The sequence below is a fragment of the Poecile atricapillus genome, chromosome 8, assembly GCF_030490865.1.
Source record: "Poecile atricapillus isolate bPoeAtr1 chromosome 8, bPoeAtr1.hap1, whole genome shotgun sequence".
In the NCBI taxonomy this organism is placed as follows: Eukaryota; Metazoa; Chordata; class Aves; order Passeriformes; family Paridae; genus Poecile; species Poecile atricapillus.
The window spans coordinates 10,292,934-10,427,291 of NC_081256.1; the positions used below are offsets into that span (position 1 = coordinate 10,292,934).

At 43.7% G+C, this 134,358-nt stretch overlaps 3 protein-coding genes across 6 annotated transcripts; all 3 read right to left on the reverse strand.

Annotated features, from left to right (window-relative positions):
* Positions 1 to 2,729: 2,729 nt before the first annotated feature.
* Positions 2,730 to 20,140, reverse strand: AP1S3 (adaptor related protein complex 1 subunit sigma 3). The gene is made up of 5 exons (XM_058844462.1): positions 20,023 to 20,140; positions 6,513 to 6,691; positions 5,234 to 5,342; positions 4,161 to 4,298; positions 2,730 to 3,233 (listed from the first exon to the last, which is right to left on the reverse strand). Exons 1-5 carry the CDS (start codon positions 20,023 to 20,025, stop codon positions 3,198 to 3,200), a joined length of 465 nt encoding a protein of 154 aa, XP_058700445.1. The 5' UTR covers positions 20,026 to 20,140; the 3' UTR covers positions 2,730 to 3,197.
* Positions 20,141 to 26,960: 6,820 nt separating this feature from the next.
* On the reverse strand, positions 26,961 to 50,612 carry WDFY1 (WD repeat and FYVE domain containing 1). Its single transcript, XM_058844096.1, has 12 exons — positions 50,385 to 50,612; positions 44,293 to 44,360; positions 43,493 to 43,566; positions 42,310 to 42,364; positions 40,806 to 40,956; positions 38,025 to 38,137; positions 35,545 to 35,671; positions 33,896 to 34,001; positions 32,481 to 32,582; positions 31,598 to 31,728; positions 30,520 to 30,628; positions 26,961 to 29,806 (listed from the first exon to the last, which is right to left on the reverse strand). The coding sequence occupies exons 1-12, from the start codon at positions 50,519 to 50,521 to the stop codon at positions 29,747 to 29,749; spliced, it is 1,233 nt and encodes a 410-aa protein (XP_058700079.1). The 5' UTR covers positions 50,522 to 50,612; the 3' UTR covers positions 26,961 to 29,746.
* A 6,922-nt stretch (positions 50,613 to 57,534) lies between these two features.
* On the reverse strand, positions 57,535 to 81,094 carry SERPINE2 (serpin family E member 2). Of its 4 annotated transcripts, none has more exons than XM_058844318.1 (10): positions 81,009 to 81,094; positions 67,464 to 67,738; positions 66,142 to 66,258; positions 64,761 to 64,988; positions 63,629 to 63,826; positions 60,939 to 61,137; positions 60,713 to 60,813; positions 59,625 to 59,711; positions 58,983 to 59,066; positions 57,535 to 58,203 (listed from the first exon to the last, which is right to left on the reverse strand). In XM_058844318.1, exons 2-10 carry the CDS (start codon positions 67,717 to 67,719, stop codon positions 58,166 to 58,168), a joined length of 1,308 nt encoding a protein of 435 aa, XP_058700301.1. In that variant the 5' UTR covers positions 67,720 to 67,738; positions 81,009 to 81,094; the 3' UTR covers positions 57,535 to 58,165. The 4 variants fall into 4 exon arrangements, with proteins under 4 accessions (XP_058700301.1, XP_058700298.1, XP_058700299.1 ...); XM_058844315.1 differs by having other exon boundaries at positions 66,142 to 66,261; XM_058844316.1 differs by lacking the exon at positions 81,009 to 81,094 and adding an exon at positions 67,895 to 67,950 and having other exon boundaries at positions 66,142 to 66,261.
* Between the last annotated feature and the right edge of the window lie 53,264 nt (positions 81,095 to 134,358).

The following is a 134,358-nucleotide window of genomic DNA, read 5'->3' on the forward strand; positions in this document are numbered from 1 at the left end:
ACAGGGAAGCAGCTCTGTCCCAATCACTCAGCAGCAAAATCACAGTAAGAATCCTCCAGGCAGAGATGCTCACATGAAAATCAAGCAGCTTTTTGTTACATGCAGCTGGTGAGAGCAAGGAAGGGAATCTAGGCTAGCAACATGACCATGATTAATGGTTATTTTAGTAAATGCAGTTTTGGAAACTAGGACATGTGCTGGAAGCTTGTCAGCAAGGTGAGAGTTTAGGCAAAAGATGAGACTGAGATGGGGAAACTTAAGGAGCCTGCTAGCACTTTTTTGGGTAATAATTTCATAAAGTTTTTCAGAAAACTTTATATTGAGCATTGCCTAGGATAGTCAGGCAAGCTGAAAAGAGAAACATCAACAGCAAATATAAATGGCAATGCTTCAGAGATTAGTGAATATGTACAAAAAAATATATGCACCTCCTGCTCCAAGAAAAGTCAAGGAACCAGGACATCAAGAGACACAACTGATGAGCTATGCACTGCAGTGCACTGATCTATGTAGGGTTCTGTTAGTTCACAAAGATGGGAACATGCACAGTCTTTAGTGACCTGAAGGTGACCTGACAACAACTGGGCTTCATTTGGGCTTCTTCCCTTTGGAGAAAGACTTGAGTTGAACCGAATTCCATTACAACATTACTTAACTGAGTGATCCCTTTCTCACTGAAGGTTATAAGAAGTTTAAATACAAGTTTTATGTTTCAAACCCATCTGTTTTTAAGCATGCAGGCTGGTACTTGCAAAAGTCATATCAGCTAAGGCTCACCTGCCTGCTTTGTGGAGCTCTCCAACATTCAAAAGCAGCAAGAATGTGTAGAGGTTTCTTAAAGCATGAACATAAGTCAGCAGTTCTTTTAGAGTATTTAACATACTTTCATTCATCTTTGTAGCACATAGGTGGCACAACAGGCACACCATATTCCAATGAATTTTTGCACTGGGGTAAGGAAACCAGACTAACTCCTTCACACTTACCAGACTAATTCCTTCACACTTCTCAAGCTGACACTGGATACACCAGTTTGGCAATGCTATTTACTACAGATGCTACACTGATATGGCTGGTCTAAGCACCTCTACCCAGTCCATTATTTATTTCCCTCAGGAATTCTTTTCAACTTGAAATGATGCAGAAAGAAGCCTTCTAGCTCTTCTTAAAATGACTGAAAAGACAGGCTTATGATACCTTTATTTGTACCAAGCAATCTTTCTGGTACTCCTATTTTGATCTAATTCAGAATTCCACCAACATGATAGTTTAAGGAGTCAGAGAATAGCAGCATGGCTCCGAAAGGGAGTAAAATCAAACTACTGATGATTTCAGTTAGGAGAAGTCACTTATAAAGGAAAAGAGTGAAGGAGCCTCTGCACATCTGAAGTGATTTCTTAATGATTTCTTAATCAATTAAACACTGTACTTTAAAAAACTTAATTTCAAACCATGAGAAAATAATCTACAAATTACACAGTTTCATTAATTTACTATTAAATTGGATGTCTTCAGAGCTATTAAAAGTCCTTCAGCAATTTTCACTCTTTTCAGCTGAAAGTATGCCTGTGACATCAATACAGAGAAAACAGATGGATAAAGTAATTATAAAAAAGAGCAACATGATGCTATGAACCAGTCTGTCAGTTTTACTAACAGACTGGAAAGCAGAGGCAGAATAGTGGGCTGACAATCAGCAAAGTTGTGTTGTGTCAAAGTGCCCCTACCCTCCAAACAACCCCCAGTGTCCCTCCTGTAGGAAGATACTAACTGACGAGGAAGGAAGGAGCAATGACAAAATCAGAGTAAGTATGCAGGACATTTAAAGATTAGAAAGACCTCTGAAAGAAAATATTGACTGTTCATGCCAGAAATCAAGGGAAATATATATAATGAAGGGAAATGCGACAACTCTTGGATCATTCTGGCATATTTGTCTGAAACTTCCCTAATTTTTGTATAGAATAATTTCATGATTTGACAGAAACAAAACATCTAGTTCAGAATTATGGGCTCAGATAAACAGAATTTCTCTGAGCTTTGGATTCTCTAAGGAAGCCAGTTCAATCAGCTCACAGTCTAAACTGCACTGAAAGGAGAGTTAACACACCTAGCTCCACACACACTCTGCTGCAATGGTTTGTAACACACAGGAGGGCACACAGCCCAGCTGACTCCTCTCTACTATCTTATCCTTTCTGCAACTTGCAAAGTTATAAAAAGCTGATTAAATTGCCCAACCTTCACAAAAACAGGGCATCTTCAACTATTAGAAAGCTTATCATCCCAACAGGTGTGTGAATTTGGGATTGGAAAACTCTACTGGGAAACATGGGTTTGAATTCCAAAAGATATACGAGATTATCTTCCAAAGGCTGATTTTTTTCTCTCCAGGTTTTCTCCTGCACTCATGCTGCACAATTCCAAAGTCTGAAGCCTTTGCATAGGTCCAAGGGATCTAGGAAGGGGATAGGAAAATGAGGAGAAAGACAGAAACAGGCCATCTGCACCCAGCAGCAGAAAAAGGATTCATTAATCTTAGGAAAAACCTACCTCCAAACAGTCTTCAGATTAAAAGGAGGCACAGAGGGCACTGTAGGAGCAGTTGGAGCAGTCTTATTAGCAATCTAGAACAGAAAAGAGAAAGAAGACAGCAAAAGAAAGAGGCTGCCCCAAAGAGATGTGTATTTCCTCATATACATCAAGGGTTAATCTTGTCACAAGAAGTTTATGAAATCAGGGCCCACAACTATTTGGCTTTTAGAAAAAAATTATTATTACAGAAGAATAACCATTACATTCAAAATAATGGACATTTGTACAAAAGTAGATTCATACAGTCAGCAGTGAACAAAACTAGTAAAAATACCTCTTCAAAGTGTTGTCAGAGGAGCATTTTGTGATGACAAAACCCGTAGCTAAAAGACATGGTGCAAAACAGCTGAGTCCAGCAAGGAGCAGAGAAACTAGATTGGGGTAGTAACAACTCTGAGAAACTCATGTACAGAGTAATGCAAAGCACAGAATTGTTAAACCCTTTGCTACATTAGCTGACTTTCATCTTCACCATTATACAAACAAACCCCTTCAGTTATTGGTTTTTGGTATTTCTCTGAGGATCTGGCACATTGGGAAGCAATTTCAGGAAGTGCACTTTAGAGGTTCATACAGCAGTTTTCTCTTCAGGTAGTTTAACACTAAAATGCAGGCTTGTTCATGTATTCTTCCACTGTCTAGGAAACAAAAAAAAGAGAAAAGAAACAACTGATGCATTATGGAGTGGTACAGTAATAATCATAGAAACCCTCTTGAGGACAGCTATAGTTTTGCAGGAAATTAGATAAAATTGATTAAAATGCAGAAATAATTCCACTTTAAAAACATGCAACAGAGTGGTTTAAAATCTGACATTTAAATCATGCCATAGCACAGCTGTGGCTAAACTCATCATGCCAGTGGCCTTTGCACACAGTGCTGAGTTTCATGTGCACAGGGCAGAGCACTGTGAGAACCTGCTCAACTCCCACAGCACATCCCAAGCCAGTTCTAGCACTGTGCTGCTCCCGTCAGCATTGTGATTGATCCTTCACTACTGAGGAAAAAATGAATGAAACCCATCACATTCAACTGGTTTTGCCATTCCTAGCTCAATGGTACCTAGTTACAAGTGAATTCCTGCAGGGTTCTGAATAATAATATTTGTGCCCAGCAGAAAAACTACAGAGGCGCTTCTGAATGAAAGCAGTTTGACAGCACATACTATTTCCAATTTTAAATGTTAATAGTAGGTCATGTTTCCAATGTATTAGTGAAACAGAAGAGATTTTTCTGTCTTTACATACACATATGCATACATAAAATATAACCTTAGATTATGTTTTTATATTAAAGAAGTATCTTAGATACATCTTAAACTATTTTTAAATAAACTGTAGCAGTTAAGCTGCAAGAGAGCAACAGCTTTATATAAAGAGCCTCTAGATGATACCAGGAGGGTAGAATTGAAAGCTTATGTAACTGCACTGTTGTACCTGTTGAAACCGAATGGAAGACACTTGGATAATTAAGTACCAGAAGTGCTTAGCTGTGTTTTCATCTCCTGTCAAACAAGGGAGATGTAGGAAGATGAGGTGTTTGCCTTTTGTCCTCCTCTGCCTTACCTCCTGCAACATGTCAGAGTCTTCTATGGCTTTCACTGCAGTCTTCTTTGAAGTCTCTTGTACTTCTCCACCAATTATAAACTCATCAAGAATAAAATAAGCTTTTTCAAAATTGAAGATGATATCCAGCTCGCACACCTGCCAGAACAAGAGGCCACAACCACGTTTAAATCACCTTTACAGTATTATATGCACTACTAGGCCAAAAGCTGTTGTGATGATTGAGTATCCTCAGCATATGCACCCCTGTGGCAGGTAGCAGGGTGAAGAAAAAAACTGCATGTTATGTAATATTGAAGTTTCTGCACATATCCTCTCCACATATACAGACTTGCAGCAAAGATATTCCACTTATTTATTAAGTTCATGCTGGTTGTCAGAGCCCAAAGCTGACTTCCTGGCCCACTACCCTTGTCACAGGTCCTACACAGCCCTTGTAATAAGGGTTACAGTTTCATAGAGCAAGACAATTCCCTGCCCAGCAACAGTCACTAACTGCTTTTTAGTTTTGAGGCAGTACAGACATGAGTCATGGCACACTGATTTAACTAAGATATAAATTAAGGTAGGCAGGATAATTTAAAAAATATTCAGAGAAAAGATGGGTGTCTTGTAGTCTCTAAAGACTGATTGAAAGACTTATTTGGACCTTCTTTAAGTCTTTTCTTTATAAACACGCTGATTTTATGTTTTGCCTCTATGTCCTTAATTGTTGCACAGTATTATAAGACAAACAAAACCAGTATATCTTAAGATGTCAGGAGAGAGAATTAAACTACTTTAACCTGATTTGAGTTTTTAAAATAATTTTTCCTGAATCTTTCCCTTCAAATTCTATCCTAAGACAGACATACAAAGCATCAAGATTAAGATTCTGCATGAGTGGAAAAAGGATGGAAAACCAATCTTATGATCATTTCAGCATTATTTTATAAAATACCCCAATAATTTCATTCTGAATTGAGAGCACCTGCATGGCAAGTGCAGCAGGTGGAACACAAGGCAAATCAGCTGCACACAGTTTTGTTTATCAGGCAGACAGGAATGAGTTCATGGGAGAAAGTGAAACCTACATTTCCAAAGTATCTGTCCAGGAGCTCCACGTATCGATGAACGACCTCTAGTGTCAAGAGCTCATTATCCTGGTCTTCTATTGCACAGCAGAAATACAAACTAGCATACCTGGAGAAACACAGGCAAAAACATGGCATTGAACAGCTGGGACCTCAGTGCTCTGCTCATCTCTTAGAGGTCATTCATATGACCTAAAATAAACATTTTCTTTCACTCTTACAGTGTCCCAGAGAACACTTTAGAAGATCAGATGATTTAAACAAATTATTATTTTAGTTAGAAGAACCAACTTCACCCTTGGTAAAGTGGGATACCTTTAACACTGGACATAATAAAACAGGCAATAAATCAGTAGTAAGTAGTTCTTTCATGTCTTTTTCACCTGCTGCAATAGCACTATAGTAAGTGGGGTTCATTAAACTGTAGGAGAAGTTACCCCTTCTAATTAAAAAATAAAAATAAGGCAAAGGTGAAAGGAGTTACATCTCAGCAAGCCTGCTGGCTGTCAGATGACAGTCCTTTACAGACAGCCAGAATGCATGAAGCTGCTTAGACCAAACAAGCTTTGTAACTGACTTGCACCAAAACTTTGTGTTTAAACCAACCCATGATCTCTTCAGCTTGCTGATACTGTGGCTGGAGGCAAACTTGTCACAGCTTCTGGTCAGATGTTTATATCCCTCTCTTCACAGCATGGAACTCCGTTTTTGCTAAATGGGAGATGTTTAATTTACCCAGTGTACTACACATTAAAGCTACATTTGTTTGCTACAACTTCAGGAGAACAAACAGGCAGTTAGCATGAGGCACTGTGTAACTGGGGACCAGTAATTTCTTTGGAAAAGGAAATAAGAATTAATACTTTCCAGAGAAATAAATATTTCAAAACCAAAATTTGACAAAATTATGAAAGTGTCTTGGAATAGCTCCTGCAATCTCCACAGCTGATAATACCCAGCACACACATCTCAGACAGGTTACCCTAGAGAATTTGAAGGGGCAGTGAGGTCTAATGCCTTCTAAACACCAATACCTATAAGGTTACTCCTGTTTTTCTCGTTTGACAGACTGTACAAGTATTTTGCATCCCACAATTACCCTGCTGGTTTGTCCAGGGACACACTTGTTATACCCAGATTGCCAATGGCAGGCTCCTAACTCAGCCCCAGCACCACGAGTGTTGTTTGCTGCTTTTCCTTAAGTGAGCCTTTCTTCTTCCTCTTCTAGCGTGTTATTCATATGAGTAGTGATTATACATTCTTACAAAGTTACTCACACCTTTTGTAAACAAGCTTGAGGTCTTTCCAGTCAACAAAACTACTTGTCTTTTGATTGCGAGACAAAATAATCTGAACAATTTCTCGAATGATCTTTTTCTTCTCTTTATCAGGTAGCGTCGTGTACCATTTCTGAAGCCTTAACTTCCCCTGCCGACTGAACAGCAGTATAAAGTGTATCTAGAGTAAACAAAGCAACATGGTTAACACCAGGGCCATGGCCAGGGAAGAGCATTCCTCTGCCTGGCACCAGAAATCCGAGTCCTGGCCACACACCTCCAACCCTGGCACGATGGTAGGACATGGTGCCAGTGAGATCTCGGGGATTCTCAGCTTGGGAAGGATCACTCCTCTCTCCTGTTCCCTTCCCAGGCAGCTCTCCCCTCCCTGTGGAACATCTTCCCTAGGTAAACCCTTTATATCCTCCACCTACCCATCCTCCTTACCTTGTACAAACAGCAGCTTTGCTTCCTTTTTTGCCCCTGCCCTGGGGAACAGGAGGAGCATCACCACTTTGCAGTGGTGAGAAGAGGGCAAAATCAGATACCCCAGTGAAGGGAATAAAGACTTATCCACAAGAGGCATAGGGAAATCAGGATCAGTGTAGCAGAAGACTAGGAATATGAAGACTGAGATAGTAATCATAATCACTAATAACTCTAATACTACCCTACTTCAGATCACAACACAGCAGGTTCCCAGAAGAGGTAATAAGGGGCAGAAGAAAACTACTTTGGAAAGGAAGTTTGACTGGTTTTACTGACGAAATCAGGGTATTATGAAAATAAGACAACTGTAATGACAAAGGACAGAGCTCAGTAAGTGATACTGTATTAAATAAAGGACAGTATCTGTTCAAAAATTTCAATTTTAAAGCTAGTCATAACTTTACAAGGTTTGACCTATGATTTTTTCCTGCTTAGCATAAGCAGTATTACTGAAATACACCAGAGCCAGCTTTTAAATACCAGTGGGGCTTTGGGAGAAAAGTATCAATTCCCATTTATATACATAGTAGTATTAGCAGGTTAAAATAACTGACCATAGTGTAAATTAGCAGTATAGAAACCCATTCACGCAGAGCATGAAAATGGCTTTAAAGAGTGCAGGACATCAATTTGAGGACAACATCCTTCTCCAGCAGGACATCTGCTAAATGGAAAAAAAGCCCTACAAACCCACCTGTGGGGCAGGGGAGGAGATAGAGATGTTTTTTAGTGGCTGAAGACATCTGAACTGCCCTGTTCTCGCCAGGCATCCTGACTGCTGTTCTCACCAGTACCAATACCAGGACCCAGGGATTTGCAGGAAGGGAAAGTGTAGCTATACCCATGTGTATGGCAGGTACACTGCCAGTTGTCCATACAGTGACTGGTGGCTTCCTCTGATCCTAGGGGGACCTGGGAGAAGCAGAGGAGCCTCACTTGCTCCCAATCCTCACAAAACCCTGACCCAGCAGGTCTCTTACCACATCCCTCACCATTAGCTTAACCTTATCCTTCCCTAGAGCTTTTCAGTCTATACCCTAATCCCTTCTGCTCCTTGTTTCCTCTTCCAGTTTATTGCTGTACCGATGCCTCATCACTGCATTTCCAAGTGAAGACTACAAATGTTCACAATCACTATCAGGATTACAATGCAGATTTCTGTGAAGATACAATCATTCCACACTGACAAATCCGAGCAGAGAAGCCAGAGAAGTTTCTACACGGAAGAAAGAAAGAAAAAAAAAAAAAACAAGGAAAAGCTACTGGATTTTAAACAAAGCATTCATTCATAATTCAGAACCATTCTCTAGCTATTGAGTTGCATAGTTGTTGAGTAATCTGGAGATAAGAGTTCTGACTATACTGAGAAAGCCTTGAAATGTGGGATTGTTTTAGGGAAAGGAGGAAGGTTTCAGTCATGTGTCTGTGGCAGGATCTACTGCTGGACACAAGGATCTTGCCATCGTTAGTCTAATGTGCTTGATAAAATTACAAGGATTTTGTAGCTGCCTTTTGCTGAGTCCTATAATACTCTCCAGACAAGTCTGCTAAATGAAAACAAGTATGCTGCTGGCAGGACACATGGCCTGATTACAGTGAAGAGCAAAGCACCATGGTTTTGCCTTTCTCTGCCATATTACTGGTTTTGACATGGGAATCTTCCAGCTGCCATTCCCCCCCGCCTTCCCAGGGGATGTAGGGACACTCCCTGTCCATAAACTTGCCCACTGAGAGGAGCTAGCTGAATGAAAGGCTATTTTGCTTGCTGCACAGCACTTTAACTCCAAAGCCCTTGTAAAGATGAGGGTGTTTTGAAAAGCAGAGCATAAGTTCCACAGATAAGAGCAGCAGGTTCACAGGAGTCCATCTAAAAGCTATTGGGTACAGGTAGCAGCTACTGGATAAACAAATTTCTAAACATATGGTGAATCATCAGATAGGAGAGGATGATCAGACTTGACTGAAAATGCAGGGAATGAATCAACGAATCTATCAAAAACTGACAGCAGGTTCAGCATAAAGCTAAGAGTTTTGTGGCATCCTCTGCCTGCTGTGTTTCAATAGGGAAAGAAAATGAAAAGGTATTGTGGTTTAGGGTCAGCTTTTGGACCCAAGAGACCTTCAACCTGAGTGCCTGCACGTAGTACACATATATCTGCAAAAGTGCAACTTTATGTCCCTAAAAGGTTAAATACCAAAAACCCAGGGAATCACTGTGAATATTACCACCACTTTCTGCCAGTCAGTTACTTCAGGATGTTATGCTTCACTCTCAGGAAAGTGAGCTGCTCTCCACTTAAAACTGCTTGGAGAACTCCACTGTTCCTACTACACATGCAGGTGATGACTCACCGCCACTTTCATGAGCTGTGGCAATGTTCTTTGCAATCAGAAAATATCCATTAATGCTCATAAATACATAAACATTCATACATAAGCTCCAAAAATCTCATTGTTTGGGTCTCCTGTCCCACGCTGTTTCATATGCAGACTATAACTCCGTACCTCACATGGCAATTTTATTATTACAGTAATATATACATCCAGAAAATAGAGCCTTTACTGTAGCATAATTCTAAATTCTATAGTCTGCAGCAAAATAGTGCACCCTCAAGCCTAGGTACGTATCACTGGCCAGCTAAGAACTACCGTAACAAAACAACATGACAGAAAGCTACATGTACTTAGAAGTAAAAATATTGTGTGTAGGGTTTCTCCTCTTTTGGTTCCTCTTCCTTTTTCTAATTTCTGAAGCCTCTTCAATCTGTAATCAATTCTGTGGGAACTCTGTGGGAGGTACATAATACATTCTTAAAAGGTTAAATGGCTTTCAGCATTTTCAATTTCAGCATCCAGTGCTGCTCCATTCAGTTCAGCTTTGCTCTGCCCAGCCCCACTGTCACGACACAACACATTCCTCACTCTCGTGGCTCTGTTCATTACATCCCACTGGAAAGACTCTGATGCATCAATAAACCTGGTAATGTTGAAGTACTGCACAAACACAAATCTAACAGCTCATCTGTCCCTTGCTCCTCGACTGTGAAAATGTATTTGCTTTCCTATAGTACTGATGACAAGAGAGATGTTGATTAAGAATTTTTTGTTTGGTTTTCAGCAGCCAAACTGCAAATAGAGGTAGATTATCCTGCAATGCTTTACTCATCTTTAAAAGTTCTAATTCCAGAGGAAAACAAAGGCAAATGACTTGCTACAAGCAGAATACCTTGGAAAGCAGAGTGCTTGGTTCCCTTTCTTACCATCCCAGGGCATGCTGGCTGTGACTAACAATCACCAGACCAGGGCCCATGCCAGAGGGAATTTTTAGGTCCGAGACTGAGTGGGTTGGGATGAAGAGTACAGTTCCTAAGAGAGCATTTGCTTCCTTCACACATGGAGTCTGTGGAGACAAGCTCTGGCCAGGGAGCTGAGAGTAATTTTATTAGCTTGTTTTACTGAATCAGACCAAACCACCCACAGCACTGTGCAGAATTACCTCCATAAACGTCAGTAAGTAATCAAAATTACTCCATTTTCTATTTGTAGGCTATTGGAAAAATAGTTTGTTGTGGTATTTTTTAGATCAAACTTTTAAACCAGATTTCTAAATTGGAACTCCATCCCCTTCTCATGCATCTATGAATCAATTGCAGCAGTAAGTTACTTAACAGACTGGGAAGTTATGGGGCCTTCTGTTCTATCGAGATCTATAAAAGTGTACCAGGATAAAAAACAACACCCTTACTTTCAGGGCTACAAAAAAAAAATAATTAACTGCTAGACTTTGACATTAAATAATCTACCAGTAAATAGAACAGACATCAAAAATACAAAATATGGAAGGTTTGCATATTCATGAACAGCAAATAGATGAAACTAACAAAACTAACACACACTGTGATTTCTTTCAACCTTCCTTGGGATACCTTTCCCTCCTTTAACTAATGGGCTGTAATAATCTGATAAGCAGCTCACCCAAGCTTGTCTTCTGGACTGTTCCCTGCCAGGACTGCAGGTCCCCTTTGGTGCAGCCTTCGCCACTATTTGGCCATTATAAACTTCAGACTGATCAAACACATTACAACTGGCTCAGTAGTTTCAAACTTGGATCATTTCTGCCTTTACAGAGGGTTTAAAATTTAACCTAATCTGCAACAATTAGTACAGCTGTCTAAAAAGGGTTGTATTACATGCACAGCAAGCCACATGCAGGGGTAGCAGATAAAAATGAATACATGGGAAACGGGCTTCCCTTTCCAGAGTAATTTCTCCAGTTTACTGTTTAATAACACAAACATGTAAAAGATGTCCCATTTTCTTCCTGCAAGGTGATCTCCAGGGTGTGCAAGAGGCTCTAATTCACCCCACTGTGAGAAAGGACATGCACTGGAACTGCTTCTCCTCCTCCTGTAATTCAACCTGCATAACATTTGCTGACTGGTTCCAAACCTGTTCTGTGGCATCTGGCTTCTCCATGTCCCTGGGGGAGGAGAGAAGCAAAGATGGGAACTCATCAAGGAGCCCTAGGGGAGGGGAGGCAGAAGAGGAAGACTGCAGAAAAAAGAGCAAGAATCCTCTTTCCCGTCTGGGTGTGTGGTTGGGCAAGGATTTGCTTGGTGAGGCAGCACTGTCACTCCAGCAGCTCTGGGCTTACCCTCTGCTTCAGCTGTAACCTCTCCAAATTCGGTTAAGAGCCCTCCAAAATCAAAGCCACCTTTGTAAAACAGACACCCGAAACTCACATATAAATAACATTTGCAAATTAGGAATTGCCTTAGGAATGTCCATAAACAGACATCTTGGCAGAGTGAGGAAACTTTTAGCTTTCCTTAAAAACTTTCTGTAGGGCAACAGACAATACGTGACATGCTAATCAATGAAAATTCCCAGACCACAATGAAAACCAGACCTTTAGCTGCCAACAGAAGCCTGGGGAAAACCAGACTGACTGGCTGTACCTGGTGGAGAGGAAGCGACTTGCTATGATAAAGCTCTTTTTTAACTTATTCTGATTCCCCTAAAGTCTGCTTGATCTGCTGCCACTGTTTTAGTCTAATAGAGTTCATATTCTGCTTCCTTTTTACTATTTTTCATTCTTTGCACTGATATGAAATGATCTGTTTCCCAACATAGACAGCTGTCCAGATGTTTTTATCAGTATTTATTTTTACATCACAACTGAAAATTAACAAAACCTACTTTCATTTCCCTTTTAAAAAATAAGAACATTCACATTATTCCAGCCATAAGAGCTTTTTTTAATCCCCAAAACATTTCAAGAATAAAAAATTTCTTTTGGTTTTTGCTTTGTTTAGTGAGGTTTGGTTCTCTTTTGGAGGGGGGGAGGAAAGTAAATACTGAAATTTAAAAAAAAAATTCTGAACACACAGTTGGTTTGGAATGCCAGTAGGGTGAAATGAGAAAGACATACTGAACAGACCTATTGACCTATTAACAATCTACCCACATCAGGACAAGACAGAATACTAACACACTCAAGCACAGGTATTTTGGTATTCTGCTGTTACATGAAATCCCATCTGGCTACTGACCTTTAATACACACTCTGGGGCTTCAGACACTTCTAAAGCAAATATGTAAAATTCAAAACAGACTACTTTATTAAAAATATTAATTTCCTTACTTGTTTGCTGTGTCACTAAAACATTTATTCACAGCAGCACAGGAGTTGACAGATGTTTGTTAAATACTGTTGGCACTCAGCTTTAAAATTTCAAACACGTACTTAGTCTGCATGATGTAAGCAAGTAAGAAAAAAATCAAATATGCACAAACCCAGCAACACAGAAGTCCTGAAGCAGTGTATTGCCTCCTACCTGGCACAGGATTCTTCCTCACTTCATCTCCATTAGGAACATTTCTGAGCAATTTCCCCTAAACAATACATCCAAAGTCCACGCAATAAAAGCTGTGCCAGATCATTACAGGCACACGTGATCATAGTTACACATTGATTTTATGCTTTTCATGATGCAGAAGTCACCCTTATCTTATTACCAAAGATTTCAAATGGACCAGCACACCAGCATTTTAAGGATATTTATAACATATGGTATCGATCCAGACAGCAACAACCTTCTTGATAGCCTCACTTGAGTTAAATAAAACTATAATCAAAACAGTATAGCTGAGCTCAAGCTGCTCCCTCCTGATCTATAACTAAGGACCTGATCAAAAAACCCAAAGAGCTTTCTAATTGCCCAAGCTCCCTCCAGCTCTGCTCCCACTTATCTCTACATCCAGCAGGTTGAGACCTTGGCTCATTCCTCATAAACTGGTGACATTCCTGCCCCAGTGTCCTCCCTACAGCACAGGCATTCACTGGTGACATTCCTGCCCCAGTGTCCTCCCTAGAGCACAGGCATTCACTGGTGACATTCCTGCCCCAGTGTCCTCCCTACAGCACAGGCATTCACTGGTGACATTCCTGCCCCAGTGTCCTCCCTAGAGCACAGGCATTCACAGGTGACATTCCTGCCCCAGTGTCCTCCCTAGAGCACAGGCATTCACAGGTGACATTCCTGCCCCGTGTCCTCCCTACAGCACAGGCATTCCTGTGCCTCCTGCACACAGGCTGGGCTGTCCCAATGTCCCACCAACAGCGATGCCGGATCTCCTGCCCTGCTCTGGAGAGCAGAGGCAGCACAGCTTTCCAGAATAGCTCCAAAGGGGTAGATGCAGGCAATGGCATCCAGGTTTTACAGAGGATAATTACTCTTTTCTTGAATTTTTACTCCTGCAAGTGGAATTACTCCAGTTTTCAGGTAAAAAGCAAGCACAAGCCCAGGCTGGAGTTTGCATAAAAGCTGCCTCAGGCTCTGCCATAGGAGAGCAGGCCAGGGAAGCAGCAGCACCACTGTCCCTCCAGTGCTGCCAGGGGACAGGCACAGCAGGGATGCCAGCTGGCTGAGCTCACAAAAAGCAGCAGTTTGAAGAGATTTGAAACAATTATTAATGAGATTATCGCATCCCTCTGCCTCCTAGGCTGGGCTCTTAAGAGGTGTTTTGATTTGCTTACATGTTTTTGGGAGGCAGAGGACACCTTGGTTAGGTTACTACGAGGAGGGGGAGACCAGGGGAGAGGCTGAACAAGCTGCTGAGAGTTACCCCTAATTCACTACAACCCCAGTGCACTTTACAGGCACAAGAAGCTATTTTTCCAGCCTGTTCCTTGAACTTCAAGTGAAGAAACAGAGCTAAAATTTCACCCAGTGGGTTTCAGCAAAAGGTGCAGCTCTTTTAGTTTCATTTCCGCTTTGCCTTATCAGTTCTTTGCAAAGCTCTGCTACATGAAGGCACTGCAAGTGCCCTTCCCTTGCCTCTGACCTCTCTAGAAGCAAAGTTAAATACCTTTGCTCTGGGACAGGGCAGGCACACCCACATGGTGACAAGCTAACCTGGCTCCTCAGGCAGCTGACAGACACTTCTCCAGCCAGGGGATTCCCATGTCTGGTGGAGCAGGAACAGTGCAGATGGGCAGCAGCCTCATACCCATTTCTCCAGCTCCCAACAAAGATGCTCACAGAAAACCTGAGCTCCAAAAGGACCAAAGATACATGTGAGTTCAGATCATGCTTACAACTCTGAAATTCTCAATTTTCCCTTTTAAAATGACATTTTTTCATTAAGGTAAAAAAACAATATGGCTTTAACTTAAGTATAAACATAAAAGAAGCAACCACTGTTTACAGAAGGAAGGGCCAGAGTAGAGAATCTTCCAAAATGTTTAATATCTTGGCCTAATATTTAGCCTGTAGAATGAGAAAGGATCAGAAATTCATTCTGCTGTTTATCCAAGTCCCATCATGAGACTTGAAAGAAAGGAAATGCCTGAGGTACTGACTCTTTCCCAGCCCATCTGCTGAGCCCAGAGGCTGTTGAGAGTTCCATGCAGCACTTCCCACAGCTTCTCTAGAGCTCAGAGCACACAGGCACTCACCCAACACTTCACCTCTCTCTTTCCAGCACACAGCCTTGCACAACACAGCACATCTCTGCATTTTACTCAAACAACAGTGAGTCTGTTTCTCATTCCTTTGTAGTTTGTGCCCATCACTTACCCCAGGGGACTAAGCAGAGGATGGTGACCACAGAGCTCCTGTGCTGGTTAACAAGCCACTGAGAACTGCAAGTGTCTGAGCAAAACTATCCCCAAGCTCCAAAGGCAAGCAGGAAGGCAACAATAGGCATTTACTGGTTAGTGAAGAAGGATTTTAATGCCCTCCCTAACAGAGGAGAGCAGATGGACATCCTACATAAATTCAGCAAGCTAGAGAAGAAAAAAAAAAAAAATGGTGCATAGAGTACCTGGGGTTATGTCTGTAATACTGAGAAACACACATCAGGACATTCCAGGCCAGACAGGGACACCAAGCTTGCCTTCAAACACACAAATGTAAATTGCACCTTCCCATCCTACCCCAATGCCTCTGCACGCTGTATTCCGGCTCCCAAATGAAGTGCCATGCTTGCAGGACTGGATCTTGCAACTCCCTCTCTACATTGCAACATCTGCAGAAATGCAAAGGCACTGGGGTGGCTACTCAAGAAAGCCCAGAGCCAAGGCAGCCAAGAAAACGCAATGACAGCCTGCAGGAATAGGACACAGGGAAATGAATGGACAGGGATGGAAATTAGTAACTGGGCACATGTCATGCAGACAGAATTCTTTTTGTACGAGCAATATTGTTTTAATTTAGGCATCACTAGCAAGACCACAACTGGCTCACAGAAATGCCTGATGTGGATGCCAAAGCATAAATCTTTCAAGTACCTGAGGGAGGGGCAGCTCTATCTGCCCTCCCTGACTCATCAGTTTTGTCAGTACTTTCATCACATTGTCCTTTTGTGGCTCTTGGAGGTACTGATGGCTTCAGAAGATCTGTGGGATCATTTCTAAAACATGGGATTTTGAAGTAACTAAGGACATGGAAAAGCAGCAAAATCTGTCATTCTCTTGCCTCATGACAGACCCAGCTGCCCATTATCCCTCCAGCCTTCTTCCTGCATTTGCCCACCCTAAATACCATGGTTTTCTCTAAAACCCTCTAGGCATTCCACATCCTGGTAACTCCTAGCTCTAACATGCCTGCAGTTTCCTTATTTGTGAGCAAAAGCGTATTTATATTTTAAAAAGCAAGTATTATTACATTGCTGATTATGAAGCAAATAATCAGCAGATGATCTATCATAACATTTCTTCTGCTTTCCAGGAATGAGCTTATTACCCATGGACAGTAAAGTGTGAATGGCAATTCCTGCGTGGCCTGAGCAGGCTCCAGTATTAAACTGTGATGATCTGTAATGGTCATGAGCACTCAGAGAAGGAACAACCAAAATTGGCAAGTCAGAGATTACATGCTTCCAAAAAACTGTAAAAACATTTTTCCTCATAAATCCCACAAAATGCTATTCTGAAGTTCAGCTGAATGACAGGGAGTAATGGAATGCCAGATTATGGATCAGCCCCTGAGCTGTACACTCTGATCTAAGCAGCTTCCAGAAGGGCACAAGTATAAGGAACAGGGCATGTGTAAAATCACTCTGGTAGTCCTATCTCCAAGAATCACAGGTTTAAGAATTACGGGACAGAAACTGCATCCAGACAACCCACCTACCTGTGGCCCCACCCTCTATGAACTGCCTAACTACTGGGACACCCACAGCACACTCAGCAGTGGACAGAAAAGTCATCTACACCCATGTGAGAAAGTATTCCCATTTATTTTTTATACATTTAGTGCCTAAAAATTTCACAGGATGAACCATGACTCTTTGTGTAGCAACCAATCTTTATAGTGTTCATGATTTCATGTGTTTCTATCACTTCCCCTGCACTCACCTCTTTGCAAGCACGAAGTTTATCAACTCAGGATCTTCTAGACAGGATACCATTCCATTGCCATTATGTACTACCACAGTAAAAGTTCACTACTAGACAAATTAACAAAGAAACAAACACCAAATCAACTTTTTTTGCAATATAGCATAAGAACTGCTATCTTGAATAACTGACTAATTTATTTGTCATTTTCTCTCCTCTCATCTGTTCTAATCTGTTGCCCTTCTTGTCTTTCAGAGGTAAATGCCTAGAAGCAAAGTTGATTGTCTTTGTGAGGACAATACACAGCTGTGTATTCAGCTGTGGCATGAGTGGAAAATAGGCAGTCATTCTGAGAACGGTAAATAGTAAACTCTGTGCAGCGTTGAAAACATCTTTTGCAGATCTACGTCCATTTTCACAATTAAGGGCATTGAGAGTGTTGATGAGATCAATATTCAGGAGAGCTGAGAGTTCATTTCCAAACACTAGGCAGGTGTCAGCAGCTGCAGTCACAGCAACTAATATTTCCACCCCAGCTTCTAGATCAGTGACTGGTTATCAAATGTCTTGCTAAGTGGAAAGAGTGTTTGCCAACTCCTTTTCTATTCAGGCCAAGTACATTTTTAGACCCACTGTGCTCAATGGGATTATTTTGATCTTTCTCCAGGGTTTCAGATCATGCCCACAAGTACTAATTTGTCTCCCTGTAGTGATGAGCTGCACAGGTAGGAGGGAATCAGACCCTTTACTGTATAGCCACCAAGTCTGCATGCAGAGCTACGCAAGCAGAGCCCTGTATTTATTCACAAAATACTGATAACACTGAGGCAGCAGCAGGATCGAGGTGTTGCAACACTTCCAGGCACAAGAGACTACAGCAACACACGTCCTTGGGGAGACTTATCTTTTTCTCCTCTGTGCTCTCTCCCCACTCTTTGACTTTGTTGAGACAGCAATCCTTCATGACATCTATCTCTGCTGCACCCACATACATCAGGAAGCAGAATTTAGTCTTTCTAAAAAGCCATTTTTTAAAAAAACATGTTACAAAGCATAAGCTGGGCATAAAAGCTGTGTTTCTCAGCTAGGTATGAAGTCAGCTTTGCTAAATAGACTCTTCCCTGAAATTTGCCTGGAAATCTGCAAGAGAGCAAATAATTGGAACAACCCTCTTGCTAAGACATGGCACCATTTGCACAAGCACCTTTAATTCCATCTGAAAACACAGAAAAAGGTAGCGAGCACAACTCTGTCATTTCAAAACAGAGGAACCAGTTTACGGAAAGTTTAAGTGACCTGCTGAAAGTTCATCACTTGTGAGCCTGGATAAGGTTGTTGGTTTGTAACCCAGGAAACCCTTTTTTCTTGTCTCAACCAAGTGTTAACAACTCCTTTCCAGAGTCTGGATGAGACGAATTTAAAGCTAGAGTTCCCTGACAAAAGCACTGCTTCATCAGCACCAGACCCTCAAAAGAAGAAAAGGTTAAGGCTGACGACAGTAATATAATGCAGTAACAGGAGCACGTGTTTGTACTACAGCCGCAGAAAAAGGAAAAATAACATTCTTACTTGTAAGAATGCATACTCACCTTGTAAAATTCTAACCATCAATACAGCAGCCAGACTCCAAATCGTCAATAAGCAGCATTGTTGTAAGCAGTGCTCCCCTGGGACTATCGTGAGTGCTTTGAAAACTGGCATTTGTGAAGTACATGCATCAAGGAGAGTTCTGAGATCAGATTCCCTGAAATCAGCTCCCATATTTACTGACCGTCAAGGGCAAAATAGGAACTCCAGTTGTTTACACAAGCTTTACCAGAGGGAAGTGGGTATGTAGGGCTGTCTCGGGGTGTAACCAGAAATGTTAGGTCTCCACAGAGACTTAAGGCGTGGAGACTGCATTGCCATCCGTAAACTCATTACTGTGCATATTCTATTTGCAAATATAATGACAGGTACACCTTTCTAAATACAGGAGACTAACATATTTAACATTCTGGCTAAACCACTGAAGAGAAACAACACAGCTTTGCCTTTGAGGATAGAGACAAACAACAGCACTTGGCCTCCACTGAAGGAGCTGAGAGGCTTCTGTTCAGCTGCACTGCCAGTAACTGGTATTACAGGTGCACACAATGGGAAAATTGTGCAAGACAGCAGCTCGGGGCATGCCTGTAGAACCTGCCTCAAGCCTGAATTATCAAGCAGTGAGATGAGGCATCACTGACCATCTCACTACTTGGGAGCCTGCAGCCCCCCTGGGGAAAATCTAGCCACTGTTCTCAGGATGTTGGCCATCATTCGTAGCAAAAGAGAGCATCCATAGTAACCTTTACTGATCTCAGCAAACCAACCAAACGCAGCACTGGAGAGGCAAAGGGTCTCCCCTCCCGGATAACCTCTCAGCCCTTTAACCTGAAGGGCTGCTGCCCCTTGCAAGCTCAAAGAAGCCACTGCCAGCCCTGGAGCCGGGTCGCACATTAAGACTGGTGACCGACAGACGAGGACAGAACCAGACCCATACGCTCTCTTGCTGATGCATTACCTGAGGGAAAGGCGCAGCCAAATCCCAACAAGCCCCAGCAGACAGTGGTGCAGGAGGACCCGGGCTGTAGGTCGTGCTGCAGTCCGAGCCCCCCGTTCACCTGACAACGGGGAGCACACCTGGGGAAAAGCTCTTCCCCATGATCCCGTCACAAGAAAACTCACTGCCCAACACGGACCCGCTTTGCCGCCAGTCAGCCTAAACACACACAGATCTACACGAAACCTCACTCGATCCTTCTCCAGGAGCCGACCTGCACCTCAGCTCCTCGAGTTACAGGAAGACTTTATAAAACCTCCCTCGAACAGCCTTGTTTTCCTGCTTGTCTACGAAAGTCTCTCGGCGTGACCCGAGCTCATCCCGAGGGTCGGAAAACAAAACGGAAAAGAACGGAACTTTCATTTCCCCCAAACAGGTGCAAACCTTGTTGGAAGCCGCCTGGGAACGCCTTGCAGCGTCCGCGGCAGCCGCTGCCGAGGGGCGCGGGGCAGCCCCGCTCCGCCCGGCCTCGCTCCGCGCCCTGACAACGCGCCCGTCGAGGGGCCCGGCGGCTCCGGGGGGCACGGGCGGCTGCTCCCTCCCTCCCTCCCTCCCGCCCGGCCCGGCCCGGCCCCGCTCGGCCCCGCTCACTCACCATGGTGCGGCGGCTGGCTGGGAGCCGGCCCAGCCCGGCCCGGCCGCCTCCGTCCCGCCCGCCCCGCTCAGGTGAGGCCGGGCCGCATCGCGCGTTCCCACAATGCCCCGAAAGGGAACTCCCGGCGCCTCCTGCCGCCGCTCCCGGGAGCGCCGGGGGCACCGCCGGGCACGGGCAGTGAGGGTGTGCCGAGCCCCCGCCCGCACGGGTGACCCCACCTGCTGCCCTGTACGTGCGTGAACCTCTCAGACACCTTTCTCACCTCGGCATACCCGACATGTCATCCACTGGCTCGAGCTACTCCCCTGTCAAGCATTCATGCCCTAGAGACACGGGTAGATCTCCAGGCGTGATTGCTCTGCTGCCCATCTCCATCAAAATGGAACTCTGATAGTTTAAATACCTTCAATGGCTGGGCTTTGTGATGCAGCTGGATGAGAGGGCAAGACATCAGCAAATCCCTGTAACCTGTGGCATGGGATTTGCTGATAAGCAGCTGGTGCCAGAAGAATGTGCAATATCCACAGACTCGGCACTTGAATCAAAAGATCTAAATCCAGGCCTAAGGCTTCTCAAGCTTGTATGAGGAGTCTGATCCAGATGCAAACTACTACACGAACATAAAGTGAGAAGACTTAGCATGCTTAAGTTCCGTGTCTGTAGTCTAAAGGAGAGACATCTCCCAGAGCACAGCATGCATCAGTCCAGGATGCCAGGACCAGCTGCTCAGGCAGGGAAGAGCTGTGCCCTGCTCCTGGGTGCAGCGGTGCATGTGAACCATCAGTGAGCAAGGGAAAAAAATCCAAAGGGACTCGGGGACTTCAGGGATCCCTGTGGTGTCAACGACAACCCCTCTGTAGCCTCTGGCTTCAGAGAAGGGACACGGATCCCTGGCAAAAAGCAATTGTGCACGTACAGCTGAGAGGGCAGCTGGGTTGAAATCTGCTCCCAGTTGGAAATGCAAATTTGCAAGAGCAGAGTGCAAGTGCAGGTGTGTGCTCTTATGCTCATTCAACAGAGCAGAGGTAATTTCCACATTTCCATAACTGTGTGTGACCCTACTCCCCTCAGCCCTCCCTAAGCTTCGGGTTGTTCCATACAGACACGCTGCTCCTGGAGTCCTTCACTGCTGGCTCAGTTCTGGTTCCTGCATGTGCCAGCCCCAGCCTGCCAGGCAGCACATCACCCGCTGTGCTGTGATGCTGCCACTGCCCAGTGCTTTGATTTCACTTCTGGAGTGCAGCACACACAAAGTGCAAGGCCCAGCTGCCTCACAGATCGCAGAGACCTCCTCTGCTCACTTGCCTCTGCCCTTCCCGAGTACACATCCCGGGCCCATAAAGCAGCACTATCTCCAGAGGGCAGGAACACTTCACCCTTTGTGCTGTGGGGTGCAGCACGCACCGTGCCCTGCTGCCAGACACCACTGGCCTCACTGGTTTTACTGGGGCACCATCTTGCCTTCAGTGAGCCTGCCAAATACACACTTAGTAAAATCAGAATCTGTTAAAGCAGACCAAAACCTTTTACCATATTCTCCGAAAGACCCACACAAAGTGCCACAGTACCCACAGTGCCTCTCCCAGGAGATAAACATCTGCCTTCCCCACAATCATGATCATACCCCTGTCCCTTGCACCACCCGCTGTGCCTATACAGAACAACAGAAAGCTGACTCTGCACTCAAACCCCAAACACGCCCTTGGTGAACAGGGAATATTCACAGATAGCACTGCAGCTCTGGGAAATCCGGGTCTCAGAGAGCACTCAGAATTGGATTTGCCTAACACACAAGAATGGGGACACCACAGTGCAGCTGTACTACAGATGTGAGGCATCAATATTTTAATCTCCAAAAGGAATTTAAAATTAAGGGATAAACATAACTCTCACTCCCTACCTGTGTAATTTACTCAGGTGATGGACAATAATGGTTTTTTGCCTAACAATTGTTTCCCAATAATTTTACTTTTCTGTGCAAAGACCTTACCTAATTAGGCCATAAACTCAAGAGAACCAGTCTGCTGCTTGTGTGTTTTTGCAAATAATCAGAAAAAAGTGGCAGTAGCAGCAAATACAACATGCATAGAGTGAACATTAAGTGCAGTGGCCAAAGTCAGCCCATCATGGCCAATCTTGGAATTGGAAGAGAGAAGCTCTACAGAAACAAGCCTGCAGCTATAGGATCATACCTAAATTAGATGCTTTCCAGCTCAGAAAGCCAGGCTGCATTTAATGACTGCCTAACTAGCCATGGTAAGGACTTGGAATTCTCCCCTCCCCTCCTCTCTGCCACTAGCAGTGTGTAGCTGCATAATTTTCTGATAAAGAAGATAACAATCAGTAGTTCCTAGCTGGGAAATTTGAGCTATTAGCAATGGGAGCAGGGTGCTTCCCTTTAGGCCCAGTTAGTTAACTTGAACATAAAGTTTGCAAAGTAATGCATATTTATTTCTCTAACTCAAAATTGCTGCAAAAGGCATTTTTGAGACCCTTCTCTTTTGGCTTTTTCTTTCTTAAGGGTTCTTTGAAACAGGCTTTTAAGAGAGGCAAGGAGCTTTTTACTGATGTGACATATTTTATCCTCTTTGCTTATATTCCACTCTCCTAGCAGCCTGTCATACTCAGAAGTAGAAAACATTCACACCAAGAGTTACAGTGGATTCAGTGAGCCTTGTGTGCCTACACCTGATGAAAAAACTTCCCTAGCTCCTAAGTATCAGTTTTGGTGGGTCATGGCACTATTTATGTGAAAAGAAGTCATCACTAAAATGTCAGATGCCTAAACCTGCAGCAAACCTCCTCATCTCTGCAAGCTTTGTGCACTTCAGAAGCGAATCCTGAATCATATAAGTAAAGCTATATTTTCAGCAATGGTTTACAATTAATTGGGAAATTATTTTCCTGTGCATTTTAAGAGAAACAAATCCTGTCCGCTTCAATTAAGAGGCATGAACTACTGTCTAAAGAGCAGTAGGGTATGAACAAAATCTAACATTCTCACTTGCTTCTAAACAAAACTGCACAAGTTTTCCTTCTGAAAAAAACCCCAAACTACCCTTTAATTGCAGAAAGAAGCCTTTTCAATGATACTGAGTACCACAACAAATGAGACAGAACACCAAACACTTATTCTGATTCTAGCCAGCAGATGCTTTGGTGTTGTTTTTCAGTGCCTGAAATGAGCTCACAGACTAATTCAGGTAGGTTGCCCTGTGCAAACCAAGGAGTTGAGGCTGATGAACACTCCACTTGCTGATTTTATAGGAGACCTGCTGTGCAGGTTTTTTACCACTTGATACTAGGTCTGTGGGGGGAAAGAAAAAAACTTTAAAAGGCCAATTTAAATTCAGCTGCAGGAGGTAACTTTTAATTGCACATTGGATTAATAGAGAAGCAACATAACACTTGCACTTTGTTACTAGGCAGGGCTTGTACTTTTCCAAACTTCTTTTCCTATGTTCCCTTTTCCTTATTTGTTCACACAATCTGGATTCTCCACAATTTAAGTGCAGAACAAAGCATTTGTATCACTAGAGCACATACCAAATTATGTATCTGTGCCACAGATGCTGGTACCTTATCAGCAGCAACATGCTCAGTAAGTAGTCTCAACATTTAAGTAGTTTAAAGTATTAGAAAAGTGTTAAAAATAGCAATCCAAATCATTATAGCCTGTACTGAAGTGATAGGTGTACACAAGCACTTAAACGGTATCAAGTAGCATTTTATTTCATTTCCCAGCTGTATAAAATTAAAAGCAGGCCAAAAGGTAGACAGGCATTACCAAAGCTCCATCGAGAACTTTTTCAATCCAGAGAAAACGTGTTCTTGTAGCCCTCTTGTGTTCAGTTGGATTAACAACTATTGCATCCACAACATCCTTCCTTACCTCCCGAAAATCACAGCTCTGCATGCCTTAACCACACTGCCAGTCCGTTCTTTGTCCTTTACACCTTCACTCAGTTTCTTTCATGGGTTTCCTCTTTCCATCCTGGTAAAATGGAAACCCATTCAGGCTCCCGTGCTCCCAGGCAGCCCATGCTCCTGAAACAGCAGAGTGCTCAGTTGGTATATTCATGCCATAAAACAGGGAACTGCTGCTTTGGAGTAGGAGGACTAAAGCACCTCTTATTGTCTGAGCACCCTGATATTCTCAGCATTTCTTCTTCATAACAGGACTGTAATGAACACAATTTACAGCCTTGTTTCTCTCTTTCAGTTCATGCCTGTGAGTTCAAATTTTAAACTGAGTGTCCCACAAACACTATTTAGACACATGCAATTCTCTACACCCTTGCAGAAATCACCCTGACGTTCTCCAAACTTTGACTATTGACAGTTCTGTTTATTCCACACCTTCCCTGCCAATCACCAGGTTATGGCTGCACTGCTATGGGTGCCTAATGGGATGGAGCCTTGTAACTGAGGATAAGGAAGTGGGTTGTTTCCTAAACCACACTTACCTCCCATGTCTGCTGCCTCAGCCATCCTTCATTCAACCACTGCAAGAGAGCAGGAGGCTCAGGTGAGAGGGCAGTTGTACTTCAAGAGCTGCTACTGCCTGTCTCAGGGGACCAAACTCCAATATGGATGTGCTGCTGTGGAGGAAACCTGGAGAAGGAGCCGTATACTATGGAAGAAAGAAAGAGAAATGAATAAGAACAGAGAAAAGACAAAGGACAGCACTAGAACTGACAACCAGCTGTGGCTTAGCAGCAATGCTATCAAGGAGTACAGACAAACAGTGCCCACTCTTGATCAGCTGCACATGTGCACTTGAGCTCATGAAAACTCAGTTTTGACAGATATACACATGTAGGTTTTGAGAGCAGCTGGAAACAGGCTTCAGAAGGAAGACTCAGTATAGATAGTGTGGCATAGCATCTTCTTTACTTGAAAGACAGCTAGAGTAGCAAAGCTAGGAGCAAGTTAAACCCTAATGTGTATTTCTCTATAAACAAGGTAAAGAGGAGAAAAACATGTACCTCCACAACCCATAATATCTTTGCAATACAAAGCAATTTAGGAATGAATGCACCAAATTTTCTGCAGACAAGCCAGTCAATCCCACCAAAATTAACAGAACACATCAAGAGTAAATCAAAGAATATGCTTCTACTTCTTTGTGTGAGCAGATTATACACTATAACTTGTCAGAGACTGGGTACAAATGTGAGTCAGACAGCAGGTAGTTACAGCAACTCAGAGCTGCTGACATGTTGGGAGAAAAAGGGTCATGCATAGAAGCAGAAAGTAAAATTTCTAATGACCCCATATATTTATTATTTGGTATTTAATTTTATGGAAAAAAATGGTATAGATTTTATTACTGATATTATTTTCATACTTCTATTGCCAGAGTAATAAAACAAGCAACACTGTCTTTGAATCTGTTCAAGAATTGGCTTTTGCATATCAGAAGTTGAGCAGACTACACAGCTACCTAGAGCCCATGTCCTTACATCTTCCAAAGGAACAAAAAGCTTTATAAGATCACTTGATAAGAGATCCTTGATCCTTGCCTTTTGTCAATGAGAGGCAGAGACAGCCTTCAAAGACCACATTGAAACTTCCTGTGAGACAGTTAGTTGATGACCAAATCAGTTTTTGAATGTTAGGCTGTCAGAAATTCATCATTTTCTGTAGTGTTTGATCACAGTATTTCACAGTTAGTCAGGTCATTCAGCACTGAGGACTTGGTCAACAAAAATAAAAAAACCTTAGAGAGTTTTCCTTCTGAACTCTGTAGCAGTGAATCCGATCAACATAAAAATCTCTCCTTTTCTTGCATCTAGTGTATTCTAAATCTCCTTAAGGAATAAAGTCAGGTACTAAGACCTGGCACAGCTATCTGAAATTTAAATGAAGTTTTCAATATCAGGAATTTGAGAAGTCATCAACTGTGCATTCTCAGTGAGAAAACCAGTACATCTATTTTTGTGCTTTCACTACAAGGACACCACTTGCAATTCTCCAGCATCTTCAACTTTAACTGGAGTTCATATGCCTTATCCAAAACATAAGATGGTCTACATAGACATCTAAATGGGCTTTTCTGACTACAGATCAGCAACAGCTTCATTTTTTCCCACCAGCTTTTGCTGGAACTAGAAAATGCAGAAATTTGCCTTGGGAAAGGTGAGAAGTTTAAGCTGTTCAAAATGAGACATATCATGTTAAAAAGAAATCAGCAAAACTCAAAAACAAACAAAAAACCCAAACCAATTATTATATACCACACAGGCTCTTCAGCCCTCATTCAAAGGTGGCAAGTTTGTCAAACTCTTCCAGATTCCCCCTCTGGCTCCCAAATACCCCAAGGAAACAGTAAGCTACACAACATACTCATCAACCAACATTCAGACATTCCTGTGTTTCAAAGCACAGCCTGTGAAGGCTGTGAGCAACTGTGAGGGATAAGGATGCTTTCCAGCTTATCTCCATCCTTTCTCTGTAAGAAGGTATAATGAAACAAGTGCAACCACCTTGTGTGGCTGCAGTTTTGTGTCCATAATATATGTATATATTATATTGTAGGCTGTGCTCACCCCATCAAGCAGAATTAGCATTTCTTTGGCACCTCAGACACGCCCAAGGCATTTCAGAAAGGATCCTGTAGATAAGAACCTTTGCAGAGCTCTGAAGGGGAGCCAGGTGAACCAGAGAAGATGTCTGTATGAGCTGGCAAGCAGAACACAGGATAGGGTTACACATCCCTAACTGAGATCACACAGCAATTGCTCAGCTCACAGGTTCATTGTGGGCCTTTGACCTGCTGCAGTTCATTCAGTTCCAATACAACACACCCAACAAGCTCTCCCAGGAACCTACAGTTTGTACATGGAGCATGTAAAGGAAGAGCCAGAGCACAAAATGCAGATTGTGCTTTCACAGGATGGAAAAAAAAAAAAGATGGATCATCCAAATAGACTAAGTGAATATCAAGAAATATTTTATTGTACATGTAATCAAAGTTTAAAAAACAGACAAGGAGGAGCAAAGGACAGATTTATCTAGATTCTCTTAACTATGCAGGGTACAGAAATACAACTAGGAAAGTATTAGCACATATTAGTACCCTTTGCTCCCCTTCCCTGCCCCAGTGGAAGAGGTTACACAAGTGAGATCTGTAATGCTTCAAATCAAGGCTTCTCAGTAATTGCACACTTGAGCTGATATAGTTGAAGTATGATCAGTTTCATGAGAGAATGTGTGCCTTCAAAATAGTTGTTTAAAAACAAAACTACTCTCTTTAGTGGTTTGTGAGCATTACTCATTCAATACCAAGAGTATACTTAAAAGACTAATGATTTAGTGGCCATAATTGTCATTATATCTGAACCGACACTATCTTTAAGTATATCAGTTATAGAAAATAGATTCCTTAGGCAGTAGAGAATATATTATCTAGTGGCAAAAACATAATGTAAAGAAGCAGAGGAGGTATTCACAGGGAAGGGAGGGGGGAGCTGCATGCTGAGCAGGGGCACATTGAGTAATCAGAACTAAAAAAGCTGAGTTCTGGAGTGCTAACTGCAAAGGAATCACACTTCAGCATCATGGGTATAGCTTTCAGAATGTCTAGGTTGAAAAATATGGTACCCGTTGCACATCTACATCAATCTCTCAGCTTAACTCACCCTAGATCCTCCTAACTTATTACAGTGGCATATTAAACAATTCTAGCACTGTAATTCATGTTCTGCCTTACATGCTGTGAGGAAGAAAGCTTCTGTTCTCTTCCAGAACCAGATAGGATGAAATCTGAAAGTGAATGCAGAGAATTATCAGAGCTTATTCACCCCTGCAACACATTCCTTCCTAGTTTAGAAGGCTGAAGGCCTTCAGAGCATAAAGCTGGAATTGCTCATCCAGTGCAAGCTGATATTCTCTCAACAGCTCAAAAATAAGCCTTCCCAAAAACACTAAGCTATACAGCATGTAGCCAGAGTTGAATCAAATCAGTGTGGCAAGTCTAAATCTTGGATTGAAGGCAAGACAAGTTTTGGGATCCCCACAAAAGATGGTTTTGTTTATCCTTCAGTGGCCCAATAAGGCTCGCAAGTTAAAAGCTCTTCACAAAACTTCAAGAGAAGGCCCATGGAAAAGCAGAAAAAGTAACAGTAACTATCATATTCTGGATTCTAATGCCCTTTGGAGATGATCAGATTTTTGGCTTAAATGCAAGTGAATCATGATGTATTGATAATCTTAATATATTTCAGCCTACAGCATGGTCCAATGCAGATTATTAGTGTCAAGTTACACACCCAGGGCTTGAATTCACTAATACTCATAGCACCAACTTGATTGTTGCTGTAAGCAAAGACAGCCTAATCCTCAACTCTTGTGCCAGAAAGAGCGTATTACCTTTGATAATTGTGTAACATCACCTATTCCAGGCCAGCTGAACTACCCTTTTTTGTCCTTACATCTGTTTTCAGATAAATCTTAACAGCTCCAAGCTTAAACTCTGTGACATATCACCTTAGCTTCCAAAGTTACAAAAGAAATTCTCCTTTACATTATTCAAATGTAGAAGAGACACTCAACTGACAAACCAGTCTACTGACAGTATCTCTCACTAGTTATTTTCTTTATGTGCCAACTGCACAGTCATAAAAGCCTCACAGCTCTTTTTCATATTACTCAGCTTTGAAACAGGAAAGGATCAATATAGATATCTCAGGATTGACACTCCTAGGTGCAGGGGAAAAAGCAGCTGTTCTGTACCTCAGTAATTATTGCTCGGTATTTATCTGTTTTAAGCAACATCAAGACAATATTTGAATTTATGCTGTACTTTAGCAGAGACAGGTTCCCGAACATTAAAGAACATTAGCCTTTCCATCTCTAAAATCTAGCTGGCCATTTTTTCTCAATTGTTCCTTGTAACAAGGCAGATTTGTTTAGGTTTCCATTCCAACAACATCACAGTTGTCAAAGTACATGGCTCCTACCTGTGGCCAGTCTTTAGAGTAGGTGGGCTGCACTTCTTCATAACTACAGAAGTTTATCAGCTATGCTAAAACACTACATAAAAAGCCCAGGATTGTTTGCAGACTCACCAGCTACCGACACAGAACAGTTGTACCACAAAAGTGATTTCACTAACAACTGAACTTGAAGACAAACACTACAAGAAAGCCAATAACGGATCTTGTGTGATCAAAGATTCTCTTACTATCTCATCTGAGAGAAGCTACCTTCCACTTTAAACTATCTCCTCCTTCCATAGGAATAACTAACATATCTTTTGGAGGCAATTTAGACAGTGACTGCTCAAAAACATTTCAACAGAACTGCTTTTTGGAAGAGAGAATAAGTTATTTTACTTTTGCACAAATTGAATTTACTACACTCATTTTACTCTGGTAATGTTTTAGCTACAAGGTATCTGTACAAGATATATCAGCAGAGATAGCACATTGTTAACACTACATATGTAAACTGAGAGACAAGAGGTCCTTCCATCCAGGTGTCATATTGCAGATAAACCATTTATGTCAGTCCGAGAAGCTGCAGAACCGCACTTCAGCACCACGGAGATTCCCGGGGAGCCCAACAGAAAAGCTGTGCTCTACAAGGGTGACTGTCCATCCTGGAACAGCAGCAGGAGGAGAATCAAGCAACCAGTGTTTGCAGTAATATTCTGAGGAGGATTCCATTCGTTCGGTGCATATTGCTGTACATAAGGTGCATAAACCTGCCACGGAGCAGATCAGCGGGAAGAGAAGCCAGTGGCAAGGCTGCATCCAACTACTGGCGTCATGTCCCAGATCTGGAAGAGAATTGTGGAGAATTACCCAGCATTAGTGTCAGATTCACAGGTCTTTCTTCAAGAGGCATAGAAGCAAACATAAAGACATCCCTGGACACAAGGTAACATCCTTTTTAATCTATGCTTGAGGAAAATCTCGTAAAGAGTTACACCAGCCTTACAAGCCAAAAGCCAAATTTGGGGCTCAAGAATCTTCACGCACTTCTGTGTAGGTCTATTTTAAGAAGTGCTATGCAGTTTGTCACAAACTGCTAAGAGTAAAACAAGGACAGGATGGCACAGTCTCAGTTCTAACACACATGGTGAATGTAGAGCTCAGGCACAGCAAGATTCTCTATCAGTCTGAGCTCCATGCCACCATCTCATAACAAGGGCTTTCAGTGGCCATGCTCCAAGCCATGGAGCTCAGAGCAATGGAACCCACACATTTCCTCAGCTCTGTGTCTTTAAGGCTGCTGGCAGATTCTCCTGCTGCCCATGCCTGCTGAGTTTGTTCAGAGACACACCACTAACAGATCCAACAGCTGCACTCCTACAGTGGAGCTACAAGTCACTTCCTCATTCAGCTGCAGAAGAACAGCCTAGCAAATACAATTCCGTCTTCCCACAATAGATAGCTTATAGCAGTAATTGTCAGAAAGGAAGAAAGAATATACAAAATGAACTCTCTATTAAATATCTCTTAGAAATGCAGGGAAGAGATGCAGTAATACCTTCACAATCCGGTCACTCCCACAAGTCACCATTAGCCCTCTGGAGATGTCCATGGACATGTGTGAAATGTTGTGTTTTCCTTCATGAAAGGTTGCCAAGGAAGTACGGCTGCACAAGAACAAATGAAATTGAAATGAAAGCCAGCTATCAGATGATTATAGCAGTGCAAAATAAAACAAAATTAAGTTGCTCAAGTACTAATAAATCAATTCCAAGAGCTGCAGTGCAATATTAAAGGGAATTAAATCAGCAAGTCATGCTAAGGCACTGGTTGTGGAATTGTACAGGTGTGACGTTTCTTGGCCTTCTGCAGCATGACTGTTAATAATACTAGAGCAGAAGTGGGACACTGAATTAGAAAATGCTTCTACTCCCAGTTAGCAAAGTCAAGCTCAGTTACATTTTTCCCCTGCTGGCTACAGAAGCCAAGTAGGGCACAGCATTCCACCTTTCAAAAAAGCCCAACCCCAAGCAAACAAAAAGCCCCAACAATTAAAAACCCAACAACATAGCAAAAAACCCCAAACACTCCCAAAATTTTCACATCTGATTACTGTTACTGTTTATATCAAGAGAAAAGGGGTTCCTTCATTTCTAAGACAAGTTTAATGAGGCAGCAAATGGTGTTTAACCTGGTTTGCTTGCATGGGGAAATAATGTTGAGCTCTGAAGAATATCCCCAAAGTTTTTAGAAAGTGTACATGAACTAATGCATATACATCCTGGCAGCTGTAATGCATTGTCTGGCACCCACTCAGTAAAGTGCAATCAATAGCTTTTAACTAAACTGAAATGTTGAGATAAATATATTTCAAGTCTAGATCTGGGCTCCTGGAAAAGAGGAACTAAAAATGATAAAAATGTTGTAATTCCACATCTGATCCAAATGTAGTTGCAGAGGCAGATGGAGAATCTCTGCCACCACAGTGCTTTCAGCCCCCAAGGCCTAATAGCAGAGAGTCAGCTCAGTGTGTTCTGTAGCATTGTGTGTGGAAGTGGAGCAAGCCCAAGGCGTCCCGGTTTAGGGTTTCTGTACATCAGCAGTGTTAGTACATCTTATTACTCCTTAATACTCACTCTTCATCCTTGATCGACTCAAAACAGGAATCACAGACACGGACCTGGAATTCAAATCCCATGATTGGGTAGCTCGACCGTTTGGTGCTACACTTGCCACACACTGCTTGCCCACATTTTCTGCAATGATGCTTCATGGAGGAAGAAGAAAATTAATAAGTCACTATACTACGTCACTTGACCATGGTACCAAGTGTCCACTGAACAACAAAAACAACAAAGCTTCTGTTTTGCAACCTGTTAGAAAGCAACCTGTTAGGAAATTCCCTGTTTCTCCAACCAATATCTCTGGATTTCTCAACAGTCATTTGGATCATTAATGGATTTATCTTCATACTCTCTGTGTATATCCTCTTCTTCTGTAAGCTCTTTCTGAGAGAAGGGAAAAAAGAGGGTTGAACAAGCAACCCAGTTAAAAACAGTCTAAGGAAGCCAGAAACAGGTGACTGTCTTGGTGCCTATCCAGTCCCTTCTTAAAGAAAACTATCTGGAAAGCTTTCACATTCTGGTGCAGTAAGAACAGGGCTGTTAGTGCTTCACTGGAATGAGCATCTACATGCTCAGTTATGGGGCACTGTTTTCCATTATACACAACACTTGAGGATTAGCTATCCATAGTTCCAAAGCATGGGAACATTCAGAGAAATCCTACAGAGCACTCCTAGCACAGCCTGCTTTGACCTGTGACAGAAGTTTGATGCAACACTTTCATAGAATTTGGAAATGTCTTAGCAGTGCCTAGAAGTTGTAACTTCTCAATATACTTCACTTCAAAGCAGTGAAAATACTGAGAGTTGAAAAGATCTACCAGCCTTAGTGGTCTTCTGTTTACATTTTGTTCAGGTGCTGAAGTACAGATAAGCACTGAAACCAGCCTTCTCACCTGTCTCAACCCTATCGTCTTTGTATCCCACATTTGCTTTATGTTCCAGAAGAAAGGTTGTTCACACTTCTGACAGGAATCACTTTCTAGCCATTGAGGAGCCTACAAAAGAACAGGAGACGTAAGCAATCAGAATTGTTTTCCCTCCTATACAGTAAAGGAAGTTTAAGAACCCAAAGTAAAGTCTTACTTGGAAAGATGCCCTGGTTCAGTTCTGGACACTACAATAAACTGCCTAGAGCATAGTACAAAGAAAGTTTAGCACAAAAACCCCAACTCAAGAATACAGTTATTGGTTACCTACACACCTCCTACACTTTTTAAGCCTACAGGAATATGTTGTGATACTGCCTTAGTAAGAAAATTCATTCAAACATCTAAGTTACCAAACCCACTGCAGGCATTCAAAGACTGCTGCTCTGGTTGTCTAGATGGCTTTTAAGGACCAGTGTAGTCCAAACTGTAGAAGCTATGAGGCAGCAATCCCCTCTAAGAAAGGGGGTGTCCAGAAGTAAAATGTGTGAGTAATTATAATTTCTACTTTCATGGAATTGCAGTTTGAAATAATTAGGAATTCATCTGCATTTTCCATCCTGCCCACATCTTCGTTAAGCATCCCTTCTCCCACCCACACACTTTTCCTGCCGTAAATGGACTAGGACAAATCAAAATAGAGCTTTTACACATTTCAGCTCTCTCAAATACTTTAACTGAACATGCCTGTAAGAGACAGAAAGAGAGGCACAATATATTTAGTACATAGACTTGAATTTAAACATGTATATTCTATACAACTTTATACATCTCATGAGGGGAAGTCTCCCTGAGATTTGACAGGAGGAAAGCTGAAACAACAAAGCATTTTTTCTTTTCAATTCATTCACATTGCTGACAGTAAGAAAACAAGAGCACTCAGTTGCACCACCATGAACTGATGCAGAAAGAAAGTGTACAGCTGGGTCAACTGCTGTACACTGAGATCTTTAAAAAAAAGTTTCCTGGGGGCTAAACCTCTGCCTTCTGAAATGCATCTCACTTCTGAAATCTGCCTCTCACTTGAGAACTTATTTCAAGACTATTGAAGCACAATCCATTGGTTTCTTTACCACAAGAGTTTGACTACTTTAGATTGTTCCAGAAGCAAAGGCCACAGCCATTCCAGTGAACCTGCTGTCTCTTTGAGATAAAACTCTAAGCAGTCCCAAGCATCCCTTGCACTTTTCCTGTCCTGGGAACCCACTTACTACAATGCAGCATGGACAGCCACTAGAACAGGTTTCAATAATATCATTCAGCTTTGAAGTGTCAGACAACATGAGGAAAGCAACCTGCAGAACTGACTAAGTAAAGTCATGGTAGTCTCTGAAAAGGGGAAAAAAAAAAAAAAAAATCTTTGACCTATGATATGAACTTACCTCTTCTCGGCTGATATCCATGTTCCAAACAGCAATTCCCCCATCAGCTGAACAAGACACCAGCTGCCTTGTCAACTGGATGTAGCAGATAGCCTGCACCTTGTCACTGTGAACAAAGCACACACTATTTACCCACAGGTATTTAAACAAAGCTTGGTTTCCCAGCAAACCCTGACTTATCCTTGTAAATAAAGCTACTGACGAAGTTCAAAACTGATTTCCAGTTTGCTAAGTCCACTAAGTAGAGCTTTGAGGATGAGTGAACAGATGCTGTCACCTGAGCACTACCCTAGCATCAGGATGTTGCTGAGAGTATTCTTACAGGCCTGACCAGAATACCGGAGCTACAGTTCCACGTTAACATTTGCTGGCAGTAAGCCCTGACAGTGAACTGAGTGTCACCTAGCTCAGAGTGCATGTACAAATACTCTTCTGTGTTGGCAACTTGTCAAAACAGAGACAACTGGAAAAATAAAGAGAAATGATTGTTTCAAGATGCTACTAAGCAACGGACAGGGGTTCCACTTTTGGTAACAAATCACTGTAAATCAGGTTGCAGTTGGAAAGCAAAGTATGCATTCACCAATAAGACAATTTAAACCTAAAGAAAGTCATGGCAAAACAAAAGTCTGCCCTAAGAAATTAAACAAAGAATCTGAGTAGTATCAAACTGCTTTGCAACATCTAAATTGAATTAAAAAGTCATTCTGCTTCTCAGAAGGACTTACTTTCCAATTCAGTATGAAGAGAACCTAACTGCTACAAGTCTTCACCAGGACACATGATGCAGCAGCAACAGCAGTATTAAGTCCTGCAGTTACTAACTTCAGTTACTTTTTTGTAGCCAAGACTCTATTATTAATTCTTTAGCCATAAAACTAAATCCTCAAGATGAAACAAGTTCTAGAGCTAAGGCTATCAGCCTTGATCAAAGGTGGATGGAGGCATCTATGGAATTAGACAAGAGAACACACTATACAAATAGCTTTAAATATAAACAAGATCTCTACTATCAGTGCATTTCTAAGTAGAATATATCTGCCAACTGAATTAGAGCCCTACATTTAAAAATGGCAGCTAGTGTTGGGTCTCTAAAAATTAAGAGCTGATTGTTACAAACAACTACCTCAACTTCAGAAGAGGGGAGACATGACAGTTTCTGAAGTTGAGAGACTATCCCTGTAATTTAGCCAATCAGTTATCACCTCACTGATAGAAAGACACATAGAACAGGAACATACTGAAGCTTATTTTATATGCATACATGAACATGCTTATATATAAAGGTCCTAGCCCTCCTCTCACAGGTAACTCAGTGCAGTATTTACAATACAGACACATGCAACTTTTACATATAGGCCAAACCAGATGATTTAGAATTTTTACCCACCTCTTTCTAAAACTACTTCTGTGTTACTTCTAAACCATGGTAATAAGAACGTATTAAACATGAACAAGAAAAAAGATTTATCAGTAAGGCTTTCCAAGTACTGATTATCCTTCTTCCCCTTCAAAGTACTCAGGGCTCTGCACAGAGTAATTTTCTCCATTATTTACAATGATTCAAATATCTTGCCATGCTATTCAGTCTTCCTGGGGCTGTGTGTTCATTACAGGACATGTATGAAAAAAAAGACTCCAATACATACTGATGTCCCTGGAGCAGCAGCGTTCGCCCCTTCCTTCCACCAATATCCCACATGATTATGCTGTGGTCAGAGGCACCTGAGAAGAGCAGCCGTTGGACAGGATCCCACCACAGGGAAGTAATACTCCCTAGGAAAGAACATTCTGCAGTTAGATGTAAGGGACTGGCTCCCCAACACAGTGATGCCCTTCTGGAGCATTAAAATGAAACCTGAGGTACTGCCTTACTCCAGTAACACACTGAAAGCCTTACGGCAAAGGAAGCATCCAACAGCAAAGTGCAGTCCTGACAGAGCTGGACAATAGAAGAGATGTCCCTAAGAAGACAAATATAGCATAAGCTAGAAAGTCTGAGTTCTGCCCCTTGTATTTAGGTAGGTGATTTTAAGAGTTGCCAGGCTGCTATGTGAGCTTTGGAGGACAGAAGTGCTAACACTTGCCAGACAGAAACCAGTATCTACAACAGAGTGAAGTGCTTGGTCAGTTGTTGTAGCACAGCTCACAGGGTTCTCAGGTAAAGCAACTCCCTCACATACCCATTTACAACATTAAAATAGTTGGAAAGAAACAGACACAAAGAAATGAAGTGACAACTTCACTGCTATTAGCAAATCTGCCACTACTCAATAAATTACAAAACTAGATTTCAGAAGGCCCAGTGTGACTATGAATTAGGGATAGGAAAAAAACAAGTCATCTGACAGTAGCAGCCTTAAACTAAGTCCATACCCATGGTAAGGCAGCCAGGGGACTAAAGGAGTAATTTTATTACTCATGCCACCTATAGTTGTGAAGTTGGGACATTTTATTCCTTTGCAGAGGTTCTGCCCTTTAAAGAATCCTTCCATTGCTCAGTTGTCATCAAAAGCCTTGTTAGTCTGAAACCAAGATGATGAATGGTAATTAGAGCCCAGTTATTTTCAATGCTCTGAAGAAAGATTATTTTTTTTGCCTCCTTTAGGGCTATTCTGTTTTCAGACTGACCCATTTGGGAATAGCATGTGCACCAAAAAGGCACTGACTTTGAGTATTATCTCAGCATTACACAGAGCAAGCAGGCTGTTACCCATGGTGAATTCTGGAAGCTGAAAACAAACTCTAAAACCGTTTAAACTGCAAAGCAAACACTGCTTGCTTATGAAGTCACACTTAACAAGAGCTAGAAAGCAAACAAGATGAAATTAGACTTTTGAAGTCTCAAATACAACTGCACTCAAAGAAGAATTAAATGCCATTTAAGTTTAGAGTTACTAGATCTTGAGAATATTACACAAATATGGTGGAGGAAAAAAGGTTACACATAACCTGATTTGCTTTAAAAAAAAACAAAAAACAGATGAAATAACTAGTACTACTAGTACTATACCAGTTGAAGAAAAATCTGCTTCTGCCCCTGAAATAATCTTTTATGCTAGCTCAGTTCTTGTTTTAAGGATCACCATCCCCATATGGAAATAGATGAGCCAAAGTTGGCTGCTGTGTGGACAGCACTGCTGAAGTTGGTGCTTGGAAACCCATCACAACTCAAGAGATAGAACACACACTACAAGAAAGTGCCACACAGACATACTGCTTTCAGACTAACTAACACCTACCAAGAAATTGAATTTGAACACAGACAAGTGCAAAAGTGTAGAGGCAAAGAAGTCTTTAGGGCCAAGAGAATTGTTTTGCTCTAAATGGAAACAATTTTAAATTCTCCTTGAAAGCAGAAAAGACATTTATCACTAGAAAATCTCAACTTGCCTCCTGCATTCAAACCCAGCTGTATCATTTGACAATCATCTGTAGATCAGGAGTCAACCCAGCTTTAACAAAGCCTACTCTATTCTTTCAGCTGTTAAACAAGGCAGCCTTTTCCAGTGGGTCAGAGACTCATGACCCAGTAGTTCATCCTGACCCACATGCAAACTGTCAGCTGATTTGAAAGTTGCCTACATGGGAAAAGGCATTGTCTTGTTTATTTTTCTCAGCATATTATTAAATTACACATTATTCTGTGATTTGCTTTCTTGCCTTACTCATTGCAGCAGACAGTGACTCTGTATCATGTCACGGACTAGTTGATTCTTCACTTGTTGTAAGGACTTCAGCTGTACTACAGAGGATGAGCCTTAGACTAGGCAGTTTCTCCAAAGTTGAGGAGACTAAAGCTTTTACAGGTGGCCATCTAGTGGATAACCTGTGTTTAACTGAACACCTGTTTACTTTTATTTTTCATCTATAATAAAAACACCTGTAAGTATTTATAAGGCGAAGATTTCCCTTTAGCAAGAATGTATTTGTTCTTTAACAGGAAGTCAAGTACAGATTTCAACAGGTTATGATAACCACTACCCTGGACTGGTTTTTCATCCAGTATCTACCTTTAAGAGGCAGATATGCAACTGAACCCCTCTTACTCTTACAACTGAACTCACCCCAGCTTATAAAGAGATACCATATCTGGGACAAATGGGTTTAAGACAAAGAGTTACTTTACCTTCATGCCCTTTGAGGGTTGTGATAACTGAACAGGTATTCTGCTCAAGCTTCAGAAGAGTGATCTGTCCAGAATAATCACCAACAAATGCATGCTGAGTTTCATGATCATATCTGAACACGAGTCAAGGAGAAGCTTCATTTGTTCAAAGAGTATTTTACATGACTGAAACAGTTGGCTACAGAGTCTAAAAAAATTGGAAAATAACATTTTAATATGCCAGATAAATATTTACATAATTACGTCTAAAGTGGTTGGAGACTGTAATAAACCTTTTTGATTCCTTCCTTCTCATCACCCTTCCCTACATGTGCAAGTCAAACTGTATAGAAAATAAGAGAGAAGAGTTTTAGAAAGCCACTGGAGAAAGCCATGAGATAATCCATGCCCTGGTTTAAGGCAAGCCAAGTAGCTTCAGGCCATTTCTAGCAGATATTTACAGAACATACTCATGCTTGTCTACAAGATGCCAAACCTCATCAGGCTACTTGTTGCAGTGCAGAGCTCTCTGCAACCATTAGAAGCACCTCACTGGACACTGGGTGGCATTCAGTCTTACCTAGTATCTTCTCCAATAAACCCTTTTGTTTTCTAGTGTGTTAGTGATTGATACCCCCAGGAGAGGAAAACCAAGATACAAGGATGCTGACCATCCATAGCAAGTTCACCTTACTGTGGAAGTACACTCCCAATGTTCTAGCTACTGCCAAGGTGAGATTGTCTCATTTCTTACCCTGTTCAGACAAGAAATGTCCTTCCCAGTTTTACCAATGCAGGTCCTTGAGTGTGGTAATGAAAACTGAACTAATTTCAGAAAGGATTCTATCATTTAATACTGAGATAAAAGCCACACCACATCCTAACATGGGATCCATTAACAAGATGGCAAATTGGGCAAAAGCATTACACCTCATAACAGTTCTGATATTCTGTTTTTGCCACAGTGGAATTGTGAACTCCAGAAACCAAAGCATGGCAAGCCAACGGGACCAGATAATTTGCTGCTTTTAGAAGACTTTTGTTATTGAGAATATAAGCAAGAGCTTCAAAAGATCCATGCAGCTGATAACACATAACCCAAGAGCTGTGTATAAACCCAGGTGTCCTCCTGGAACCACACAAAAACAAAAGCAGGAGCTAGAAAAGTAGCCTCTGGTATCCAACAGAAAAGGCTAACTTTAAAAAGACAGTCTACCAAAAAGCCCACCACCTTAAGTGAAAATGCAGAGGCTTTGTCATCTGACGACATTCCAAAATCACTTAAGCCTTTGGGATCTTGAGATAAACAATTTGCTTTCAACAAATCCTCTAACTCCCTGAACATGTGATCTTTTCTTCATCTTGGAAGTTCAGGCTTGACTTATCCCCACTAATCCAGTAAAGAATAGGCACTCTGCTGTGTCTTTCAGAAGCTTACACATAGGATCATTAACAAACAACTTCTAAGGAACCTCCTTCCTGATAGCAAGGCCAAGCACACCAGCAAGCTGGATCTTCCAAATACAAGTCCAAAGGCAGATCAATTACAATGGATTTTCAAATGTCAAGTTCTTCAGTAGAATTTTATTTTTATATTGATATAAAAGGTCATATTCTTTTCTCCGTTTTAATAATAAACTGTGCCATTATTTGCAATAGCATTAGCTATAGAAGCCACTGAATTTAGTGGGGCTCAGACTGTTCACCAGACTGCTGTGAGCTGGTCTCCAACACACAAACCAGCTTTAACCTATTCTGTGCTGCATTCAGCTGAGGTGAGCTGCACATGGAATTGTTTTGTGGGACACAACTCCCCTGGATTCTAAAAAAGAGCATCAGTACAACAGTACAAACCTGACAGTTCTGCAGTCAGTAAGGCAGGGTCTGCACAGACAGGAAGCCTCAGAAGGCCAGACGTGCAGCTGGCAACTGAGCTTTCCTCCCAGCTTCTTACCAGGATACAGGCATACAGCCACTCTAGAGAGGGCTTCATGTTTTCAAGAGATGTTGACCTGTTTCAGGTTTTGAATCTCACTACTTCTAAAACATTATTGTCATTAAACCTCATACAGCAACCAATACCTTCAATTACTGTCCCACCACATCTAAACTGCCACTATTAACAAGTGCTAAAAAATAGTTTCAGAATTTCAAGTATTTAACTTGCTTTCAAAAGCTTTGATATGTGAACTACCTTTCAAGTTACTGGGTTTGTAAGTCTTTTACATAGGGAAAAGAATGCCCTGAAGTACTTACTTACACCTGAATAGACAACCAGAGTGACTAAGCTGCAAATGCTGCAGTGAAATGTAGTTTACAGAAAGCAAATTGTACACAGAAAAAATAGTACTGGTGAATAAAGTTTCAATGTACCTGGTAGCTTAAAGATAGAAAATATTAACTTTAGCAAAGACAGAAAAATTAAAACAGTCTAAAGGGTCTTCATGATGTTTTCTTCTCTAGAAGGACTCAAAGGCACGCTGGCATCTGTTGAACAAAGTGACTTGCCCAAGAAGTCTATGGGCCAGGCTATAGATACAGTCACTGCCACAAGATGCTACAGACAGACATCTCAAAATTAGGAACTAGTACAGACTGGGATTTCTGCAGGTCAAGGTCTCTTCTGCTATCTAATAACTGCTAACAGAAACAAAGGTACTAAACTTCTAATGAGAATAAGAGTGAGCAGACTTGCAAGAGATGTCACTCCAGTTTTTATACATGAAAAGTTGGGAACAAATTGAGGCAAAGGAACAAAGTACTCTTCCAGCTTCAGGGAAGCAATCATTTTTTAAAGGATACTGTAGACATGAAGCCCAAGAGGTGAAGTAATGTCTCCCCAGCATGCTCCCACTCCTGGTGCACATCCAGCTGATACACTTGTCGTGACCTGTGCTGATAAGCCACTCTGATGCCAGGCAGAAAGTAATAGCAGACACCCGATTCTGGTGAGCTGTTAGAAGAAAAAGATTCCGAATATTTTTCCCCAAAAATCAAAGTGCTGTGTACTTCCATTATAATTCAGACAGACTGAGGTTGAAGATGATATCTAGGCAATGCCCCCAGGGAGATCTTTTACCACTATATTATACTTTAGCATCTAGGCTGAAAGAAAAGGTTCCCATAGTTCTGTTTAGGATTTGCCTTCTGAGTAGCTCAAGTGAACTAAACCCACCAGTCAGCTGATGAAAGCCTTTCTCCCAGAGGGAGAGAGCAGCTGAGTTCAGCACAGACACCCAAGGTTAAGGAACAGGCAAACTCTTAGCTTCCTCTAGTTAGCTCAGGACTTCTGCAGAGTAATGCGACATTTCTAAAAACTTGAATTGCTTTACTAAATGCATCTTTTCCTAGCCCCAGAGAGATGTGCTCACATTCATAATTCTAAGCACCTGAAAGGATATCTAGTCCATGGCATTCAAACTGCTTCCTGTGACAGTACCCAAATCCCACCCACCTTTGTTGAGAATGCTGACACTAAGCAAGAAGTTTTATGTGCTTTAGAAAGAAGCTTCCCCTGCCCCCCAAGATGTAAGTACTTCCCTTGACTGAATTGTCAAATCATCTCCCTTAGGATAAAGGGAAGTTTTGTTGCTTTAAGAACAAGGTCTTTTTCTCCCAAGCAAGAACATTGCTTCTATCGGTGTCAGGGAGTCACAAGACAAACTGTACTTTGTTTTGCTACATAATCTGCAGTCTTTAAGAGCTTCCTTCAGGCCTTTCACATAAATACTCCAATTTTAACCAACAATTGAGTTTTGTATTTCTCTAAAGGATGTGTAGACAAATGCTGAAATTAGTATTTCTATAATATTAGAACAATCCCACAAACCCTGTTTCCCACATATTGGAAAAATAAGCTCTTTTTCATCCTTGTTGCTCTCCTAGGATGACAGAGAAGGTAAGGACTCTTACCTTGAGCTAGAAGTAACCAAGCCCATTGATTACAAGAAGTAAGGACAGAGATTGCAAATACCAAAATGCACCTTTAGAAAGCTCTTACACCAACACTCATGTAGTACAACTACTCCATCTGAAGAGCAAAATCTGAGCTCACTGGTTCTGGCTCATTACTCTTGCAGGCTAATAATGTAGTGAACTTAATGATAATGACTACAACTTGGACTCAGCTGTCTAACAGAACATTTTTCTTATGGCAGTTATCCCTCAACTAAGCGACAACTCTAAGGTTAGTCAGAGTTAAAGCGTATCTGGATTTGATTAATCTGTGACTGTGTCCAGTTTCCCAAGCATTGCAGATACCTTCCCTTTACACAAATGTTAGTGTAGATAGTGGTTAACAGTTTACCTGGATAGGTCTTCACAAAATTCATCTTATTAAAGTCCTCAGAAATATGAAATTCCTAAAAGCAAAGTGAAATTTTTAGAAGATACCACAGTGGCATAAAGCAACATTGATACCCGAAAAGGAGCAGCAGCCTCACAGACCAAAATTTGCATAGCAGCAATATATCCCACAAAAAAAAAGCTTCTGAGGCTGGAGCACTGAGTTTGCAATGGAGAACATCCTTTCAGAACTGAATTTGCTGAAGGGAGATAATAGGAAGATATAAGATCTCATTTGTCCTCACCAGGAGCAAACAAAACTGTATCTTGTAGTACTTAGGATTTGCACGTTTGTGACTTCACAATGGACAGTTTTAAGTGACAATGTTCTTTATTTGATCCATTAGACTTAATGACATTTTAGAAGTCTCAACTTGAAATTTCCAGTAGTTATCACTAGAATTCTATGCAGTTCTTTGTCGGCTATTCATAGTAGTTACCTATAGAATCTCTCTTTATGACACTCATGCAGTACCCTGGCCCTTTATGGGGCAGTTATTATTCTGACCTTATTTTCATAGAGAAAGGAAACTATTAAAGCATCTGAGAATCACAAGATTCCCCTCCTTTACCAAAGTGGGAAAGAATAAAACACAGTTTCTATTCTGCCAAGTGTATGTTCTCCAAGACAGGGACAGCAGTTAGAGCAAGAGTACAAAAAGAGAGAAGAAAGAATTCCCAGCAAGAAAAGAGATTAACCCAGCCTCTTATAATTTTAGAGCTAGTGTTAAAATTTCTACATCATAAAAAGATCTGCAGCAAGCAAATCCAGAGGTGTGTGCATGGCAGGACACACAGATCCATACTCCTGGCCAGGGGCAAACCAACTGCAGTTCACAAGCCCTGTCAGAGCACCACCATGGCACTCTGCCCAGCTTACTGCTCTCCCTTCAAAAGAAGCTTCTTGACAAAGTGTAATTGTTTGGGTCCTTTGCTGCACTAATAGCCAGGGCTACCTGGCTCACAACTAGCCAGAACCTTTGCTTTGCAGTCCTCCCACATAAATCTCAGCTGAACTGCCAAGGAGCTCAGCCATTTACTAGTAGCTGCATTACAAAATGAATGGAAAGAAAACAGGCTATCAGCTGCCAGTAACACATGGACAATTCTAACCTACATTCAGAAGAAAAGTCACAGCAACTTACCATGATAGCTCCATTATCCTGGCCAACAAATATCCGTCTGCTGTCGTGATGATAAGCCATGGCAGAACATGGTGCTGCCAAAAAAGCAAGTATGTTACAGTATGTAAATAGAGGTATTAGGATACACATGACTTTAATAAAAGTCAATTCTTTCACTCAGGACAAAAGCTGTTTAAGTAGTTTGATAGAAACTAGTCTGCATAGTTAACATCCCTTGGAAAGACAATTCAATTCCCACGTGTGAAGCTGAGGACAGGAACATGACTACTGTAACTCAAGATATACCAACAGGAATCATATGCAAATGTGATTTCCTGCCACAAGATGCAACTCAGCAAGAGGAATTTTACACAGGCTGAAAGCTGAGCTAACAGCAACAGCTAGTTACACTTAAGAACTTGAGCTCACTAGAATGATTTCAAATGGAGATCTGAAAGAGAAAAATGCACACCTTGGAAAACAGAATATTCTTATGTCTCAGCTTTCAGTTAGTGATTAGAAAAGCTCACTTAATTGGCAGACAAGTTATCTGCCATCATCTGAGGCAACTCCAGCTGCAGATCCACAATGATTTATCTGGTGAAGGATGTGGTTCTGACAACACTGCCACAGATCTCACCCACCATGCAGCTAGGTTCAAATCACAGTCTCAGCTAGACTTGCTGCAAAGCTCCCAAAATCAAAATCATTGAGGAAATCCAGCCCTTGGGGAAATGAGGAGGTGGTATTCGCACACACAGCACAGGTACAAAACCCATACTATGCCTGGCCACCACTTACCACATCCATATTGTACTTACATGCCATGGTGTGATAGATGCTGGGCCAGTACTGCCCACTGTCCCTCTTCAGCCATACTCGGATTGTCCTGTGTCATGGGAAGAGCAGGGAGAAGCCAGCTGTAAGTGCATCATCCCTTGCATCTGAACCACTTCATTACTTATGGATCACTCCACTCCCCTTAGCTTTTGTGCTACTCAAATATAATAGAGGAACAACATAACAGAAATAACAGTACTCAAATACTGCTCTAACATAACAAGAAGTTTAGCACTAAGAATAGGCACCCTTGGATTTGGAAAAGTTTTCTTCAAAACTATTTATACATGGAGTTTCAGTAAGTATGAAATGGAAATACTCTTTCAGCTCACCTCAGAAATTGCTACAAATTGCATCCCTTTACTTCCTTCTTGTCTCTGGTTGATGTAAGTCAAATTCAAACTGCAGAAACTTTCTATCTTTTGCAAAGCAAACCACAGTTTGTTTATAGCAGATTAAGTGTCTGATACATTTAAAAAAAAATTGCAAGTAATTTCATCATGGAAGTCCAAACCTTTCCATTTTTACAGCATTTCTGTGTAACTCACCCTTCAGCAAGCCAGATACAGAATATTAATAACAGAAGCACCTCATCTTCTAAACCAGTACATTACTGACATCTCCATCCCCAAATATTAAGACTATCCAGAGGACAGCATATCTAACTCAGTATTATTTCCTCTAAGCCATGCCTCTAATCCCTCATGTAGAAATGCAAAGGACAAGCCACATTAGTTGCTGTTAGTTTGCCCTGCTTCTCTGCCCTAAATATGATCAGGATGATGAGCCAGTCAAATGGAAGCCAAAAAGCTGACAAGATGATTTGGACACAACGCTACGATTCTTTATAAAATTGGCTTTAGTTTGCAGTCTTCCAGAATCATCTCTTGGAAGGAAATGATAAGTGGTATTGAGAATATTTAGCATTTTACTACTCTGATGACTGTCAAATCCTGGGTGGAGGGATATAAGAGTATCAGCAAGGAAGTGGAAAGCTATTGTCAATTGAATACATTCTTACAACAGACATCAAAGAGACTCTACATCAAGAAGAGCACACATATAAGACTGTGCTAGGGTTAATTTAAGTCCTCTTGAAATTTCCTCTCCAAACCATTGTTTGCCTTTTTGTTACTGTTTAAATCCAACTTCCTCATTCCTAAATGATCTGTAAATAGATGTACCTGGAAACACTGTCAAGAGGCTTCACTGGGCTGTTCTGTTTACAATTAGCTAATAAAGTTCTGGTATTTAGACTTCTCTAGAAAAATACTAGGGGACTAATTAGTTAAACATCATGTAGGATCAACTCTTTACTGTTTAAAACAAAAAGAGCATGGGAGGGGACCAGTGTCTTGCAACATAACCAGAACTTTTCAGAACTTTTACTGCTGAAGATACAACAGTAGCATTCTAATTTTGCTATCCATTTAAAGGCTTTTATTTAAAACACCGCTCAAAAATAAAGAAGAAAATGCCCACCCTTAATGTACTACTTTTTGAAAACTTGAAAGCAATACAGCTGAGCATATACTGCCCCAAAACAATGATTTTCTGATTTTAAATCAAGTTACTTTTTTACTAGTTTTGGGGTGTATGTACATTAGTTCAGTCCACTAAGTATTTTGCATCAAGACTGTTTCTTAGAAGCTATCACTTCCTCTTTACAATAATCGTCAGCCTGCCTAATGTCAGTAAGTCACCACTTCAGAAGAGCAGTTTTTACTTCTTGGTAACACGGAATATGGGAAAAACAATGTTTTCAAGTCATCCTAATGATGCCAGTCTAATAGCACAGGTTAGCACCTACCCACCTTTATCAGCTTTTTAGCTTGCTTTTTAAAGCAGCTCCATCATACTCAAATTATTCTGAACATCTCAGATGCTGGCTTCCATCCTTACTAATTTAACTCTTTCACTTCTAGACAAAGTAATGTAATTATTTTTTGTTTTTAAAAATTACATGGTAAGTTATCATGGTGATCAAAATCATGCATTGATTTTTCAAAAGCAGACTTAGCTTCCCCTCAGTATTGTGGTTAATTACACTGAACTAAAGGAAGCTAAGATTCATTTCTTCTATGAAATTATTTAATGGGAGCATAACTCCTGTGTTGATCATCAACAGTACAGTCCCTCAGTGAAGTCGAGAATCTAAGTAAATAGTTGCAAGAGTTAGCAAAATTAACTTCTGAAAGCTTCTTATTTTGGTTAAGTAAGATTTAGACTCTGCTCGCCTCATGCTTGCAAAGCTGTCAGACAGCTTTATATCTAATTATATAAAGCTCTGACTGAGCAAAATTTGAAGACATCGTTTCACAGTAGTCAGCGAGTGACCTGTGCCAAAATGTCACTTCTCCCTGATTCTCTCTCTTACAGACCTATCTTTGTGATGCATCTCCTTATGGTAGGACAAATTAATTCGTGAAATACTAGTTCTTACAAGAAGTCCGCCAGTAATGCTGCTCCAACTATCTCCTTCAACCAGTCAATTGCTTTGTTAGGACAACTGCCTTAAGAGCCTTTAGCGGTTTCCTCAAAACTTGGTCTTTATTTAATGACAATTCCTGTGCTCAGTACTTGAAAAGAGCTGGCTACAACTCATTTCTCCTTAAGCATTCCCTACTAAGGGTCTAGAAAGACACTGGGTTGTTTGACAGCAGTCTCAGTAAGGATGTAAAAATGCTGAAATTCATTAAGGAGCACCCAGAGATAGATGTAGACTTTTTAAATTCTAGACTCAGGTCTCTGAGAGTGGCAGGAGGAAGCCATACTTTAAACATAAAAGATTAAAAATTACCTCCAAACTTCCCTAATATTCAATACTGAACCAGAAGCTGCTTTCAGCTGGGCAGCATAGACATTTATAGGAACACAATTCAAAGGAGTTTTGGCATAGGATTTTTTAATGTAATATAAGGAAAGACACTCAAAAGCCATCTTCAAGCAACACTGACTGTGGCTTTACCAATTTCTAAGAGTTTTTATTGTTTTCAATCGCTGTTTCATTACAGAGTTCTTTTCCTTAGCAGTGCTGGAGGAAAAATTTGGGGTTTAAGAGCAGAGACAATGCTGTGTTCCACCAGCGCCTGTGCTCCTGCCTCCTGAAAATCAACAGCACAGGTGCCAGGGAGGGAGAAGTGATGAAAGACCAGCAGTCAAATCCAAACCTGTTACAATACCAGCACTGCTGCAAGGTTACTACACAGCTACACCAGCCCTGTTCCCACTGCATCTTCCTAACTCCTTCAAAACACCAACAGCTGCTTTCCTACCCAAAATCAAGCACTGACAGTTGTTTGCCTAGCAAGGACAGAATTCTGCCTCTTTCTGGTAGTTTAACTAAATAAAAAATATTTATACTGTTATCGACCTTGTTCCCAAAACAACATTAGGAATCTGGTTTAATCGCAGTGCAATGGAAGCTCAAAGACACAGCTGATATTTTTTATCAAATTTCTGCTAAAACTAAAACATGTTTTGACCAATATTTAAGTTTCATAAGCAAAAAAAACAACAAAAGCTAATACTGTACTTTAAGCAGCTACAGTGGTCACCAAACACCAGCATTGAAATGTGCCAGTGATTCCAGAGCTCCTGTTAGCATGTAGTAAATACATTACTTTCATCTTGCATTTAGGGTCTTGTACACAGCTTATCATCTCTGACCATTCCCAACTGCAGCTGGGAAACACTCCTCTTGCCATAGCTATTTGTCTGCTGAGGGACACACTGCAACAATTCCCAACATTGTCTTGCAGCCAGGGTCAGACAAGATGCCAGCAGGGACACAGAGTTAATCATCCTTTCTAGATAAGTTCTGAGAAAGCTTCACAGATGGCAAGTGTCCTGCTGAAACATCCGATTGTGGAAATTAACTCTTTGTCTCCTGCAGGTACTCCTGTTTCTTTTTTCATCTTTAAAATTAAAAAAAAAAAATCATGGAATTTTGTCGGCATTCACAGATCTACTATGAAATTTTTTGTATCCTCTGAAAAAATAAAACCATTACTTTCCATTCTAGGAAATATAATTTAAAATAGAAAGAACTACAGTGAGTAATTCTAACAAGAGAATAATCTGCAACATTCACAGAGAATGTTTGTGCACCAATGTTTTCCTCACTACCCAACTTGTAAACACATTCCTCTGACTGGTTATTATGAAATACTTGACAGCCTTAGCTGCATTAAGATGTAATAAAAAATACTTCAGCTCTGCTCTTAGTACACAGCACAGCAGCTCTTTTGCTCCTTGTACTCTGCACTTTGCCAGCAGCATAATCAGTTTCACAGTATTAACACCTACACCCCACTTGTAGTGAACAAACAGGGGAGCACTGTTTGACAACATGTTGAACTGTAGGTGAAAACTTTGATGTACTGTAGGAGGTATCCCAGATTAGAGGTAATAGAGTGCAATAGTTTCTGAAAGTTTAAAGATTTAAGTAATTTCTCACGGTAAGGCGGGTGCCACAAATTCAGCCATGAGTCCACATACTCACTTTGAAATTACACACACCAAAGGTGGGTGGTGGCCTCTGCTCTCCTTGCACAGGTCTGTATCTGACATCAGAGCTCACCCAGATAAAGATGCAGCTCCATCCTTGGCTCTTATCAGCAGTCTAAGCATGCAGGCTGCTTAACCTTCGGCATTAGACCTTGAGTTTAAACGCTGCCACTGTCTGCCACAGGCAAGCCTCTGCAAGCCTGTACCATGAAACTCTGTGAAGGCTGAACTCTGATACATAATCTTAAAAATCACTATTTCCTCTTCTCTCCTTCAGGAAGCCCATCAAAGCAATCTGAACACAAACACAATCACACCTAAGTGACTGGAATGAAAGGAAGCTGCCCATTCCCATCCAAAAGCTGTTACCCAAGATGTACTGCACAAAGCCATCTCCATAGGAAGGGATGACACGAAACAACCACACAGCTGATCTGTTTGCACTTTTTGACCTAAAAATAAATTGCAGAAAACCCAATTCAGATAATACCATTGCTCTGCGGATTCTAAGCACTCATACCCTCCTATTTCTCACAAGGTCAAGCTTTCCAAACAAAAATTCATGCAAATATTAATGCAAATTTAATTTTAGAAGTTTTATAGTATAACAGTAAAATTAGCCCTGCACCAAGCTACACCTCACTTTTGTACCTTTAGCATCGTTCTGTCAAACGGAGCCACAATTTCTTAAGAAGCATCTCCCACCCCTCTTCACATTTAAAAGTCACTTCCCACATAGCACGGGTGAAATTACATCTCTCGCTATACACTGTAGACCCCTCACCACTCTCATGACCACAACCCTCTGTACTACCTGCTTCCTCATTTCCACTTTCACCTGAGCTCATCTGCCTGCTTAACGACATTGCCAGCTAGTGGCACACGATTCATATGCTGTGCGAGCCAGCGCCGAGAACCAGGGTTAAACTCTAAAGACACTTTCCCTTCCAAGCAGAAAGCACCGTGCTCAGCAGCTCATCACCCCCTCTCCCCTCAGACCTGCCAACTCAGTCCCCGAGCGGCTTCAGCCACAGGGAAGCAGGTTTGGGACCAGCACACCGAGCCATCAGAATGGGCTCGTTCCGACCGGAGCAGCTCGGGGAGCTCCAACTCTCCCGTCAGGCAAGGGAAGCAGTGACACACCGCAAGTGTTTCAGCCAGCAGAGCGGAAGGCCGAGGGAAACTTATCCTCTCCCTCCTGGCTCTGCTCATAACCTCAGTAGGACCCATTCACACTCAGGGCGAGCTGTGCTTTTCCAGCTGCTCCGCGGGGGCAGGACAGCGCGCACGGAGCACAGCGGCTTCTCCTCGCCGGTGGGAAAGTGACAGCCCCGCGTCCCACACCGGGCGGGCCGAGCCAGTCTTCCCTCGCAGCTGATGGCATCTTCCTCCCTGGGACCGCAGCTCCGCGGATTTCCTTACGGCTGCAGGCACCGAGTCCCTGCGCGCCTCCCGGCAAAGGCACAGCGCACACACGGATTTCCTTCTGCAGCCCCCGCTTCCCCGGCTCCCAGCCCAGCCCCGCGGCCCGGCCCTGCCCGGCACGGAGCGGGCCCCGGGTCACCTGTCCTCGCCGGCTGTGATGACGCCGTCCTCCTTGGGGATGAGGAGCGCGGCGCTCACGGCGTCCTGGTGCCCCTCGACCTTGCTGAGCAGGACGGGCCGGCGGCTCTGCGGCCGCGAGTGAATCTCGGCAGCCATGGCCCGTAGCGCTGCGTGTAGCGGCGCCGCCCCGCCGGGCCGAGGTGTCCCGAGTAGCGGCGCAACCCCAGCGCGCTCCGCTGTCGTCACGGGCGGGGCGGGCCGCCGCCAGCCGTATTCTCTAGAGAAGAAGGGCTGAGGGGCCGTATTTCGTAGAAGAGCGGAGATCTCAATGTGGCGGTGGGGGCTCCGGCCGCCTGCCCGGGCCGGGACGTGTCCCCTCCGCTGTCCCCGGGCTCAAACATGAGTGTCCGTGGCCTGGGCCGCGGGGCTGGCTGTGTTCTCCCGTAGGCTCTGTCCAGGAAAGGTCGTTGCCGTGACCCCGGCTCAAGGAGCCCAGCTCGCTGCCCATCGCCGCTGGCGTGGGGCCACCGCAAGGCAGCAAAGGAAAGGCTGCTCCCCCTGGAGTAATTAACCGAGGGATATGGGCTGAGGCAGGATGTGTAGTCACAGGAAATACATTAGCTCCTTTCTGTCTGTTAAAGCAGCTGTAATCCTTCATCCTATAAATTCTTAAGCAGCTGGTTTGTGCTGTTGTTTTCTCTGTGTCAACTGCATGGGAATGTTGGCTACGTAGCTGGGTAACCAACAGCAGTCTGAGCTTGGTTTTTGGCCTTCTACCTGAACACCAGTGCTTGGACATAACCAACACACACTGGGCTTAACTGAAAACCCTCACTGGGAGCTGGGTATCCAGCTACCCGTGCTCTGGATGTCCCAGACAGAGCTGAGCCCAAAGCCATGAGCTCCAAGATAAGGTGCAGACAAACCTCCTGGAGCAGGGTGCTGGGGATTGTACCATTTGATAAGCTGTCACAGACCATGTCACACACCGCAGGATGAACGAGGCTTCCCCAGGATCCTGGGGAGGGCAGCAGACAGCAATTATCTTCCCCAGACCCATCCCTAGAGAGGAATTTTATCGCTGAGAAAGTCAGTAAGGGAGATTGGCTATATAGCTAAGGAAACAGACACAGGAAGAAGCTTGAAGCTTTAAAGATACATGTGGTTAAATACACTGTGTTTTGCCTCAGTTTTTGCCTACTTCCTTATTTTTCCTCTGTATTTCCAGAGTGACTTGGTCACTGAGGACAAGAGTTATTACTCCAGGTCTGGCCTAGCATGTCATCCCAGTCAAGACAACAGGCAATGATCACTTAAGCAAAGTACCTGGTGTAGCTGGATCTAAAATCCTTCAAACAGTATTTCAGGCTTGACCACATTTGCTGTGCAGTGTTTCCCCTGGTGCTTGGCCCCAGAGGACATAACTAGTCAGAAAGATAATTTGTGATCCAAGCAGACACCAAAAGGCACCCTGACTGCCCAATGATCTGGTTATTATTCATATTGGTACACATCTCTTCCTCAGCTTTTTAAGCCTGACCTGCTTAACTCCTGCCAGTTGTCAGAAGTGAGTTTGGCTCTCTGCCTGGGGAGGGGAAGACAATGTTCTCCACATACAGAAGCTTCTCAGCAGGGATTCTGAATGAACGTCCAGCTGTAGGATGGCATATCCACAGGAAATGTTTTCAAGAACTACTATCCAAAATTTTATTTGATGTCTAGCTGTTATGAGCTTTTTTAAACCTTCCTTTTTTATCACATGAGACGTTCCCTCTGGCCTCATCATCTGCTACTCATCCTGCTGACCTTGGCTAGGGACACGTGGTAGTATTTCGGCTTGGAGGTACATCCTTCTACCCGCTCTTCCGTCTCCTGGGTGGGGACCCCGTCCTGCAGGAGCAGGAGATGTGCAGATCTCCGGTGGTTTCCTGCTCTCGCACCAGGGGCCCGCCGCGCCCCTGGCTGAGGGACGGGCACCTGCTGAGGGCCAGGCTGAGGGACCGGCACCGGCTGAAGGACCGGCACCGGCTGAGGGACAGGCTGAGGGACAGGCTGAGGCACCGGTACCGGCTGAAGGACCGGCACCGGCTGAAGGACCAGCACCGGCTGAGGGACAGGCTGAGGCACCGGCGCGGGACCGGCAGCAGGCTGCGCTGCGTTCGCTGGGCCGCCAGGGGGCGCTGCGGCCGCGCCGGGCCCGCGGCTGAGGGACGGATCCGCTGGGACACGGGGCCGGGGGTATGTGGGGATAGGGGGATATAGGGACAGTGGCACAGGGGGAGATAGGGACAGAGGGATACAGGGACAGAGGAATAGAGGGACAGGGGGAGATAGGGACGGGGGATATAGGGGCAGAGGGAGATATGGGGTGATGGGGACAGCGTACCAGAACAGCAGGATATGATGACGGGGTATGAGGAGAGGGGGACAGAGAGGCAGGAGGATATGGGGACAGGGGAACATGGGTAAGTAGGATATGGAACTGGGGATATGGGGATAGGAGGACATGAGGAACCTCCTGCTGAATCACCACCTTGTGCAGAGGCCAAGGCAGGAGAGTCACTTGTTCAGCCCCTCTGCTTGACCCTGATGCTTAGAGGACACTGTTAAGAGCTACCAACAGGGAAAAAAAAAACCCAAAAAACCAGAACAAAACTGTTCAAATACCATCATTTTGCCTCAGAATGGATTTAGATGGGTTTGGGGAGCTTTTTTTTCGGTTGATAGTTTTGTTATTGTTTTGGTTTGGGTACTTTTTAAGCCCAAGGTGGAGCACTGAGGGTTGCACTGCTTCTCAGAGGGAATGACAGTGCCCCGTCCCCCCAAAGCCCCATTGCTACTGGGGACAGCTGGCAGCCAGCTTGCTCCAGGGGCAAGAAGGGACAGAGGTGACACAGAGCTGCACTTCCCACGGGCACACAACTGCCAGCAAAGCCTTAACAGGCCAATTGCAGTATCCTCACCTCAACCATTTCAGGAAGGGAGAAAAGCCCAGGTTGGTCAGATACAGCAAAAGATACATCCCTGCCTTTCCCCTTCTCCACCACCTGTTCTGATCCCAAACCAGCCAGCACGTATTAGTCTGGAAGTGAAACAAATGCTGCCTGTGATCCAAGGAGACAAACCCAGCCCTTCTGTCTAGGACAGGGTGGCTTACAGCCAGTGTAATTAAGTGATGGCCACAGGCTCCAGGTGCTCAGTGCCCCAAAGAAAAATCATCTGATCCACTCCCTCTATTGCACAAACATCCTTCAGGAGCTTATACACTTAATTACAGGAACATGGTGCATTAGGAGCCCAGATCCAACATTCAAGGGAGATGCCATTGACTTAGCAACCCAAAAAGGCTTGGGGAAGATAATCCTTGGATCAGGGTTGATTGTGCATTGGCAGCATGTTGGAATGGAAATGACACCCTGTTAACGTACAATGCATGACACATGCATGCCAGACAGGGCCCAATCTTTCTTCCAATCTGTATAAGTTATCTTCACCATGGCCTTGAAAGCAAAAATTAGCATCCCTGGGAACTTGAGCCAAATCTGAAGAAAAGAGAGGACAGCACAGCACTGAGCTGGCAATACACACCTATCACTACTCCAGCAGCACAGAAAAGTGTCATTTAGTAAGTCAACAGTGCCCACCTGGCCGTAGCAGCAACCCCAGAAGCAAGAGCAAGGTCCTATTACCAGGACCACCCTTTTGGGGAAGAGGGCAACTGCAGCTTCTACCTTTAGGTTCCCCTACAGCCTTTGATAGGGGCTGATCTCCTCCTGGGTGTCACATCTGATACAAGACCATCAGAGCATCCTGGCACCACAGTAATAATGGAAATTATTAGTGTTAGACAAGTTTCAATGACTGCAGGTATTGGTATTATTATTATTAATATAAATGCACACAGGTTGAACTGGTGGGGCTAAGCTAAAGGGCTTTTAGGTTCTTTGAAGCATGAGGGAGAGTTTTTAAAATGTTGCTTACAAAAGAGGTATTTAAACTTCTTGCTCTTTTTCATCTTTATTAAGCCACATTGCTGCTGGGAGGCAATGCAGCCATGTTTTTAAGGGAGAGGTTGCTGTCAGAATAAGGCTGCCAGCAGGGAATGTGATGTGATGCCAAAGGGTGAACAGCAGTTATCCTTTTACATGGGCTGAGGAACTGGTCCTTCCCTATGCTCTTCACTCTGAACAGCAAACAGGATTTGAAATCAACAGTGTTAATGAAACGTGGAAGTTGTAAAAGAAAACCAGCCTTTTTAGAGCTCTCTGAAGTTAGAAAAATGAAGTTCAGACATAGTTTGGCAGATTAATAGCCTGCTATTTTACCTGTTAATTACTTCATGACTAACTACTTTCTTCATTACATACCTGGCTCAGGAAAGGTATTGCAAGGTTTACCAGACTCTTTCTCCCTACTAATTCTCTAGGCTAAAGCAACTGTAATCAGAAGCATTTTCCAGTCATTCCCTGCCCAGGGTTTCAGTCTCAGTGCTGAAGAGCAGTCTCAGAGCTTTCCACCTCAGAAAAGTTTACAAAGGATGTGCTATCTCTGCTTTTAAAGACTGAGAAACTGAGGCATCTGTAGAGAGCAGCCAGGAACAGCAAACAATAAGACCATTCTTAGCAGCAATTCTGCAACTCTGTTTGAAGTTACCCATCCATTATTACAGTAAGTCAAGCTTTCCACATTTCCAGTCTCTGTTCTTCCTTGAGGATGGTCCCTTCCCAGCCCTCCTATCCTCAAACATCAAAGGGCCCAGGGGCCCAAACCAATCTCAGCTTTGCCAGGATGACAAAGTTCAGCTGTGAAGCACTGAGAGTAAAGGAAGAATAGGCTCAACCAAGCAGCATGAGCATTCACATTAGACTTGACAGTCCTAAAGACAAATATGAGCTTGAAAATTATCATGCAACCTCTATTGACTGCAATCAGATTCTTCAAAGCCTTTCAAGAGCAGCTAACAGACTGCTACACTAAGGGTTAATAGACTACAATAAACACTGCCTTAATGGTAAAGCATCACATTGAACTCATTACTCTGTCAAGCAAGACTGGAAATTTGATATTAATCAGCTCCCAGGGTGGAAGAGCACAGTGTTTTTACAGCACTATTAAAGAGGAAGTTTTTAGCAGCTAACTTAAGCCCCACCTTCAAAGGCTTTTAAATCATTTCCCTTCAACTCCAAGCTCCTTTACCCAGTTTATAGGCAAATACCACCAGCATCTTAGTTCAAACTTGCATTTTAATTTCTCTTTTCCAGCACTGAAAAAATGGTGCTGCCTAGGAGTGGCAGAGCTGAAGTCCCCTTTCTCTGAGTGGTGATATTTCACCCCTGTAGTGCACAAGACTGAAGCTCATCAGGAGTAGCTGCTATGTGTGGCATTCCCCCTCAGTTTGCTCAGAGCTCAGCTTGGGCAGGTAGTCCTGGCTCCAGCAGACTAAATAATAATTTAGTTTCACCTTTACCAACCCACCCTCTTTACTGTCCACTTTTGGGGAAAACGTACCTGCTGTTCATGCTCTGAAGCAATCATCTTATTTTGTAAATTATTTCAGGACTAACAAGGGACTGACAGATGTTTACATAGGAACTGTGCTAAAGCAAACCTGAAAGCTTATGTCACTGCATTTTTTCTTGCCCAAACCTAATCCCAAACCTGCTTGCTGCCCAGAGCAGACACTGCTGCTGTGTGTAACTCTTGCGGGAGTTCAGTTTCAATGCCAACCCTGTATTAAATAGAAGCAACTGGAAAATTCTCATATTGCAATTTTATTTTGATATCAAAACAGCAGCTGTTACTCTGAAATACAATCCCACAGTGCTCCAGAGCCCAAAGATGACATCTTGCACCTCAGTAGCCAAAAAAATACAATGTGTATGTGAATTAAGTCCAGCTCAAGTCCTGTCTCCACAGTTTCTATGAGGCAACATTTCTCTATTCTTGCAGGACAAACCAATGCAAATGTCACTGTAATTGTTTACAGCCCACTAACTATTCTGTTGTTACTCGTGCTCGTTACCTCCATGAGATGCAAGCAACTGAAGGCAGGTGTGGCTGGGTTAGCCAGGAGAGCTCTCCTGCTCAGCACCAGAATCCTTAGTTGCATGATCCTCATACTTTTTGGTTGTTGCTTTTGGGTTTCCTTCCTTACCTGGAGGGTTTGCTTTCAACAAGATGGGAAGACGAGGCCATGCTAGTTTCTCCATTCTCCTATTGCAGGAGACCTAGCCTTCAGCATGCAGCAGGAGCATCCCTTTCCCAGCTTACGTGGATTAGGTGGTAGGCAGCTAATACATCACATAAAACACCTACAGATTTATTCTTCTTGATGATTGCAGTGTTCAACTCAAGCAGGAAAAGAGAGGCAAGCAGATTGGCTTTGGATCTGGCAGCATATTACAAGCTCTCAGCCTGGAGTTTGGACTGGGTTAGGACTGGCCATGTACAACACATTCAGGTATTTTCAGCTGGAAGCATTTTCTCTTCATCTTGTTTTCTTAAATGACAAGAGGTTCAACACTCATTCACCCTCCACTTTATGGACACATGCTACAGTCACCTACTTCCACCAGGGCTGAGTGTGCAGGAATTTCTCCCCGAGACCAGCAGCCTCTTCTCCCTGGGAGTGGGCCCTTCAGAGCTGCCGAAGACTTACCTCACCCACCCAGATTCCTTGATTGCCACAGAAGCAGTACAACAAAGACTCATCTGTGTCAAACCAAAGGGATTTACTGCTTATCTTTTGGAAAGTGCTCTGCACTCAGGAGAGTCCTGCAAGGGGCATGAAGAGATGCCCATGAGCATATAAACTGCACCACAGGGAACAGGAGGAAAGGGCCCAAAGGTGCACCGAGATGCCCTCAATGGGGCAGTTTTCAGCAGTAATTTGGACATACAAAAATAGAGTTCTCTTCACATACCAAACCTATGGATAATTCATCCACAGCAGACTTCAAAAAAGGTCATCAGAAGGATGGACTAAACCAAGCAAAATCCAAACAACCAAACCCCACAACAGAAAAAACTAACCAACACCCTCCCCTACACACAACAAAAAGGTCTCACAAAAGATCTCCCTCCTTTCACCCGTCTTAAAAGTAAATTTTAAACAATTACACAGGGCTCTGGACCCCAATATCTATCAGCACATCCACAATCCACTACACTGACTGTTCATAATGCAGTTTTATTTTTTTCCTTTGTACAAAAACAAATATAAAATTTAAATCCAATAGAAAGTGTATACTAGCAATGACAAGTTTACATTACAATGAGACAAGACAATGCGATGTGTATTGAACACCACATTAGTTTTAAAACTCTCAGTGATACATGCACTATATAAAAACTGCTAGAACTTTTACTCTATTTCTACCAAGAATATCCAGGTACCAAGATACTCAAGAACCAAAAGTAATCTTGATAGGTGGTATCTACAAAATTAGACCTTTTCCACACACAAGAAGAAACCAACATTAATAGAAACATTTATCATTCTTTGTTAAAATCCTCTCACAAAAAGCCATACATAAAATTCTTAGTAGATACAGAAAAAGCTCGGAAGCTGTTAGCGTAGGTAACCATTCAGTAGTTTAGAGAATCTTTTAGACATTTTGAAGAGATACTGTAGTTTTCAATCTGTATTTTCCCCACAAAGCCAGAACTATGACGACTCCTGTTTCAAAACCTAGTCAGTGGTTAAAACTAGTTCTTGAGTGAAGTCAAAAAGTAGTGTACAAAATATTTAACAGAACAGGGGTGTGCCTGTTTACTTCTTGAAGAAAGTCTTTTCCACATTCAAGGTTTGTTTATTTGTCCCATAAACAAGATTGTACCTGAGGGATGAAACAAAAACAAGGATTACCATCATCTGTAAATAGAGTTAAATTTTTCCATGAAAGCATTAAGTCCACAGAGCACAGCCAAGCCACCTCACCAGTTTTGTCCAGCCTTCCTCAGGTCTGTGAGCCCAGGGAAGAGCATGTTTGATTAAGTGGCCAGCTCCTATTTCTAGAGACACACAGCCCTGTTGATGCTCTGTGGAGCCTTGGGATGGGGCCAGCTGCCAGCAGCCTGCTCTTCCCCCAGTGCTGGCAGCAGCACCTTGTTCCCCACTAACTGACACTGATATACACATCACTGCAAGAAGGGCAGTTCTGCTCTAGGAGTCAGCCCATTCTGCAGAGAAGCTGTGAGAGCTATACTGAACACTTGCTCATGTTCAGAGCAGGCTGGAGCAGCACCCTGCATTCCCAAGCCCCTATTCTGCCTTGGCCCTCCTCACTGTCTGACTGTCCAGAAAGCTGGGTGCTATTCACCAATTCACTATCAGTAAAGGGCTGATACTCTCCACTCAGGGGAGCTATGACTATTAAAGACTCTTCTTTTATACCCACAAACCTGCCATGCTTGTTTCTGTTAACTTGATAGCCAAAATGTTTTTTTCCCTGTTCCAAGTTATATTCCCAATAAAATAATCTAAAATTAAAGGCATAAAAATGCACTTGCAGGAATTCTTTTTAATAGTTATTCCATAGCTTCAGACTTCTTTTGTCACTATTACATAGCTTATACTCAACTTCTAAGCCAAAAAGTATTTACAGATGGTACTTACCTGTAGGATTGTGCCGGATGAAAAATACAAATGGTCTGTCCACTATGAACCAAGGAGGGGATGACCTGGCTATTAAAATTGCAGCTTGCAAAAAAAGTAAGGTGTAGAGTAAGACAAATCAAGCACCATAATGCATTACATACTCTATCAAGTAAAGTTTCCTTGTAGATATATCTATGCCTGTGTGTATACATATATATATATAGGCTTGAATAGGTGCAGACAAATGCCTAAAGCCTACCAACTTGGACATTTAAATCCACACAGGTCCACATGATATCCTTACAGGAATCATTTAAAAAGACATAAGACCCACAGGGAGCTGGAAGTTGTGGGCTGTCACCCAAAGGCTGTAGTAGCTTACTCCTCTTTGTAACCTGGATAGCCAGAGCATACTATTAATGGCCTAATGAAAAGTCTAAGCTATGAGAAGACACTTCTCTAGAAGTAAGCTGTTAATATTTCTTACAGTGATCAACACTGGCAAGCTGAGATCTTCCTGAGAAATTACATAAAACCCATTAACTGATCTGGGTCTGAGCATATTGCTGCAGGGATCTCCAAGTGGGCTCTCCTTGCTTTGTGCCATAGCCCTCTAATGGAATTTTCCCAAGTCTGACAGTTATTGGTACAATTGCTTACTTGTTGCTGCAGAAGCTTTGGTTCCATCTTCACTAACTTCAATTTTTGTCTTTTGCAGAACATTAGATACATGAAGACCTTCTGTTCCTGAAAGACCCAAGGAGAACAGCATCTTCAGTAAAACTCACTGAGAGAGTCCTGAAGCACTTTGTAGCTAAGCAGCTCTGTCAGCATGGCTCAGAATACTAAAAGTTGCTACAATCCTGCTGGAATCCCAAAGCTGCAGTGCAGAACAATACCTTTGAATACAGTCACTAAGTGCGTAATTACAAAAATAAGAAATAACCTATATTACTTCTCCTTCCTCCCTATTTACTAAGTTTTAATTGATGGCTTAAGTTAGAAATGCTCACATGAATTTTTAGTTGCAATTAAAAAAAACAACTAAAAAAATTTGCTATCTGAATTTAAATTACACTCCCATGTGTCTCAATGTCAGGGGAAAAAAAAGCACTTAGCAACATACCTTGCTTTCAATGAAACACAGGAATCTGTTTTCAAATTATGCCAGCACAAGGTAAGCTTTTTTGTTAGACAGTTCTACAGAAGCTAATCAGGATTTTAATGAAAGCAGAGAAGAGAAATAAGATGACATTTTGCAGCCATGAGTTTAAAAGTATTTACACCCCAGTTTCAGACACTAATATTTACAGCTCTGAGTTGGTTCAGTCCCTTAAAGTGTGACTATTTTTCATACATTTTTTCTTACAGCTCAAGAAAAAGTCACTAAACACATACTAAAGGAAAGATTTCACACTGTAGTAGCAGTATTTGCTACAGACTAAGGTATGGTATTAAGTCCTGCCAGAGTTTTCAGACAATGCTTGAGACCCTCAGGTTGCAGCATCAAAGAAGCTGACCAGCATGATTTACTGCTGTAATGTAAGATAAGGGAGAAAAAAAAGCCACTGCAATGCTGAACAGAAGCAAGCAGTCATGCCTGGCTGGCTACAACATAAAACCAGCTCCAATGCCATGGCAACACTTAGCCAAGAGAAAGCAGACAACTGCACTGGTAAAGCAGCACTTTATTCAGAGCTAGAAACTATGAAGGACCACCATGAATTAAGACCAAAAATATAACTTACTTGTTATTTTTGCAAAGTTTGCCTTTGACTGGTCAAACATATCTGTAATACCAAGTGCTTGCAGAGGTTCCTTTAAGTCTGTTTCTGCTTCTGCTGTAAATCTGGTTGGAAAAAAAAAAGAATGTATCTGTATTATGCAGGAAAGTCACCTGAAGTATTCCTTCTCCCGTATGAGATGAGATACAAATACAATCCATTCCTTCTTCAGGGAGTGTTAAGTACTTACTTTGGTAAAATAACCTGCACTCTTTTTGCTACCATGGTTGTCATCCAGCTTCCTATTGTTTTTGTGCTGATGTGGGGGATGATGGCAGAGAGCGGTGTTGTGCTTTCAGTGGGCAGTGCAATCAACATGCTGATCATTTCCCCATGGTATGGCAGCTCAATGATGTTGTACCACAGCTCATTTGGGGTACTTGTAGTGCCTAAAAAAATAGAAACAAACCCAAACAAACTAGTGAGCCATAGTCCTTATAGCCTTAAATCTCTACCTTAACGCAACTACAGCTAGAAGAGTCTGTCAGGAAAGCTTTGCCCACCTCTCAAAACTGACTTTAAAGACCTAGACTTCCTGCTAGGCAACCCTTCAAAAGGCACAGGCTCCGTAGGGATGCTAGTATGATGTAAAACACAGAAAGATGCTATCATGGAGCAAATACTCATTTAACATACATACTGTTTCCCAGACAAATGTCACCAGCCCAGAGCAGCAAGCCGGCTACATTAGAAGTGACCAGGCCTATGAGTTAGCTGGATCTTTGCTTCAGATCTCAGCTGTACCAGAACCAACTGTGAATTGAGAATTAAAAAAAAAAAAAAAAGCAAGGAATAGCAGCAGACTATCTTTCAAAACTGAAGAGATTTTGCAGACAAGCCTGTTCCTCCAAGAGTTATTGCAGGACCTCCTGGTTCCTGTCTGAAGTAGTCTGTTGCATTCACTTAATTTTCTTGCTTAATAAGGATCTGATCAGGAAGCAATCTGAAGTCTTTGGAGATGGTGGAAAGCAGCCACTTCGAGGCAGTGTAAGAGGCCAATTAGATGAGATGGAGGGAGATAGCAACGCATCCAAGTTACAGCAAGACTGTGAGCAACCCTCTCCTCCTCCTCCAAGCTCCCTTTGCTTACCGTGGGATTTCTGGCATGTGGCTGGGAAGCAAATGCTTTTTATAGTAGTTTCAAGTTAAAATTTGTCAGTTTAACTACAGACGGTATTTCAGGCAAGGTTTTAGGATTAGTAGCAAGATCTTATTGTCTTTCCCCTTTCTTCATCTAAATCTGTACTTGTCAGTCCAAGCTGAAAATCAATGGCTGCATTACAAATTCAATCTTGTTGCCAAGGGCCATGAAACCTGCCCTAAACTCATATTGCTAAATATGAGTTTATTGCTGAACAAAACTGGCAGTACTGCACCTCTGCTTTGCAGGAATCATGTCAAAGTTGGCAGTTTCACTATTCCTTTTATTATGGCAGTGGTTCTCAGGCTGGAGCCTGCAGAGCTAACACTGGTTGCACAAGTCAGCTCCAGGACAGTCACACAAGGCAAACTGTCCAACAGGTAAGTGCTGCTTTCCTGATTTGCTACATGCTGCTATCATTACTGAGGCAAACTGAACAAGAGGGGAGCTTAGCTTCAGTCAGCTGATGGGACTGAAGATACTTAAGATAATTAAACTTTTAAAAATCCCATTGCAAGCATGGATAGAATATAAACCCTGTGTTAGGAAATCCAGAGATACAAAAACTCAAGTGAGTCCTCAGCAAATGGGTAACTCCACAGTATTTCTTTTGTTCCTTTTTAGTCTTAATAGTTTCTCTAGCTTAAACATAGGCCAACATTATGGATATTATAACCAGCATCAGAAGCCTTTAAGATAATAATCTTGCTAAACTCCATCTTAAGTTATAACTTCTTTGAAACTCCAAAATCAGTACATACTGCAGTAGGTTTCCTACCTCCCCTAGCTCACACTTTCAGCAGTTAAAGTGTTACATTACATCTGCTCTAATATAGAGGCTTGGGACCGGGTCACAGCTGTTTACTTTAACATGTCTACTAATAGTTGAGCATTACTGACATAGTAGTGCACAAAACTAGGCATTTAAGAGAACAGCATCTCTTGCTTTTAAATTTATAGCAAGCTGTATTCTCAGGCCTGTTTCTCAGACTGTATCTAGCACACACGGAAGTAAGTTCCAGGCAGCACTTCTTAGAATGATCGAACACAAGTTTTTAATCAGAGCATCCACCTTACTTTGACCACTAAAATCCCCATAAGGCTGCAAACTGAAGCTCTGAAGTACATTGCCAATCACATCAAGCTGCTGGTGTCAGCTCTGAGAGTCTCTGATGGAAGTCTGGCAGAACCTGCTGAACTTCTTTTCACTTGTGACTCAATCTGAAGAGCAGTTTCATACCTCAGGAGATATAGCCAACATTCTAACCCAGCTCCTCTGGCTCCCACAGGACTGGAGAGTGTACAAGTCCCATTTCTCTATCTGCAGTAAAAGATAAACTGATTCTACTCCAATCTTTCTCTCATACACAGCTCACCACCAGTAAACCTCTACCATTCTGCCTGTTGGCAGCTTTCCTTTATTCTCAGTCCTTATAAACATGTACTTTTATTTCTTACAGCAAAGCTTAACTACCATGCAAATTTCTCTATTTGGCTACTTCAGAAGTAGAAGGCAAAGGATAAGGCAATACTTGACAGTATCCAACCTTAAGGCAACTGTTAAGTACCTTGCCCATGCCTCAGCAGCAGGAGACACTTCTGTAACAAAATCCATCTATATCAGCTATAAGAAGCAGCACCATTAAACACCACACGCACAGCAAGCTCTTGTTTCAATTTGAAAGGAAAGAGAAAATTCTACACCCATTGTTGGTGGTAGTGAGAGTCACTGAGCTTACCACAGCGGAAGATGGACAACTGAGACAGCATAGGAACTTGGTAGGTCTTCCCATCAGCTCCATAAAATGGGCGTTTCTTTGTATTTTCAGGTCGAAATCGTGATTTCCATAAGCCCTTGAAATACACAGCATTCACTAAAACCAGTCTGGTCAAACTGCCTTCAATATCATCTGGAGCTACAACCTGATCAATCATACCTAGAAGAAATAAAGGAATTCTTGAGTATTTGCCACCATAAACACTGGCTGTTTTTGAAGTACCTGGCACACATATTACTTTAGACCCCTTGACCTGTGATTGTGTCAGCTCCTAGAGGAGCAATATATTTAAAATTCTTAAATTCAATGGTATTCTTAGTCAAAGTAGGCTTCTGGGATAACTAGAAATAAACATATCTTGTTAACTGATAGCCTGATATTTTAACAACTAACAAGGCTTTGCCCTTTCCAGCATGCAAGCGGAGCTAAGACTACATGGAATACTTTCAGCTGAAACACCACCCCATTCACACACTGCTTGCAACATTGCTATGCAAAACTGGTGATGTGGTCGAGAAAGAATTTGACAGCCTCATTTCACAAATATGACATCCAATATCATTAACACACTCCTCACATCCAGGAGGGACTTGTTTTAGCTCTAAAAGTTAACAAACACATAGTTCACCTAGACTGTGAACATGCTGCAAAACACCATCTCTGGCTTTAGTATCTGTAAGCTTCACAATTGGTACAAGAGGCTTGAAGCATTAGGAGTTGTCTTAGGACAGTTTAGGGCAGTCAGAGCAAAAGTTGAACTGCCCTACAGCTTCCTGCAAGTCTGATTTACTGAGTAAAACAGCCGAGTTCCCTGAAATCATCTATGTTTGAGAAAGCATGGACCCAAGACAACTGTGCTTGGATTTCTCACCAGTTACATGAATGCGAAGTAAAAGCTGCTCTGATCCCTGCTGAGGCAACAAGACTGCTGTTTCCTGACCAACCAGCTCTAAAACATCACACTAATGCCAGCTAAAAGACAGTTTTGAGCTGCAGAACAGAGCTCTCTACCTATCTTTCTCCAGTATTTCCATCTAAATTGGAGGTATCAGACACCACCTTGTCATGCAGAAAGGCACTCACCAATACTCACCCCTTGTTTCATTTTTCACCCATTGGTTGATGGAATCACATGCTGCATTTGAGTCCTCAAAGTCCACACTCTTGACACTGCACTGAAACACCTCTTTGTTCCTTGTAACAAAAGGCACTTCCATTTTAAAGCCACTCTTTGCAAACACTGCATTAGCAATTGTTACAATGTCTTTATTCTTTTTTGAGACTATCAGCCTGTTTATCTTCTTTAAGGCTTTACCAACTCCTAGTTGGGAAAAACAGCAAGTTTCATTTAGAATAACACAATGAACCAACAGTTACTTCATATGCTACTATTAATGACATGAAAAGTCAGACATTAAGTGTTGGACTAGAAAAGGAAGACCAAACCAAGCATTCTGAAAGGACTTCCAAAAATACCCATTTCTGATGTCTCATCTGCATAACACTACTGATAGCCAGGAAAAACATGAACTTCCACTATGATGTCTACTGCACCTCTAGCTGTCCCTCAGAATGTTACAGACAGTGCTTGGGTTTACACTGAGGTTCAAATATTAGTGCAGAGCTACAAATCATGCTCTTCCACAGAACAAACTGTTCCAAAAATATTTCATATCACATAAGCCAGGTCACTTGTCAGTTGTGACAATGACAAAGAAAGTCAAAGGATCAGCCTGCTCACTCAGAGCTCTTCAAGATTTGCATAACAAATGGTCTTGACCCTCAGAAGGTAAAGAAAATTTGTTTTCTTTACTTCCTTTCCATTTACTGGAGAATAAAGGAAGCTGTCAAGATTTTTATAATAAACTTCCAAGTAGAGTCTTAGTTTCCTTAAAGACTAAGTCCTGGCCTAAGTCAGCTACAAGCAAGAGTTAGTCTCTTAACACATGGGCTTGCCTCTAAAAGAAGGAAAAGGGAAGGTAGTAGGTTCCAGTGCTTAGTCAAGATCCTTAGGACCTGAAAGCAGATTGTACAAAGTGCTACTAGCTCCTTCACTGTGTGTGAGGGAAAGCATATGGTAGCACAGAAGAACTGCTATGTTCACCATATCCAGTTCTCCCGTGTTATGCCTTGTCAATGAGCACTTGTCTACACAGGGATGCTACTGCCAGGCCTGCAACTTCATGTTCAACCACTGGATCAAACAGCATCCTTGGCCTGCTGTTATTAATGGGTTCCCTCTGTTTCACAGTACAATTTAGGCAGAAACATTTCCTAACTACTTTCTTATGTAGACAAACAAGAGACATGAAAGGAATAAATTAGTTCAGAGTTATTCTCTTAGCTGCATGTAAGAAAAAGCCTCAGATGGCTTTGCTGTTTCATGTATCATGAATGCTTTAACAGCACCACTGGTATGAATTTCTACATGTCTACTCTCCAATATTATGGGCAAATTCTTTTGGAGAACATACCATAACAGAGGTTCTCAAACTGTATTCTGTGGACCACTGGTGGTCCACGGAGCACTTGCTGGTGGTCCGGGGAGAGCTGGCTGGTCTCATGATGCTGGCTCTCCTCTTTGCTTCCAGCTGCTAAATTGCATTAAAAGACAGCTAAAGACATATTAAATACTTTTTAACTATTACCTTTCCAAAGAAGCAGTTGCTACAGTTGCCAAAGGACTTTAAGGTAGTCATGAACAGGAGCAGGGGAAACTTGTGCAAGAACACAGGTAGCATCCCATAACTAGTCTCTAACCAGGTAGTGGCTACCTTCTAAGGTGTTTGAGAACCTCTGTGTCTCAGTTAGGATTAGGAAGTCTGAAAGCCAGACGAAACCAGTTGATATAATGCTTCAACATTTTTGCAAGTACTTAGATTTTGTGCATTCAAATGTTCCTAGAGCTAATTATCCCATGAAGAGATTTTAATCTACATAATTTAGATGTTAAGGTGTCAAATCATTTTGTTGTACTTTAAATCCAGGACCAAAACAGCAAAGCAAATGAAGACAGGACAACATGTTATATGACAACATGTTATATCACAATACTGCTCAAGATTTAAATGTGCACTTACCTCCTGGAGGGTTTTCTATTCTTGGAATTAAGGCAGAATGCTGGCACTAAGATGTTAAGTCTTGCTGGCAAACACTCACAAAAATAGCATGCAAATTAAAGCAGTAAGAATCTTCAGCCTACTCCCTCTGGAGGGGCAGACATTGGCAGAGGAAGATGAACACAGATGCATGCAGTGTCAGGCACAGGCAAGCAGAAATGGCTGTTTCAAGAAGAGGGCACTACAAGAACTACACATACAGGGATTCTGACAGCAGAAACACAAGAACAAAACTGAAGAGCAAAGTGAAAGTATCAATTGTATGGTTAGTTTGCACCACCTTCAGTGAGGTGCCAAGAAATATCCTCCTACCCTGTTATCTAAGGAGTGGCACATTAAAGGTTGTTCAGTACAGCCTGAAATGGAGTACCGTCACCTTCCTGATCAGAGGGGTCTCTGGACCACCATCCATCCTGTTCTGGAATAGCAATTTGGTAAGGACAAAGGCAGTTCTAGCCACGGCCCCAAAGTCATTAACCAAGCTGCTTATAAGCTAGTTTGGTTATATATATACATTCCCATGCTCAAATTGCCAATTAAATTCAAGCATGTCCATTTTGTGCTTTGGTAAACAGAGTTAATTGGTGCATGATGCAATCTACCACACTTTGAAAGCCATCTCATACATCATGAAGAGTCTCACAAAACACACCCAAAACCACCTTAGAATCACTGACCATTTACACTGTATCTCATCATAGTTGTCAGCTGCTTCTTTGTCTTTCCATCAGCTCCGAGCTGCAACACCCCCAGGACTGATGCAATCCCATGAGGAGAAACAACAACATTGTCCTGAGGCTTAGCTTTCACTATTTGATTGAAGACCTGGATTCCAACATCAGAGCTAAGCTCCTCCAGAGGATAAAAACTGAACTGGGAACATACAGACATTAAAGTCCCAAGAACAAAGAGGAGTGAAAAGTGCCAGTTCATGATTCCTGGTTGGAGATATCTGTAAGAATAGAAAATGGGAAAGCTAAGTCAGCTTTCACAAGTACAGCATTTATAATAAATTCTTATTTACCTAAAGAGCAGGCAAATGTCTCACACATGCCGCACACCATTCACAGAATGCTGGCAATGGGACTCACACCTCCATTTTACTTACCACTACAAGGATTTTAGGTCTAGGGGTTTCCAGATGCAGTGATAATCATGACATAGCTAGATATCAGTGCCTATATGAAGGACAAAAGCCACCAAGTTAGGAGACTATCTCCCACCACACCCAAGTTCCAATAGTTTTGTGCTTCAGTTAAATGAGCCTTGGCATTCTATTTAGCTTGCCCTTTAAGGTAAATGAGTGCTGAGAAGTGTTGTGGTATGGTCCACACCCACAAGTATGTGATGCACAGTACACCTCATAGATCATTTTCTACATGAACAGAAGCATATATAGATATATGCAAACAGACCTTCTGTTGTGGGAATTTACATCTGCCTAGAACAATAAGAGTTAGCTGCATAATTGGCATTCTCAATAACAGGAATGTAGAGGAAAATTTTAGATTTCAAAATGCAAATGTTGAACTTGGATTTCAATCTGTACTTTTCCATTTAAGAAAATAGAGCACCTAATGAATACAGAATGAAGATAACATTTAAAATGGGCGTATCTTCATCTGCAGGTCTAAAACTGACAGAATTCAGTATCACTACCCTTGAGCTCCAAAGAACTGAAGCACAAGCAGCAGCAGAAACATTTTGTTCAGGACCCATCAAGCAACTGATTATAGAGAGCCAAGCCCAAATGTCAAACACTGAGCGCTGTAACTACTGGGCTGTATTTCGTCCTCATGAAATTGCAGTCAACCCTTTTTGTTAGGGCAAAGAGATACTTAGAGAAACATACAATAATCTCCAATTTCCTTAAATTATGTTCCCTGTTCACAACATTTTTAAGGCATTCCATTTGCACAGTTAAGAGTCCTGACTTCCATTTCCAGACCAGCCAGGAGCCTGTTCCCTCCCTGAGCTGACTTCAGAAGAAAGGCTGCAGAGGGTGTACAACTGAATGAAGTGTTATGTGCATAACAAATGCAAAAACAGGTCTCTGCTGCCCTGGAGCCCCCTGTGCAGCAAGTGTGGCACACTTGATCTTCTAGGTGCAGCACCCCAGGGCACTGGGGGCCAGCAGAGCCACAGCCTTGTCACTCCCCAGCCTCCTCCCACACACCCCAAGGAGCTGTGCCATCGCCAGCCTACCTACGCTGTGAGTTCAAACCATGCTGGAGCACTTGACTACCAGAAAACCAGCTGGTGTTTGTGCAGATTCCTTTAATCATCTTTTAATAGCATGTACTCTAACTGTGCTAAAACACTTGAAAGGGACAAATACAGCATTTCCACTTTCTTCTACATCATTTGAGGGGACAAAGTTGGCTTTCTCAAATTTTGTCATTGCAGAATAATAAACCAAATGCTGAAAATGCAATAATGCAGGATTTCAGGCATCTTTCTCCCCCGAACCCAACTTTAGTATACTTCTGACCAGAGAAACTTGCTGGACTGATTTAAAGTTATGCAAGAAAAAGTGAAAATGCTGTCCTACAAAGTGGGGTAACAGCCCACCCAATAATTAAGTCTTCTCCATCAACCTACTAATCCCCCGAGCAGTTTGGAAGTCATTTAAGTACAATTCCTTCCAAAGGAGCTTCATATCACCCATCTACTGTTACTACTCAAGCTTAGTCCAAAATTTAGACTGGACTGAGCCAGCTGCAGCTGAGACCCATAGGAAAAAAGCCCAAGCACCACAGATTTGGTTTGTGACCCCCTGAGGTTATGTGAATCATTCCTAGGTTTGTCTTGCACCCCTCACCACCAGCTACAGCAAGAAAATGTCATGGGGCACAGCCAACAGCCTGACAGGTAAGGAATATTCTTCAGTGTTATTTAATACTAACACAAACCACCTCACTTTGTTCTCAAGGGCAAGCATTCCCTCTCTCCAGACTGATGACACTGCAGGAGGCACTCCAAGAAAAGCTATGTTTAGGCATATGTTTTTTTCTTTGGTGGTTTGGTGACCATCTCTTCTTACAAACCTGGAAACTCAAGGGGTAGTTTAGACAAATTCTTAATCCTGATATTAAGCAGACTTACACCTCAACCTAGTATCCTGGAAAAAAGAAACTTCAAGGCCCTAAAAATACTACAAAGTCTGACTAGATGCACTTAAAAGCAAGCAACGGTTCATGCTGCTGCAATGTAGCCTGTCCCACATAGTGATGGACAGGAACAGTACCAGATAACAATCACAGAGCAGTTTGAGCTGCAATTTGAAAACCAAGCTTTTGACCAAGGCGGTTCCACCTGACCGTGACAGCAAGCCACAGGAAACTGGTCTATTTTGAGGGCAATCTACCTTTGACACATTATACAGCAAGAAGCATACTATGAGGGCAGAGACAGGAGTGACACTTTGAAATCAAATACAACAGTGTTTCATTGTCATTTATATATTTCATCTGCACAAGCCTAACTGAAGTCAGACATTTCTTGCCTTTCCCAGAATATATTGCAAGTCTCCAAGTTTTTCACTGGTGACAGTCCCTGACAGGGTGACAGCCTTGCATTTTCCCCATGACATTGAGAAGCCTTGTCAAAACAACCCAACTCTGCTTCCAAGGCCACTGCTGCAGAATTTTGTTTTGTTTTTTTTTTTGTTTCAACCAATTACCTCCCACATCTGGTTTCCCCAGAATTCTCCACATTTGCCTAATCTCTCCCCTCCTGACACACCATTAAGATGGGTTGGTCTCCATTTTGGAGCACAATCTCTAGCAGATACCTATTCAACAAGTGAAATAAAGTTGTGCAGTGCTCTAAGCATGGAAGAAGAATAAAACCACTTTTAATCACAAGTTACAGAGCAGCTGCTTTGTGGCCTGGCCCTGCTGTGGCCACTGCATAACTTAATCAGGTAACTGGGGAGATAACTGGATCTTTGAGAAGAAGTGGCATCCAAGTAATTGAAGTTCCATCATGGATTTCAGTAAAATCAACTTCTATGCAGTTCAGTATCAAGAAGTGCATTTGCATATCCTGAAAGAAACAGCTTAAGCACAGTGCTGGGAGAAGAAATCCAAAAGGATGTATGATGTGTAGGATGGAAAACAGCTGACCTGCTATACAGAATATCAACAAGCTTTCAACAAGCTTTCATAACACTGAGGCTAAAAACTTAGTGATAGTTAAATCTGAATCTAATGCTTCAGAAAACCAAACAAAAATACAAGCTAGGCATTTCTTTGCCTACGACCTTTATATTTTTTACGAAGTTAACTGAGAAGGAAGAAAGTGTATAGGCGAATTCATTTACATAAATGTGGGCCTTTGAAAGATGCTGGATCAAAAAAAAGTCCCTCTTTATGGTAGGCAGCCCACTTCTTAGACTGAGCACTTACAGGAAGGACAACATCCACAATTTAAACTTCTCAACATGCAATAGAAATACTGTCGCTAACCTGAAGAAACGTAGCCAGTATTATCATACATTGCAATTTGTTATGCAAATCCAGTTCTTAACCCTAATGCTAGAGTTTCTAAGCAAAACACATCAGTGTCACACATTCATCTATATGAGAAATGCCATTTCCACAGCAACTCCCCCTGCCTCACTGAACAGCACCACCCCAAGTCCTGTACATCACACTGAACGACCAGTTAACACTTCAGCTAACTGCAGAGCCTAGCCTAAACCACAAAATTTTAGACAACTATTCCTGTCAGGCACAGAGCTCTGGGGAAGGCAGAAGAGGAGAACAGCAGCATGCCCTATGTACAACAATGGTTCTGTGTTTCATGACAGATGACGAAAAGTCTTCAGGCTACCAATCTTGGGATGAGCTCAGCTTCATGCTGGTGTTGCAAACACTAACTCTCAGACAGACTGGGCAGGATACTCAGCTCTAAGAAGGCTGCTACTCAGATCACCTACACAGTACCTAGTTTAATTTTTTTTTTGATGAAATGAATATGGAAGTAGTTATATCAACAAAGAGGACATGATGCTTTCAGCCTGCATTTATAGAATGCTTATTACAAAAGCAAAGTTATATTAATACAGACTGTTTAATCTGTGTCTAGAAAAGCATTTGGTGGAGCAGGGAGAAGATAGATCTTCAGCCCCAGGCACAAAAACCTGCTAACAATGAAGATCCTCCTACAGCAAAAAAATAGCTTAAGAAGGACTTCATTTTCAGAGAGCCAAACCAAGCTGCTGCAGTCTTTCCAAGAGGAAGAAGAGAAATTAGTTTGATTCAAGATCAGAAGCAAAGACATGATCTGAAAAAGTACCCATATTTAATATCTAAGTTGGAGAAAAGGCCTGTCCCAGAGAGGCTGAAGAACACTTTGTAGTGGATTGAGAATGAAATAATGAACTGTACATAGATTTTTAGATATCTATAATGGCTGCATATTAGACACCTCCAAGTGTTTATTTTGAAGCCTGACTTCAACACCAATAATGCATAATCCAAAAGGCTCCTTGAAGGTTGCAAGACTGATTCTGTAGTTTCTTTAAAGACAGATCAAACATAAGTAAGTTTAGACACCAGACTGCACTTCTGTGAATAGCTGTAACCAGACAGCAGCAAGCACAGCTAAAGGGACTAAAACTGAAGAGCAGTCTCATAGCATTGCTGGTCTCACTGTATTAAGCCCAAAAACCTTGAATCCCCTGAGCCCACGTGGCAGGCACTGGGCAGCTGTGTGACCAGAGAAAGCCTGGAACAAACATTCAGGGACCTCTCCAAGTCTGAGATGTTGATGTTTCCATGCCACTGTCATCTGGGCTACTAATTTAAGTCTTATTTCAATTGACATATGAGCTGAAAGAAAGCAGCTTCACTTCAGGCATTTAACCAACTCTCTTCAGCAGGACTGAATAAATACTCAACCAAACTTGTTAACAGTCATTAAAGGAGCTGGCTGAACACAGAGCAATTGTTTCTCCCAAGAAAGGAGACCACTCTGGTTGCAGTGGGAGGGTCATATGCTGGGTCCTGTTTTTCAGCTGATGCCCACTTAGCAGCATGGCAAAACACTCCAGCCTCTTGGTAGCCTTCTCCCCACTTCACGTGTTCCTGACTCCCCTTTTGCCTAAGCCTTTTACACACCAAAGCTTTCAGCTTCAATATCTTCTCCTCATCCTCAACCTGAGTTCAGCCTGCTGAAGTTCTTCCACTTGACAGATCTGGGAAACGTTTCATCCTCCTTCCACATTTTCTGATATGTCCTGAATGTTGTCTCTCTTCATCTAAGAACCCCTATTATTACTCAATACCTGGATAGTTTAGTATATGTAGAGAGTTTCCAAGAAAAGATGATTGCTAGGTTTTAAACAGCTCAGTACTCACATTGCTCTGAAGAGGAGTATGTTACTGTCAACAAGATATAAACTTAACTTGTACACCGAGATAAGCTGGAAGTGATTTTTTTTTTAAAGAAATAATTTTATATCTTAAGACATTGGTCTGTTTTCAGGCACAACAGCCAGCATAGCACATGAACACAAAAAACCATGGTACCAGTTCTGAAGATTTCCTCTCCCAACCTTAACCCTTTCTCTGCTATTCCTATTTCTCTCGTTTTTAGTGAATTCTGGAAAACCTGTTTAGCTGTGTCCAACCAGCCTCCCCTGCCAAGTGGGAATTTCCCTGCAGAGCACCAGCTTGTAAAACCAGCTGGCCCCACACAGGAGCCATCTCTTTGTCCAAGCACTGCTCCCACATGAGCAGGAAGTTATTAGAGTTCAGCGCATCTTTACCAAGAGTCCTGACTGCCACCACTTTCTGGGAGTTTCTGTTAAGCATGACAAGCTCCATTTCAAACTGTCTATAGCCTCATGACCAGGGTCTCCAGTTCACAAGCCAGACTAATTTTTCTCACCAGTATTTATCTTCTGCATCATTGGGTGGTGGTTCACGGTAGTAAATTAGAAAGATCAATTTCATATCATGCAAAGCTGACCAGAGATTTTTACTTCACCACTGAGTTGTGGCTGTACAACAACTAAGAGGCACTATTCAGAGTTTCAAGAACATAGAAAGGCATTTATCATTTGTTTTTACTTCCATCCCTCATTTATACATGAGTAAAACAGCCAAATTTAGCTCTGCTTCATGAAGCAAACAGTTGACAGGGTAGGGGGCTTATGGAGACAATTATGGTACTGCACAGTTCTATCACCATTTTCAAATTTTATGTGTTCTCTTGTTACTTGTAGGCTCAACTACAATTGCTGAAGTTTCTAGGTATTATTTACTCCTGTATTTAAAGTAGTTTCCACAGAATTCTCCAAGATCTAGTATCAAGTCTTATGGTATCAGAAAGATTAAAGAGAATTGTTTTTAATTTACTGGTGCCCCTTTATTAAAGAAGTGGTTTGGTTGATCTTAAGTTCTTTATGCAATGTGGGTATTTTAACATAATGAAGGAACAAGCATGGGACAGTCAACTCATCAAGACTAATGCTGCAGAACCAGTTTCCCCAAAAGAGGGAGCATAGCAGTGTTTCACAACATGGTGGGGAGGCTATACCCTCTTCTCTGGACTCACTCCAGGAAAGAGAACAGGGGTTTGACAATCACAGCATTTGCCTAAACTCAAGCTCCCTGAAAATAACTTTTAGGTTTTTTTTTTTTTTTTTTTGTGCAAGAAAGGCCTCATGGAACCACAGTTCCCATATTTATTGTACATTAACAATGCTCACTATGCAGCCACAGGCTCTTCAGGAGCCAAAGGCAAGCATTGCAAGCTCCCATTTACAAGGTACAGGGCATTAATTCTTTGGCAACTGGCTGTGTAAGTACAGATTTATGAAGTAAATAGTGCACAAGGTGCTGGACTAACAATGGCTGGTGTCTTATCAGGTACCTCACCAACACCTTTACCTTAAGTCCCACCTCAACTTTAAGATTTTATCATCTTTTCTTCCTTAAAAAATATTAAAGGGTAACTCAGTACCCTTATTCATTTTCACTTGCTGCAGGTATCTTTGTGTCATCTGACAGCAAGTCTCTCACACCGCTACATTCCTGCAGCACAAACAAATCTGGTTCTCCTTTTCCCAAGTAAATTTTGATCTTTTAAGCCAGTGACACATGTCCTGCCTCTTGCACCTACTAGGCTGGGAGAGTAGAAATAGCCTTATGGAGATGCTCCATGGCCACCTGGGAACTGTGCTTGGAGAAGACAGAATGTAAAGACCTTTCAGGATACATCCTTCTTCAGAAGGGTTAAGACACCAGTATCTGTAACATTTGGACTTAAAAAGCTGTCAAGCAAAAAAAAAAATCCTGTGTAAAAAATAAAGAAAACTAAAGGTATAGAATTGAGTCCTCGAGCCAATAGTTAATATTTCAGAGTCTTGATAAGGCATGTGAGTTGCTGCAGAGTAGAAGAGGGATGACCCTTCGCCTTCATATTCTACAACTTTTTGGTTTATGTTACTCTACAAAAGAGGTACTTATATTTCCAATTAAACAATGCTACAAAGCCCAATTCCCATCACTCCACACTCTACGGTTCAGTCAGGGTTTGCAGCATAACTAAAAATTAGGCTGTGAAGCCATACTATTTTTCTGTTATTGACATATTTTTATTCCTGGGAAGCTAAGAGAGGTGGCAGGCTCTATCAGCCACACAACATCCAACTAAAGCTAATGCATGCTGAGTTTAGAGATGCCCAGCTAGTAACAAAAGATGGGGAAACAGTCTCCCAAAAGGACTTGAAGAACCCTCACCTAAAATAATGCAAGTAATATTCAATTACTTGCATTATTTTAAGTTTTTACGTATCCTCCCCTTTCAAGAGGAAAGACTAGGGCAGTAAGTGTTGGCAGCTCTCTAGAGTTACAGTCATTTCACTATAAAAATTAATTGGAACTCCAGTATTCTCTGTTCATAGCAAGAACATTTATAAAACCTTGCACTTGCACAAACTCATTGACAGCCAAAACCTGATACTTTAAACATTTTGAACAGGGAATGCCACCAAATGACAAAATACTTGGAGAGATCAGGAACACTGTTCTAACCATTTACTAGACTTGTGGTTGGAGATCTGGAGAGTAATAGATGACTAGCCTTTTGTTTATTTATTAATCACACTGTACAACATTAGCAATCAACCACTTCCTATCTGCAAGCTAATTTAGAAACCTTACCTGAAAAACTAGATCACAAATATAACCCTTAAAGTGTAATGTAGCTAAGTTGTTAACATTTAAGATGAAAAACATATATTGATTTTCTGTATCCAGGACAGCATCACTGAAACAGACCTAAGCTCACAGGAACTTGAGATACCAGTCTTTAGTGGCCTTTTCTCCACCATTCCAGCCCTAGCTTGAAGGCTTCCCAAAAAGGGTAAGGACATTCACAATTCTCTTTACAGCACAGACATTTACTTATATACATCTTTTCCCCCCAGAAAGCTCCAAAAGCAGAACTAGCCAATCACAAGAGTATCAGAAGTCCCAGATGCTGTAAGGATGCAGGAATGAAGCCCTGTACTATGCTCAGGCCAACACCTCCTCAGTCATCTGCAAGACCACTTACATTAACCAGTTAATAAGAGAATTACCAGCTATTCAAAACCCTGTATTTAAGAAAACGCTCTTTTTGTTAAACTGATCTCATTCTGATGAGAATTTCTGATCAGAAAACTTCTGATCCCACTGGCTTTACTACAGGTTTCTGGAAGGTAAGACTTAAATTTCCATAGTAAAAAAAAAAATGGGACAACTGGGTATGAACTATGCACAAGAACTCTCCAAGAGCAGGTCGTGACCTGGTATATTAAACTGTCTGATTCAGTTCAGCTTGAGAGTTTGTAGGCTGAGTTGTGAGCTGCGTTGGCTGAGCCTCCACAGAGTCCATCACTATTTCTGTAATGCAGATGACGAACCTCTGCAGAGGAAGTAGGCAATTAGCTGGGAAAGCAACCTCTTCAACCGAGCTGCCAGAGCAGCTGGAGGCCTCAGCTTGTTCAACTGCTGAAAAAGCCACATGAACAACTTTTTCTGGAACAGGAGGGTGTATAGCAAGATGAAGACATATAGCTAACAGATAATGCACTTCTACATAGCATTTCTTAGACTGTTTAGGGATGCAAAGTTATAAGATAACAGAATGGAAGAGGAAAAATTAGTTATGTTCAGTTTTCCTCTTGGTTTTGTACCTGTAACCTGCCAGAGGCAATGAGAAACTGCCCCTCTCCTATTCAAACAAAAAACCTCAAACCCTGTTCAGCCTTGGGCCAGCAGAAGTTTACAGTTTGCACCAGATGACAGAACCATCTCAGAAATAGTGAGAAACACCACTAAATACCTTAACATGCTCTTCTGCAAGAACAGAAGCTTAAAGAGCAAGTTGTTAAAATAATACAGAAAGCATTTAAGTAAAAAGCAGACTTGGTCAAAGCTACATAGCTGATGAACATAAATTCATATCCCCTGTACATCAGCCAAATTAAGGGAGCTAGAATGTACCAGCATTTCTCACTAGTGCTTCTGGAGACTCCAGGGGGATTTACTACTGCAGCTTACAGTCTCTTGGCAACTTGTATTTCTCCCAAACCAACCTACCTGCATTCCAAGGCCACTACATATACACAGCCTTGAAGAGGCTTCTTCAGTTCAGCACTCACTGGCCATCAGTCTTGATGCCTTCCACAACTGCTTTTGCAGTCCCAAAATACTGAAGAGAATTTCAGGCTGCTGTTTCTAAAGCCCAGGATGACAACAGTAGACTGCCTGAAGCCCACATTTTACATCACATGGCTGAGCATGGTCAGCAAAACTGACATTTTCACCATGGGGAGATAATTCCACAAGATGAAAATGCTTTCATACTTAAACTGCTTTGTGGCATAATTATCTGACCCCAGCATAAGGCACCTTCTGATTTCAGCCTGAAAATAAGGGAAAAAACATCTTTCTGGGCATTAAAAGTGAGCACCATACCACAGAAAAGATACAGCAGCTGCCAAAACACATGTTTTTTCACAGACACTGCTCAAGGAGATGTACTAATGGATTTAGAAAGCATTTCAGTTAGCACTTAAGTGTATTTCAAGGCCATGATAAACAGCTCAAGAACCTATAGTAGCATTGCCACTAACATTGCCCCATACTTTTCCAGTCCATGATCACTGGCTCTCACTTCAGCAGACCTCAGCTCTGCTTGCAGATGTATTCACAGAAGTCAAGTATGAAGTGGAGTCTATCCCTAAAGAGACGGGAACAAACAGAACACAGGACAGATTTTTTCTCCCCCACAGCATTCCAGCCTAAACATTTGTGTAGCTCCAGCTGTAGAATGTTACCACCTCTTTTTGCTCTCCTCCCACCACTTTAACCATCACAGAAGAGACACACCTGAACATATACATGGTTGCACATATTCAGCTTTCTAGTTTTTACACAAAGAAGCTATCTTTTAAAATAATAAAAAGCTTCTTATAGTTTCATAGTTCCTTAACTTACACTGAATCTTTACATTTACCCTAAATCTTTAAATTTATATGTAGGTGATTGACTATTCCATGCTACCACTACCTGCTCTTCAAAGCCAAAAAGAGACAATTCTTTATAGCATTACATTATTCAAAAGATGTTTATGGCTAGTATAGGTGCACTGAATTACATGGTTCTTATAGGCCAGCACTTTGCTGTAAAACATGATTTGCTAGCTATGCCACAGGTGATCAGGAAGATGCCCAGAGGCATGTAAAGATGACTGTATCTAGAATCATCACTTTACAGAGCAGTGACAAGTATCCATCTTTTCCCTGTCTTCTCATGTATAAAACCTTGGACCCTAGAAAATTGTAGTTAATTTCAGTTAACAAACCAAGTTGACTGGAAATATTTTGATGATGAGAATTAATTTCCCCATAATTAGTATTACAAAAGTGTGCTCTTTCATGCATGCTTGTGATTAAGCAATTCAAGCAGCCCAGACAACCCTCACCCCAGCTTCCAAGAAAACCCTTCCACCTCAGCTTTTTCAACAATGAGCACATTAGTTCCTATCAAGAATTCAAAGTCACAGCCAGCTGCACAAGCCAGGTAGATACTGTGCCCACCACCACAAATCTCTACCCAGAGCTCCCTCTGAACTGATCATTTGCTGTGGATACATGCAATTTATATGCATCTCAACTGCAATTCCTAGCAGTAAGGTGAGGTGGTTATTTTTTAGCATTTATTCAAACACAGTCATGTCAATCTAGTCTAAAAATAGCTGGTGCAACTTACTGGGCTCCCTGCTTGACATTTTTTGCCTAACAGATGCTGGTAAGGAACTCTAGGTTGGGAACACGTTTCTGCCTGTGTGATTTAGACACTCAGGCTAAAAGTCTCCACATGCCACTAAGACACACTATTCTCCTGGTTGTCAATGACAACACCAAACAGAAGCTTCAACACTTCTGTATACACCTTGAGACAAAAACACTGCAGGTTTCTGTTCTCTTTTTTGTTCTGACACGAGTTTCTATTGCCTCCCACATGAGGTACATAGAGCTGTATATCAATATAAATACACATGCAACTATAGTGATAGCCAAAGCAAAGCTTTATCTTCTACCATCCTCATACCTGGGGAACACATAAAACAGGAATGCCCAGAGAAGCTGCTTTCCTTCATCTCAAGAGCACTTGACACAATTGCTTATAGGTTGCCTGACATACAACTTGCCTGTAATTGTAAAAAGCTGTGGACTAGCATTCATTGCTCAAACTTTGCTCCTGTGCCAAACAGCTGCTATTCTCATGAGTTTAATCACACCCCACAAAATGCTACATCTCCAACCTACTACATCTTACATGCAGTTGAATTAATCTACTTTATAATTCTGCCTTTTTATTTGCATTGGTCTTCACCTCACGCTCCAAAGACTCATCTGAGCACTCAGCAGGCATGCAGCTGCTTTTCTCAAAGGATGTCTGCACTTTCCTCAAGGATGTCTGCAGCTTCTCCGAAGCTGTACACGGCAGCACAGCTGCTTACACCTACGTACATTTTGTGAATAGTCCCGACGAAAACGGGTTTCTAATGAATTCCTGTGGCAAGCTGGGGACAAGACATTATTTAATGTTCACACCAGAGAAAGTGAAGGAATAGGAGGCAATTTTTCAGTGCAGTAAAAAAAAAGTAATTCTACCAGGTTTCTCTTTCAGGAAGTTACCCAAGAATGCTATTACAACCACTAAAGCCAAACCATGTTCAGAATCATATACAGGCATGAGAAAGGGGGAGAGCAATAAATCACACTAAGGCCTCTAATCCATACACAGATATTCCCTGGTTTTATGGGAAATTTGACATTTTAACACTTATTTGTTAGTACAATTGCTTCCCCAAAGGTATTTTTCTGTTAAGATCCTCCAACATTACACAGTACTGAGCCAAAATATCAAGCACCATTTTCACCAAGAGACAAAGGACTCTGCATTTCCAAATCTTCCCAGAACCCGATGCACAAAGCAGCTCTCATACAATTCCAAGTGAGCCGAGGTCAGAGTTTTGGCTAACCAGTTCTCCGCTTCAGCACACAACGTGATGCCATCAGCCCTATCCAAACCCTGTTACAGTATCAGAGTATCACCCCTTCCTCCCCAAAAGCCAATGGCCGTAAACGTTTCTCCCCCGTTACTCTGTCATTCGAAATGCCAAGAAAATTTCAGTTACTAACTGAATTATGATTTATTACTTTCACTTAGCACAACACCAGCAAGCTCTCTGTCACAGCAGACAAGAGAAACGAATGAAAGCGAGCAACTTGGAGTTTCCAAGCTCTCCCAGCGCAGCCGGTGCTCGGGCAGTGCCACCTCTCCCGCAGCCGGGAGCGCAGCGTCTCCCGCACCGCAATGGCGATGCTGCTCCCCGCGGGCTGCTAGCCTTAAACCCCGCTTCTTTTGGGGAAAAGCCCTCCCTGCTTTCAAAAGGCCAACACGCAGAAGAAACTCAGCGCGCCAGAAGCCCCGCTCCCGGCACAGCGCCCACGCAGCCGGTGCTGGGAAACTTGTGAGAGCAGGTAACAGGCAGCGCACACCGAGGAGCCGCCGGAGCGACCCCCGCGGCCTCCGGGCTGTCAGCAGCCAAACTTTGGGTGCCCCGGTTCTCCCACCCGGTGTCCCGGTCTCTCCCGCCCTGCCCTCCGGCGCGGCCCCGCTCTGCCCGCTCGCTGCCGGGGGCCCGCTCACCTCCCCGGCCGCTCTCCGCCGCTGCCCGCGCCGCCGCCGCCGCTGCCCCACCGCCCCGCGCCGCTCGGCCGGAGCGCGGCGGCGCCGCCCGGCATTTATAGGGCCCGCGGCCGCCCCGCCCGCCCGCCCGCCCCTCGCCGAGCGCCGCGGGCCCGCCCAGGGCAGCGCCGCGGGCCGGAGCGGGGCGGGGGCGAGCCCCGGGGACGGGCGGGCCGTGACCCCGGACCCCATCGCTCAGGCCCGGGGACGCCACGAGGAGCTTCCCCGGCCCCGCTGGCTCAGCGGGCGGGGCACCAGCCGTGTCGGGGAGAAGGGGAAGCCGAGGCACCGGTGGAGGTGTACACGGGGCAGGACACCCAGGGGATAGCGAGGGGACGGAGACCACCGAGGCCAGCCCCCTGCGACCCCTTCCCGGCAGTGGCGTGGTGGGAGGTTGGAGGATTTTGGTCAAGGGACACCCCTCCGCAGCAGCCAGGCTTCCCCGTGCGCTCCACACTCCACCCATGTCCTCACTAAGGGATGAGGAGATGCCTCCGGCCAGGACCTCCATCCCCAGTATGGCACCGGGGTTTAATTGCACAAACAACGGGAGGGATCTGACGGAGGGAACTTGTTCCAGCGTAACAGCACAGGCTCAGAGCATTGTGGCAGGACAGACGTGTAAACCTGGGAAAACACATGTTGACTGTAACACTGACTGACAGCCCTGGACTCCTTGACTGACAAAGCACAAGAAGGAATTTCCGCTCGTTGTACAAAAACAGTAGTACTGACAACTTCAGAGAAACCAGCAGTATGTTGGTGTGGCAGTGGACAGCACTGCCTTGTTAAGTCATCGTTTCTGCTCCCGGTTTCCAAAAAAATTTTCATGCATGGCACAGTTCAGCTTTGAAGAAACAGGATGAGTATGTAATAAACCACATTTCTTCCCCCAGGAGTTTGAACTTCTCTGGATATAAAATCAAAACGACCCATCTCCTGGCATGAGCTGGAGAAGCAGCAGCTGCTGCTGGTCTTTAGGGTGGAGAGCCTTGTGTCCATCAAGGTGGCTCTCTCAGTGCCGGGGCCCTGTGCCTGGGCAAAACCCAAGTGATGGAAAGATGGATGAGTGAGGTGGCACAGCAAGGCAGCGCACAGAAGCAAGGAGCTCAACCTCAGCCAGGGCATGGGGAATTAGATCAAGATAAGGTGCTGGTGCTTGAAGGCTGGGCTGTCCAGGAATGGTTTCTTCACGGGCAGCACCAGGTGAGGTGGACGGTTTTTAGACTATTTACTAAACAGCTCGATTTTTAAATTTTAATTAAAATTTAGCTTGTAGTCTGTCTTCAGTAGAAATGGTACAGGGAAAAGGAAGTTTTGTTCCAAGCAAATGACATGAAATTGTCCAAGTTTTGATTCCACCCAGTTTGGACAGCACACTTCCAGTCCAGTGAAACTGGAGCTAAGGAGTAAAAGTCAGAAGTGCAGTTCCTCCCCTTAGTTGTTGCCACATTGCCCACAGCTCATTCAGTTCCTGGCTGTGGGCAGCCACCTCCCACCAGGCAAGAAGTCACTGTTCCTTCTCCTTAGCAAGTGGTTTAGGTGATCTAATTTGTGCCCACTAAACAGTTAACAAGTCGGGCTTTTTGGAAAGAGTGAGGCACCACACCTACTAAGTACTTTGCATCAACAAAGAACTAATTTGTGGAAATCAGGCAAAAATAGCTGAAGTCAAGAAGAATTTGAGGTGAACCTGCCTGAGATTTTTCCCACCCAACCAAACAGCTGCAAAAAGGAGAGCTCTTCCATCTCCGCCTTTTCCCCCTACCCTGCTCAGGCTCTCAGAGCCTCACCAGCTCTGCTGCCTGCCCAGTCCTTGTGTGAGGCATCTCATCTTGGTAGGGACAAAAAACAACAATGAGCCTTTTTTCCTGAATTTATTCTCTGATTCCTTTAGGTGGTACACACTTGGTTGCTACTAGAATTAATTTCATAGATAAGTACCTATGCACAGAGATGAAAGATGGGTACATGAAAGCAAAATTCACTGACAAGTTGTATGTGCTGTGAGGCTATACTTAAAAGCAGAAAGATTCTTCAGATGGTATCTCACCTTAGAAAGGGCAGATTTCAAACTGTACACCACATTGCTAATGAGGATACAGGAAATCTCATCCATTTTTTCCACTTGATGCAAAACATCTCTTCCCACAAAGGGAAATGTTGATGTTTCCCTGTACGATTTAGGCTGAAAGAGGAAGCTGACAGGCAGAAAGTCACAGTGAAACAGAAAAACTGGATCCAACACAAACAAGCCTAAGCTTGACAAAATAGGCTGTAGTTTTAACAAGCAAGTTAGAAGAAGACCAAGGCGGTGGCCCTTAAAGAAATTTACTGCCTTTTGAGGCCAAAAATTTGAAAGCAATATTTCTCAAGCAGTTCAGATAGGAAACCCTACATAAAAAGGGGGAGGGGAGGGGGGGAAAGAAACTTCCCAGTTCTCATCCATGTTTTATAAAGCTAAAGTAAAAAAAAAATAAAAATTGTGGTAAAAGTGATAAGCCTAAAGAATTTATTGTTTCATGTATGGTTTTGACAGGTTGCCAAGAGAATGGTGCTGCTCTATGGAGAGTAGAAGAAATGACATTTTCTTTGCTTTAGATTGTTATAACATTTTCAGTTCTTTACAAGCCCCCAGATGGTTTTTATAACCCCTTCAGGGGTTGCAACATATTGACTGAGAAATACCGATTTATACAGCAAGCTCTACTCTCTTTCTGCTGGCAAAATTACTGCTTTGTATCTGTGTATACACACAGTGGCTGAATATAAATAAAACCCCAAAAATAATGAGATCTGAGGCAAAATCCACCACCTGGCAGTACATTAGTTGGATGACATTTCCCTAAATTTACACTGGTGTAAATAAGAGGAATATTTGGCTCTAAATCTTTTAGGTGAATTTGGGATTGAGGATTAAAAAGATTGTACTCTGTTTCACCATGCAAATAATCAGGCTGCCTTCATCGGTGTCAGAAACAGGGAAACATTTCCAATCAACAATTCTTCCACTTTTTATTGGCTTTCATTGTGCTCATCTGCAGTGTTTTAAGTGGGAAGTATTGGTGCCTTGAGACACAGCAGGATTACAAAAGAGTCACCAAAGCAGGTGACCTTAGCACCTCAGGAGGAGCAACTCTGAAATGCTTTACCTGTAATGAGCAAATAATTACTGAAGTAAAGAGTGTGTCCAGTTTACTGGACACCACTATACCACTATAATCATCTGTATTTTGTATATACATGAGGGTATAAGAGAATTCTTACCAAATTGTGACTTCACAAAGAATGTCTAAATTGAGAGTGGACCATGAAGAGCTCATATTCCTCAGGGGACTAAGCCTGAGCTTTTGCTCTTGCCCACACTCCTGTACAGTCAGGCTGCTGGTTTGGCTCACTGGGTGACTCTGGCCACTGCTGAGACTGCCCAGGTAAAAAATACCACAGTACCTGGTGCTGTGCTCCAACTCACAGCTAGGGAGGAGGTAGCACCCCATTTTTCCTGTACCTCAGGGCTAGGTGGTCACTTAGAACACAGGGAGTGTGATTTGAATTCCAATGAAGGCAGAAGGAGAGTTGCTGGTGCTCCCAGGAGAAGTGTCTGTCCACCCTATCTGAAATTTTTCTGGAGAAAGAGAGATTTTGGTGCCTTCCTGCTCTGCATTAAAGAATTAAAAATGCATTTGAGCAGGCAGAAGGAAAGGAAGAACACGGCATTGTAGCTTCATATTTAAATCATCCTTTGGGAGGGTGGAGACTGCAGTTCTGCTCCTGGCTTGCCAGGCAGAATACTTTTGTATTTTACATTAGTCAGCCAGTGGATAAAATACGTGAAGAACCCTTAGGCTGGCCAGAAAGTTTAACTGATATCCTTGTACTCAGCATCTCCTCTGCTCCTTTGCATTGCAATACCTCACTCTTCTTGGAGCTGAGCCTTAACCTGTGCCCTGTAGCTCTGCACGGGAAAAGCAGAACTGCCGCACTAAACTTTCTGGCAGTTTTCATTATGCAGATTTTGAAACCTTTGGATCACAAACTTTCTCTGTCAAGGCACGCACACAGCTCCCAGCTCCTTCAGCCCCCATCTCGCCTGAAGCCGTCTCGCTGATATGAAAGCAGCAGTGAGCTGCTTCCAGATTACCTTGGATTTGTGTGGATTTAGGGCTAAGTCCCATCAACGAAGCTGCTGCTTAAACTTTTGCGCACTGCATTTAAGTTGTAGGACCCAAGTGAGCAGAGCTGGCGAGGTTTTAGTGTTGGTTCAACTATTCCTGCGCACTTGGACAGCTGTTAAAAGAGCAGGCAGCAGAACAGCTCCAGACCTGAAAGAAGGCAGCAAAGCAGACTTGGCAGAGGGAAAAAAGCACAGGCAAGTCAGCTGGCTCAGGGGAGGCAAGTCAGAGGAACGAGCCCAACGCACAAACAAAGCAAATGGCAGCCTTGAGGCTGGCCCAGGTCCTGGTGGGACAGAGCCCAGCCCCAGCCAAGGCATGGCTGCGTCCCAAGGCCGAGACAGACGTATGTCAGCAACGGGGTCGCGAGGGCCATGATGTGAATGAATGGCATCGTTTTTTGGCTGAGATTTGCCTGTTCCTCCAGGCTAGAAATAGTGCCATTTGCCATTGTAAATCCCCTATTCAAAAACACGGTCTCTATGGCACTCAGCTGAAGGACTGAAGATCTCATCTGCAACTCCTCAGTGCTAGGAAAAGCCAGCGCTGCTGCTGCTGCTGTGTCAAGCCTAAATTAACTTCCCTCGGTGTGGGCAGGATGTAGCGCTTAAACTCCTTTGACATGTATTTCCTAGAGACAAATGGCAATTCCCTCTGTGGCCCATCATTTACTATCTACATAAAAGCAGAAGGAGATGATTAGAGTGGGGAACTGCCCTGCTCTTGCTATATTTAGTGCCCTGTCAGCTCAACCTATAACACTCTGCTCTTCAGTTGTAAATAATACTCTAAGGAGGGGAATAAAATTAATATCAAACATGGAGAAGCTGGTATAGAAAAGAGACAAAAAGACTGTAGGTCCAGGACACACAGGAATAAACCTTCTACTTGGGTTTAAAAGCTGAAGGAGGCATTAATGGAGCTCATCCCACCTCCTGCCCCACGGCTGGGAGAGATAGAGGGTTGCAGTCTTTGGGGTCTTCCAGCAGAAAGCTGAATAAATCAGTCTGGCTGGCTCCTGCTGCCTGGCACCTGACAATATGGTCTGACGGGAAGGCTTCCAGCACTATACCTAAAGGAATTCTCACATTTATATTTCAAAGAGTTCTGGGAGGCCGCACATATTTCTTCTACATGTATGTATTTAAATCTATTCAAATTTGTTCCTCTTAAGAGTGAATTCCTCATCATAAATTATCATTGGGATTTATTAGCTTAAACTCTACACACCACACACTTGTAAGGAGAAATACAAACTGTATATATGCCTTGAATAATTCTGTGGTTGCTGGACATCTTACAGCAATAAATAGATTTTCTAGCAACAGCCTCCTGAGGTAAAGTGGAATATTCACATTTCGCAGAACAGTAATGGAGGTAAAGTGGTCAGTCCATGGCTGTTCAGGAAATCTATAGAAATTACCCCAGATCTCTAGTACTTCAAAATCTTTGCTAACCCACAGGACCAGCTTCTTCTAAAACCAGATGGAAAGGCAATGCATAAAGGAAAAGAACAAAGAAAAGGGTTTGGTTTGGTTTGTTGCCAATGAAGAGTAAAAGAAGAAAGCCATTAACAGAGCATTTTCCCATGTGATTCAAATTAGGGCAGCCCATAATGGCTGAAGACAATTGTGTTTTTATTCTTTTTCAGTGATATTTTCAAATTTGGGAAAGGTTTTGTTGTTCTTTTGCCATTCAACATAAGTAAGTTGAGTTTGGTTCCACCACCAGAATGATTCACTGCACTGAAGAAATTCAGAACATCCCCAGTAGAGGAAGTACATTACTAAATTTTAAATCTTGACCACATCAATACAGATTTTTCTGTGCTGGGAAACAATTTGTCTACAGTCTAGAGGAAATGTGCTCTAACAAATGAAAAATGAATCCTGTATTGCAAACCCAAGTTCACTGGGTTGTTGGTTTTTTTGTTTTTTTTCCATGAGTAAGAAATGAATAAAAACAAACAAATATCCTTTTGGATATGAACCAAAAAGACACATAAAACATTAGTCAGGCTTTTAGCCATAACCTACTTGGAGATCCACAGTCTCAGTGAGTATTTGGTCATGCTCTTCAGGAAACACATAGTTTATTCAAGATAATGCAAACAGCTCAAGGCATTTTGGTTACAAGCTGTAGGTTTCTTTATTACTGACTCATTCTTCTGGATACCTGGCGCTGGCTCTGCATTCTGCCTGAGACTGGTTTTTGCAAATTTTAGTTTCTTCAGTTCTTTCAAAATGAAAAAGAAAAAAAAGAGGTTATAAGAAATATAAAGAGAAAAAAAAATCACACACAAAAGAATTTCAATCTTGAAGTTTCTCTTCACTGTTTTATGGCTTCTCTTGTCTGAAAACTCCTAAAATTAAATTTTTAAAATAAATATTTATGAAACAAGCATTTGCAAAATTTGCCTGTCGACTCTAATGAGTACTTACTGATTAACCATTTTTCTAAGACTACCTGGATGTTTTCATACTCTCAGTTCATAATACAGTTCAGTGCCTTCTCCAACAGCTCCCACTCTGAAGCAGCAGCACATGAAGCCACTTTACATTTGATTGAACAGAGTTTAGGTCTGTTCTGTTCCATATGTTGAACTGTAGAACATGCTTGCATAATCTATCTGCAGGAGTAAACCAAAAAGCCTGGAAGAAAGGACATTTGATATGATAAATAATGGGAAGTTGTAAAGGTGAAGCATTTAGTACTATTTCCTGCATTTTACTGATAGGGAAACAATAAAAACTAATATTCTCTCCAGAGATTTACAGATTAAGAATTCAGGTTTTTGGTTTGGGGTGGTTTTGCTGTGTTTTATCTACCCATTCACGTGGCTTTTGGGGCTGGTAGCACATTGTATCCTCTGAAGATAAGTTCTGATATTCAGCCCAAGAATATTAAATCAATTTTGATTACTGTTCTCTTTCAGAGGCCTGTAGAGATGAACAAGGTTTGTTCATTCATTCATCTAACAAGGGTTTTGATTTCAACCTGCTGGGATGAAACAGGCTGCGGCTAAGTCTGCTGGAGACAGCAAGCCATGGGCCTGCTCAGCCAGCAGCAAACACCGAAAAGAGAAAGAGAAGAGAAGAGAAATGCTCTGGCTGTGATTCCCCAAAGGGTCGAGCCCCCTGTGCAGTAATTAGCAGCTGCAGCCTGTAATCACTGAGGCAGGAAGGAAAGCCAGCAGCAGCCAGGGCACAATGCAAATGTCCCTTGATGCTGCATGAGCCAACCTGGCTGCACTTTGCTTGCCCCAAACATGGGACTTCCACCTTTCTGTTGCCACAATCTTCGCTCATCACAGGGTTGCCAGATCTGACACCTCAGCCAAACCTCAGCATCTCACATTAGTCTGCCTCTTCCCAAGGCAGCTTCTGAGTCTGCAAGCTGAAGTGACACACACTTCTTCAGTAGTGTTGCTAAAATAATGTGTAAGATGGGAGATCAGGCAGTCTGGCTAAAACTAAAGGTTTTTTGCCTTTCCACTAATAACCATATTTCAAGTCTTGCTTTAAAAACCCTGTTATTTCTTAGCAAGATATTTCTGGTCTCTTTACTTTCCTGCCTGCACTTAAACTCTAATCATGCTAATGATCTTCATCTTCTGTTCCTTCTGTCATGTTTTTCTGTGGCTTCTCTAGGTCTCTAGGGCTTGGCAATTAAAAACTCAGCTCTGGGTAAGGTGAGGTTTTATATATATATATATATGTTTTATATATATGAAACTTATATATATATATATATATATAAGTTTCATATGTATAAAACACCTACCATCAAATTGATAAATATGATGGTATTCTTTTTTCTATTTTCACCATTTCTCCAGTCACCACCTCTGGTGTATTTGATGCCTCAGGGTCTTGGGTTTGCCCACTCCGTTCTGCATTCCAGCATGAGCTTCTTCCAGGAATCCTCTCTGCTTGGGAGGAGAGATGCTTGCCTATGGTTCAGTCCAGACATCCTATTGAGTCAGTTTGTGCTACAACAACAATAAAGACAGGATTAACTGGTTTAAAGCTTAAAGAATTAACTTAAGAGATGATGGGAAATGTCCTTTACTGTGTCTCTTTCTTAGAGCTGGAATTCAAGCTAACAATTTCTTAAATTTCTGAAGTTTGTGACATTTCATTTCAGAAGTCACCTGAATGGTTCACAAATCAAATTCATTCTTTCAGAAGAGGGTGGACTTTGTTTTAATAATGACACACTACTTTGTGAATTAATGTCTCCGTTTTCTGAGATACAAGAGCAGTCTGCTTTGGAGGAGTGGTATGTAAACAACAAAAAAAAAAGATGAGGTCAAATCCAATTCTTTAGGTTTAGTTTTTACTGTGCTTTATGACTAAAAGACCAGCTACACACTATCAGTCAGTCAATAAGAAAGGTTTAATATATTACAATACATGATGAATATATAAAAACATATGACAAATTTTGTTTGGGGATTGGCTTGCTTGTTTGTTTGTTTGTAATTAAAAGGTAAAACCCAGCAGCACTATGGGAGACAGATACTCTTAAAAAATAGAGAAAGAGTAAGGTTCAGAAAATTTTTTACAACTACCAATAACAGAATGAGCACCTTTAATCACAAAAGACATTTCTTTAGTATAAACAGCTAGACTGAAGCTTAATACATTACATGTGCTCAGGTCAGTGCTCAGGGAATGATACCGCAAGGGAAAAACAAAGGAAGTGGGGGACACACAGGATGCTGAAGTGTTTCCCAGGCCTCAGCAGTGCCATTCCCATGGTGTGTGGGTGTTGTGGACAGATGCAGCCATGCTCTTGCCCTGTGGTTATCCTCCACAACTTCCCACCCACTTCATTTATTTCTGTCCCTTTTGGTGGCAATGCCAGCTCAAACTCTGTCCAGATGGCCAAGACCAGCCCCTGCCACACACGAGATTGTCTCTGCTCGTCCCTTCCCCACTGCACCAGCACAAACTCCTCTTTCTGAGGCTTCAGCAGATGCAGCCATCCATGAATCCTAGCAGTGCTAGGAAAGCAAGGGAAGATGCTCAGCCTGTTCCAGGCTCATCACCTTTCAGCATGCCTGAAGTTGGGAGTCTGGACAGTTGCACCAGGCAGTGGTTCCCCCTGGAAGAAATTAGGCACACTGAAGTGATGGTGTGGGGCTGAACAGCTCTGGTGGAGCACATTTCCCTCCTAAGTCTGAACCTCTGGCTGGTGCCCAAGTACCAGGAGTATCCCCTCCTGAACAGAGGACGTTGCCACAGTGATCCATCTTGCTGTGGCTCCAAAAAGAGTGACTTTCCACAGCTATCATAACAGTCCTGAGGGTGTGTTCCAGTCTCCAAGCTGTGCATGCTGTCTGCACTCTGACACCACATGTAAGTTGGTGGGCTCATGGATCAGTCTCAGAAAACCTCAGTTCTGTACCAAAGTCTCTCTCAGGGTCTCCCCTGGGTCAGCACCTTTTCACAAAAAACACAAACACACATAGCCCAGCAGACCAGAGATCAAAGGTACCCCTTAACCAAGTGAACCAGAGGCTGTCCCACATCTCCTTCTGAAAGAAAAACAAACGTGGCTTTTTCTATTTTTGTTGTGCTGGATAGATAGCTCTGCCTTCCCCACTTTCAGTGTTTCAGTGTCCTAAGGGGGGACATAAATCAAGGTCCAAATTCCCAAGCGTTCTCTGTGCCCATAGTGATGGCGCAGTGGCGTGGACTACCCTGGCCACACAAGAATCCTTTTTTTTGTTTTTTAACTGGGCTGAGATGGTCTATATTTTATTTGCAGCTTTTGTTTTGTTCTAGTTCTGGCTTGCCTCCATCCACTTTTGTCAGCCAGGATTTTGCTGCTTTGTTTTCCAGTTGCACCATTTGGGCCCAGTGGATAAGCTGTTCAGTCAGAAAACTCCCACACAGACAGCAGCATCCTTGGCTCAGGCTTGCTCTTGCCCCATCAGGCTTGACAACACTTCAGAAATGATTGATGTGGTAGCCCCAATGTCCTCCTTTGGGATGACAGCACTCAGGAAAGTTGTCAGTGCTCAAGGAGAAGGGATCACCCCAAAAATGACAGCTTGTTTCAGCTTGTCTCCAGAGTCACTTACTCAAAGATCATAAATACATGGATTAGGGTTTCTGCATTTATGAGTTCCTGGATAATTGACACTGAGAGCTGTATTTCTGAAGTAGAATGTGGATGTGCCTCCCCCGAGTAAAAAATGCCATGAAGCAGCCGATATTTACAGTTCACTTGGTGCATTCTGTGGTTCAGAGGTCATGGAAGGCCATGTAAAACATCTGCCCAGGTTCAAACAACTGCAGATAAGTCTCCTCACAGAGGATTCTTCCGACTGTGCCTGGAGTGGCAAGAGGCACATGGTGTGTGAAGCAACAGGAGTCAGACACCTTATGTCACACTGGCCTTATGTTATCATTCTCATGCCCTGTGGCAGCAGAGGAAGCTATTTTTGGCAATCATATCATCAGGAAGGTCCAGGAAGGTGATCCAGATGGCAATGAGCTGCATAAAATAAATTCAGCTTTTCTGTCTGAGGAATTTCCCACTTGTTTCATGCACTAGACCAAAGGTAGTGTTCCTACCTGGTGCCTTTCTGCCTGCCCCTTGTGACTGGTATTTTTCAGGCTGAACAGTCATTTGTGTTAAATAAATGGCACATAAAAAAGCACTGGTTTTAGTAACTTGTAAGAGAAAAGCTGGATATTAGGCCTAAGGTAGCTTTGAGAGAGCTCAGAGCTCTCAACATCCCACATCCATCCATTTCTTCCAAGAGCACTTCAGATTCCCTATGCTTCTAGAGAAACCATTTCTCACTATCACATCCAGACAGGCCTGACCTCAGAGGTGCTCTGGACTTGGCTTTCTTAGGATGACTATGTCTGTCACAGAAGGATTCTTGGTAGCTTGCCATGGTTTCTCTCAATAAATCTTCACATACTCAATTTTTATGAGCTTTCTCTCCATGTTAAGTGTTGAGCAATCTAATATTACATCATTTGTACTGAGTGTTCACTGTCATCAAGAACAGAGAACTATCTACTGGATATTATTTCCTTTCAGAGACAAAACAAAGACATTTTTATTAAACCTGAGTGTTTCAGTCAAATACATCAAGTCTGACCCCAATCTTTCACACATGTGTAGAACCAGTGTCAGGCAACCACCAAACAGCACAGATCTCCCTTGCTTTTCAGGAGTGGTCTGTTCACACTTGCAGAGCAACACAGGACAACTGAATTCCAGTTCAGCAGCATTTAGAGTTGTTTGCGTAGGAATAAATAATTACCCAAGCATCAGAGACAGAGAGTTAGAGTCCAGTATCCATATGCTCTATTCAAGATGCACAGAACCTTGCTTTTTGTGATCATTAGGATTGGTTTGTTCTAAGATGCTATTATTAAACAGATTCAAGGTACATTACATCTCTGGTAATGACCCTCATACCTTCAAGACTGGATTTTTGAGTTAGCACTGGCATAGCAACCGTGCACACGGAGGTGGCAGCTGTGCACACACATGGCCAGCTACTTACCAGATGGACTTGGACTGTGCTCCCAGGTGGGACACACAGCTCCTTCAGAGCAGTTGACTCCTACTTTTATTAATATGCTGCCAAAACAGTGTGGTACTAGAGCAGCAGCAACTCAAGCAACCAAGACAAAACCGAGCTTACGGATCACTCAAGCAGTGCCAGCGGCTCTTTGATTCTGCATCATCTTTCCTAAACACGCTGCATTCAGCAATTCACACCTCACACCTAAGGCTAAAACATTTATTCTCTTGTACAACCCTCTTGCCAAGTATCCCTTATATTTTATTACCAGTTCCTGTTATTGGGATTGTTATTCCCTTGGTATGACTGGCTGCCTCCCAGCTGCCTCTGACACCAACAGAGATGAAGTGGGGGAAACAAAAGCAGCAGGTACTCTTCCTTCAGCCCATACCACACTTACTGCCCTGCACTCACTGCTCCTTCCCCAGACCTTGCTCCTCTCTCCATCCTTTCTGGATCTAGAGAGTGGGGAACTGCCACTTCTAGCAAGTGGGATGGTGATAAATGCCATTTTCTTCTTAATTCTTTATAACAATCTCTGTTGGAATGTTTAAAAAATACAAAATCAAAACTAAAAAAAGAACCCCTAAAACAAAAAACCCAATACCATTTCACAAACCAAACCAAATCAGCCAAATTGCACTGCCCTCAGTAAATCTTGTCTTCAGGCTCTTCACATTTTGCCTTTTGGTGCCCATTTAACATAAACTCCCTTAACTCCTGGCAATTATCATGGATTTTGCTGTGTCTGACTGGAAATCTCTAAGCAGTCATTCGAATATCAGGCACTTTAAGATACATTATGACAGCACCATCTCTATTCACACTTCTCCAATATGCCCTTGATAAATCATCTACTTTATTTTCAACTCCTTTTCTGGATTGGCATTCAAACCTTCACTTGGTATTTCTGGAGTGTTAACAGCTGTCTCCCTATTCCTGGTGAATGCTTAGTGAAGGTTCTTGAAAATAATCTCAAGCACCCAGTGATCTGTTCCTAGGGCTGCTCAGGTTTTCCACAGATGCTCTGTGGACACCATGAGGGGCACTGCTGTTGCAGCCACCCCTTGTGACACTGGTATCTGGGTTTGCTAAACGCTGCTTGAGATTAGAGATACGCTTATAGGAGACAATGCAGAGGTGGGATGGGAGATAAGTTGTAACATAAAAAGAGCAGATGGGGAACTGAGGCACGCTTGGCTTTCAACCAAATATGCAGAGCATTCTCTATATAAAATACAAGAGAACGAGGAGGTGGCACTGAAAACCCTTAAATCTGTCAAAGGAGAAAAGAATAACAATTCTGGATTATTAACAATGACCCATTTCACAATTCAGAGGAAAAAATAAAACAACCCTCCAGTGGCCAAAGATTTAGTTAGTTCTTTGTGGACTCGAGTTCAGTCCCTGACCTGTGAACAAGTTCTCAGTGCAACCTTTAGGAAATCACTGCATTTGCTTTCATCTACCTCCCTGTCTGTAAAATGGGAATAGTGACATTTCTTTACTGTGGTGCCAGACAGCAAGAATTTGGAGCATGGAGATGCTCAGATGTCAGAGAGTCTACTACTGCTCCTAAAAAAGTTGAATATTCCTCATCTTTATGAGTGGTTTTTGATGTGCATGCAACAGAGGGTAGCTAGCAAAATGAAACAATTAGTTCTGTGACATTTTCAGCTGCCTAATGAATTTCTCTTCTGCTTGTCACAAAAGCATTTCAGAATTGGAGCTTGTGTTACCAGTTCTCAATATTTTATGCTTTCTCAGCCTGAAATTCAACAGCTGTTTCAATATTGCAGTTGGAGCCAACATAATCCTTATAGAGTTTCTTCAGTATGTTGCCATTTTTTAAAACCTTTGCCATGCCTCTTTGCTTTTCATGGCTTGTTCATGGCTACCTCTTCATTAGAAATCTGGCAGTTGAGTTTTTCTCTTACAAATGTGTGAACTGAGTTTGTTTTAATGTCAGTGAGAATCATTTCTCAGAAAATTCAGGTTTCTGTCCCAGCACTTTCCCCCCACTCTACCAAGCTGCACATCATGTGCTTGTTAGTCAGTTTTCCACAAAAATACCACAGAAGTCATGCACAATGCTGCTCTTTCCAGCCTTTCTACTTCTCTTTCTAGGTTCAATAAGGTATTGCATTTATCACACATGTTATTGGAGGGCTTTTTTTTCTTTGGTCCAGACCTTGTTTCTTGGAGCCGGTCCAGAAAAAAATTGCCTTATGACAGCTCTATATCCTATTGTTGTTAGTATTAGTCTCTCAAATTACTGTACTGCATTGGGGACAAGCCTCCTTTTTCACTCCTCCTGACACATTAGAAATCTCTCTGGTGGGATCTATGCTCTGAAACTGGCCTTTCTCTCCTGTCCTGAACTAATCTCCCGCTTATGTTCCCTGTCCTGACTTCACCAGCTCTAATGACAAGGTATATATATGTGTCTTGCTTCCTGCTATTAGAAACCATTACAATGTCTGTATTGATTTTTAAATTAAACTATCTTTGTCACCTGTACATAGATAAATATTCTTTTGAGCTTTTAATTCCTGCTGTGCTGCACATCCCACAAAAAGGAGCCCCTTTCTTTGTTGGCAGGACTCTCTGCAGCAGATCCATCACTGTCCAGAGCTGGAACACACCTGCAGATTATTATCTCTGAAAAGCTTTCAATCATATGCTTTGGGCCACTTGAAACAGAATTTTTTTTTAATACAGTATTTAGGACAAAGAAAAATATACCTTTGTATTTGATAGTACTTGAAAGTACTATGAGGAAAATGGGAAAAAGTACCTCTTGTGTAAGCCTTCCTTCACTGCTGGATGCCTTTTTCCCTTGGTTCCTCCTTTCTGCTCATGGGACGTGCTGTCCCACGAGTCCTGCCTGCCGAGCCTTCTCCTGCCACCCTGGGGCTCTGGGGGCACAGCGACAGCCCAGCACCGAGGTGCTGCCAGCAAAGTGAGCCATGCTGACCCACATCTCCCCAGGGCTCAGCCAGGCACAGCAAAGGGTTAAACAATTGCGAGGGATTTCTCTGCGAGCCATGGAAAGGACTAAGAAAACGGAAACCAGCCTGAATTTAAACTGAGGACCCCATTCTTCCGCCAAGCCGTTCGGTTTCTTAATCAACTGGGGCCTTGTTTCACAGTCAGTCATCAGAGGCTTTAGAAAGGCGTTCAGACAAATCTGTAAGGGGAGATCCACAAAGGATGGCTTTTCTGTGGCACTCTCTACCTAGAATATGCAATGCTGGGGACACGGCTGCCCTCAGTGGTGCTTCTGTACCGTGGAGCACAATGCACAATGATGCTATAGGATACTTCCACTGCTGAGCTCCTGCTTCCTTAAATATGCATTTAATTAAGGAAAGTACTGTAAGAAATTAAGCAACGAGCTTTCCCAGTGGTACTTCTCCTCCTTCCTAGGAGAAAATCTTTCTCAGGTTTCGGAAGTGCTGCAGTCTGCTCCAAGTCAGACCTTTCTTTCTCTCATTAGCTGTGCAGTCCTGTCGCTTACTAGATTTCTAGCTTCTAAGGAAACAATTCATTTTTCTTTTTTCTTCTCAATCTGGTAATGCTTTAAATGATTTCTGAGAACTACACTTTTATTACTCATTATTATCGAGTCAGGAGAAAAAAAAATACCTCACATAATAGCAGAAATCTGATTATTCTGGGAAACTTTGAAATTCCCTTCTCCAGTGGTTTTCTTTGATGTTCCTATTAAATAAATAATGATTTTTACATCTAAGGTTTATCTTACAGTGCAAATACACCATTATCCTCAGTCTAAAAACACTGTTCATTGTTAGCCACCGTAAACATGGGCTGAAGCTGTGATTCAAGAGTGCTTGAAGCTGACCTGCCCAGGTATGGGGCAGGGTAATTTTTTCATATTAACAACTTGTGAAGGAGAAATGGGCCATGGAGACAGAGGCACTGCAACAGGGGGAGGGAAAGAAGAGGTTAGATCAAAATAGAAATGTCATGCAGGCAAAAAGAAACTCACAGGCACTCTAAAGACAGAAACACATCTGATTAGAAACAGAATATGAGTCTTTTCATAAGATTTTTCAATCGGAGCCTCAGGCACTTTGTATGACAGCGGGAAATAGGATGACATTTCTGGACTGGTACAGAATTAAAAATAATAATAAGATCAGAGTTTACTGGAGAAGGAACTCACTAAAGACTTCAGTGATGGTACATGCAGGACATTACTATGTAAAGCCACCTAAACTAATGTATTTTTATGTATTTACTTGGTCTGATAATGGCTTTTACTCTTAAGTGTGCAGTCTGGAGTCCAGCACTGCTCAGTACCTGTTCAGCTCTCTCCAGGTCTGCCAGGACTTGTGCTCTGTGCAGTGACTTGTTCCCCTCACTGTCCCCCTGGAGGCAGGGAATTGCCTGGTTTGCAGCTCGGGATGGAGCTGTGCCATTGTGGGCAGGGCCAGGGCCAGGGCCAGGCTGCCACATGAGCTGTAGAGCCCACAGGCTTTCGTGGGGAGGTGTTATCCAGGCACTGAGAGAGCCCCAAACCTCCCTTCATCACCTCACATCATCCACAACATCCTGGCGTGGGGAGGCCCCTCCAGTGCCACACACAGTCCTGTGTTCGCCTTGCTTTGTGTGCCTGGTGCTGGGCTGGTGGGCAGGACACAAGGGGCTCCCAGCCCACCTGGGCAGCCTTTAGCTGTGTGTGCCAGAGAACATCCCCTGCAGCAGCACTCTGAGCGAGGAGGAGAGTGAAGAGCAGCAACACACCAACACCGAGCACAGGGAGAGCAGAGTGGGCAGCACAGGGTAGGAGAAGCTGCAAGAAGAACTCCCATGTTTTCTCCAGCTTTTATCCACACTTGTATGTCCTGATTTCTCTGTGGTTTTGCAGGTTTTTTTTTTTTTGTTGTTGTTGTTTGTTTTGGGGTTTTTTGGTTTGGTTTGGTTTTTGCATCACAGATTAAACCCAGAAGTCTTCTCCTGTCTCCCAGTTCCCACCGATGTCTTCCCAAAATTTCCCTGATCTGCTGCTCCTCCCAGAAGTTTTGTAGCACCTTTTGTTACCACTCTGCAAGCACACTCATCAGACAAGACTGGAAGAAGCAATCACCACAGGTTTCTCAGAGAAGCAATCTTGTGCTCTGGAAGCAAGGCCCCATGCAACAGATTGCTGGAAATTGGGAACTTCCCCTGGCAGAATGCTGCTCTTCCACTTACTTCCCAAAACAAATGTCCATTTCCAGAAACCAGAGGTGATAAACCTGGGAGGGGTTTACACCTGGAATGGAAAAGCTGTGTTTAAAATGAAGGCATAAGAAGAGCAGTGATGACAGAGTGTTTATTTTGGGTTGTGTTCCCTGGCAGCGCTGTGTGAGCACTGATCCCCAGCCCCTCTCCAACCCTTCCCATCCCTGTCCTGAAACAGGAGCAAGGAATAGTAAAGGAAATGGAAGTGAGCTGTGCTCAGTAATAAAGTGAACGTGAGAGAAGGCATTTATCTGGAAACCAGAGCTCCTTCCTGCCCTCCAGACTGTTTACCTGTATAAATGTATCAGCAAGCCCCATCAAACCACCCTTGGCTGGCTGGGTTCTTCCAAATGCTATTTCCAAAAGAAGGCTCCTCGTTTTGCAGTCATGCTTACTGGAGTTTGGTGCAAGGCTCCAGGTTTTGTGTGCTTCCTACATGAAGTAGAGGAGCTTTCAATGGTTTTCTGATTTTTAGTCTCCTGAGCTGCTGGATCCAGTTCAGCCCTGAGCACTATCCACTTCTGTGCAGTCCAGTTTCTTTTTATGCAATCCAGTCTAAGTGAAGGCTATCAAACAGAGCAGCATTTCTCTTTCAGCCCTACCAGATGGGGCCTCCTAGGTCAGATTCTTGTATGCATAGTTATGGCCTGACACAAACTGAGCCTACAGTGGACATCACCTGCTTCGTACTGGGTGAACAACATGGTGCGAGTCAACCTCACAGCTTGGGGATACCCAGAGGCAGGAGAAGGGAGAGGGTGGGAATGCACATGTGGGATGTGAGGAGGCCACTTCTGTCAGAAGCAGCTTGCATTTAACTGGGATTAAGTGTTTCATGAATCTACACCCTTAGTTACACAGGATTTAGCTTCCAGGCCACTCTGAGTCATCAGAGGTTGCAGCGTCCTTCCCAGAGGCCACTCCACAAACTGTGTGCCACAGCACACCACCATTTCCAGCCCTGCTGCACCCTTGTTTAGCCTGGAAGCTGATGGAAGGGTTTCTGCACGTCAGCCCCACTAATTCCTTACCAGTCAGGGCAGCCAAAGCCATAGCTGCTGTGAAGACCCCTCTGACGCTCCTCTCAGACTCAGGGATGCAGTAGCCAAGGGAAGCCTTGGCCCTGGGTCTGTCCATCTCACAGCCCAGCCTGCTGTGGGCAGGAGTGAGCATCAGCCCAGCTCCAGACAAACATGTTTAGCACCTCCAGAGCAAGCTGTGATTATATCCTGGGCAGCACAAAGAGCCACAGGCAGGTAAATTAACAGAACAAAAATTAGCTCCAGTCTGTGTGGCTTGCTGAATGGTGTTGGTTTCATATCCTCAACTGAGTTCAAACACTTCAGCACTTCCCAATACCACACAAGACTTAGAGAAAGCCCTAAACCTGGCACGGTGGGGATGGCAGCTCCTGCTGTTTCAGAGGATGAGCTAATCAAATTACACAAGAGGAAGAGGGTGGCAGTACTCAACTTTCACCTTTGCCGAACTGTTGCAATTTTTCCAGGAAGGGTGTTGGCTCTTTCAAGAAATCCAGTCATCTCCTGTAGACTCACACAGTGAAAGTGCTGGCAGGTGCTTTTAAGAAGCAGCCATGGGCCACATATGTGGTTCTCAGCCCCAAGTCTGCTGAACAGCCTTGCTTCTCCTTTTCATCTGTGGCAAAACACGTTAGCACAGTTCAGCAGAACTTGTGAGAATGCCCAGAGCTTTACACAGCTGCTTTGGCTGCAAGTCTGTCACTGGGTAAGTGAACCTAAAATCAACACCACGCTGATCCTCTCCTTGCCCTGGCACTGGCTGCACACTCCCATCTCTCTTCTTTACATCAGTGATAGTATTTATCTGACCTCTGGAGCTGAGTGGAGCTCCAGCCAACAGCTGGGCAGAAAAGTAATTCCATGAGGAAAAAGAAAGATGTTTTTGCTGGTTTAAACCATACCCATAAAACCAGAACTGATCTGAACCCTCTGTAAGAAAGTTTCAAATGATAAGTTACTTGTAAATGTAGGCTCCTCTTGTATTATCCTGCAAGTTGTCAGATATGTTTCACAACCACAGATAAATTTTTGATAACATGAGTGTATCTAAAGACCTTGCTCTTCAGAAAGTCTTTCTTAACTCAGGGGGAAAAACCCAAATCTGCTTCAAGGAATTTCTTTTTTGAAGCATTTTCAGGGAACAAAACTTGCAAGATTATTACCCGTCTTCCCAAACAATGATAAACAAACAAAAAGTAAAAGGAAAAAAAGAAAAAAAAAGAGAGAGAGGAAAGAAAAATTCAGTTTCAGAAGAAGCAAAAATCTTGAATAATTTCTCATAGTCTTTTACTGGAATCCAATAAACACATTACCAAATTACACTGTATATTTCACTAGGCTAACTCATCTCTCTGTGTATTAGAGGCACAGCATGAAGAAAAACAATAAAAAATATTAACCTCCTTTGTATAACTCAGTAGAGTTATAAAATATCTAATTGAATAAACTACATTTGACAAGAACAAATGGTGACATTTTCATGTAATGTTGTCTTTTTGGCTTCCTGACAAAGAAAAGCTTAAGGAACCATGAGTTTTGTTTCCTAAGGGCAAGTTCTTCTACTTGTATCAACTCAGCAATCAATAATAAAGTATGAGCATAAGCAGTTTTAATTTATGAACTGTGTACTTTGAGTGAGCGTAATAGTTTAATCTTACGCACATTGCTGTGTGTTTATTTTTGTTGTACTGCATAGAACTGCTTAATGGAAAATACTGCTTTAAAGCAGTAAAGAAGCCATATATGTAGAAAAACAGAAAAGGAATAATTAAGACATAGTGAAATTAATACTGTGCTGATTTCTTGTAAGCAGAAGCGCACCATTACATTGAGGGGGAGCAAAACCCCAAACTGGGAGCTTGCACTGATGTCATCTCTCAGCAGAAGAACATCAGATGACCAGGCTTCCTCTTCCCTGGCAAGCCTTTGCCACTCTTTCCATCAAAGAGCAGAGTTCAGCACTCCTGAATTTTGGTATTTGGCTTAGGTGCAGTTTTGCAGCTAGTTCCCAATTCTGCCAATGTGGCTTGTTCAGCACGTCCCCTCCGAATCACCACTCCAGTGGATCTGCCAGCTTGCAAGAAGCTGGGAGCCAGCCAGGAGGGGTTATGTGTGTTTAAACTGACCTAGAAAGGGCTTACCAACAATAACACCTGTCTATGAAAATATTGCTCCCATTTGTCCCTGGGAATAAGGAGTGGACTTTATGAGACTAGCTGTGGAGTGAATCACTGCTGCCCATTACTCACAGCCGAAATTGGATGTGACCTGCACCTGGTGTTAGGGAGACAGTGGCTTTTCCCACCCAGCTCTCATTCAGACCTGATAAGGATTTTCACAGTGTGTATTTATCCTGTCAAAAGCACGCTCTTCCACTTTGGACTATTGATGTTAGGCACAGATGGGCTTCTGGTTGCCATGCAGGTGGTAATATTCCAGTGAGCTTCAGTTAACATTAAATGGAAAGTGGCTCAGTCTGCATGTCTCTCTAGAAACAACAAACCAACCCTATTGAGAATCAATACTGGTAATACTCTGAATGTGAAGCAAAATAAACACAGCAACAAGGAGCACATGTCATGTGGTGTCTCCAATAGCTGTAAAGACACTGCAATATCATGCAACAGGAAAAGCAGGACATTTAAAAGAGACAACTCTTCAGAACTGTATTCTAATTAAGACCATGCATTGATTATCAGATTGCAGATCATCTATACGTAGGCACAAGCTTTACCTGCCAAATCCATGTTCTGTGTTAGATGAGCACCACGGGCAGGAGCAACACACAGGAAGAAGAGGCAGACCCATGCCAGCTGCCATGTAGATCATGGATGTCCTAGGAGCATTCAGGGGCTGGAAAGAGCTCTCTCACCTCCCTTTGGCAAGTGAGCACAGGGTTGAGGCAAACCCACATTTGCATTATTGGATGTGGGGTTTTCTTCTCGGCCTATGAAAACATGATGAGACAAAGCAGCAGGCAAGGAGGGTTAGTTTTGTAATTCTATCTCAACCCACATCACACACAATGAAGAAAAGAGATTCTTGTTCACTGAGCTGCTTCAAGCAAGGATAAAGTGCTCATGACCATGTGTGGGCTCAAATAGCTCATGTGGACCTTACCTTTCTCAGAGAAGTTTAACTTCTCAACATGGTTATGCAGTCAGCAATTCATGGGAAACTGTATTATCTGCCACTTCTACACCAGCCAAAATGAGGTCTCTGGTAGCCTGCTCTGTTTTATTAGTGTCAGCTTTCTTACTTCTAATTTATGGAGGAAAGCTTCTCAGGAAAACCTAGAATTATGGTCCCATCCAACCCAGAGTGGCCTGGGTTGGAAGGGACCCTAAAGACCATCTAAGTTCCAAACCCCTGCCCTGGGCAGGGACAATTTTCATTAGACCAGGTTTCTCAAAGCATATAGAGAGTATATTTCTTAGCTTGCTATATATTACCAGTAGCCTGACTTCTGCTAAGTGTTTAGCTAAAATAGATTTAAATCAACTCATCAAAACACAGGATTGTTTGAATCAAGACAGTTGGTGTGTCTCATCATACAAGCAGGATTCTCTTTTATTTAAACATAAATGTGTGTATGTGTACGTGCAAGAAAAAAAAATTAAATTGCTATGTTCTAAACAAATTTAAAGCAAGCAAAACCCACAGGAGACAGAACTAGGAAAGACATCCTGTGGCTGGTTTTGGATCTGAACCAAGGGAAATGCATTTTGGCCTTTAGCTCGTCAATGTGCTCATCCCAGAAAAGTCCATGTTTCATCCTAAGCTTCTCAGTGTAGGACAGCACTGAGATTTTGGACACAGGTGAAAGGTAAAACATGTGCAAAACCATTGAACCCAGCAATGGGAGTGCTGGGGCAAACCCTGGTTCTGAGACTGGAGGCAGGCAGCCTACTCTTTTCCTGATGAGCAGGGCAGCATCTTCATTATCCACATGCAAACACAAGAGAGGGATGTCACAAACTAACCTGGAATGTAGAAACAATTTGTGCATCACTTAGCAGAGTGAAGAAAAACAGTACATGAGTGATTGCAGTCCTTGAGGAAGGGAAAACAGAGAACAACGTTGTCAAAACTTAAGTAGAACACGAATGAGAGTGTTTGTGTGTGCCCTCATCTGCAGTCACAGCTCTCCAGCCGGCTTACGCAGGCTCACCCCTCATTATGGCAGTGAGACAAGAAAAATCATGTGCTCAGCTCAATATGCCATGATTTAATGCCCTAGAAAACAACTTAACTTTTAGTATTTTTTTTAATAGTTTGCAATTTCAGTTTGGACCCAGATCGGTTTTTCAAAAAGATCATCACAGTTTTACCTTTTCTAGTAACAGTGAAGCTATTATGGATGCAAATTATCACATTCTAGTCATTGCCACGGAAATAAACTGCAATGTTATAAGCACAAAAATAAAGAGCCTGCTGCAAAAGAAGATGTGGCAGCCACAGCTTCAGGGAAGTGCTTTTTTGGTAGCAAATGATGAACCAATTGCTCCAAACCACTTGAGCTACAGGAGGTAATACAGCAGCCCCATTTTCCATTTATATAGGACTGTGCATAATGCCTGGAGTCATTTTAGAAACAGAGTGCCACCCAGCTCATGGCTAGAGGTTAAAGGGTAGTTTTGTCATACCAGAAACTCATGTGGGACCTTCTGAAGGGTCTTTACACTACAGCCTGTTCATCCCACACTGAAACACAATCCCAGCAGCACAGGTACCAAAAAATCAAGTCTCTTTTGTAGTGATAACGTGCACGTGTGAGTGTGACTAAGACACCTTACAGCAGACCCATCCTTTCAGGATTTCCCCTTAGGCATGAAGATTTCTCCACTGGCCATATCCTTTGAGCCTGTAGCCATGTGGCATCCCAGAAATGTGTAAGGGGGCCAGAGGCTGATGTGATTTAGGGACCCATTTTAAAGGGAGAAAAGAAAAAAATCGTTAAAATCAGCACTGCTTAGTTACTCTTGCATGGTGAAGGCAAAAAACACACGGTCAAAAGAACCTCACAATCAACTAAAGACAGGTTTGAGAAAAGCCATCTCCTAATCTTGCTCAGAGGATCCAACAGAGTGCTGGGAGCACCAAGCCCCACAGACAGGCAGCGCACGGAGGCAGCAGTGCTCACTGCAGAGAATTCCTGACACCCAGGAGAGCTGGTTTGCATCTTGTGGATGTGACTCCAGGGCATGGGGAGTAAGGAGCTGTGGGTGCAGCTGCTCTCCCAAGGCTGCCTGTTCACAGTGAGCAGTGGGTGGCTTTTGCAAAGGACATGTCTGGGACAGGGGACAGTGGAGTGAGAGAGGACATAAACCCACTGCTCTCACCACAAACATCTTCAGTTAACAGAGAGATCCCCAGTGTTTTATTTTCTTTTCTAGCCCCACCAGGGGAATCAGAGTATCAGGCACAAACAGTCAATTAGCTTTGTGGAAGTTAAATAAACAAACAGAGAGGAGATTATAACTGATTAACTGAAGGGCAGGAAACATGAGAAGCTGGTTTGCTAGAAAGAAAAGCTCTTGTGCTGAGATCTCCAGTAATTAGCAGCAACAAGACCTACAGAAATTTATGAGGGAAAAAAAAAAATCCATGAACCCTTCCTGTTTAAATGTTCTCCTTCCCCATGTTTTGCTTGGAAAGTTAAGTTAAAACACAAACAGACTGGGTCTCAAGTATGGAATAGATTCATGTTCCGCAGCAGTCTTACACTTGGATTGCAAAGCAAACTAATGTGTATCAATGCAAGCATTTTTTTTTTCCCCCCAAATTATTTATTTTATTAGCAACTATCAGATTGACAACTCTATCCCTCCCTCCAAGCACCTGGAAGGCAATTTGCTGGCAAATGCTGGAAGTGCTCCTTGGAGCACAGTTGAAGACTGAAGCCACCGGAGAGCCAAAGGCCTTTGCCAGGACTGACCAGTGAGATTCAGGAATAATTTAGCAATTCCAGCTCAGCAATGGCCTATGTGACCTGTTTACCAGTCTGCAGTGGAGCTGCTGTTGCTTATGTAGAGCCCTACCTGCTGTCATTATACTGGCTCAGAAGTGTCCTCCACCTGGTTCCTGGGGCAGCAGAGTCTCCCCAAGTCATGTAATGAAATCCCCAGGCAGAGCTAGAACCTTGACCTAGATTTCAATGGCTCTCCATGCTGTATTTATGCATCTTCAGCATGGCTGTGCTTACTCCCTTAAATTGCAGATAAACTGAAAATTAAAGAGAGCCGTGCAGACTCATGTCTGCTTTGCTGTCCTGGCTTTGCCTTTCTTTGTTGGATAATTCAGAAGAAAACTGGAATCAAAACTGAGACTTGCTCAAGTTGATTGCAAACCTTAGCATACACTTGGAAAAGCAGCATGAGCAGGCCAGAAGTAATTTCATTGGGAGGGAGGATGGCAGCTCTGATCCTGACTGGAGCTCATTAGCACCAAGTTATTATTCTGCATTATGGTGTGTCCCCAGTGCAATTACAGCTCCAGGATGCAGCTCTCTGCACATGGCTAAGGATGGTGATTACACTCGAATACAAAGGAGAAGGAAAGAAGTACTATTCTATTTCCCTGACAGTAAATTGCAAAAAACTCAAGGTAATTCTCTGTATCAATGTGAGGTAACATAAAGAAGCAGAGCTGTGTGGCCTAATAGCTCAGGAGAGCCCATCAGCAACATTGCTGGGGTGTCCTGCCCTTTTCCAATACAGGGGAGCACATGGGTATTCGGATCTGACTTCCAGAAATCACCAGCATCAGTCAGACACTTCCTGATCAGATATCAGATTCTGAGAAACCTTCAAATACAGTAGCCCTTCTTCCCCTTCCAAAAACAACCAACCATGGATTTGGGGAATAAAGAACCCAAAGCCTGACCACTCTCCATTCCAGCATGTGATGGTTGTTGCTGTGCAGGAGCAGGGGAGGTTGTTAGCACCCAGCAATATCTTGTGGGAAATGAACAGAGCAGGGGGCTCCTGTATTTCCTTTGCCAATTTGCCACTTTTGCAGGAGTGGAGCCCTTTTTCCAGGCTACAGTCACAGACACAGGAGGAGCTGTTTGACTCCTTGAGCAGTGATCTCGTAGTTGCTTAAAAACCTGCCTGTGGACAAGCTGGAGGTCCCTGGCTGGGGCTGCTCCAGGGCAGGGTAAGAGTGGGTATCAATGTTCTTTGGAGCCTGCTGAAGCCTTGTTCACATTGAAAAGCAAATGAGTGGGTGACAATTAAAGTGTACATTTATATTTCTGTCTAAAAAGAGCTCTCCCACAATTCCACTCTACTTATTTCAGCACAGAGGAGCACAGAGGGGCACAGAGGGACACAGGGAGGCACAGAGGGGCACAGAGGGGCTTGTCCCTGCCTGACCTTGGGGACAGGAGGTGCAGAGCCCTACGGGACAGGAGCTGCTGGAAGCTCCAAGCGTGAGCAGAGCGGGGTCACCCACAGAAGGACATTTAGAACGTGCTGCTGGCACGGCCGTGTGCCATGGGTTGCTCAGTGAGAATCACCAGGTAAGCAAACACCGTGCCCTGCAGAGGGGGATAAACCAGCTCATTTCTTCGAATAAACCATCCGGGCTCCCTGCCGCTCTCAGCCCGTGCCTCAGTGGCTGCACAAGGGGAGCACCAGGCTGGCAGCAGGGCCCTGGGCAGCTCTGGCAGGAGTTTCCTCATGGGCCAGGAGAGTGCCTGAGCAAAAGGCTGAAGTGCAGACAGGTGCCTGGGCAGCGGGTGCACCCTCCTGGCCATGCAGCTGCCACAGGGGCCGAGGCTGGAGCAGTCCCTGCCCTGCTGGGGACAGCTGTGGCTCCCTGGGCAGAGAGTGCATCTTGCTGTTCCTAATGCTTACCTGCCTTTTGTGCCTGGGAGATGAGTGACCAAGTACACATTGACACACTCAAAAAGATTCAGTTGCTTAAATCTGTAGCTTTTAGAACAGATGGTTGCTGTAGGACCCTACTGCTTCAAAAAAGCAGGGTACAGAGAAGAAAAGGTCATTGCTGCCCATGTGTTCCCATCAAACACACAGAGTGCCTTTTCTTTATTCTGGAATGGCACCAGAGGACCACAAAACCTCTGACAGACCACACTGAGCTGACACTGCTGGCCAGGGTGTAGCTGTATTTATTTACAATAGGTGAGGTGTGCTCAGGGGGTGGTGTGCAATGCTCTGACAGCCTCCCCACACTCCACGGCCTCTCCCAGGGTGAGACCACTGTGCCAGGAGCTTTCCCTTGGCCAGGAACCACTGCTGGCATCAGTGGCTGGGCCCCCATCCTGGCAGTCCTTCCTCACCAGCCCTGGCAAGTCCACTGGTGGGGGACTCAGCCTTCCAATTAGAGCTGCCTGAGAAAAGCAACATGAATAAACAACAAAGTACCAACTAGCAGCACTTGCAGATGCCCTAAAGGTGATACGGGTTCTTTTATGTTCTCCTAAATTAGATTCATTGGAATTCATTTGGCAATGCCAATACTGCAGGCTCAGGAGCACTACATCATCCTTTATGGGCACACTAATACGGGTTTCAGTTTCTGTCACATTTAGTATCAGCAATTATTTCACACACAGCTGTACATCAGCTCCCTTTTGATCACAAACTGCCACCCTTTCCTACCATTCAAATTTATAGCAACATTAATAGTTCAAAAGTAATAGTGTTTACTGTGTACTGGGTTTCAGTAAATTAGGAGGAAGCAACACTTCCTAAACAAAGACTCCAGAAAGCACCAAAGATGAACTGAATGTAAGCTTTTTCACCCTGATTAACACATCCTTGTCTATTGGCAGAAAGTTTCCATTGCAGCTGTGAGAAAATAATTCCATGGATTATGTCACATCAATTCAAAGTGAAATTCAAAGCCAAAGAGAAAGCAGAAAAGTATTCCCTGTGTTCTTACAGAAAATATCACTGCTTCAATTAGGTGCTACAGATGCTTGGAGTAAACATGTTTTCCACTGGTTTTCTTAGAACCATACCCACTTAAATCTCCAATATTATTCTGCATGTTCATTTCTCATCCCAGTTTAATACCACGCCTCTGGGTGTTAGTGGTTAATGGGATACTGCCAAGCAATGAAAACCAAGGAAAGCTGAGATAAGAAGGGAAAATATGGCCTTTATATAGTAAATAAAGTTTTCAGCCTTCATGTAATGGTGGCTGTCAGCATAACTCAGAGGGGAAAAAAATAACTCAGTGCTAGTTGTACTTTTCAGTTCTTGGACCATGTGAATGTCCAGTTCCCCAGTTTTGAACCTGCTCCAAATCCAATGGAAATAATGCAAACAACTGAGCATTCAAGCCTCTAATAAACCTCATCTTTGTGCAGAATCCCTGGGATTCAGAACAAAACCAAAACTAGATAAGACTTCTCAATATTTCAGGAAACACCATCCCTTTTTCCCAGTAAAACCTCAAATTCTAGGAAATTTATATATCCTTTTGATATAACAAGCATGGAGCAACGAGGCTGGAATTGAATCGCTGAGTAATTAATATATGTGAACTGACTATGAATACCTGTCACACATATACGGATCTCTTCAAAACAATAACCACAATTTGCATCCAAAATATGAATGCCCTGGAAGATACAAACCTCCTCTCCCACCAAAGTCCTTCCCAGAAAATTTTCACCCCAAGTTACTACCATGTGTATCCTTCCCTTGCAAAAGCATGGGCAGAAGAGAAGAGGGGAAGAAATTACTGGCTTTATAGGTGTTATAAACTGCAGCTTACTTTAGAGCTAAAGCATCCTGGCAGATGGTACTCAGCATCTGGGAGAATGCAAATGCCCAGATATAAAATTTGTTTTCTTTATTCCTCTTTATTGGGACTCTATTTGGTTACAGTGTATTGTGGTAAGATCTATTTCCTATGCTTGTCTCTTAAATGTAAATCTCAAAGCAACGTTTATAAACATTACAACCTATCAGTTATTGCTGTAGTGCAGTATCAGTGATCTGAATTCAGATCAGCAACAGTGTGCATAAATATGTCACATAAAAATACATCTAACAACACTTTCCCAAACAAACATCTAAGATTTTTTTTTTTTTAAGAGATGGCAGAGGAAGAAGAAAAAATAGATTACATTAGCATACCTCATGAAAACAAATGGTCTGACCTTGTAGGAATAAAGGCAGGAACAGCTCCATTAGTCAAGTAAAACCCCCTAAAATTATAAAGGTTGGCTGTTTGGGGGGCAAGAACCATCTCTCTTTATTCCTCCTTGACAGCAGCAGGCAGCACAGGCCATGGAGAGCTCTGGTCAGCCCTGCAATAACCCTGTGCCACAGGGCTCTGCCCACAGTCCCGGGCAGCAGGAGCAGGATGCCACAGCAGTGGCCCTGAGCCTGTTCCTGCTGGTCACCAGTGAGCTGTGGGGGCCCCAGTGGGGAGCAGACCCGAGATGGCACCGGGCTCCTGCCCAGAGCCCTGCAGGTCTTGCTGGGGTGCAGCAGCACAGCAGGCTTCCCACTTCTGCCTTGTCCTTTCCTGTAATTAACTCTGCTCTGTGTAGGTGGGAGAATCTGGGTTTACCCGCTCTGACTGCTGCTGCAGCTCCCCCTGCCCCCTAGGAATGCCATGCAGATTTTGCTTTCCATCAGCGGTGCTGGAAAACCACTGGACCTCTTTGTTTAGGATAGAAGGTCAAGGCTGTTCCCAGCTGAAATACTGCAGGAGAAAACAACACTCCAAAGAAGGATAGCTTCTTCCCAGCCCCAGCACCATGCTGAGAACCTTCTGTACCAGTTTTTCCGGGGCTGAGGTGAGTGAGCAGCTCTATTTTGCTTGCTAAATTAGCAACTAGGGTATCAAGGGCTATCTGCAACAGCTGTACCCCTGAAAAGCCTCAAAAATATTCCCACCAGAGGCCTGGGAGTAAGAGACCTGGAGACATGCCTTTTAAAGTTTGGATCTCTCCTTAGCATTGCTCTCTTCTTCTGCCATAAGCACAGGTGAGAGCAGGCAGGCGACAGGAGGATGCTGGTAAACACAACCTGCTGCAGAACCTGCAGACGATCCAGCTGTTACCAGAAATGGAGATGGAATGGGAACATTTTCTTCAAACCAAGTAAAATCTAACTCTAGCAGTTTGTTTCTGCAGCCTAATGCCCTTTGTAGCACATTAGCTCCAGCCCCTTCCCTCCTCACCGCTCTGTTCATCTCCCAGGGGCTCTGTGGAGAGGCAGCATCACTCCTGGGCACAGGCTGCTCCCCATGCAGAGGCTGCAGGTTTCTTTCTTGTGCCTGAAGGCCCTTCCTCCCCTTCTCCTGCCTGGCTGCTGGGCTGGCTCAGCTGCCCCCACCTGCTCTGGCCAGTCTCCAGCTACAGCTTTCAGATTTGGGTGGCAAGTGCCAATACAACGAATAAAGATTAATGAGAACCAGGGCTCTTACCCATTCCAAAGCATTTGGAAATCATGTTGCTGCACTATTTGTCTGATTTTGAACACCTCAGCTATTGACCAAGTTATTTCCTTACTGCTGCCCTTGTGTCATTGGTAGTAGCTGTAGATTTCCTTCCTGCCCCCCCATAACGGGGTGGTTCTCTCCTCCCCACAATGGCACCTGTCCTGCCTATTGCCAGCTCCAGCACTTTGCTGGGAATGCCCAGCACCAGGTCCAGATGACCCCAGCCAGCCTGGTGGAGGAATCTGCAGCTCCCCAGGTGTCCCTTGGTGCTGTCTCAGGGGTATTGCTGTTCCCTTGGGTGTCACAAGCTGCAGTGAAAGGTTTTTACACTCCATATCCACAATGGGACATTACTCTCCAGTGAGGTCAGGTATTGTCCAGAAATTTTCCCTTATCTTTGGCCAAGTAAATAGTTGCATGTATGGAAAAGACAGAAGAGAGAAACTCCCTTTTGCAAATGTTAGTCTGGTCTGCAAGAAATTCATAGGCTGATGAGATAAAATGAGAGTGTGCTTTTAATAGCAAAAATATGTTTTCTTTGGCCTAAATGCAACCCAGAGTTTTCCAGTGCTCAAACTTAAGCTAAAGAGATATTAATTATTTAACAGACATAAAAAGAGACCTCAGGAAATTATTCCTTCTTCCTCCTATTCAGTGTGAGGGTACAGCCAGCCCTGGGTCTGGCATCACAGGGATTTTTCATCTGTTCTGAAAACATGAGTTTTAATTTTCCCTTCATTTCCTTCCTGCTAATGACCTCCTTGGTGCACAAAGCCTTGGAGTTTATCCATGTTGTCTTACCAGGAGCACAGCTTTGGGTGAGCCCAGTCCATTGCTCAGGCCACAAAGACAAACACTCACCATCAGAAGTGCAGCTGGAGCCCACCAAAAACTGATGCCAGAAGTCTCAGTTCTTTATCTGGGGTCAGGAGAGGGGTGTGGGGTAGAGTTGCTCCCTTCTCAACACCAGGTAAATGCAGTTTGCCAGGAAGGTTCCCCAGGGACTACCAGGGAGGGTGCCAGAAGGACCAGTGTCCATCAGGAATGACCTCTGTCCCTGCTGTGCTGCCTTGGGCTGGTCATCCTGGTCACACCTCTGGCCCTGCTGATTAGAAATACAGGCAATTAATCTCCTGCCTAAACTAACAGCAATTCTCCCTGTCATGGCACAGGAACTGCTCCGAGGGATTCCTCCAATGGGAAAGGAACAGCTGTAACAATTTCCAGAAGCCAGTGAGTGTACAGGCAGCTCCCAGGGCAGATGCTTCAGTGGATTCATCTTGTGTTTCATTCTCAGCCTCTCAGCCCCTATCACCAGAGCCCCCAGAAAAAACCTTTTGTCTCAGCTTTTGCCCCACAGCTTCCTGGCTTTACACCTGGCGTGAGACAGCTGGGAAGACACAGGGGAGTTACTTCTCACTGCACAGGGCATGGAGCAGCACCCCCTGAACAAACACCAGTAGTGAGCTGGCGCTGGCTTCAGCCAGGATTTTACCATCACCCCCTCAGCCTTGAGCTGGATATTGGCTGACTGTGAAATTTAATGCTGGCTGCATTTTTTTTCACAAGAGTTTGCACAAGTTGGGACTTCTTTAACTCAGTTCTAACCCATATGGTCAGAAATCATTTATATGAGTCTTACACTCATTTTTCAGGCTGTGTTGAATACGATTTTCTCCACACATAATTAAGGTGGAAACAACGTAGATTTGAGGAGGAGCCCTTAGATAAAGCTGAAGCATACTGCAAAAGACAGACTTTGCAGGAGAAAGGAGCTGAAGCTGGGGCAGAACCAGACAAAAGGGACGTGTTCTTCATCTAATCTATCCCACAATTTTATTAGATGCTGTAAGTGAAGTTAGCTTTAAGAGCTGTCTGCGACAGGTCATCCTAAGGAATTTTCAAGAGAAATCAGTAGGGCTTCAACTTGATATATGGGAACTTCATCTGCTGTGCAAAACTTCATTTCTATTCATCCCTCCTAGTGGAATATGAGTGGGGTGGTGCTGGGGTCTTCTTTTCACACACTGGATCAAGTTTGTTATCTTTTATGACCCAGGAATAGGATTACTACTAAGTGAAAATAATCCAAATGTATCCTGTAACCCAGCTCCTCTGAGCTGTAGCAAACACCTTTGAGGTGGTTTTGGAATACATCAGTGCTGCAAAGCCCCCAGTGAAACCTCACAACACTCACAGCCAACACTACATCAGCCCAGAAGAACTACAGGGAAACAATGAAGAATCATCTCCTGCTTTAGCATTGGGCAGAAAAGCTCAGTCTTTACCTCCTGCCCAGCAGCAGCCATCACACAGAGAGCAAGGTGGGATGCCATTGCTTGATCCCCCTCCTTCCCAAGCAAGTCTGTGATATTCTGCTTCCTGCACTCTTCCAACCCAAGGTTAGCACTTTCCCCATGCCCCTACAGCCCAGCCTTGCAGTCCCACGGTGCAGAACAGCCAGGGACTGCCCCAGCCAGGCAAGGCCATGTTCATGGGGACAGAGGTGGTGATTAAATACAGCTGTGTTATTTATTGCTGGAATGCTCTGCAAGGTGGGAATGCTCTGCAGAGGAGAAGTCAGAGCTGTGCTGCTGTCCTTAGCTGACACTGAACTGTTCTGTCTTCTAAACCCATGTGTTTTCTCTTCATTTAAAATCACAGTGCTTCCTTTGAGGCAGAGCTGATGACAGAAGAACAAGCTGGCCTGGCCATTTCTGTTGCAACCCTTGGAAAATATTTTGGCTGTCTCTAGGGCCACTGTGTATCTGTGTTGTTAAGCCTGACTTACAACACCTTAAGGTGGGCCACGGGTGATGGTTCAAGAATCCCTGGGCTTTCCCATTTGTGAAAACTCCATTTGGCTTTGTCCTAAAGCAGAACAAAAAAGGTCATGGTTTTGCAACCTCCCTTGAAGCGTGGGAGCTCAGAACATTCTTGGCTTAAATTTTGCTTGTGGGGAGTCAGCCACATGTACCTGCTGAGACAAGGAGCTGCAGGGTTGGTTCAGAGCCCCCTGCTCTCAGTGCAGCGTGTGAGGAGCTGGAGGCAGAGCACCTGCCCAGTGGCAGTGAATCACTCACAGAATCCAGCTACTGGGGCTGAGCCACAGCACTGGCCCGCAGCCACTCTTGTAAAATCAGACAAGTATCAGCATTTCATCAACATTTCCCAGAGGAAATGTCTCCTCCTGATTTCCTTGATAGAGAATTGAATTCTCCTGCTCCTCCAAATCAAGTGCTGCATTTTTCTTTCTTAAAAAAAAAATAAAAAATAGAAACACTATATTTTACTCAAGAAATAGTGAGGGATAGTGAGGTTGACCTCCCAGCCAGCTCAATGTTCTGTACAGCCTCTGCCAGCAAGAGACACAGGCTTTCCAGTCAGGAGGTGTCACACCATGCCATGCTGCCTTACTCTCATCAGAGCTTCAACTGGGAAAAAGCATGGGAAACCTGTTACACAGGCACATGGGTGCTTTCCCATACTAAGGAAGGTCCATGACCACATTCAGAACATGAAAGGTACAGAAGTTTCTCAGAATTTGTATGAAAACTTGTAAAAAACAACAAAAAAAACCCAAAAACCGAAAAAAACCAAGCCAAAACAAAAAAACCCCAAAACAAACAAACAAAAACCCCAAACAAACAAAAGAAAAACAACAACAAAAACCCAACCAACCAAAAATAAAACTAAACAAACCCAACCCTGAGTTTTGCTTGTTACTCAGCTTGGTCACAAGAGACCAGATGTTTTCAGGCTGCTAGAGAGAACCCAATAGCAGGTTCAGCTCAGTGTCAGCTGTGGGTCTGAAGTACAGGCATAAGGATGCAAGTGCTATGGACAAGATCACCTCATGTTTCTAGATTAGATGATGACTTGAACTCAAATACCTGCCACAGTTAAAAGCAGGTTTTTTGGATGAATGGAAGGCTAAAGCAAAGGGATATGGTGGTTATTCAGTTAGTACAGACTGCCCTTTTAATAAATTAGCAGACTTGTAAGAAAGATCTAATTAAAAGGCTCTGTACACAACAGCAGTTTAAGAAAAAAAACTTGAATGGAAAAACACTTTGGGAAAAAACTTAGTGGTGAGCTGGAAAAACCTTGACTGTTTGACAGGTATGATGATGACTTCCAGAGATCAGTGATGGATGTTGAATCATGGACATTTTGGCATGTTTGAATCATGACATTGTTCTTATCAACATCTCTTCTGGGAAGCCAGGGCCTTTATACATCTGTAAACCTTTGTGTTCTGCTCCAGATATTGTCCTGCCAAGTGCACAGACAGGTAATTGCCAAACCTGCAACCACTCAGAACACAATATGCACTTTGAAAAAAAGGTGATTTTAGGAGAAGTAACAAGGGAGAACATAGTAAGTGTCTCCTTTGGAGCAGGCTGCACCAATGCCATAAAGCCTGGAAGCTGATCTTGGCCCTGAGAGCAGGAGCTTTGATTTATAAAGGCATAACAGAAAGCAAGAGCCTCACAGACATGTACTTCTAGGAGTGATGTGTGGTGAAACCTGTGCTAGCCCAGGCACAGCACATGGAGCCTGCTGAGCCAGACTCTCTAGGAGGTTTCCTTGACCTGTGTCTAAAAGCTGAACATGCAGAACACCAGTTTTGCAATATGTTAGTTGTACTTATTAAAAACTTTCCGTAGCACATACAGATACCATCTTCTGTCACGGGCTAAAAAACACTTTAAACAACAGTTTCCTCAAAAATCAAACAAAAATTTATATCAAGCTGAGAGATGATGACAGACTTCTGTGGGATTAAGCAATTTCTCTCAGCATTTTTGTGGGTTTAACTAAACTGAGAGATTACAAGCAGAAAGGAAAGAACCACCCCCAGATTTTCCATTAAAAAAATAGTGAGGAAATAGTCTGAAAAAATTATAGAAGATAAACAACTATTAGACATGATGTACCATAGCCTTGACCTCCCATCAACAATTGTTATTCCCATTCAAATCAATTGCTGATATGGTTTTCATCTCACCCAGCAGCTCCAGACTTTTTTTTCTGAACATTCCTGCTTGCCAGAGGAGAGCATTCACAGGGAGCAAAGGGGAGCACAGTAAAAAACCCCAGTAAAACCTTTGGCCCTCTGAGCACCAAGAGACCAACCACAACTGCAGAATGTCTTCCAACAGCTCCTCAGTGCCAAGGCTGGCCCAGCCAATCTCCTGGGAGGGCACAGCAGCTCCACACCGCTGCCCGTCCCTGCAGCCAGACTTGGGGTAAGGCAGGCAGAGACTGACCTGCTACTCACCCTCTGAGAGGAGCAGAAGCAGGACAAGCATCACAGATAAGCAGGCTGCTTCTCCAGAGCAATTCAGGGAAGTTGCAATGAGTCACTCCTAGTCACAGAGGGGAAAAAAACCCACACAGAGGTATTAAGAAGTCAGACGGATTGATTGCACCATCTTCATAATGGGAATCCTGGATTAAAGCACCTCACCTGCTGCTTCAGGAGCACTGTACAGCCCTCCAGACAGCAGAGTTGGTTATTTTGAATGCATGGCATGTATGATTGATAGGAGAATAAACCTGAATCATGCTGGCTGCTGCTGCTAAAACAGATAGGATAAAGTGTAGTCATCTGACATAGAAAACCACATTGTAAAATTAGAGATGAAGCCTGCCAGGATGGATTTAGTTGTATTTATGAAGTGCCCGTCAGTGATGTGGGTACTGTCCAAAAAAATGAAACAATGTGCTTGATTGCTAGAGGAAAAACCAAAGATCAGCTGAAGTTCACAGAGGAGCTTCTGCCTTTTCACACAGACAACAGCTAAGGTGCTCATGGCATGCACACCCTGTACATAGGCTGGGACTTCTAATGGGCTTTTCTAACACGTTGTTATATCTTTTGGGGCATAAAAATTATGTGCCAGCATTCATATTGCTGATCAGACCTGGAAATCCTCACAAGGTTTGTAGTTCTGACACAAACTCCATGCTCCAGGTGATCTCCCTACCTCTGCCCAGGGATGCACAGGGGAGAAATGCTGCCTTAATTCCCCTCAGCCATCCCCTAGCTTGTTGCCAGACATTAGCAGTAGAGAGATTAGGGCACTTTTTAGCTTTTCTGTCACCTTTACTCAGTGACACAAGCCTGTGGATGTCTTTCATATTGCAGGCAGGAGATACTGCCACCTGAGATAAATCTCACTGCAAATGAAGTTTACATACAACACATGATTCTGCAAGTTAACTCAGCAATTCTCCCTGGAAGTAGGACCATGGGACAGTGTCTTCACAGATTAATCCTTGCTAGGACCTGAAAACTGGCAACTCTCTAATGTAGCAAATTGTAAATCTGTACATTCTAGGATATTTAACCTGAAATAGAGCAAAAAGAGGGAAGTAAATGCAGACAAGACAAGTTGTCTACACAGATTTTCTAAATGAGGCTGGGAAGTCAGATTTGACTTCTCTCTTAAGTCAGCAATAAAAAAGGAAACATTCAAGTTTTCACAGTTACTGGCTGCTTGTTCCATGATCACCAAAGAGTTAAGTACACAAGGCCTGCAGTTTTTTCCAGGGTGTTTTGCATTCTTCAGTGCTCAGACTGAGAGCCATTGAGCACATTACCACAGGCAAATCTCTCTCCAGGCAGATGCCAGAGCCTGGGAGGCTTGGGCACTGCTGAGCCTGCTCTGGCGAGCTGGGACAGCAGCCAAGCCACACAGAAAAGGACAAGTCAGGTAACTTCTTACAGCAGCTATTTTTCTGCTTACTCTTCCTCTGACTCCAAAGAAGCACATAAACCCAAATGCACCAGTGGAGCACATCTGGGAGGTCAGGCAGGGACAGGGAAGGGGGCAGAAGGAGCTGCCCCATGGAAGGGCTGAGCCACCTGGGGCTGGGATTAGGGTCAGTAGTAAAGCAGTGCAGGATGGGGTCGGGAAAGGCTTGGAAGACAAATTCCCAGCCCTATTGCTGCCCAAAAACAGCGTGCAGGGAGGGAGGGGGACAGCAAGGAGCTCCAGGGGAGAAGAGTGCCCAAGGCAACACAGGGTCCACTCCACCAGTGGCAGGTCTGGCCCTGCAGCAGCAGCGTTTTGAGCTTCCTCTCATATGCAGAACATTTAGTTCGTTATTTTCAATTAAAAATAAGCGAGCTGTACTCACTCTGTCAAGGACACTGCCCCTCAGAGTGCTTTTCTGCACGGCACACTGAGCTGATTTAGAGGGAGAGAGAAACTGGGTTTGGAAACTCCAGTGTTCTGGGGGTTTGGCAGTGTGACAAACCTTCCTGACGAGAGGGACACATGTAATGCCCTTTCCCTTGCTGTTCTCCTCAGCTCAGGCATCTGTAAGCACTTCTCTTTGGATCATCTGGAAGTGACATATGGAAGAAGTTAGATTTTAAGTAGAGCTGACTCTGTTCAGGCACAAGACTGTTGGTAACCTGGATCAGAAGGGCCAGTTCTCTCTCAGTCCCCCGTGGAGGAATATTCAACAGATAACCCTTAATAGGTAACAAAAACACATGGGATTCACCAGCTTGGGCAGTAATTTACCCATCATTAACAACCATTACTTCATCCTCTGCTACTCCACTGAGTAACTGAAGAGGATAAATTGCTGTTGAAGTACCTGTGCAAAAAAAGAACATGTACCCAAATACTGGATGTATTTTGCTACTGATAACATATTAATCAACCTGATTTTGCATGGCTCTGATTTCTGATAATGTACAATCCAAGTGACTAAACATATAATAGCAATTAACAACTTGCACACAGCAAAAAAGAAAGGTGCTCCCAAGAGTTTCATGCCTGTCTCTGCTCTCTCTTTGAAGTGGTGAATGGGTTGCAATTGATGTTTGCTAAGAAAAATAGGCAAAGAGAGACTAGCACTTATCCAAACTGTCATCAGCATTGCACACCCTGCCTTCTCCCTGTGTAGAGGAAAGGTTCATGATTTTCCCAAGGGAGCTATCCAGGCCAGCCCATGCTGCCCAGAGCAGGGCCGGGCAGTGAGGCAGGGGACAGGGTCTGAAATGCTAAAATCAAAATTAAACCAGAAGACTGTAGTCCTGTACTTGACAGTCAGTGCACAGGCCTGACCATGCTGATTGCAGCATTGATCATTCTCTTTCCAGACAGGTATTCTGCTGTATTCCAGCAAAGATGCTTTTCCATTCCCCATTGTCTCGCTCCTTCCCAGGACAATCCTCTTCTGTTACACAGGCAGGACCCACCATGCCAAAACACAGGAGCACGAAAAGCATCAGTTTAAAGTCACAGCACAGCAGTGATTCTGAGAGAAGCCTTGAATGCACAGACACAGCCATCTGCTGCGATATGTGCCTGCATTGAAGGCTCTCTGTGCTCTGCCAAAGAGCTCCAGAGCCGCGAAGGATTCCTGTGGCAAAGCCTTGGCAAGTCAGAGAATATTCTCATTCATTTTCCTCTCTCCATAAATTGGCCAAAGCCACCTCCTGCAGCTCAGGCCTCAGCAGAGCTCCTGGGCAGAGGGATTATTCCTCCCCAGGATCCTGTACACCCATAACCCTCAGTGCTCTTTCCATTAACAAGGTTGAAAACCCCAAAAGCAAGCAAGGATGAAAACCCAGCAGCAGCACATGACTTGGAATGCAGCCCTAGGCTCATGCCCATCTTTGTGTGCCTCTGTTCCAATCCCACTGGAAATTTATGGAGTTTGCTCAGAAATGGAGTGCCAGTCAGGCCTTGGCTTCTACTTGAGTCGCTGAGGACGCAGAGGTGCTTCTGCCTTGTGACACAGTCTTACATTTTTCTTTTTCTCTCAGTAGTTTATACAATTATGCCCCAAAATACATGTTTTGGCATGAGAACAAGGACAGATATCAAAATACTATTTAATGAAAGATTTTAAATGAAATTGCTGGCTGTCTACAACTCTAATTGCCTCCCTGCATTCAAAATTTAACCTGAAGCAGAATTATTATAGCTTTCTTTTTAATGATTTTGTGGAGAATTAAGGATATAGGTCAGCACCATGCAATTGTGCAGGATGGCCCCTGAAGCAGAAAGAGGAATTTAGTGGTGGCATCACACGTCACCCCTGTGTTAGAAATTGCTGCAGCAAGAAGGAGGATGACAAACTCACCACAGAGCAGCTGGGGGAAAGGAGGGGGAGATGCAAACAGCTAAGAAGCTTCTCATCACTGCAAAGCGTGGTTCTGCTGTACCAGAGGATGTAATAGAGCAAGGTGGGGGTTTCACATTCCCTGCTGGGGTACCAGGGTGAATTTTCTCACTGTAAAAGCATGAAGAAGCTCCAGCAGCCACAGTGTTAAACAGAAGTTTTCCAGGCTCACATACCTTTATTTCTGGTGAAAGTAATATAACATGGACTTGGGCAGCAATTAAAAACCTTCCTTCCCAGCTGCCCCTGGCCATACTCAGGACCTCCCAGTGACTGTGCTTAGTGGCATAGGCACAACACTGACACGCTGTGCTTTATTAAACTTGCTTATCTCACTGGTGTCAGCAGCACATGCTGTGGGACCATCCCTGCCTGGGCATCCCGACATCCACATTGTCTGGAGAAGAAACACCTGGGAAGGAGTTCAGAGGCAGGCACTTTTTAAAGGCATTTTCTTGACTATGTTTCAAAGAAAATCAAGTGCTTCTTGCCCTCCAGAGGAACCCAAGAGCGGGATGTGCATGGGTGCCAGGGCATAACAAGCATTTATTTTTAAATACATTGCAGGTTTTGTCTATGTTTGGAGGAGGAGGCATGCCTGGCAGACAGCAGAACAAGAACCACACTGGGGAAAGAGAATAATGTTCAAATTAAGTGGGAGGAGAGGGAGAGGAGGAAAAAGAATTGATTTTCTGCAGAATGAAGGTGCTTGGCCCAGAAAATACAAGCCTGAGAACAAGAAAACGCTAATTATTTTTTTAAAATGTATATTTCAAAGTATTTGGCATTCCAACTCACCCAACATATTTATATTAAACTGCTTTTCTTTTCTTGGAGACTTGGTCTTTAAAATGTTAGTTGGTGACTAAAGAATACCCTTAAGGAAACAGATTTGTTGGCATTTCTGGCTGGGTATGTTCAGATTATAGCTTTGAAAAGTTAGGGTCTTGGGGCGTTTTGTCTTTTTTCCTCTAAAAAGAAAGTAAAAAATACTTTACAGTTTCATTGCTGAAATTGTATTTTATCTGAATACACTCCCACCCCAATTATAAAGAAAAAGAGCAAGATTTGAAAGTTTGAGAGGTTGGCTTTTCAGTGACCAATGCTGGAAGGATTTCAAAGGCTTCCAACCTCAAAACCGCGGTTTTGAAAATACCATATTGACATAAGCTGCAGGTTCTGCCTTTCAGAAGAGTGTCTGCACTCCTTGTCCCTTTGCTAGAGGTAGCTGCATTAATCCTTCTCATAAGGAGTGCACCAAGGAACGAGGTTTTATGGAATAATCTCGCCTTAAAAGCTGAAAGGACGGGAGGTCTGACACATGAAGCTTTGTGGTGAGCTGCTCTTGGAGCTGTCCAAGTGAGGTGGAGGAGCAACACTGGGGCAGGCAAAGAGCCCAGAGGCAGAGGCTGCTTCACCAGCCACAGCCTGGAAAACTTTTCTACCTAAAACTATAATTTCTAATTTGTTATGACCTCTACTAAATGGCAGTTAGATTTATGCACACTGCAGCTCCTAATGCATTTTCGCAAGTGTAATTCACTCATTTTTCAGTTGACCTACTTCAAGTCAGGCCTGCTATTAAAGAAATCGTTCAGAAGGTGCTACAAGCTCTTTGCTATATGCTAAATGTTGTGACAATGAGCGAGGCAGGGACCCCAGGCAGGTGCAAAGGAGTGCTCCTTATTGCCAAAAACCCGGCCTTTTTTAGCAATTAGCCAGCTATCAGTTTACACAGTTTTAAGGCACGACAAGCCCAGGTCAACCAACCACCACACAGCAAGATGTGGACACGTGGAACATCTCTCTAGCCCTATTCCAGCTGCATCCCTCTGCCATAGCTCCCTTCCACTTGGCCCAAGTACCAGGTTACACGGCCTTCCCCTTAGAAACCTCACCTATGGGTAGCAGCTAAACACTGGTGTGATCCCCCTGAGCAGCACGACTCGGACAGGGAAGCTCAACAGCGTTCTACTTGAATTCCTGCTGAAGCTGCAGCCAAGCTGGCATGCAGGCAGCATGCTCTGGGTGGTGGCTCTGTGCCTTGGCCAGCTCCATCCCTGCTCCCAGGCCTCCCAGGCAGCTTCAGCCACAGCTGCTGCCTGCTTTCTGCCTCCAAACCTCCCCTTTCCAGGTGCCTGTAGGAGCTGCACAACTGAAATCAATCACCTTGAGATTTTTTCCACCCCCTCCAAGCTAGATGTTTCCCTGAGGCTGAGTTTTACAAGAAGATTTTAATGGAAATGTTTGTGTCAGGAATAGGAAGGGAAAGGAAAAATCCTCATTCTGACACAGTGAAAACCTGGCAGGAATTTATCCAGATGCAGAGCAATGCTCTGACATGATGGAAGGGTGGTCTCAGCAGCCTTCAGTGTCTCTGTATCTGCTGCAATCGGAGCATGTCCTGTGCACTGCAGCCACCCTGTGAGACACGGGGAGAGATGGGGCTGAGGAGGAGAAGTTAGGGATACAGAGATGAGGAGGAAAGCAGCACATCAGAGGGATAACAGCTGGGATGAGGGGGTTGAGAGGAGCCATCATGCAAATCTCCCCAAAGACAGAGCCAGTTTTGGAAGAGGCTGTCTCGCAGCTGCCCATGGCACCTGGGGGAGGAGCACACCCCAGTCCCTGCAGGAGAAACACTGGGAGCCTTCTGCTGCTGGTGATTCCAGGCCTCGGAAGGATGGTGGGAAGAAACAAGATCTGCAGAGCATATGAATTGCATTTCTGACTGTGGGCTTGAGACTGTGCCTGAGCAACACCCTGGGAAGGGAAGTGAGAGCCTCTGTGGAGCCGGAGCTGGAGGAGAGCCTGCTGGAGCCTTCCGTGGAAACTCAGCTCAGCCTGTCCCGAGCCACAGGCTCTCTCTGGCTTCTGTCCGGCTGGCAGCCGCACCTCAGCAGCCTGGGGATGGGAAGAGAAGCGCAGAGCACGTGCTCACTCCCTCTTGGACTTTCCATCTGCACCGCCTGAGCTCTGCCCGTGCTTGGCATCACCAGCAGCAGCCGGCAGAGATAAACCGGGAGCTTTGGAGCAGGGAGGGCAGCTTTGTCCAACTTGAAGGATGTTCAAAATCTGCAGGAAAGCAGCCCAGCAGCGAGCAGAGGGAGGGGCTCTGTCATGGCTGTGTTCTCCTGCAAGCACAGCAAGGCCCTGCTGCCTGTGTCACCATGGAGGTGATGGCAGGTCATTTTGGTATCCTCCTGCACTTCATCCCTGCCCCTCAATCTTTATGGCATTTGTAGGAGAACAAAACTGCCGGTGGCATTTGAGGTCACAGCCTGCATGTGGTCCTAGGGCTGCCTCTGACGCCTGAGTGTGCTCACAGCACTTCAGTGCTTTTTTGCTGGGTGTGGAAATAATTTCAATAACAGACAGCTCCACACAGACTTACTGTGAGCACAGCCTGCTGCCTGCCTGCAAAAGCACCTCCATGGACAGGACTGAATTTGGGGGATACCCCAGTCTAAATCTGGAAATCATTGGCCCCAAAGCATTGGGACAATCAGGTTCACATCAGCATCACGACCCCGCTGGATGGCAGCTTGCCAGTCTCTCATTTCCTGACTGCTGCTGCTCAGGACTGGAGGGGGGCTGTGGTGCTGGACTGTGTCCCACAGGGAGAAGGAAGGGGAAGGCATGGCACAGCAAACCCCCCAGAACACCTGCTGCAGCAGGGAGAGAACTGCAGCTCCTGTTGGCTAACCCTGAGAGCCCCAGGACACACCAAGGGACACTGCAGAGCTGGTGGTCAGCTGGCAAGGGCACAGAGACATCCCCTCCCTGCTGAGCTCTCCCTGATGCCCAGCCTGAGCCACCAGCTGTCATTTTGACATTGGAAACCATGTGCTTTCCCGTGATTCCCACTGCCACCCTCAGCTGCTGTGGGTGTGCAGTCACAGCTCCTGCCATGTGCCCAGAGGAGTGACCACAGGCAGAGAGAGCCAGCACACCTCTCCCTGGCCACCACGGCCACCCTGCTGCTGTCCCAGCCTCCTGCCAGGTTGGTTCCTGCTCAGCTCCAGCTCATGCATGCTCACACTTCAGCCACGGAGAGTAAAAACTCACAGAAAATACAGCTCATCTGCAGTAAGCAAGGATGTTGTGCAACAGCCTGTGTATGGACCTGGACAAAGGAAATGTTGTTGGGGGAGGTTTTAGGAGGTATTAACACGGGAAAGCAACTTAACACTGACATAACTACTCCAAAAATATAGCTTAGTTCTCCAATCAAACTTAATCTTTGTATCAAAATTGACTGATTTCAAAGCCCATGGAAAAATCATAATTCTCAAAAGATATAACCTGCCAAAATCTTTCCAGGGAGCTTGCCACGAGCTCCATCCCTAGCATAAGCCAGCGAGCTGTGGATGACAAGCTGCAAGGGTACACACTCCCAGCTGCCTGTGAGGTGCCAGCTGGTCCTGTGGATGATGAACCATGTGCAGGACACAGGCACCTGATGGGGTTTCAGGCACAGTGGCAAAGGACCCCACAGTTCCCAGCACGAAGCTCTGCTTGGTAACCTGGGACACACAGGGCACCTGTGTGTTACTGAGTGGGCAAATGCCAGAGACCTGGATCTGTCTACGGGGTTTTCTCAGGCAGAGGAGCAGCTCTGAAGATGGATCTGAGGATGGCATCTAAACAGAGCCTGGAGACAAACAGCACCTCTGAGACCAGAGGCCAAAGAAGGCAGAGCAGCTGTTTCTTGTTCAGGTGGCTCAACAGGCTTCACAGCATCCTATCCCACTCAGCACAGCATTGGTAAACAATGTTTCCAATGGGTTTTTTTTGCCCTATAGGGGAAAAAGGTGGGCAGGTTCCTAAAACAGCACAATGTGGGCTGGTTCCTGAAACAGGATAGGAGAAGCAGTGGAGTCTTGGGGTTTTGTCAAGAAGAGGCTACGGGGAACTCCTGCCCAGCAGAGTGGTGGTGGAGAGGTTTAAAATTCTTTCAACTCCTATAAAAAGTATTTAAAAATCACAATATTCAGACTCACCTTTTCAAAAAAAAAAAAAGTCTCAAAGGATTTTTGCAGCCCAGCATAAAGAAGGGCAATGGGTGCACTGCAGCTTTACAGGAATGTATCAGCACTATATTTCCAATAACTGTTGACCCAAGACCCTTTCAAAATGATAGGAGATTTACAATTACAGTGATCCTGCTAACTGCAGGAGGGCTCCTCCCAGCTTCCCTTCAGAGAGCTGAGAAAGAAATTATCCTCACAGAAAGATCATTACTGTGAGCTCACATAATCCCACTTTTAATCAAATGATAATTTAAGTGTAAGTTCCACTTCATGCATTTAGAAAAACATTGGTGTAATAAACACTCCTATTAAAGCCTCATCCTCAAAAAAAGATCATTCCCACAGTTGCCATTTAACAAGGCAGGAAAAAGAATCCAGTACAGTTCAGAATTTATGCAGCTATTTCATCTCTTCCTCCAAAAAATATTAATTTTATATAATATTAGAATCTCATCTACTATTTTCAGAGCCTAAAAGGGAAACTACAGCAGATAAAGCACACAGAGATATTTAAGCCTGATTTTTTTCCTTCTGCAAGATAAACCTATACCACGATTATTCTGTTAATAGTCTTCCTTGAGTAACGCACTAACAAACAATTGCTTTGAAACCATAACTCCTGTGAAGTTTTAGGGACCTGACTTGCTCCTTACTGACAAAATGTGAAAATTGGAATATTGACAGGAACATCAAGAGAGTTGAAATTCATTAGCATGAAATTCACATCAAATGCAAGGAGAAGACTGAAATAAATGCCCTCAGAAGTTTCTGAGCTCTCAGTAAAAGCCAAGACATTGAAGCCGCAGCTCGCGCAGGATGCGCTGTGAGCTGCAGAGACGATGGGCCACTTCATCAGCTGGTGTGTCATAGCAGATATGGTGAGCTGGCTCATTATTCTTGCTAAATTATGCATGCTGGATTGGGGAGGGAGGGGGGTCTGGGGGGGTCAGGAGTGAAATCAGAAATCATTCCAGTTCATCGTGTGCCAGATCGCTGGAAAAGCTTCAGTAGCTGCTGCTGGCAGCAGGCAGTGCACAGGCTGTGCAGGCAGGCGTTCCCCTACACAGATATTTCCCTTTCACCTGCAAATGCCCTGCTGGTTAGCAGTATGGATGGATCAGAACGATGCATCAATGTCTTCTATAGAGAGCTGGAGAAAGTCCTCTGTATTAATCCCACATTATCACAGTGATCCAGAATTGCCTGGCTTAATCAGGAACGAGCAAACGCTTTGGGGCCCAGCAGAGCAGGAGTCCTCCCTCCGAGCAGCAGGATTGCTGCCTGCACCCAGCTGGGCACCAGTGGGAGGAGGACTGAATTCTCCTGTCATTTAGCATCTTCACATCAAAGTGTGTGAAGAAAAGGCACACAGGAAGGCTGGGCTGGCTCCTCCTCTGCACAGCCATAGTGGAGTGTCGGGAAAGCTTCAAAGATGTGTGCTGGAGGGGAAAAACACAAACACAAACAACCCATATATTTTATACATATATATGATGTTGCTCTGACTTATAAAAATGCAAAGTATTCAAACCCTTGAAACAGCCTGACAGACAGGCTCTCGCTTCCCAGCCATCCCTAGCTTTGTGCTGAGGGATGCAGGGATTGTCATACTGAACTGGATATTCCAGTTCCTCTGAACAACAGCCCAAAATAGATTTCAAGGCATTTGCTTACTTTAATTCATAGGCAAGTCCATCCCACAATGGAAATTCTTCCTTTTGGAGATGCTTATCTGCTGGCTGGGTGTTGAGTCTTAAAAAGACTGAGTCCCAGAGGAGCTGTTCCCAAAGGTCTGGGATGCAGTGGCTCCCAGCAGAGCACCCAGCAGAGGCAGGCACCCCAGGTGCCATGAGCAGGCTGCGTGGCAGGCCACAGGAGCTGCTGGAAAGCCATTTGGTGACTTCCCATCCCTTTTCCCAGCCCCACAGGGCGCTGGCACAGTGTTTCCAAGCAGGCCTGGGCAGCACAGCTGCGGAAGGTGCTGGCAGAGGTGGAGCCACCAGCACTGGCAAAGCAGCCCTGCACCCCGGGCAGCTGGCACAGCAGGGGTGGCCATGGATCACCCGGCAGCAGGAGCTCACTCAGGCCCTGGGAATCCTGCCAGCAGCCCCAGGAGCTCTGCTCACCCTTGGGCATCTGGGACAGCAGCTAAGTGCTCCTTATCAGCACTGGGAAGATATGGCAGGATGAGGGCAGAGTAACAAAAACCCTGAGATGTGATTTATAGAGAAAAAAATAAACTTAGTATTAGTTTCCAATGGCATTTAAGTTTAAGAGGCCAGCCAAAACTATTTTTTTTTTTTACAGAAAAAAAAAATAAAAATCTACTTCACTGAAATACTCTTTCCTACAGGGACTTCTCTGTGTTGTGCTTAGGCAGTGTTATAACAATAAACAGTCATCCTTGCCTTAAGGGACTGCAGATACTGCCAAAGCAGGCAACATTTTAAACCTACAATAACCTTTCACTAATTGCAGAAGTCAAGCCAGACAGCCCAAGCAGGCACAGGGCTGGGAGAGCACTTCAAGGAAGAGTGACACAGCATGGGCTCTTACCCAGGCACTGCTGCCAACTGGCTTACAGAGAAACTTTACATCACCCTAAAGCCCAGAAACTGCCTTTAGAAAACTGACTGGCTCCTCAAATGCCCATACAGTTTATAGTTTGTGAACTGAAGCCAATGTGTGATTTCCTAGCCTCCCCAACAAATGGTGGGGACCAAGAGGAACATGGAGATGCAGCCCCTGACATAGAGACAACTATTTTTGCACCAAGCCCAGGGAATGCTTGGAGGGAACCTGTTGCAGAGGAAGGGGTTCCTCTGGCCCACAGCACACATGCTGAGGAGTGGTAAAATTATGCCAGGAAGGAAGAAGGCACTTTCCAATCAGTCCTCCCCCTCCCCTGAGAACTGAGGTTAGCAGAGAACTGGGGCATGCTGGGGAAGCTGCTGAGCTTTGTTCTGTAGCTGCTCATTGCTTCTCACTGATAAAGACCAATGGTAGCTCACTGAGCATCAGCCCTGTTAAGGGTAAGCAATGGTTCCAGTATAGCCACTGGAATATTTTAAGTGGGTTGGAAAGCACATTTCTATTCCAGGGATCAAAACTCTCCAAGCAGGGTGATCCAAACAGTGACATTTAATGCAGGTGCTTCTGACAGAGCCCTGGAGCAAGGCCCTGTGGCTGGGAGGAGACCTGGGCTCCCTTCAGGGGCCATGCAGCAGCACTGGGGTGAAACCACGGCACAAAGCCCAGCCCACTCCAAGCCTTTCTTCCCAAAGCCCTCATGAGGCTGTGAACCAAGGCCCTTTCACCTGGCTCACATACTGGAGGGGCTTAGGGAGTCAATTATAAACCTAGTCAGTTTTTAGAGTTATTGTTTATGAGCTAAGAGGATTGAATTTAAAATCCTACATTGTTGTTTTGTTTGTTTTATTTTAAATTAAATTGAGAGCAACCTCCCCCCAGCGTGGTCCACAACACTTTCCTCGGAGATGCTCAGTTGAAAGGATCTGGAACTCATCACCATACCATCTGCCTCTCTCTGAGAGGTGATCAATCATCCTGAAAGCTTAAACACCCACAGTGCCTAATCTATTATAGTGTTCAAATCCACCTATTTAAAACAGTGAAAGGGAGGACATGCTGTCCCCTCATGGCGTAGCAGTCAAGCCCCAGCTTCCATGTCTGCCAAGCTGTAAAACCCCAATGTTTCCAGTTTTTACAGTCAGTACTAAGACAGGGAATCTTGTTAGGATGGACAGGCAGACAGAGATGAAGAGCTGTGTGTGACACCAGCCTGTAACAGGGCTGCAGGAGCATCCCAACACAGGCCTGAGGAGGATGAGCACTCCCCAAACCCACCTTCCATCTTCCCACATGCAGAAACTTTGCCTGCGAGTAAAGAGCAAAGCGAACGCCTCATCCTACTCTGATCAGCTCTGGAAGTGCACAAAGGGCTCCCTCTCCATAGGATACAGGTAAATTCAGAAGTCAGTGGAAATCAGACAAGTACTGATGGCTCCATTCCCCTCTGCTAGGAGCAGGTACAAGGCTGGGCCAGGCCTACAACACAGCTTTATCCATCCCAAAGGAACAGTGATCAATCTACAGAAAAAGTGTGTGGAAACTCATTTTCCTTGTGCTGCCTGCAGCCTTTGGTGTTGCACAGTGTGTGTGTGTTGGTCCACATGAAGCCACTGCCTCAGAACAGGAGTGGCCCCTGAGGCTACTGAGGATGGCTTTGCTCTGCCCTGTGTGGCTCAGGGCACAGGCTGGGTGTTGCCAAGGAAGGTGGCAGAGGCCACAGTTCTGGTCCCTCTCGGTCCCCCTGTCCTGTACTGCACTTTGTGTCTGAGAGGCATCACTGGCCTGTGGGGCTGGGGCTGTTCAGAGACCAAGGAACCCAGGAGAGTTTGCCAGGAGAGCAGCAGCCAGCCTTGTAATCCTGCTGGCATCTCTGTCAACAGCAGCACAGTGCTGCTATGGTTTGGACTTGGGGCACACTGTGCAAACCACCAGGACAGGCGCTGCTGTGACAAATACTGGGGGAAAAGGTACAGAGCATTTACCATCATGTCTGCTCCCAGGAGATGAGTAGGCAGACTATTAACTGAGACCAGCTGAATTAGAGCTTCTTATAATGACCCCACATGGCACATGCTGTCATCACTGGCTTAGAACAGGTCCTGATCAAAAAGTCACTGTTTGTCCAGATTGGCAACAAATTGTTTGTTTTCTTAAACAAGAACACCAGGTAGCCCACAAGTTCATGATTCATTCTTCACCACTAAGATCTCCACCCCAAGTTTGTCTAACAGACAACTACTTATTGACCTGCTGAAACCTTTTCCTTAGCTTACCTGGAGACACCAGACATTGTGCTGAGAAACAGCTGAGCAGCTGAGGGCTCTGCTCATCACTTCCCAGCTGGAGCTCCTGGATGTGGTTCTCCCATGCTGGAAATGAGCTGTAGCTATGCAGGCTGCAATTCTAGAAAACAGGTGGAGGCTCAAAAAAGCACCCCAAAATTGTGTCAATTGGCACTTAACAGGAAAGGAAGTAATTTATGGTACTGTTATGGAGTGCATATGCAGTATGTAAGAGTTTTCAGGCACACTTACAGACAAGCCTTCCCTAACTCCCATGAGCCTTGTTGTGATAGAGACAAAAGAAGAAAATGGAGTGGCCAGGGGAGGAAGTAGAATAAACTTGAAATATATGAGGATTTTCTAGATGAGTAGGTGATTTAGGGAATTTAGGGAAATATAGGCATTGAAGTTTTGTACTAAACATCCTGGGTTTTCAGTGAAGGTATCCAAGAGGCACCTACACATTGAACAATTGTCAGAGAGACACCAAGCCATACTATCATTTCAAAGAGGCCACACTAGGCACCACAGGATCCATGAAAACAGAATAAATCTGACAGATGCCCTACATTTATGAATTGAAAGATAAATTTCCCTGACAAGCTCTGCATCCATGCCAGTCATGCTGTGCTGCTGTGTGCTGACTACAGAGCAGCCAAGGCATGATGCAGTGTCCATCCCAGATCTTTTGAGCCTCCATCCAGTTCTCTCAGTCCTGGCCACTGGACAGACCAGAATGGAACAGAGATTAATCCAAGTCTGGCTGTGAATCCCCCTTCAGAGCCACTTTACCTGCCAGAGCATTGCTGGGTAGAAAAGGGTTTCCAGAAACACTCACCTGAGTAGTAACTCACTGTCACTGGGAGCCAAAGGTGGCAATTGTCCCTGTGCCACTGACCAGCCAGCCCTACCATTCTCAGTTAGAAATGGCAAGGACAGTCCACAAGACCTGCTGCCTCTCAGGACTTCACCCACAGACCCATGGAACGTGTCTTGGAGACAGGTTTCATGAAGAAAAAGGTTTTCTTGAGCTAACAAAGCCACATGAAGATAAGCCAAGACTGATAATTAAAAACTATGGCAAATGACCCAAAAAATTAAAAATACGATTAAAGTATGTGCTTTGGGAAAGAACATGAAGGGTCAAAATTTAATTTTCCTTAAGTCAGCACACAAAATCATTGGCTAATGATTGAGACACAGTGGTGCCCACTGAGATTTCTCTGGAAAAGAGAGGGAGAGAAATGTATTCAAGACGTAAGACAAGTAGTGTGAGCTAAGTTGTTTTAATTTTCTCCTTCTCCATCCCCAGGTTTCATTCCAGTGTCACTCACAGTGCTGGGTTTTTACCAATGTCTACATCTGACACATTTTCAAAGCCCAGAAGTGAACAGCATTCAAAACACAGTGCAAGCTGCTTGAAACAGCTTTCCAATATTTATACAAACAACCTTGGGGCTTTGAAAACATCTCAAAGCCCCCGTGTCCCACAGAGGCCCTCCATCACAGGCGTGAGCTTTGGGCTTGGCCCGCAGCACAGGAAAAGCCCGAACTGGTGAAGCAGAGGTTAGTCACATCTGCCTGAACATCTGGTCATCATCAGCGCGGAGCACGGCGCTCCGAGGTGGGCGGTGGTGATCCTGGCCCTGAACTGCTGCCATCTCTTACTAAATGGACAACCTACAAGCTTGTCATATGCAAGGCTGCTTGCTGGATTCTCTTCCTGTTTCCATGGGTTTCCTTTCCCAACTCCCATGTTGCAGGAGACGCAGCAATCGCGTCCAGCAGACACCCCCCGAGACACGCAGAACGTACACGGCTCTGTCAGCGGCAGTGGCACTGCCATCCACCCTGCAGGGACAGCTCCACCTCGGGCTGGAAACCCCCTGCTGCTGATCCTGGGCCAGACCAGGCTATTTGCAGCGCTCTCAGATCAGCTCTATGGGATTAAAAAGTTCCAAACACAGTGAAAGGCTTATGGAGTTTGCAATTATAAAGAAAATGTAGGCCAGCAATTGCATGTTTGACTCTGGCAGCAGGGACTCCCTCTCACCCCTTGAAAGCCAGCCATTTTTTGTCAGAAATGCCTTCTTTGAGGCAGTCACACTGGAAAATTGTTGGCCAGAAATGTGTGAATTAGTCAGGAACTCTGAGTAACAGGAAGGGAGGTCTCATGACCAGATGAGTGCTGCCTTGTCACTCGGGCTGCGGGGCTCCACGGAAAATGGGAAAGGCATTATTCATCCTGGCATTCACAGGAGGTGAACGTTTCCCCTGCAGGGCTGGGGGGTGGTGTGCACCTCTGGGATGTGGTGTGCACCTCTGGGATATAGTGTGCACCTCTGGGATGTGGTGTACACCTCTGGGATATAGTGTGCACCTCTGGGATGTGGTGTACACCTCTGGGATGTGGTGTACACCCCTGGGATGTGGTGTGCACCTCTGGGATGTGGTGTGCACCCCTGGGATGTGGTGTGCACCCCTGGGATGTGGTGTGCACCTCTGGGATGTGTCTGAGCAGTGCCCACTCTGGGACACCATGAACACTGCTATGGGCCAGATCAGGAATGGGAGCTGTACTCATGCCACCACACATTCCCAATGCACGCAGGAAGAGGAGATTTCTTCTCTTGAGAGAGAGAGAGAGACAGGAGATTATTTAATGCAGCTGCATGGGGTGACATCCCCAAACCCCAGCTGTTCTCAATACAAGAGCAACCTTGGCAGTGGGTGTTGCATACATGATGTCCTGTCACAGTGTCCAGGCCAGCTCAGCCTGTGTCAGCACTGCTCCAGAGCAGAGAGCTCCACATGGCACTGGATTCCTCAGCTGTGGAGAGTCTGTAGATCCCAGCAGAGCCTCCAGCAGACCTCTCTGGGGACCTGCATGGTGCAGGCCCCACCACCCCACACACACCACAAGAGCCAGCCATGCCCAAGCCCCTCAGAGGAGAGGCACTGTTTGACCTGTGTCCCTGAAGAGCCTTGCTGTGCACATCAGGCTCCTTCACACCCTTTGTACTGAGCCTGAAGGGATTCAGAGCAGAAATACTTGAGCACACACTTTCCCGAATCAAGGTCGCAGCTCCAGATTGTTTCTTTGTGTTCAAACAACCAGGTTAATAAATCAAAATAAGTTCTCAGAAGAATCTTGTTCAAAAAGGATTAAAAACATCAGTGTTTTTGCCAGAAATAGTAGGCTCAGATACGGGGTTTGACCCCTCTTCTGCTTAACACACAGAAAACATCTGCTTGGTCAAGCAAAACTATGGAGTAAACTGGATCAAAATGATTCTGACCGTGTTTGTGGGTTCTGAAATCCTTTCTTCAGATGGATAACAAGCTAATTCATATCCAAGTGTTATAAAGTTGGGATATGGATCAATTTATAGAGGAGCTTTTATGCTTCTAGGTAACGAAACAATCTACAAAATGTTTAAAAGAGCACAAGACAGAGAATAAAAGCATTTCCACAGCACAGTGTGAAGCTCTCCATTGTTTGTTAGATTTAATGCACAAATACAGTAAAAAGGAAATCATGCTGACAAAATAGCAAGTTTATGCCTGTTCAGCACTAGGCACTAAAATACCAGTATTCACCCATCACAGAACAGTACCACCAGCAAGTCACTGCCCCATTAAATGCAGAACTTCACAAACAGCAGAAGAGCCATTTCTTGCCAAGAGAAGTCACACTGACAAAAGCACACTGGGATTTGGCTGATTTAGGCAAAAAGGTCACCTATACCAAATCCCACATAAACCAGGTGTCTCCACTCAATATTCTCTTCACCATTGCCTTTGCCCTAAGGTGCTGAATACGCCATAAAATCTAATTTTGAGGGGCTGACCTCACACCCTCTGAACGTGGGGTAAGAGAAACAGGATTTGTTTCCCTTCTACATAACCTGGATGAGGATTTAAAATGATATCTGATGTCACATTTCCATGGCTCGCTGTGAGCTGGCTGTCTGCAGGGATGGCCCATTGAGGGGAGAGCTCCTGGCTGACAGCAGAGCCTTCTGAACCATGACAGGCTAAATTCAGCTGCTGCTGCTGAGGTTGTGCTGCTAAGGTCTTATCACCCTGGGAAACACTCTTGGAAGAGATTTAAACAAACACAGACACAGAAAGTAGAGCAGAACATTAGAGCTAAAGCTGCACCCCGGCAATGCCTCCTCCTCCCTGAATACAGAGCCTGCAGCGACTCCTTTGCTCCCAAACCCTACAGAGGAGGGGTGGCCTGACTGCCAGCTAGACCAGCAAAGGGTGTGGGCAGGAGAGAAAGGGTGGCTTCAGGCTATCACTGACAGCTCTTAATTTGAGTGATTATTTACAGCAGTACTCTGGACTCACCTTTCTTTTGGTACCGTGATGACACAGGCTAAGCCACTTTGAAATGGTATGAGGTACTCCCATGTTTTAACTGGAACACTATCATAACTTTTTAGTTCTTGGCTTCCATTGCTCAGTCAGGAGCACTTCTTACAGTGCTGGGCCACCTTCCAGGCATAACATCTACCAAAGGCACTGAGTATGTCCTAGTTTTTCTCAGAAAACAGCCCAGAGCAAAATGACTACAATACAGCAAGTGCAGAGGAGAACCAGCAGTGAGGAGGTCAAATACTAATTAAAACCAAACTGGGAAAAGAGCAAACCAAAACTGCCTAATCTATGACCCCAGGAGAAAATTATTGCAAGCAACAAACAAAATCAGTTCCAGTCATGCTTTGCAGAACCAGCAGTACACAACTCTGCAGGGCAACATGTGAGCGTGGCCAGCCTCAATGTTTCCAACACC

Bases quoted from the DNA above. Each gene is read 5' to 3' on its own strand.
- AP1S3 (XM_058844462.1), bottom strand. The intron at 5,343-6,512 runs GTGTGAGTAACT...GTGTTTCTCCAG, and splicing joins CTCAAGCTTGTTTACAAAAG to GTATGCTAGTTTGTATTTCT. The intron at 4,299-5,233 runs GTAGGTTTCACT...TTGTTCTGGCAG, and splicing joins TGGACAGATACTTTGGAAAT to GTGTGCGAGCTGGATATCAT.
- WDFY1 (XM_058844096.1), bottom strand. From the start codon at position 50,521: ATGGCTGCCGAGATTCACTCGCGGCCGCAGAGCCGCCGGCCCGTCCTG. The intron at 34,002-35,544 runs GTATGTATTGGA...CTTTGTTCACAG, and splicing joins CTGCTGCTCCAGGGACATCA to TGACAAGGTGCAGGCTATCT. The intron at 30,629-31,597 runs GTGAGTATTAAG...GTTCTTGTGCAG, and splicing joins GAGTCGATCAAGGATGAAGA to CCGTACTTCCTTGGCAACCT.
- SERPINE2 (XM_058844315.1), bottom strand. From the start codon at position 67,719: ATGAACTGGCACTTTTCACTCCTCTTTGTTCTTGGGACTTTAATGTCT. The intron at 66,262-67,463 runs GTCAGTGATTCT...AATGCAATTTAG, and splicing joins GATGAGATACAGTGTAAATG to CAGCTGGAAGCAAAGAGGAG. The intron at 59,712-60,712 runs GTAAGTTATATT...TGGGTCTTTCAG, and splicing joins AAACTTTGCAAAAATAACAA to GAACAGAAGGTCTTCATGTA.